Raw genomic sequence first — 117,143 nt, forward strand, 5'->3', positions numbered from 1 at the left:
ATGTATAAAGATGTCAATTTTGTTGTCAGATTGGGTCTAAATAAACAAATTAAAACTTTGGGTGATAATACTAAAGTTTTAGAAGATGGAGGTCCTGATTAGTACACTGGTAATATTAATTTTATCAAGGTGTTGGAAGCATTACGGAGTGGAAGGACATGGACACGTGCCTGTGAGATTAACCGTCTATGCCGGCAACCGACAAGGGAAGACCACAGGAGCCGGTGAATACTGAACACTTGGAACTCAGCCGTTACAGACAACGTGTCCTTGTAGAAACAGAAACTATTATCTTAGATTATATTTTTCTATTTATTAACATAGGTTGTGTCAGAAACTAACTATTAGTTGCCTCTCAACCACGTTTTCCTTCCGCAGAAAAGGAAAAAAATCACACTAAAATATACTCCATATGCAGTATGTTTAGAAACATCACCTTAAAAAATCACCGATATCTCTGTTTTTAAAAATTTAAAGCGTTACGATTAAAATTTGTAACGGAATACAAAGGCGGAAGATGCACCGAAACGGTGATGTTTACGTGTAGGTGACAGATTAGAGTGAACTGTGTGATGTTGAAAGTATTAGCTAAGCGTCATGTGAGCTTTGTGGCCATGCTTCTTCAAACCACGAGTTATGCCGCATGACGTGTCACATACTCCAACTTCTTGCCGACAAATATTGTTTTTATTGATTGATGACATTAGTTTATTTGAGTACTTTGATTTGAATACATATTTGTAAACCGGAGAAGACCGCAAAACGGAAACTGATTCTGATTATACTCAAGCCCAAGCGCATAGTGAACTCAACTTAACTCGGTTCGGTTCAGAATTTGGTCTACCTCTATCGGAAAACATTTGTCGTTTTCATATCTAACATCAACTTTGGCCGTTTTGGTGTAATAATTAACAAATCACGGCAAGCGTTTTTCTGTGGGTCAATGTCTAATAATTTATCTTTAAACTTGTCGGTCATGTTTCGTGAAAGTGAAGAGACTATTAAAATGACCGAGATTAGAATAATAGATCGTGGCATGTGGTAATCAAGACAAGAAACACAAAAATAAGAATGTAACATTATACAATGTACACTAGTTCAGTAAATTTGTATATAAACGAGCAAACGGCATATCACCAAACATTTTTTATATAACGCACAAATTTAAATAAGAGAGTCAATGAAACCAAACATTTTTGTTGGCAAGTAAAAGAACGAAATGAATGCCTAAACAAAATTAGAAAAAATGTATTGTCAACATACATGGTTCCAACTCAGAAAAGCAAAGTTACAATGACCCCAAGAGGACGAGATTAGGGTCAACGTACGTTTCAAATATAAGCGCCGCATCTTTGTTGTACCACACAACGTCGAATCGAGTTTATATATTAATTTTGTAAAATGTTCTATTCCATCCGGGTCAAAATGTACGTTTGAAATGATTTTTTATTTTTTGAAATGATTTTTTATTATTTCATAATAGATGATGTTTTCAACATATCTAAATAATTTTATATTTATAAAAAAAACTGTATAACCAATTATATTTTTAACATTTACATTTATATTTACAATTAAAAACATTATATTTAAATATTATTCTTGAGTAAAACATACTCTTACTTCTTATTTTATATGTACATTGATATAAAACATCATCTAATATGAAACATGTGAAGTATATAGTTTTAAATAAATATAATATATTAAGAGATCTTCGACCTATAACACTATTATAGTGTTAAGATTACACTATTTTAGTGTGATATCAACACTAAAAACTTTTTCATTTCCAACCTAACTCCAAAATACTATTTTAGTGTGATTTTTACACTAAACTTCTCCAATCCAACACTAAAAGTTACACTATTTAGTGCAATACTATAATTTCATACCAAATTTAGTGTGGAAGGTGCAGCCCACGGATAGACCCTCCCCCAGATATTCAAATGGGCTGAAAAGTAATAGTCCATATCCGTATAGGTGACCAGGAAAATGTGACTTAGTTTCGCATAGCAGGTGGATCGAACCTGAAATGTGATGACATCCCAAACCCTTCCCCTTACCACTTGACTGGGAGCTTGTGGTCGAGTGGTAAGGGGAAGGGTTTGGAATGTCACCACATTTCAGGTTGGATCCACCTGCTATGTGAAACTAACTCGTATTTTTCTGGTCACCTATACAGATATGGGCTATTGCTCATTTGAATATCCGGGAGAGGGTCTATCCGTGGGCTGCACTTCCCATCCAGAGGTTAGGTCTGTGTCTTTAATAGACTCAGGTTTAACTTTTTTCAGTTCAAAAAGAAAATTGATGTAAATATATAGTATCACACTAAAATGATGTAATTTTTAGTGTTGGACTGGATATGTTACACTAAAATAATGTGAAAGTCACACTAAAATAGTGTTTTGGAGTTGGGTTGGAGATGGCCTAAAAATACTATTGGTATTAATATTGTTGGAGCTATACAAAAAATGAGATGTGCACTGTTAAGTAAGGATATTGGGTAGTTAGGAACCTGCTCAATAGGAATACAATAGAGGCACATATAGAACTTAGTATCACAAAACTTCAAGCCTTTGCTTGGAAGATATAAACTCCACCAAAAATAAAACATAATATTTGAAAAACGATACCTGGATAACTAGCAGTGACAAGCAAATTGACACATAATCATATGCGATGTGACAATCATTGTCCTAGATGTGGAGCAAAGGATGAAACTATAAACCATGCTATCTTTGAATGTCTCCCAATTCTACAGATATGGACACATGTAGCAACCCCAACTCTGCCCTTAGTGTTTTCTAGTGCAAGTCATTTCACGAATATGGATTATTTATTTTGGCGGAAGAACGATATTGAAGATCTTGAGCTAGATAAAGATTCATACCCTTGGATCATATGTATATTTGGAAAGCAAGAAATAACAAATTGTTTAAAGGGATGGACATGGACCCATTGAAAACTGTCTGGTATGCTGAGTCAGAATGCCATGCTTGGTTTGATGCGAATCGTAAACAGGAGGATCCGACGGAACTACAATGTCCAGAACAAGCACTAATCACTGAAAGATGTATGATAGATTGATGATCATGGACACATGACGCACTCTTTAGTGGTTATGGATAGACATAGACAAATTCCTTATGAGTAACTCAACTTTTGGGAGCAAGGAACCAGCTGCGAAGAATCTCACCACTTTACTCGGAACTCGAGGCCTTTTCATGGACAATGGAGTGCATGCTAACACATTCGACGTGTCAGACTTTTTGCACCGATTGTAGGATCTGGTCTCAATGATTCAAGACTCCGAAGCATGACCTAACTTTTCTACTAAGCTAAAGGAGCTGTTGAAGCTAAAGAGTATATTCACTAAGTTCTCGATTTTTTTATTTCCCTTGTTCTGAAAATGTATTTTCTGATTCATTAGCTAAGATAGCACGTTCTTTTCACATGGACTTGTACTATATTGGTTGTTCTATTTCGGTTTGGTTCCCTAGACCACCTCAAGTCTGAGTAATAAAATAACCATTTGAGGAAAAAAATATAATATGTTGAAATCTCCACTTGAAAAAGAGTAATAATTAGGACACATCAACTCGCAGTTTGAGAATCGAGATTGGTACATAACTTAAGAACAAGAAACAGCGTGATAGACTCCCATGTCTCTAACAATGTAAGCATAATTTAATGTTTTAAATATCAATTAGTGCATTTTTGACAAAAAGAAAAGATTAGTGAACCCTCTCTCGCATCCTAAAATTTAAAGTTGATTTTTTTCGGCGTCAGCTACTGTGTGAGCGCACATGCTGGTACCAAAACATCCGTCTATCGTATTTTTTGTTCATCTGTCTTCTGCTTCCTCGATGTCAATTCTTTTCTATCGTCTTTCTCGAGGTTGTGCTTCTGGAGAAACATCTGATTAAGGTTTCATTCACGGGTAGGCTCTGAGACAATCTTATGTTTCTATTAGTTATGGAGTCTGGGCACAGAGGTGCAGTGCTGGCTCTCGGTGGAGTCAGCATTTAGAATAAGAAAAGGGAAATTTTCATTTCTGGTCCTCCTTCGTGAGGCATCAGCGAGTGGGCGGTGGTAGGATAGCTTCTTCGTCAGATCTGGTGTGTGGTCTTTCAATATATCTGATTCGGGTATGGATGTGTTGTGGCTTAAGTTTGTGGTTTGGTGGCGTTTATCTTGGAGTTTCGGTGCACTTCTGCCTCTAATCAATGCTTGGAGAGCTCAGAAAGTTTCTTCAACTCGGATGCGTGTCTAGGTGTGCGGTTTTCCTTCCCATGTTGGTGATGTGGTCGCAAGCTCATTGAGAAGTGAAGGTATGTTACTTGTGTTGGTCATCTATCCGTAGTCAATATCACGATCCCCTGGTTTAGGAAACTATTGTTATAGCTAACACATAAGGCTAATGTATATAAAGTTTATTGCATTTGTCCATTATTTATACAATAAATATAGATTTTTTACATGGTATCAGAACACATTGGTAACCCTAATATTTCTATGGCCGCCATCTCCACTCTTATTCTTCTTCTTTCTCGCCTAATCACCATTGTTGCTAATGCTGAAACTCACAATGCTACTCAATCATCTCTTCTCAACGTCAACATGGTTAACATAGCAAAACTCAACTCCACCAACTTCATGACATGGAGCCTTCAAATCCATACTCTACTCGACAGCTACGATCTCGTTGGTTTCATCAATGGATCTCTGTCTGTACCAGAATAGACTCTCACCTTCGACAACTAAAAAACACTGAACCTAAACTACATAAAATGGAGACATCAAGACCGTCTAATCTACAATTGTCTCATTAGAACACTTTCACCATAAATCCAAACTCTTGTCACCAATACCAAAACATCTGATGATGTTTGGAAATCGCTCAGTGCTACGTATGCAACTTCAAGCCAAGGCCATATCCAACAACTGCGATTGCAGCTCAAGCACTATACCAAATGTGACAAAAATATTAATGATTACTTGAGGGGTTTCACTAGTCGCTTTAACCAACTAGCGCTCCTAGGTAAACCGTTAGACCATGAAGACAAAATTGAGTACATCATTGATGGAGTCGCTGAGGATTATAAATTTGTGGCTCAGAAAGTTAAGGGTCGTGATACCTCACCCTCTGTTGTTGAGATTCATGAGAAACTCACCAAACAAAGAAGCAAAGTTGCTGACATTGTTTGTTCCTGCTTCAAGCTTTGTTTCGATCACTGCTGATAGACCATGTATTTTACCCAATTTTAACCATGGTTTATGAGTGTTTTAAGATATATTATTACTATATAGAATCTATTTAGAGTAATTACAGGTTCAAGTACTAACTAGAAGAAAGTGATGTATTTGAAGTTATTTGGAGACGTTTTGAGCTTTGGTGGATGGCCGATTATTTGTCAGAATATCGACCAATAGTTACCAAGGAATATCGATCGATAGTGAACTCCTCATATCGATCGACGGCGAAGCCACCCGAGAGTTAATAACAAATTAGAAGAATTAAAGTTTCATAAAAGTTTCAATAGTTACATTTTAAGTCCATGGCCGCCTGTTAAGCTATTTATTAGGGTTTTGTATCATTTTAAAGGCGGACTTGCCTAGAGACCTTTTTGGACCTAGTTTGGAGGAAGAAAGAAGCCACCATTGAAAGGAGAGAGCTTAGAATTGGAGAGAGATATCAACACTGCAAAACAAAGAAGATCTTGAACTCCCTTGCTTTTATTCATTTTGTTGCTTACTCTATTTACTCATTTTATTTAAGTATTATTCAGACCATCATAACTATGTGTTCCATGAATATGTCTGAGTAATCCTTATTGTTAGATTTAAGTTTCTCAATAGATTGATAAATGTATTACTGACAACAACAATTTTTAGGGTGTTTGGAAATATAATTATTTCATCTAGTTATGCTTAAAGCTAAGTTTAGGATTGATCACCCTTTAAACTTAGATCTTAGGATTAATTGGGATCAAGCTATTGCTTAACTCAATACCTGGAAATAACTAGTATGATCTAACTGACTAGATACAGACGAGAGTTAGTCTAGTGAGTTAGAGAATTTAGATCAAACCTATCCGTAAAGCTTTCTGGAAGAAGTATCGATCGACGCACTGATAGCCCTGTCGATCGATATTTTGAAAGGTGCATCGATCGATATTAATAAAGAATTATCGATCGACACTTTCTCGTGATTAACATACGAGAGTTGAAATCCGAGATCCAGATTAGATAATAAGTTTGATTATATCTAAAGTTTGAATTCAAGAATGATTAATATCTATAAACCTTTAAAAACCCAAATTAAGTTTTACTTATCATAACTGAGAATATATCTGAATCTAGCTATTTCTCCCAACTGTTAACAACCTCAAAACAAATCAATCGAGCTATATACTTGCTCACCACTCCATTAACTGCTTTAAAACTTATAAACCATTTAATCTAGATTTATTTCAAGACCATAATCTATTGTGTAATCCTAGAGTCTCTATGGATTCGATCCCTAAGTACTACATCCGAACCTCTTATTTGAGAGATTAATTAATTCCTTAGAGTAATTTGAGTGATATCAACTGCCATGGCAACAACTCGTCTAAAGCAGTACCAGAACAAACAGTATTGCAATAACAATAAAAAAAATGAAGCACTAACAAGTCACAACAAGACATTAACAACAACTCAGCCAAGCAAGAAAATCTTCAATATAAAGGCTATCAGAGATGATGTCAAATATGTAGCATTTTTGGCCATAGCCCAAACGATGTCCTCAGCTGCTACAACAAAACAGTTCTAGCTAAAATTCATCTTCGTTTCATCCATGGCAGCCAAAATCTAATATGGTGGTTGCGTCTCATAACTCAACAAATGCATGGATGATGGCTTTGGAGAAATTCATCACCTCACTAGCGATCTAAACAACATGGCGCTTCATCAAGCTAACAATGGCAAAGACTTGATTCCCATTGGATATGGAACTGGTTTGTCAATCATCCACACCAATTCTCTTTCTCTTTGTTCTCAAACTCGAAACTTGATCCTCGATATTTTTTTGTACATTCCAAACATTAAAAAGAACATTATCACTGTCTATCGCATATATAATGCTAATAAATTTTTGGTTGAATTTTACTATGCTCACCTTTAGGAGAAGGATCTCAACTCGGCGGTTCCGTTAATCCAAGACAAGACCAAGGATGAGTTGTATGAGTGGTCAGCTCAACCTTCTACCATTTAGTGTTTCTTTGCCTCAACCACACCAAAAATAACCATGCATGATTGACAGTTTTGCCTAGAACATCCCTCTGCTTCTATTCTTAAAACCATTGTTTCCAGTTTTTCCTTATTTTTTGTGTAATATGTAACTCACAACTCTATATACTCAGGTTATGCTATCAACAAAACACAAAAATTATCTTTTTCCCAAAAATTTATTACATCATCTCGTTCCCTACAATATATATACACATACCTTCTAAGCTCTCCTAACATCTCAGCTGACGGATACAAGTATTACATCGTACTTATTGATCATTGTACCCAGTATATATCCAATAAAATAAAAGTCACATGTTTGTGACACATTCAAGACATTCAAATCCCTGGCACTTTAACATCAAGATTGAAGCGTTATACAGTGATAACAGAGGAGAGTTTGTAGTTCCACAAATGGTTCTAATATAAGCCGACATCTGTCATTTGACATCTTCACCTCAAACACCTAAGCAAAACGATATTTCAGAGAGAAAACACAGACATGTAGAGGAAACCGGCCTTACACTTCTCACTCATGGTGTGATGTCTCACTTATACTGGACTCTACAACATCCCCTTACCTTATCAACTGTCTACCAACCCCGATTCTCAAAATGGACTCTTTCTTTCAGAAGATATTTGGAACGCAACACAACTACAACAAAATCCGAGTCTATGGTTGTGTTTGTTTCCCTTGGCTAAGCCCATACAATGCTCATAAGATGGAAGAGAGGTCAATCCCATGCATCTTCTTCGGTTATTCACCAACTCAAAGTGGAAACTTATATCTACAACCAAATACCAGACGAATCTATGTCTCTCGACATGTGAGATTCGACGAAAAAGCCTTTCCACTCAAAACATCTATGCTCATCAACCTTCCTCACAAAACCCAACTGATACTTCCATGCCCATACCATCACCATTGGTCATCATAATACCTAATCCGCAACCACTCCTAACACCAAAACCTCACCATCCACTCGTACATCAAACGGAACCAACAAACTTGAATTCTCATATGCAAGTACAAGAAACTTCACTGGCACTCATCAACTAAAGCCCCATCAACACATCTGTAACAACGCCGATAACTCAGACCACCTCGTCATCTTCACCAACTGATACAACACAGCCACATTCGGCTTCTTCATCTCACAACACTGCTGTTAGTGATCAACAAACATTAACTGCAACAAAATCAACGGACTCAACATCGCAACCTCCAGCGCAAATTAATCAGCATCATATGCTCACTAAAAGAAAAAAACAGATCAGCAAAACAAATCCTAAATACAACTATGCGGCGGCTCTATCACCGATCATCCCGACATAACCTAATACCATTACTCAAGCTTTGAAAGAACAAAATGTGGTGTGAGTAAATGTCTACAAAAATGGATGCATTTTCTCCCAACCATACCATTGATCTTGTACCAAGACAACCACATCTTAATGTAGTTGGTTGCAGATCGATCTACAAGAACAAATTTCATACAATTGGAACTCACAAGCATTGCAAATCTAGACTTGTTGCGAAAGGTTACAATCAGGAGTTTGGACGAGATAACACTGAAATATTTAGTACAATAATAAAGACTATGACTCTCCGCCTTGCTCTTGATGCCGTTTTAAGCAATTCAATAACTTGATGTTAACAACGCTTTTCTTCAAAGAACCTAGACATAAAATGTATATATGGAGCATCCTCTAGGTTTCATTGACACTGACATACCAAATTATGTTTGCAAACTGAAGAAAGAGATATATTGTGACACCTCTGATCGTAGATGACCCGAAATGAAACGGTCGATGTTCATGTTCCTCGATGATCGATCCGAGGTTCTAAAAATACATCTGATTGCCTTAGACCAACAACCAAAGAACACCAATGCTCCAATCGTATATCACTCTAGGCTTCTCAACCCGAAAAAAAGCAATATATGATTGTTAGTTCGTCCGAACATGGACTAATATCATATGGAAACCGTACTGTAAAAACATTCTTTATATATAGTTCAAAAGCATCTTACAAATTTTGTTATAAATTAACCTCGAGGTTTTCGGTCAACAAATCTTATACATAAGAAATATCAAAAAGACTTTGCAAGGATAATAAAACTACCGCTGGAAAATATTGTTCCTTCCGGTCCTAGAGTAAGGTATCCCGCCAATTGGTTACCTGTATCACAAATGTGTCATGAGTAACTAGTTTACTTAGTGAGCATAGTCCCACACCCCAACGTATATTAATAATATCTCGAGCAATCAACTCCATTTGTATGTACTGAAAATATATTCCATAACTAATAAAAAAACATATATAAGACCTATCATTCCATCGACGTTAATCTTATCTTAAAGATCACCTCTACGACACCCGCTATTCACTCATACTTATTATATATATATATATATATATATATATATATATATATATACTAAACTCGGAAAACCACCAAGGCTAACTGAGCTTAGAGGGAAATAAATATAACCACCATCTCCATTAGATATTCCAATATCGAACATCTAACGCTGCATATGCAGTTACACGACCTCCAGGGTGCGACCCCATCATCGTGTCTTCGTGACCTTGTTCCGTATCGCGGTAAATTTCGGAAGAATGAGTATACAATAAGACTTCACATATTTATACTCATATATTAATAATATACATATATATTAATACCTGAGAAAAAGTACCAAGGTTCGGAATAAACCTATACGACCATTCATAAATATTTATTAAGTGCTTATATTAAATAAACACCTCACCAATTCAATATTGATCAAGAGACAAAACCTATCAATCATCTACATTCAGTACGTTCAATAAAAAAATATTCATTCACTGCTCATCAACCATCTATCTAGACTCTGCTTTGATTATATGAGATTGGCTAAGGAAGACTAGACTCAAGTTTAAGCTAATCACACTCCACTTCCCGTACACTTCAGATTCAAAACGACAACCAATAAGGATCCGGTTGATCCTACCATTGTCCTACACCAACAAGGGGTAAGAAATCAAAATGGTTGGAGCGGACTGGTACAGCAAGGTGTCTCAGCCTTCTGACCCAATCAATTCACAGCTTGATAAACTCGGTTGGATTCTTCTTTAAGTTGAGAAATCTCTTAACCTTATGCTGTCTCACATAACCAGACTGAAGTAAGATGATGAAAATTAAATCACCCATGACCAGACTGTCTAACAGGACGTCCAGGAGGAGAGATGATAATAAGTTGCTTCAGGTCAGGGTTTTCTCTTTACACAAGGCAAGGCTGAGAGAGACATGTGGTGAGCTGCTTCATCACTCTCAACAGCCAAGCAGTTCTCCTTTCCCTCACATGTAGAAAGCTGCAAGCAGCTGAAAGTATTCCCGACCAGTTCTCTATTAAGTTTTCACGTCCATCGGTTCTCATCTTGGTTTTGTATAAACTCGTCCAACTTAAATAAAACCTGACCATAAATAATTAACACTCGGCCATAACTATCAAGGAAATATCTTTCGGCCACAAGACAGTCCCTTCGGGACATTAATTCACCGGGTCAATTTTTAATTATGGTCCAACCAACTCCAAACTGGTCGAGCGGGATTTTTCTCGACCAAAGTCCTATCCGCTCGTGAGGGGTTTTACATATACAGACTCAAACAAGCTCATAGCGCGTGGTACACAAAGCTTTGTAACTTTTTGTTGAGTCTCAGATTCTGCAACTCTTAGCTGATACTTCACTCTTCGTTCTAAACTGGGGTACATAAATCATCTATCTCCTCATCTACGTAGATGGTATATTAGTCACAGGAAATACTGCATCCGGAATTAAGCGGATCCTTTAATTACTAACTGATTAGTTATCAGTTAACGATGATGAGGATCTAAATTATTTTCTTGGAGTCAAAGTTCACCAGACATCGAAAGGTCTTCATCTCAGCCAACGAAAATACATACTCGATCTACTGCAAAAGTATAATATAACGAATGCCAAACCAGTAACGACGCATGTGGCATCTTTTCTTTGGAACAATGCTTTCTGGCCCGTCATATTTCAGAAAACTCATTGGAATCCCTCAGTATCTTCTATTCACCAGACTTGACATCGCTTATGCAGTCAACAAGCTCTCTCAGTCCATGCATAAACCTATCGATGATCACTGGCAAGTAGCCAAACGCATATTGAGATATCTAGCTGGCATGCCCACCCTTGGCATCTTCTTCTTTGCTACTAACAAACTGGTTCTCCATTGATACTCAAATGTAGATGGAGCGGGTGACTCATATGATTTTGTCTCAACAAACTCCTACATCATTTACCTTGGACAGCATCTGATATCATGGGCTTCAAAGGAACAGAACGGGGTAGCTCGTTCTTTTATTGAAGCAACTTTTATTGAAGCAAAGGCTGAGCTGTTGCTAATGCTACCTTGGAAATTACATGGATCTGCACTCTCCTTAGAGAACTTGGAATTGGACTGCCTTTATATTCTCTACTACCCTGTGATAATGTTGGTGCCACTTTCTTATGCGCAAATCATGTTTTTCACTCGCGGATGAAGAACATTGCTATTGACTATCACTTCGTACGTGGACAAGTCCAAAAAGGTGCTCTAGAAGTATCTCATGTCAACACACGTGATCAACTAGCTGATGCTCTGAAAAAACTACAGTTATGTGTGCGCTTCTTAGAACTACAAAACAAGATTGGAGTTACTTCGGACACTCTATCTTGTGGGACATGTTGGAGATATGATTGTGATCTCCGTATATTACGTAGTCAAGATCCAATGTTTTAGGAATCAATTGTTATTAGCTAACACCTAAAGCTCATGTATATAAGGCAGATTGCATTGTACATTATTTACACAATCTATTATATTATTTGAGAAGTGATTTTGCTGATAATTCAAATTATCTATAATCTTAGACTGAATCATTAGCTTTAATAAGAAAAAATTAATCATTAATTTTAATAAATATTTTCGTAATTATCTCCATAAAATATCTGTCATTATATTTAATATAATTAATTAATGGATATTAACTTATGATGAGTCATTAATTTTAAATGATTTTTCTAATTTGTCAAGTTCTTCATAATTTTAGGATGATAAATTAGCTTTAAAAAACAACTTTCTGAATCATTAATTTAAAAAATGTTTTTAGTAATTATCTTTATATATATATATATATCATTATATTCAATATAATTAATTAGTGGATGTTAACTTAGAATGAGTCAGGAATTTTTATAAACAATTTTCTAAGTAATTAATCTTAATAACCAATTTTTAAGGATTATATATGTATATTTGTCATTATATTCAATATAATTAATTAATGATAAACAGTACGTACATAAGCTCTCAGCAAAAATAATATTTTCTTTCAATGAAATATTTTTAAGAGGAAACATGTTTGAAATGGATATTATGATCTATGATTACTATGAGGCTTTTATGTGGTTTAGTGTAAAAATAAATAAAAGATTTTTAAATACCAATGTATTAATTATTTATGTTGTGTTGCCATAGAAAAATTTCAAACTACATTTTAGAGCACCACCTATTTTATTGTTAGAACTTATTTATAACAAAGATGAAAAGAAGAATCACTGAATAATAAATCTTGAATTTTTGAAAGATCTAACATCTAAATATTCTTAAGAACACTATCTAAACAAAAGTAAATTTTAAAACTACTGAACTAAAGCTAAACCAATCATAATTATAAAAACATCATCACTTTTCAATCTTAAATTAAATTTCACTAAAGTCAATCCATTAACTCAATCAAACGTAAAATTATACTTTCAAAAAGAATAATTATACATAGATAGTGAGAAAAATAAAGTCACCCAACAAGCAATCAAAAATTGGTTAAAAACACTAATAAATTATTTAATAAAATAATTAATTGAATATTTTATCTAATTAAATATTTTAGATTTAAATACAAAATTTATAAATTAACATAAAATTGAATATATATATTAGTCTATAAAAGGTGCAGAATTTCACCTAGTTAATATAGATTCTTTCAATCTCGACGCGGTCTCAGTGGTCTATCTTTCCTATGTCCTCCTCTACTCGGTTTGGTTCAAGATCTCCACTGATACTTGGCAAAGTTTTTTGGAGTCTTGCTCTTGGTTCTTATTATGTCAACTTTTTCTGTTTGTCACCGGAGCAATCTTCAGTCTTGGTGAAATTCATCGTCTTTTGAATCTTGGAAGCGAGACAAAGATTTGGTAACTTCGAACGTTTTTAGTTTTCAGACTCTCCTCTGTGACTCCTTTTGGCATGTAAACATAACCCAGTATATTGGTTGATCATTTGTCTCCCTTGGCAGTGTTGTTCACTGTTCCTCTTGTATGTCTCAAGAGCCTACTCTGGTTTTTCAAGCAGTCGTGGTCTCAGGCCCGATTTTTGTTCTTTGTTCTTTTATGTCGCTTGAAAGGATATGGTTTGCGCTTTGGTCATCGTAGCCATCAGGTATGGTTATTGGATTTCTTTTCTTTTTGCGCTTCATAGACTATGGAATCTTCGACTATGAGGAGAGTGGGATGCTTTTGGCTCTTACTCGGATTAACTTGGGTGCAGTGGTAACGACGAAAGGATCTGCAGTTGCGCGCGCAGCTTGGTTATGTCGTCTGAATAATTAAATCTACCAAATTCATTATTGTACCTATCTTTTGCTATACTCGAGTTTGTAAGGTCTTGTAATGATGCTCTTTGGGGAAAATATTAATATATATCTTTCAGTTTTGAAAAATATAGCATCTAATGTTCTAAATTTAAAATATTCAGTAGCAATCTCTCTTGTTAAAACATAATCATTTTTTTGGACCCAACTGGTTTTTGTAAATTTTAAAAATAAATATACTTTTCTAATATATAGTTAAACCCACCCTTATTTAGTTATTACTCCCTCCCTTTAATTTCTACTATTGTTATTGTATGGGGTTGGAATCGTGGACTACCTATTTTAGAAATAACATGTTAAACATCAGTAGTATGCAAGAACATTATGTTAAAGCAGTATGAAAATATGTAGGGTTCAATAGATTATGTCATATTTATAATACACGAGAGTTAACATTATGACATCCCTATTATTTAAAATCCAAATCGAAATAATCATGTTAGGACAAAATATACATAATATCGATAGGTTTATAAAGTAACTGGTTCACGAATTCAAATGTTTTTTTAAATCTGATAAAGTAACTAGTTTTTCGCTTGTCCTTACAGTTACATGGTTTGGATTCGAGTAACAGGGAGACTTCTTAGCCGGATAATTTTCGATTGGCAAAACACTGTTACAAGGATGCAGTGTGGTCGTGGCTCTAATCTAGATAAAGTTTTGGAGAGAATGGCTTTTCAAATGACTATATACCATATATGGCAAGAGAGAAACGCACGAAGGCATGGCAAAGCTTGGATATCGATGGAAAAACTAGCACATCAGATTATAAAACTATGAGAAACAAAATCTTATCTCTTAAATATTTGTATGAGAGCAAGTTGGAAGGTCTGGTGTGGCGTTGGTTTGAAGTCACAAGCTGAATTTCAGTTTTGTTTAATTAATTCATAGGTTTTTTCATTTAAATTACCGCTTAGAAGGTAGCTAGTTAAGTGCAATTCATCATGTAAATTCCTATTCTTTGTTTATTATTAATAAATTTGAAATTTCATCAAAACAAATTGTCAAGTTTATCTTTTTTCACTTGGTCAACAATTGTAATGCTATGAAAATACACAAATAATATAATTTTAATGTTGGAACATAAGTGTATACCTACATAGGGGGTGGAAATGGGATGTGAATTTGTAATAATTGTTAAAATTCTCAAATTCTACTTTTATTGGTTAATTAATTTTTACTTTCTTATTAAAATCTAGTATTATTGGTTTTATGATTATTTAACGATTTTATAATTCCATCAAATCTAGGGTTTTGGTACTTGAATTTTAGACAATTTTATTCTTAAAAAACAATTCAAAAATCTTGCATATATTCTCTAGATTCTTAAAATCATTATACTAAAAAACTTTTATTTTTTTTAAATACGAAAAGCTCTTTAAAATTCTTTACAAATTTAGAAAATCTCTTGATTTTTATAATCAACTATTTCTACATAAATTCTACTCTCACTAACCGTTCCATAATTTCTACTAAAATAATCGATAAATTCTGTAATAATTTTTTAAAATTACGTAACAAAATAATGTACAAAAGAATTCAAAACACAAACTCATATTAACGTTGTATTATAACTAAACGCAATCCGCGTTTCGTAGCAGCACGGATCATGATCTAGTATATATCAAGATTACAAAGATTCTATTATTTTGTGTATTTCGAATGATTCTAGATACATATACAAAAAGTGCGTTTAGAGCATCTCCAAAAGAAACTCTATAACTTCAAATATGAAGTTTATTGCTTTCCAAAAAAGAACTTTAAAACTTCAAATGATCTGTATTTGAAGTTTCACTACTCAAAACTTCATATTTTATTTGCATTTTGGTTCCTACAATACACATCACATTCATGATCCATAAACATTTTCTCGTTTATTGCTTTAATCCTTAAAAAATTATATCTCATAAATATTTTAAATTTTGTTTACAGAATTTAAGTTTTACACATAAAATTAAATAAAACTTTAAAATATGATTTAAAATATTTTAAATTAGATTTAGACAACAATAATATACAAAAGAAACTTAACAAAAAAGCTTTTAAAAATTACACGAAGCTATAACAATTACACAAATTTAAATATTACAATAACACTAATAGTCAGGTAAGTTTGATCCGGAACCTTCAAAATTTTCAAATATTGTCTCTTTTTTTTGTAAATAAAGATGGTTGTTGTTGTTGTTGTTGTTTTTGATGTCTTTTTTTGTACAATTGTTTCTTGTTCATATCGAATATATTCATGAGTATTAATATCATCAATAAAAATTAGTCTTTTAACAAAATTTTATGTTTCTCTTTTACTTTATTGTTCTGATCTAATGTATTTACAAATGTTCATACCACTTGGTTTCAATAACTTTCTTAATCTATAAAGTAAAAATGAGGAGAGCTATTTTTACTTCAAAATGGACTAGTAGATCATATATGCATTACGAAAATTATTTTATGGAATAATATAGTATTTTGTTTGAAGTTTAAGATTAATTAAGGTATTTTATTTAAAATTTTAGGTTTTAATATAATATTTTATTAATTAATATTGTTGTAATATGTTTATATATGTGTTAGTTATTTATAAAAATTATATGAATTCAAATTAGTTATGAAAAATATAAGAACCATATTTTAAAATACAAATAGTTTTGAAGTTGAGTTTGAAGTTTTTTTTTGAAAAAAAATACCCTTAAACTTTAAATATATAATTTTGAGAACTTCAAAATAGTATTTGTTTTTGGAGATGCTGTTAAGAATCAAAACTACTAATTTAGCTAAGCGCGTATAGCATAGACAAAAATATCCTACTATATAAAAGGGACTAAATTCAAGGCTTTTGGGACTATCCACCTCAGCCAAAATATTCTCATCCAAAAAGAATTAGAAATATATGTCATTTAGAAGATAATTAACTAACATACGACTTTTGATATTTCTAGAAATTTCAAATTTGTAACTGCTAATTTATTAATAGAATCATATATCTATATTGAATTATGTTATATTTTTAATCGTTAGACTTCAAGGGTAAATAAATTGTTAATTTAAAATATATATAGTTTATAACTTTATATTGTAGTTATAAATAAAGAGAAAATAACCGGGGAGGGTGAAGAAGCTCATGTAAAATTATGTAATTAAAATGGTAAAATAGTGAGTATGATGAGGTGAATCTAAGAAAAATTGTTGTACAAATTATGGTGCTTTCTTCGTCCACTATAATGATTTAAAATAAAATATATATTCACACAAATAAGTCAATATTTGTTGTTTTTTTTTTGTAAGATGTTAAGATTATCATTTTCTGAAAGGTTACACTGTTGTTTTTAAACAACTTATTACAGCAAGGAAACAAAAACAACCAACAACAACTAAAGGTAAAAAAAGCCGTAAGGAAGTATTATACAAAAAAAGATAAAAAGAAGTAGAGAAGAGGAGAAAGAAGAACTTGCCGGGTAACAGAGGAGACTGTCACGCATCATATGGTCGAGAGAGGCAAGGATGACTGATGAAGGTGAGGAGACAGCTGTGAACACACGAGCATTACGCTCTTTCCACATCAGGTAGATGGCTGACTGAAAGTAGAGCTTGATGACTGGAGTAGCATGTGCATCTGCGTTGACGCGAGGTTGATTGATCCAGGCTGCAACAGAGTGTAGATCAGCCGGAGGAGAAATCCAATTTCAGCAGCAAAAGGCTCCCATATCAAGCGAGAGAAAGAGCACTCAAAGAAGAAATGATGGTGAGTCTCTATTTCCATATTACAAAGGACACACGTTCCTGAGACATTTAACCTCCAACGCCTCAAGCGATCCTTGGTTGGCAGTCTTCTCCGCAAAGCCAGCCATGATATAAACGCATTACATGGAATATATTCCTTGAACCAAATAGTCTTGTGCCAATATTTGTTGTTGATAGTGTTTATATTCTTTTCTGACATTAGTATCCATATTTTTTAGTAAACTTATCCAAAGAGATTAGTTTGTGGAGATAACCAAACGAGGATTATAGTGTTTACTTAGGAAAAAGTAATAGGTTGAATGATAGATGGCGTGCGTGCTTTTTCACATGGAAATCTGCACATATATTAAAATTGTAAGATTTGAATCATAGAGAAAATATAGTATATATGACTGAAGTTGGGCCATTCCGAAACTAAAGATGGCTAAAAATTTTCTTTGTCAAAATGCATAGATGTGAATCTTATATGAATAGAGTTTTCCATTGCTTATAGCAGTGTAATAAACTCCGTGTGTAAAGGAGAAAAAATGTTATATAAGTGAAAACAAAAATTATGAATTTTTTTCTTGTGCCTATAGGCTCTTCGCAATTTGAAGAAGAAAGAACATATTGTGTGAAAATCTTTGGCTCGGTCAAATTTTATCCAGTTGTTTATAAAATTGTTGTTATCTGATTCATGTAATTTTTCAGTGTTGATTTAAAAGCCCAAAAAATCCATCTATACTGACTTTTTGATATTTTTTTCTGTGATTTGAATTTAAAAAGAGATAAAACTTTCGATAAGTTATGTAAACTCAGAACAAGTATTTAGCTTTAGAAAGCATTTACATGTTTTAAACTTATAATATATACATATATAATGTTTAAAATTATGCATATAAAACCTGTGTAAAATGTGCCTGAATATGTTTCTCTTCTTTAATGTGTTAATCGTACTATATATAACATTATTTTAAAATTCAAAAAGTTTATGTCACATATAAAAAACCATCAATAAAAAATATAATTCTCCATCTACAACAAGAAAAATGAAAAATTATAAACATATAAATTTAAATTAAAAAAAACTAACATTGGAAAAACAAGAAGTTCATGTAAAAAACAAAACCGACAAATAATATTATAAATAAAATAAATTTATAAAACACAATTCGCGCGAAACACAGAAAAAATCTCTAGTACATGTAACAAGAAGTCGCATGGAAACACAGTTTACGATAAATTGACAAAAGAAAATTATTACTAAATAATGAGTGTCGGCGTCAATAAACGCGTTGATTAATGTGAACATTAGTTAATTTTCTTGGCTGCCACTGAAGCATACTTATGTTGAACGTAAACTGGTTTATGTTGATTCGAATCAGACGGATGAAAGGAAAATGGTTAAAAGATACTCCTTCTGTTTTTTAATATTATATATTATAATTTTTTCACATATTTTAATAAAACACATTAAATTTACATAATTTTTTATGTTTATCTTTGTTCCATAATTTTAAACCAATAAAAATTTAGTAAATATAATTAAGTTTTTGAAATTTACAATTAGTTAATAAAAAATGTTTTGAAAATGTAAAAAATAGATCTTTTTATAACAAATTTTTTTTCTAGAATATATAATATTAAGAAACAGAGGGAAATGATTTACACCAATTGTTATAAATTTAAACGAAACGGATGGCAATCATTTCTAGAAAACAGAGAGTTTATAACCATTTATTATAAACTGCTGGTTAAAGTCGCAAAAGTCTGCTCAACAACCAGAAAGTGTTATAAAAAGGTGGATTAATTTGATGGAAAAGTAACAAAACCATTATGATTACTCTTGTAACAAAGGACAGTGGTGACGCACTAACGAGAAGTGAAAGATGCTAATGACATACTAAAATAATGTACATTTCATAGTTTAAAGAACATACGCTTTACGGAAAAATCGATCAATTCACACATCGATAGACAATTGCAGTTTCGATCGGTACATAAATACGGATCCGGTACTAAAACATATATCAACACATAATATATACAAATTTCATATACAAACAAAGATAATTAAGTTTATACATACATTGACCGTATGTAGATTAAATATATTTTACATTTTAAATAATTAATCTCACTATAAAAACAGCTAAACTGGAGTTTTTTTAGAGGTGCCATATAGGAAAAAAAATTGAAAACCAATCTGCCATGTTATCTCGGACTGGGCTTGAAAGACCAACTTTCGCAATCCATTATTACTAAATTTCAGAGTCCATTTACACCATTTTCAGCATTCCATTTTAACAGCCCATTATTATTCAGATACTAAAGGCACTAACCCATTATTACTCATATACTAAAAGCCCTAAAACATAATCCCTAGTTAATTAATACTAAAAGCTCTTAAACATATAATTCTTTAAAAACTAAAGATCACTCATCCTCACCCTAACCCTAATCACCGACTCCATCTCATCGTGATTCTCTTCATCTTCAACTTAAATATTATCATTTTTGAATGAAAACATTATTATTATTGAAATATTAATTATTTATCCTAAACTCTAATAAACAAAATATACAAGTTGTTAATGCACTCTATTGTTTGCAAAAAAGCTTTTCATATTATTTCCCTTTTTCATTTAATGCACAAATACAAATGTAGATTTTTCTTTTATCTAGAAGATGTTTTTTAATTTAACATACAAATTATAAACCGTTTGACCATCTTTATCATAAATTTGGTTATATATATATATATATATATTTAGTTTTAATATATTATTCATTATTTACATCTTATTAGTTTTAAACCATACAAAAACATATATTAATTGCATATTTTAAAACTTACTTTATATTTTAAAACGATTAAAGTCACAATGACCAATTATTTTCCAGCACCACCAAAAACTCGAAAAATCCTATACAACCGAAATTTTATTTCCATATATTATTAAATTTTATTTGTTTATAATATGTTATAAAAACAAACCAAAAACAAAATTGTGATAAAGAAGGAAAGTTTTGATAGAATGACCAAAATGTTTCATTTAATAGGTAAAATGATCCTTATACCCTAGATATATAAAATTTAATTAAAAATATTAAAAAATAAAATAAAAAAATAATTAAGTAATAGTCTTAGATTATACGTTTTCAAAATATAATTTTTTTTAATAATTTTTTTACTTGATTTTTAAATTGCAATTTTTCTCTATTTTTGTTTTCAATTTATCTTTTTTGTAATTCTAGCCGAAGTTCACAACAAGTGGAGCGACAACCTCGGACATCAACCAATTATCGCTAGGATCATTAGGATGTGTCCCATCACAAATCACACAAATAAAAATGCTTTCCTAAGAACAACTTTCATTTATCTAGACATATAGGTTTGTCTAAAAAATACTTACTTTTAATTATTCCAACAACATTTCAAATAATTGCTTTTAACCACTCAACAAGAACAAAAAATGGAAGGGCGGGTGCCTATTTCTACGTCTGACACAATGTACCAACGGTTCGAGGAAGGGAAAATTTATCACATTAGATATTTTAATCTTCTTCCCAATAACCGACGGTACATGCTTACCGTTCAACCATACATAATCAATATCAATGAGACAACAATTATAACACTGATTCAAGAAAACATTTCACCAGATCCTTCATACATTTTCCGGCCCCAACGCTATCCCCAGTTGTTCAGCTTAGCAAGTGCAACCAACTTCCTTCCAGGTCAAAAAAAACCCATACCTATCACACATACAAATAAATTCTCTATTTTTTAACAAATTATTCCCACAGATGTTGTTGGCCGCATATGCCTCTTCCAAGGAAGTGATTTATATAACCACAACACAGATACAAAAATCATTTTTGGATTGCGTTAAGCAATAAATATATAATACAATATTTTTTTGTAGATCCAAATTGGTCCGTCTAACTATATGGGACAATGAGACGGCCAATTTCAGAGAGTTAAATCACATATCTACCAGGAAAAACTAAATCGTAATCATCATAATTATCATTCCAAGGTTACATGAAGGTAATCAACTAAACATAAGGTTTATGTCTAACTAAATGCTTACAAATATTTCACTTTTCAGGGAAACTATCACTCACAACCACACCAGGATCGCGCTTTTACTTTGACAACGACATAGATATCATACAACGCTTTCAAAAGAGGAATAAACTGCTATCCTAAGCCTGATGGCATACCTCCACATGGGATCAAACCACAAGACGGAAACCGACACGAGTAAACTGTTTTAAAATTTAAATTTCAATGCAAACAACTATATATTTTTCAAACTTACTATTGTTTAGAAAACAGAAACTGATCACCGCATCTCATTCAAACAAAAACTCTATGGTTAATTCTACAACGAACCTAGGTTCAATATCTGATACTTAAAACTACAAAAATATAAAAATTTACTTTAATAAAACATATTATCCCCGCGGACCCCGGCTCTAGTAAAAAATAATAAAATTAATTTTTAATCTGTCCATAGGAATCAAACCTAGGTTCAAACAAAATTAAACCATATGCTCAACCACTGTACCAAATCAGATTATTGGTTTTGTTATCTTTGTGTCATATTTATATCTAATATGTTTTATTCATATATTTCTAATGATCTAGAATTAGTTCCACGAATATATAAATTCTAAGTAATTATGATTAATTAACTTAATTATTCTTATTCTGTTTTTTTTTAAATCAGAATTTCAGAATAAAAATTTTAAAAATCAAAAAGCATTCAAAATTTAAGAAGAAAATATGAAAAATACAATTTTTAAAAATTGATTTTTTTCTAAAATTGTATAGTATTAAAGTAGAATCTCTACTAGAATTATGTCCTTACCTTTTGAAATTATTTACAGTGTTATGTCACTCTTTTATTTAGACTTTTAAAATTTATTTTGCCACCTATTACTCATCCAGTCAGTTTATCCCATTTTAAACCATTTAGAAATCTCAACAAAACTAAAGGCCCATCTAGACCACTCGATTTTCTTGCTCAATAGCTCATTTTTAATTGGTTCTGTTAGTTTCCTATCGTAAGTGATTTCCTTTTTTTATTTTTGGCAAAATGATGTCTATATATAAAGGGCTTATTTGTGATATAACCAAAAAAAAAAGTAAAATTAATTTTGTAGAAAGAGGTAGAGAGAGATAGGAAGAGAGAAGAGGAGAGAGGATGTGATTTTGGTTATATAATGAATTATGGGTTTTTGTTTGGTTATATCACCTAATTTCCCATATAAAATTCAAAAACAACCAATTTTTACTCACTAAACAAATATGTATTCTAATCCCCAAACCACAAAATACATACCCTAATCCATTTGTATAACATTATGCTACTTTTTGATGTACATCATCACAACTCTGTTTCTAACAAAGATAAACCTGAAATTTTTTTTTAATAAAAAAGTAATGTTTAATATTTGTGTTGACTATAATTTTCCTAGATAACTTAAGCAACTAATTATACCATTTTAATTGTAAACTAAATGGTCTTGACGGCCCAATGGTCTTGAGGGAGCTTTCGGCCCAATAAAGATCCGAGTTCGAATTCTCCTAGTCATCGTCGATTAAAATGAGGTAAAAAGGCAGCCCTCCAGAATATGTTCTGCGGAGGTGTACTTAGACGCTAGTCGAGTTTTCTCTGGGGTGTCGAGATTACATGGATTATCAAAAAAAAAAAAAAACTAAATGGTTAAAATATTTCTGTTAATTAGTATATTCTCCTATATATTGAATGAGAAGTCAATTAAGTGATTTTTTGCTTATGTGTCAATCATAGAGAGAATTTAAGAAAAAATGTTATAACTTGATTGGTTGAAAGAGTTTCAATTATTTTAATTTGATTTAAAATATAAGGTAAGTCTAGAACTAATTAGTGTCACTTACCAAATAATCTAAATGATATTACAAATAATAATTTATAGTAACTAATTTTCAAAATTATAAAAAGTGTAATAATGCTTGATTAATTTCTATTGTATCTATATACAACATAAAATAATTAATAGAACACAATTTATCGAAATCGATATAACGATTTAATATTTTTTAATATAAAACATTATATTCACATAGTATTATAATAAGCATTAATTAATGTATTACAATGTCCATATGTGTCTTATAAGTCTTTTATTAAAAATATTATAAAATTATTTATCAGGGCTTACAAAATTATTTTATCATAATTTTAAATTATTTATAAGAATTTATAAAACATTTATGAAAAATATAAATACGCATATATATTTAAAAAAGTCACTTAAGTGACTTTGGCTTACATGTCGATCATTTGTGAAGTCTTAAGAAAATTGTAATAATTTTTTTGGTCGATAATTTTTAATTTTATTTATTTTAGTTTAGATTGGACGGTTAATTAATAGAACACAATTTATAGAAATCGATATAATGATTTCATATTCATATAAAAATTATAATCATATATTTTAATATTATTAATCTCTTATATCGTCCATATATGCTTTATAAATAATTAGGTTTCAAAGATTGGCCGAATTATATTGAACGAAACATGTGAGAACTTTGATTAAAAATTATTTTTCATTTAAATAAATTAAAAAGTGAATAAGGTAATGCTATGATTGAAAAGAATTATAAGATGGAGTTTTAGTTTATTGATTGTATAATATGTATTTCTATTTAGAGAGAAAAATAAATATTTGACAAAAAAATAAGTAAAAATTTAGGAAAACATTAGCAAAAATTAATTAAAAAAAATAGGCTGAAGAATATGTATAATATATGTAGGAGAAGTAAATATTGTATTTAAATATATAATTTCATAAACATTTGTTATTACTAAATATTTATCAGTTGTTTTTACATCAAATTTATGGAAAATTTTCGAAATTTTATATATAATATATATTTATATAATATTTATATCTACGAATTCGCGGACAACCATCTAGTATATATATAAAGTACAAAGTATGAAAATTGATAATCTTATATAATAAAACAGGGTTTTCTCTCACCTCCTTGCGCCACGTCAGTACAGTGGGAGGGGCAAATCCCGACACGTGTTGCCATACCAAAGCCTCTGCGATTTGTTTACTTCAGCTGTTCTGTAATTGAGTGTTTGAGAGCTGGGCTTTTATTAAAATGAATAGGTTAGGCCCGTACCTTTAGCCCATTTAGAGACTCAATTGATATTAAGGTTCGTCGTCGTCTTCCTCTTTCACATGCGACCTCCGCGTTGATCCGAAATCTGTAACGTCTCCCCGAGGCAGGATGACTTTTTGGTTATCTTGATAAAGTATCTGAATACAATAAGCTCCATGTAACCAGGTCTGATCCTTGATCAAAACTCCTGATTGTTATTATATTAATTCCATTATCAACTTTCGTTCCTATCATGAAACCAACGAAAAGGTTTCAATCGCAATCATCGCCACCATGACTGTGCTATCATCTACAGATCGAGGTTCGCTATCATCTCTTTTCTCTAATGGTTTGCATGTTGCGTTCTCATGATTCATCTATTTTCGCTTGCTGGTTTGATCTTTTGTTATCTTGTCATGTTTCATTTCTGGAGAATTGGTTGAGTTTTCATTCGTCGATCACCTGATATACCAAGTAATATGATTGGTTCTGTCAATGAAATTGTGTTTTTGATTCCGAGAATTTTGCGATTTCTAATTCTTAGATTGCTTTCATTTGTAGATCATGCAAGGGATTCATGATTGCATAGACTTATGGAATCAGAACTGTATAGGAAATGAAATCTTATTGAGTTTGTGAATGAATTGTAGATAACGCTGAGAAGAAGGTGAAGAGTTCGTATTTTGATTTGCCGGCTATGAACGTATTCGTTGCATTTCCTCAAGCAACTCCAGCCTCTAAGTTCCCAACGTGCAGTAAGGATTTTTTTCAGAGAATATACATTTTTTGTTATGTTTTGTTGTGCTTTTGCTTCAATCTGTGTGTTTGTATACTTTATTACAGCTTCAGACTATTATCATTTCAGTGAACTATTGACTCCAGAGGAGCAGGCTGTGCGGAAGAGTGAGGGAGTTCATGGAGAAAGAAGTTGCCCCCATTATGACAGAGGTTTGTCTATCTTTGTGTTTGTTTGTTTGTTTACTTTGATATTATCATTGCGTGACATCATCCTTCTTTCTTTGATTTTTACTCATCAATACTGGGAGAAGGCAGAGTTTCCGTTCCATATCATTCCAAAGCTTGGAGCTTTAGGTGTTGTTGGTGGCTCTATTAAGGTATGTTGAAATGCTTTGTTTCTATTTTTTTTTTTATATGTGGATGGAAGATTCGTTTTTTAATTTGGTCGGGCTTATTAGGGTTATGGCTGTCCTGGCCACATCACAGCCAATGCCATTGCAACAGCAGAGATATCTAGAGTTGATGCAAGCTGTGGGACTTTTAATTTGGTCCTTAGCTTGGAGAAGGTTCCATCTCAAGACATAGACTGATATTCAATTAATGATCCCACATCAATCAGCTAAAGACCTGCATGTATATCTTCATTATCTCATTTGTTATTATAACAGATTGTGGAGTTCCTTGGCACTGGAGAAGTTGTTAGAATTAAAACTACTAATGGGTGGTGCCTGCCCGTGGATTCTCTTCCTTCACATGTTCATTGTGCCATAACGCCAGCGCAGTTGGGGGATCTCAGTTTATCAAACTTTAGGTTCTAAACTCATCACTACCAAACAATATCAACACTGTTATGCAGGTACCTAAGGATGTCTGCACCGTCAAGAAGCCTCACAATGGTTAGCTTCGCATCATTGGGAGTGTCCAAGCCTAATGCCCATTCATGCTCCTTTTGTTTCTAATTTTCTTCTAAGTTTGAATAACATGTTTAGCAAGTCCCTTCCTCTCTGAATTTTTTTGTGTGGTCAACTTTTCGGAATATTTTCTATGTTTAATCTTCTCAAAAATTTCATTTTGCTTTGCTTGGTCACTTAAAAGTCTATTGGGCCCAATCTTAATTTATAAAAAAAACATAATTATGAAATCTCAGTTTATCTTTCATTTTAGGCCAAAAAACCATGCTGCATTGTTATTTTTCAAATGACAAACAGATGCTGAGTTTGCAAACGAACTTGAGGAAAGGATGGGCCCCAGTAAGATCATAAGAACGAAAACCTGACTTAAATTTCTTACCGATTAAACAAAAATAAGTTTTTTTTATAAACCTAACAAAAATAAGTTAAATTAGTGGAAGCTTCATTATATGATTCAATTGGTTTAAAAAATAAGCATCCTAAGAAAACTTTAAAATAAATAATACAAATATCGTTTCTTAATTAAAAAATAAGAATCCTGATCAAATTATAAATAATAGTTATATTATTAATAAAATGAAACGTCAATATTAAAAATAACACCCGAAGACAATAACATAACTGATGATCTTGAAGTTACTCTTACGATCACATATTACAACCAAAACGCGACTGCAAGACTTGACGTTGACCTTATCATCATCGATCTTAAGTGAACTAATAGGCCTCCAACTATAGAAGAAAAACATGATGCATGCATTGTATGTTTCGAAAATTACAACAATGGTACCTATCTATGCTCTCTTACTTGCAGTCATACTTTCTATTTCCGCTGCATTGATTAATGGCTTCGTATAAACATAAGTTGTCCCATATGTAAGAAAGTCATCTATGATTCAACATTATTACAATTTATAAAGAAGTTTCTTATGTTCTAATTTTCAGTTTCATTAATATACTGTTTGGATATGTGTATTAATTTTTAATCAAAACATATAAATGTTTTTCCTCATTTCCTAATATTTTCCATTGCTAGAATTGGTTTCTTACCAAAAAAAAAAAGAAGAAGAATATATGAACAAAATTTTATTACACATGTGTAAATTCAGATTAATCTCTAAAATAAAATTTCAAATGTCGTTCTTTTATATACTGTCCACAATCACTTATGCTATTCCATTTGAACTAAGCTATTTCAAAACAAAGTAATATAATACAGTTGCTAATTAATCACTATCAAATGCATCAGAGAAATATCATTTTCTTTGACGTATTTTCATTTTCATTTTCATTTCTGTGAACATACTTCTTTTATTAAGACCATAAAATGAATTGTAAATTCACGTACGAACAAAACATATGAACCCGGCACGTAGCGCCGGAATACCACTAGTATACAATAATCTATGCTATTAAAGTTAATCTCTAATAGGATTCTGCCATTGATTTTTTAAATCATTTACAAGAGATTGTCTCTGCTTTTTTAGATTTTTTTTTAAATTATTCTCCCCCACATATTGCTCGACCAATGACAGGCTCCTATTTTTAAACCATCTAGAAATCTCATGCTTTAGATTGTTTAGGAAATTTATGTTTAGGAAAGTCAAAAAAAGTAGCTTACGTTTTTAGGCCAATCTTGATGAGACAAGAACATGGGCCTGGGCCAATAATGCTGAGAATAGAGAGTAAAAAATGGGTCTCGGCCAATTTTTAAACAACATAAACATAAATGTAAAGGCCACCATTAAACACGATTTTAATGTGTTTTATTAATTGTTTCGAGTATATGTTTTATTCTAAATGATATTAACAGTACTAGGATCGTGTCCGCGCTACGCGCGGATATTGGATGAAGTTAAAATTTGTGTATGACCATAGTTGTGGCTGTTTCTGGTTGTTGTTAAAATAGATTTAAAGTAATTATAAGAAGGAATATATGACATTGAGATTTTTAAGATTGATTGTTCATTTTTTTATGCGAATGTTGTTGGAAGTCAATCAATAGAGATGTAAAAGTAGAGGGGAGTTGATGTTTTTGGTTGTGTATATTAGTTTTCTGTAGTAATGAAAATTAAATTAACGTGTTGAAAATTAAAAATATGAAAAAGTACTTCGTAATTGAGATATTGTTTAGCATTATGGTGTTTTGAATTTGGAAATAATCTTTTAAAAGTGTGTTTAGATCTTTCATTAATAAACTAATTGGAAATTTTATGAATTACATTGAAAAAGACCCCCTTGAAAAAACTTATGAACTAAAAAACCAGATAAATTGATCAAAAATTTAATACTAAGGTTTTATTGTGTTACTTACGTAGTATAACCTACCAAATCAAACTATCTCTACGCTTGATTTTGCATTTAATAGTTAAGATGTTATGTCCGGATTTTGGACAAATGATTTCTTGGATTCCAGAGAGGGATGATTGGGTTCGTATGTGTTCGAGAAGTCTATAAACGCACAGTAAAATTGTAATTTTGATTTACCTCCAGCAGGTGGAGGATCATTGTGGTTTGATTTGACCATCGTGTTGAGGAAAACGACCCTTTGACGAAAGAAAGAATTAGAAAATGAGTCAGCTAAAGAGAGAGATCTTGAAATGTGGAAATCCACTGATTGAGTAACTGACACGTAATAGTTGTCTCCGCCTTTCTTCTCGTTGCAAATTTCTGAGTGGAAGATGATGTGAATGTTATGTGGAGCTGAGGTTGTTAACCGGTTTGTATCAAATATGCAATGTTACTGAATTTATTCGTATATTTTGTTGATTTGGATTGATGAGACAAAAGATTTTTTTGAACTTTCAGTGCAGCCGGTGATTGTGGCAGAAGATGTGCTACTTGCCTTTCTGATATTATTGTCTATCGAGAAGAACATTTAAGTATTATAATCTGTTGAAGATTTTTATATTTAACGTGATACGTTTAAAATTTGAAAGTCTTGTGTGAATTGAAATAATTAGTTATAGTCATCAAATTGAAGCGAGAGAAAAAAAAACAAACAATCCGATAATAAGAGTTCATAATTTGTCTTTGTTCATTACTCTTTATCTCTGTTTTAAGGAGAAAAGTAACAAAACAACATAATAGGTTTTGAATTGCATAACCAAGATTCTGGTGCAAGAACAAACCACTATATTTTTTAAACAGACTTGATAGCTGTCTTTAATCTTTTTTTTGAGAAATTTAATTTTTAAATAAATATTAGGAGCTATATTAGTCTACATTTTGATCCGCGTTTCGAAAGCACGAGTTTTTTCGGTTAATAAAAATGTGATATGAATGGTATTTTGATTATGATTTATATTATTAAGTTATTATATAAAATATTTTTTAAAAAATTATATAATTTGTCAATTTTTTTATTTGAAATTTTGTGTGTACATTCTTATCTCACAACATCATCTTTATATTTTTATGCATTAGATAAGAGTTAAATTTGTTGGCATATTTTAGACTAATTTAAAAATATATATTTGCAGGGGTTACAAAATATATAGAATATAAATGTAGTTTCTAAATGTAATTATATTTCTTTAAATTGGACACAACCTTTATTAACTGGACATGTTCCTAACTTAATAGTATTGACTTGAATTAGTAAAACAAATAGGGATTTTTACCACCATAGATTTTCCGGTTCATATATGTATTATTTATTGTAAAGTTCATACATATTTTTTAATAATAGTGCTTTTAAAAAACAATTGTTTGCTTCGTCGGTGGCTGTGATACATGCGTGTTACACGGTATATAATTTCAAATATAAACATTTTTAATCTATATTCAATGGTCTTATTGATTATTAAGACACATTATAAATTTGAATCCATGAAGTCCAAAGAAGAAGGGCAATCTTGTTATCAAAACAGATTTCAAAGATTTGTTTAAACGTTATTGGGTTATGCTGGTGTTGGGCCAAAGGATTAGTATTATTATTATTATTAGGGTTGTTAAATTCGTAATGACGTGGAGGTATGATTGGATGAGAATATTTCATCCTATGTGGCACCTCTAATTGAGCTCTAAATTAGTCCCTTTTATATAGTAGGATATTATATCCCACTAGGGTCGGCCCGCCCTACGGGTTGGATATTAGTTAATTTGATATTTACTAAATGTTCGAGTTAAAATTTGTTTTAAGATTCAAGAAATTGGTTATCTGTTACGTGTTACTTATTAGTATGCGGTGATATAGTTGTTTTTCGATTATTCTTGGTATTGTATCAAATTAACTAATTATCCAACTCATAATTATAGATGTACAAATGTGGATTTGTAATAAAGTTTGATGACAATACTGTTTTTTTTTTATTCTTATTCATAGTGGAGTGTGCATGTGTCAAAAAGAGGCATATAACAACTTTTATGTTTTTGCGTATGGATTTTAAATATATACTAGATTTTGATCCGCGATTTCAAAGCGCGGGTTTATTTTTATTTATTATTCAATCGACAAATATTTAGTAAATATCATATTTTTATATATTTGTGTTTTATTTTATAAAAGACTTAAACTTTTTATCTTTTTATTTATCGTATTTCATTTTAAATGACTATTTATGTTAAAAAATTAAACATTATTTATTTTATTAATTAAGTTGGTATAACTCTGGTAAATTAATTTTATTATGTGGTTAATATTTTAACAAAAAAATTATATACTTTTAATAAAGATTTATACTTTTCAATGAAAAAAATCAATTTTTTTTATGAATGCTTAAATTATATTAAGAAAAGAAAAAAAAATTAAGGATAGTTGAAAAAAAATTATTTGAACTTGGACTCAATGGCCCAAAGGAAAAAAATGTGAGAATTGGATCTGATTTCTTAATCGGCCCAAATGGGCCAAAAGAGATCTGATGTGGACTGGCTCCAAAAAAAGACTAAATATAGATGTGTTATTAATATTACTTGATTGCCCTTAATGAAACATGCAATGTTAGTAAAGAAAAGGTAGGATAAGGTAAAAAGTACAATAGAATCCTGCTTTAATAGTAAAGATTATTTTGTATAATGCATACTTGTTCTACAACATTTGCTTGTACACTAAAAAAACTGTTTTCTATATTTTTAAAAGAGAAAATATTTAGTCTAGAATATAACATGGATATATGTATTGACTATATATAGAAGTTGGGTGTTATTTTAAAATAACATATGTATAGAGGTTTTTCAACCATTACTTCACTAGCACAAAACATGGGGAAATTACATGTTTACCACTTTCATGCTACCACTTTTCATTTTTACCATTACTAATGAGACATTTTCAAAAATACTTTCTTTATTAAGTGACAAAAGACTCTTAGGTCCTTGTTATTTATATATATAATAAATTATTATTCAAATAAAAAATAAAAAAAATAAACAAAAAAAATAAACAAAAAAATAAAAAATAAAAAATATTCTTTTTCAAATTCGAATTTTTTTATAATTTTTTTTTGAATTTTTTTTCGAATTTTATTTATTTATTTTTTTCAAATTTCTTTTTGAAAAACGAAAATTATGTTTGAAACTATTTTTTAAAATTTTTTATATATTTTTTAAGTATTTATATATTTATTAGAATCATAAATTTCACATTCTAAAAACCCTACCCCACCCCTCAACTCTAAACCCTAAGTCTAGATTAGTTAACCTTAAGGGTATAATTGTATTTTACCCTTCATTAAAAGTGAGGGTAAAAGTGGTTAGTGTAAACATGAAAAATGGTACTATGAATGTGGTATTTGTGGCAATTTCCCACAAAACATTTATAACTGTAAATACCTTCTTTTAAAAGTAAAACTAATAAAAGTGTGTACAATAAATGTATTTTGATATATATTATATGCATCAAGTTATAAAGGTTGGAAACATTGCAAAACTGTTTGGAGCAAAGTTTTTAACTTCACGATCTTCATCTTGACGTCAGTTCAGTGTCGGCGCTGGCCACAAGCAGAAGAAGCATGGACTTCCAGCCGACACGATAATAAGTATCTTCGCGGCCACATATTTATAAAAATGACTTTAGCCTAGTGGATCTAAGAGAAATTACCAGTGCTAGAGGTGCTGGGTTCAATTACCCCTGACTGCATTCATTTATTTTGACCCCAAATATAAAATAGGACACCTTATACTTTCATAACGCACGACTTGATGATGTGGCATCACAGGAGAGAAACGAACATATTTATATATATATATATATATTATATCATTATACAATTAAAAAAACACTGATAATAATAATTTCGTTGAAAATGTCAATTTTAATTTAACAAAGTGTTATACACTCTTATGTTTATGTCATAATAGTGGAATCTAATACAAATAAAATCTAGTACTGTCAATATACATAATACCCATCACAATTTTTTTCATGCAGATATAGAATAATAAAGATGATTCATAAACGTGTAGAAAAAGTTAAGAAATTACAAAATAGACAATTATGCGCTTTCAAAACGCGGGTGAAAATCTAGTTATTATAAAAATTTAGATTTGAAAACATATAATTTGAAACTATTCAAAAAATAATTTATTATTATTTATTTAAGTTATCTTTGAATTATTTAAAATTATTTTTTCATATTTTCTTCTTAAATTTCTAAAATGCTTTTTGTTTTTTAAATTTATTTTTAGCTTTTTTTAATTTTTTTAAACACAATAACAATAATTAAGTTAATTAAACACAATTAGTTATAGTTTATATTTTGTAAAACTAATTCTAGATAATTAGAAATATATGAATAAAACATATTAGTTATAAATAAGACACAATAGATAACAAAACATATAATCTGGTTTGGCACAGTGATCATAAGGTCTAAATATGGTATGAACCCATGTTCGATGCCTCCACCTACAAGTTAAAAATTATTTTTATTATTTTTTATTAATTATTTTAAATGTAAAAACCACGTAAACAACCGTTAAATTCATATAAACATCCGTTACAATTTAACTAACAGAGACACGATTAATGTATGGATATACCTAAATATTTTTGCTCAAGTATAAAATTTGAATATATTATGTGTTGATGTATGTTTTAGATCGAAATCGCAGTTGATATACCATGGATTTTATCCATTTTTAGCCATGGTATATATGTGTTTTAAATACATCATAGTTGTTTTTGAGTCTTTCCAGTATGTTTTCAGGTTTTGGAGTGATTTGGAGGAAAATAGTGATTTTACAGCATTTTGGAGATAAGATGATAAAAACCCTGTAGTTGACCATCGACCAGGCTAGCGATCGATGATCGAGGATAATAATCGATCGACACACTCTGTATTGTCGATCGACGACGAAGCGCACAGAGGCCATATTGGTTCCAGCTGACTTTAAGACCAAGTCCCACAAGAATTACAAAATTACCCCTGATGAGTTTTAACCTAATATTTATGTGTTATGCCATTGTTTTAGGCAACACACGCTTTCTTACTTTCATACAACAAAATACTTACACGCTTTCTTAGGTTTGGAGAAAAGATCTAAGAATTTCTTCAGAGATTTGTGATTGGAACTCTAGTTTTCTATTATATTTTGTTTATGCAATTTTCATATTTTTTTGTTATTAATTGTTTAATTATATTTGAGTAGTTTTCATTATTAGATTTAGGGTTCAGATATTCAAGAAGGATTAGCTTAAAATATAGAATTTCTAAGTGTTAGGATATCCATAAATTAGACTGTTCGTATTGCATGTTTTCTAAAGTAGCTAACTAAGAACTTGCCTATAGATTGGAATCTTCCTGCAAGTCTGGAAGGTATTAGACTTAGTGTCCCTGGTTTTCTTTCCACCTCTCTTTGGCATCCATATATATTTACGAAAGATTGAAATAATTTCTTGCGGTGTAGAGGGGTAGGAGTGTCTCATGCGACCCCATTATTCTACTATAATAGAATGATCACACATTGTTTGGAAGCGAGTGGTAGATATATTATCGATGACCCTACTATTCGCCTACGACTTTGCCGAGTAAAAAAAATTAGATTCAGAGAAGGGAGAAGAGAGAATGGAAACGAGAAAAGGTTACATGTAGTTCTAGATACTTCTTTGAGTTGATTCCATGTGTCTACTGATCGATACTCCCAAAGTAAAGCCTACACCTTTATTATTTATGTGAATGAAATGAGGTCAGTAGAAGGGTTAGTCACACATGATTAGTTAAGTTGCTGGATGAATGGAAATGATTGCTAAATTAGAATATTGCATAGAAAATACTTCTAAGTTAAGATTGATTTGATATGGTTTGCAACATTGTAGAGGTAATGATAATGAATTTTTAAATTGTGTGAGTCTCTGCTGTCAAACCACTTCCAGAAAAACTGCTTGTTGTTTTGCTTGAGGACAAGCAAAAGAGTAAGTCTCGGAGTGATATACCATGAATTTTACTCATTTTTAGCTATGGTATATACATTATAGTTGTTTTGAAGTCTTTTCAGTATGTTTTCAGGTTTTGGAGTGATTTGGAGGAAATGTGGTGATTTTGATGCATTTTGGAGATAAAATGATAAAGACCCGTAGCTGACCATCGACCAGCCTAGCGATCGATGATCGAGGATGATAATCGATCGACACACACTCTGTGTTGTCGATCAACGGCGAAGCGCGCAAAAGCCAAATTGGTTCTAGTCGACTTTAAGCCCAAGTCCAATAAAAATTACCATATTACCCCTGATTATTTTTAACCTAATATTTATGTGCTCTGCCACTGTTCTAGGCAACACACACTTTCTTACTTCCATACATCAAAATACTTAGAGTCTTACGTTTGGATAGAAGATCCAAGAACTCATTCAGAGATTTGTGATTGGAACTCCAATTTTCTACTATATTCTATTTATGCAGTTTTCATATTTCTTTGTTATGAATTGTTTTGCTATGTTTGAGTAGTTCTCCTTGTTAGATTTAGAGTTCAGATATTCATGAGGGATTTGCCCAAAATATAGAATTGATAATGTTAGGATATCCATCAATTAAATTGTTTTAATGTATGTGTTCTAGAGTAGCTAACTAGGACATTGCCTATAGATGTTAGGGCGCAAGCAGAAGCTTGATTCTCTGTATGAATTAGTTTAGATTATGCTAGGATTGCTAGAAACAAGTGGAAGCTGATTTAGCTAAACCTAGTGAACACGTCAAACTCGTGCATAACGCTTCCTGGAAGGTTCATCAATCGACTACTCATTAGTTGTATCGATCGACGGGCTGAAAGGTGTATCGATCGACACCCCCGTTTTTGGAGTCGGTCGACACTTTCTCAAGACCAATAAGCGACAACTAAGGTCCTAGATCCAGCGATAGATAACCTAAAAATATGGAAGTTGATCTAATATTCTTATTGTTTGAGTTCTAGAATATCCATTATATACTTAGTATCTATATCTTTATAATCATGATTTTTTGAATAGAAACCCTAAGTATAACGCTTTCCATATATGTCTTAAAACCCCAATCAATCAATCGAACAATCACTTGTTCACAAACCTTGTTATTTACATTTAAGACATGTTTGCCTAGCTTAACCACATAACTAATAGATTTATTGTTTGTCTTAGCTCTCCGTGAATTTGATTACTAAGTACTGCAACTCGACATCTTATTTGAGAGAGTACAAATCAATTATATAGTAATTTTAGTGATATCAGCAGTCTTTGGTTGATGTATGAATTGGCCGATTTTCGATGCTTTGTGCTATCAGTCGGGACTCGGGATCAAAGACCAAAGCATGCATTTTGGCTAATGGCTACTGAAATAATAATGATTATCCTTTCTAGGATCCATAATAAAATATTATACTGAAAACCTCAAAAAGACTTACATGAAAACTGAACAACGAGTACAATGGGCCATCAAGGTCAATGTTCGAATTATAACAAGTCCATTTGTTACAAGTATTGGGCCTAATTCGTTTGGTTAACGAGATGGAGTAACAAAGCAATTTGCATGGTTTTATTGGATGTGGGCTTTACAACATAAAATACTAACCACATTCGTTTGATATACGTAGTACTTGCTAAGAAGTAGTCACAAATTAAATGTATAACCAGAGTTCCATTGGATCTAACGGAAACCATCTCAGAAACTTTACCAGGAAACCACGCAAAGACCCCTATTTTCACTTGCCGCATGGATGGCTCATGGAATGACACCACAAGTGGAGCGGGTTCGGTTCTACGTTTACAAGATGGATCAATTGATCTACTTGGATTACGTGGTGGTTACAAGGAAATTTGTCACTACATGTTGAACTCAAGAGTTTAACGTGAACTTAAAAATGTTTATCTCGCCATCGACGTTATTCTAATCATTTTGTCACTAATTTTCAAGAATTAGTAAAAATGATATAGATGTCTGAAGATTGGCCAGCCTTCGCATCTGAGCTTAGCGAGCTCAAATCTCTGTGGGAGACCTACCATAATGTCAAAATGGTATACGGCGCCAGATCCAATAATACTCAAGCAAATATACTTGAAAGACAAGCTTAAACAAAGAAACTTGTTTTCTCATATGTCAGTACGTCTGTTTTCTATTGGATGGATACTACCTATCTTGTTTTTTGCGAATTCGTACTAAATTTTATTTTTGTTTTTCTTTTTCGAGATTAAGAAAACACTAGAGTTCCATTGAATCAAAATTCTATTAAAAATGCAAATTTGAAAACATACAAGACATTTTGATCAAAAAAAAAAAGAAAACATACAAGACAAAACAACAAACCAACCGGAAAAAAAATTATAAAAAAAACTAAACCTAAATTCATAACGATATTAATACGGCTCAATTATTTTTACAAAAGTAGTAAACTAAACAGAAACCTAGATTGGGAAACCTCTAGCAAATAATGCTTTTAGAACTAGTTTCAACGGCTGGGATAAGATGGTGCATTGCCCACCGTTAGTTCCCCTAGGGATGATGCAAGCCAGTCCCAAATCAGTTACTACTTACTGATACAACCATCGTCTCAGCTTTTGTCTCAGCTTTTAACTAATGAAGCATACATGTCTTGGCGTGTCAACCTTGCCACTTATCCACTAACTCTTCTCCCTCAGGATATCTTTTTTTTTTAACGACCTCAGGATAAATCTCTAACACTATAAACAATATTTTTTATATATCTATTTTAACACTAAGAATCATTTTGTCATTCATATATGGGATCCAAACAAACCAATACACACCAGTGAAACAAAAGAATTAACCTCAATTGCAGACCAAAACAGAAGATAGCGAGGTAGAAGTGAGACTCCTTAACAAGATAAAAAAGAGAACCACAAGGGAAACCACGCGCTACATATGATTAAGCAAAAAAATTTAGATATCACACTCTTTACAATCAAATGGACATGAGCATTTGTCTTTCAATTAACCTGTTCCAATTTTCATTGCCCCTTTAGAATGGCCAAATGGGAGGTCTTAAAACAGCTCATAACAACATTTAATATAAGCATCATTAATTCTCTTGCGTATTTATTTTGTTTAAATGAAAATGTATTTTGGGGTAATTCTATCCTCTGATTTACCAGTTTAAAATAAATTAAAAGTGTACTTTTCATGAAGTGGAACGTGAACCAAATTTACCTCATTTGTTTTTAACGTTTTTGTTGTTGTTGTTGTCAATTACCTCTTTTATAAAAGTAAAACATAAATGTTTATTGTTTTATAACTTCAATAATATATGCCCACGTTATAGAGGTATGTCACATTAGTATAGGAAGTGGAAGCCTGCGAGCTTTTATGAAAATATAAACTCGTTTTCTCTTACATCTTGTATCATAAATTACTATTTGCACAACCGATAAATTAATAGATGAAATAAATACAAGTTAGAAAAATTCTATTTACACTAAAAGCAGTGTGGTCTTCTCGCATAGGCCATAGCTGTGAACCCATGCACCTTTAGAGCCTACAGACGCTTGTAGCTGAACCTATTTAAGCACCTTTTGTTTTCATTTATTATTTATTGGCGTCGTCGATACAAATTTTTCTCCAACATTAAATACAAAGATGATTATTTAGTTCTTACTTTACGGTGAACACAATAACAAATAAATACATGCAACTAATCCTCACAAGTCACAACTAACAACATCACAATCATTGTGTAAATAAGAACTTAACTGAAAATTAAATTAACAGCTTAATGGAACTGTATAGTCTTCCTAAATATTCAAAATATACAAAAAGATTCAAACGTTTGACCGATAGGGAGGTTAAGACTGTGTAGTACGACTGTACACGTAAAAGGACTGTAGCCTAAAGATCCAAACCAGTGCAGAAAAATCCTTATACCAAACTATTTTCTCAAAAACATTTCAATTAGATACAACACTAATCATAGATTATTTTACTTTTGGACTTATGGGATAAGGTTTATTTTATTTCGTATTTATCACAAGGTACAACTTCACCTATTTTTTCGCTTCATCATGCAACTTTAATTGTGAAAACAATCCATAAAAAACCAACATGTGGCATGGTCTCTATACAAGAGTGAAAAAATCACATCAATATAACAACATGAGGTATGTTTTCTAATCACTTAAAAAAACGAACGGTCGATAAAAAGGATAACCACAGAACCCTAAACCGGTCCAACCGGTGTTTCCCAATCACTATCAAAGCATTAACTAACTTTCACAAGAAAAGGCATTGTCTAGTTTCTCCACATCCCGACCCACGCTATTAACCGTGTACACGAATTATCCACCGTACGATCAGACACGCATTGTAAAATCGCACTCGTCCCCAGCATTGGAAAACGGCGTCTACAACAGACGGCGGGTCATGTCCCCGTCAAAATCAAACCTTTCAATATTCCTAACGCCGTTACTCCTCCGTTAACTAATGAATGTGATCATGTACTAATAATCCGAAGTAGAGTGGCTAACGGTGACATTAGTATCATGGTTAATGTTTGATCAAATGCTGCTAAGTGATATATACTCTCTCTCTCTCACTCTGACAGATTTGTCGTGGTCTTCGTAGTTTCTCTCTCTCTCTCTCTCATGGACTCAGCCCTCCTAGTTATATAGACTGTACATTACCTCACTCTCCATCTTTCTTCAACTCTCTCTCTCTCTTTATTAACATCTCTGGCTCTGCATTTCTTGCTGTTCACGCTAATCTCCTGTGCGTTTTTACTTCTCTCTCCCCAGCAATGGCAGTGGGAGCCTGAACTTTCGTTTCTTTTTCTTGTTTCCTGTCTGCTTTGCTGTTTACTCTTTGGTTTCTAACTAGAAACAGCTTCAACGAGTGGTTTTGGCTTATTACCATAAAAGGAAAGAAAAAGGAGTCTCAGAGAAGGAAGGAACAAGACGAAGGGAAAAAAATGAAGGAGATGATGCAGCTAATGTTGGTTTTCATGCTTCTTCTGCTTGGTGTTGCTTCTCCTATGAACGACGAAGGTTTCTTTCTCTTACTCTTTGTTGTTGTCTCTTCTTCCTATTACATTTGTCTTTAACTGGTTCTGTTTGAAGATTCAAATCTTTGGTTTCAAAACTCTCTTTTTAGACACTGAGAAGAAGTTCTCATCAAACAAACAGTTTGGTTTCCCCGAGAAAGAAGAGTTCAAGTTGAAAACTTTTTTATACCCTATTCTTAGCTTTGGCCTCTTCTTCTTCTTCAAAAAGATGCAATTTTTTCTAACTATTTCCCAAGAAAACCACTGATATATCATGCCTCTTCCAGGACCATTTAAAGACTGTCTCTTTGATATTTTCATTCTAATTCTAATTTAACTAAAGAAGAATGTTTTCGAATTAATCCACAGGGAAAGCTTTGATGGCGATAAAAGGCTCATTCAGCAACGTAGTGAACATGCTTTTGGACTGGGACGATGTTCACAACAGTGACTTCTGTTCCTGGAGAGGTGTCTTCTGCGACAACGTTAGCTTCTCCGTTGTCTCTCTGTAAGAATCTCTTTTTTGTTTTGTACTAATGAATGGTCTCTCCTCTTTTTAAAGGTCATAATAGTTTCTTGTTCTTGTTTTCAAGGAATCTATCGAATCTGAACCTTGGAGGGGAGATATCTCCAGCTGTTGGAGATCTACGGAACTTGCAATCAATGTAATCTGTGTACTTCTCTCTTTGAATGTTTCACTAGTGGTGGTAGATTGTGGTTATTAAAAGGCTTTTTTTTTAATCTTACTTGCAGAGACTTGCAAGGGAATAAATTGGCTGGTCAAATTCCTGATGAGATTGGAAACTGTGCTTCTCTTGTTTATCTGTAAGTCCTTTCTCATGGTAAAACATACTTATCTTTTAAGCTTTCAAGTCTTATATTTGAGATTCATATGCAGGGATTTTTCTGATAATCTTTTGTATGGAGACATACCCTTCTCAATCTCCAAACTCAAGCAGCTGGACACTCTGTATGTGTTATACTATTTTACCTTTTTCTTCTTTTCCCCCTGATTTTAAAGTTCCATCTTTTGTCTTCTTGTGCTTCTTCCTTGTGGATTTTTCTGAACCTTTCAACTTGTGGATGTATTAGGAACTTAAAGAACAATCTGCTCACAGGCCCACTACCTGCAACCTTAACACAGATTCCAAATCTTAAGATACTGTGAGTTAATTTTTAACCTACTTTTATTTACTTATATGCATCAAATTTGGAAACTGATCTTCACACATGTAATTTTGTTTTTCTAATCAATGATGTTGAAGTGATCTTGCTGGGAACCATATAACGGGTGAGATACCAAGGTTGCTCTACTGGAATGAAGTTCTACAGTACTTGTAAGTTCAATAGTCATGTCCTTCAACTTCATAAAGTGAATACTTATTTATCCTTCTAATACATGATCTCTCTCTCTCTCTCTCTCTCTCTCTCTGCAGCGGCTTACGTGGGAATATGTTGACTGGAACATTGTCTTCTGATATGTGTCAGTTCACCGGTTTGTGGTACTTGTAAGTGGATCCTATACGCTTGCATTCTCCAGAGTTTATTTTTTTTTAAGTTTGAGTTTTAAAACTTGTGTTATTTTGTTGATCAAGTGATGTGAGAGGCAATAATCTAACTGGAACTATCCCGGAGAGCATTGGAAACTGCACAAGCTTTGAGATCCTGTATGTGTACATTTGAGTTCCAGCATAGAACAGTACTGTGGACTTAATGTCTTTTTCGATTTTACAGGGACATATCTTATAATCAGATAACTGGAGAGATTCCATACAACATCGGTTTTCTTCAAGTCGCTACTCTGTGAGTATTGAGAAACACTTCAACCTTGGTTTGATCTATGAATAAAAATGCGGTTACTGAACTTTGTTTTATATTTTTCTTGAAGGTCACTACAAGGAAACAGATTGACGGGAAAAATTCCAGAAGTCATTGGTCTAATGCAGGCTCTTGCTGTTTTGTAAGTTCTGTTCATAAAGATAAAGTAATACCAAAATGTTATATCGAACTTGGCTCATTTGACATATTCTCATTCCCAGGGATCTGAGTGACAATGAGCTAGTGGGTCCTATCCCACCTATACTTGGCAATCTCTCATTCACCGGGAAGCTGTGAGTCTTCTTCTTTGTATAAACCACAATAATGCTTCATATGTTCAGCTTGTGGCATGTCTAAATGCATGTTTTTGTTGGAATAGGTATCTTCATGGCAACAAACTCACTGGTTCCATCCCACCTGAGCTAGGCAACATGTCACGCCTCAGCTACCTGTATGCTTGTTTCAAACTTTAAATCTGTTTACTTAGCTTCTGCATATTCATATACTCATTTTCTTGATTTTGCAGGCAACTAAACGATAATCAACTAGTGGGAAGTATCCCACCTGAGCTTGGGAAGCTTGAGCAATTGTTTGAACTGTGAGTTTTCCTTCTTTTTTTTTTTTTGGTTTCTTTAAGAGTCCTTAGTTCTAATTTATTGTAACTTTGTTTAAAACATGAAAAGGAATCTTGCCAACAACCGTTTGGTAGGGCCAATACCATCTAACATCAGCTCATGCGCAGCCTTGAATCAATTGTAAGCTATGATGTGAATGAATCTTCGTGAAATTATTGTCTACTCTTCTTATATTCACAAACTTAACTTCGGTTTTCACTTGCTATCAGCAATGTTCATGGGAACCTCTTGAATGGATCCATACCGTTGGCGTTCCGCAATCTGGGGAGCTTGACTTATCTGTGAGCTTCCTTCTCTAAAATGCGCTACACTACATTGCATCTCTGTAAACATTTTAGTGACCTTTAAATGCAGAAATCTTTCATCGAACAATTTCAAGGGGAAAATACCAGCTGAGCTTGGACATATAATCAATCTTGACAAACTGTATGTCTTCTCCATTTTGTTACATCCTTTGGTTGGTTTTGTACTTGCACCAGCTAAACATAAGTTTTTCTTATTTATTTTATTTCCAGGGATCTGTCTGGCAATAGTTTCTCAGGGTCTATTCCATTAACCCTTGGTGGTCTAGAACACCTTCTCATATTGTAAGTCCTCATTCAACCCTGAGGTTGCAAACTTGTTTTTTATTAACTTGCGTACTCTGCTTGATTGAACAGAAATCTCAGCCGGAATCATCTTAATGGACAACTGCCTGCAGAGTTTGGGAACCTTAGAAGCATTCAAATGATGTAAGACTCAAAGTTGCTTTAAACTTATAACCATCTGTTTCTACCTGACTTCTCTGTTACTCCTGCAGTGATGTATCATTCAATCTGCTCTCCGGAGTTATTCCCACTGAACTTGGCCAGTTGCAGAATTTAAACTCTTTGTAAGCTAACCATATGATCTTATCTTTCCCATTCTATACAGAAAATCAATGTAGTTCTTATAAAAATTTATGCAGAATATTGAATAACAACAAGCTCCATGGTAAAATCCCTGATCAGCTTACAAACTGCTTCACTCTTATCAATCTGTAAGTTCTCTTGTAAGAAATGTTTTCACTTACTGATATTTCTATGAAGATTTAACAATCCAACATTTCTTCTAAAAACGTTGTAGGAATGTTTCCTTCAACAATCTCACCGGGATAATCCCACAAATGAAAAACTTCTCACGTTTTGCTCCAGCCAGGTAATGAAGCTACTCTCACTAGTCTGTCATTGTGATCAATAAAGCATATCATTTTTGATGTAAAACTGCTTCTCTGTCTTTTTGTATAGCTTCCTTGGGAATCCATATCTTTGTGGAAATTGGGTTGGATCTATTTGCGGTCCTTCTTTGCCTAAGTCCAGAGGTATCTTCTAGATTTATCCTCTAAGCCATTGTCTTCAGTATCTGAACTTACTTTCTTTTCTTCTTCTTTGTAGTATTCTCCAAAGCTGTTGTGATCTGCATTGTTCTCGGTATCATCACTCTCCTATGTATGATACTCATCGTGGTTGTCAAATCTAAGCAACAGAAGGAAATCTTAAAAGGCTCCTCCTCCAAACAAGCCGAAGGTAATGAATGACGCCTTCATTGTAATTCTTAACTCATCTTCTAATCATTAGATGTTGAATACCTCTCTGCTCTTGATCCTCTCAGTCTCAACCAAGCTAGTGGTTCTCCACATGGACATGGCGATTCACACATTCGATGATATCATGAGAGTAACAGAGAATTTCAACAAGAAGTTCATAATTGGATACGGTGCTTCAAGCACGGTCTACAAATGCACTTTGAAAACTTCCCGACCTATTGCCATCAAGCGACTCTACAATCAGTATCAGGACAACTTGCGTGAGTTTGAGACAGAACTCGAGACCATAGGACGCATCAGACACAGAAACATAGTCAGCTTGCACGGATACGCCTTGTCTTCTGTCGGAAACCTTCTTTTCTATGATTACATGGAAAACGGCTCTCTTTGGGACCTTCTCCATGGTAAGTTCCAAAGAATGATTTTGCTCATGGAGTGTAATACAAAGCTTTTAACTTGTTTTCTTTTTCTAAGTAGGGACATCTAAGAAAGTGAAGCTTGATTGGGAGACAAGGTTGAAGATAGCTGTTGGAGCTGCGCAAGGACTTGCCTATCTTCACCATGATTGCACTCCTCGGATCATCCACCGTGACATCAAATCATCGAATATACTTCTTGATGAGAACTTTGTGGCGCATTTATCAGACTTTGGGATTGCTAAGAGCATACCAACTAGCAAAACGCATGCTTCCACTTATGTTTTGGGGACTATTGGTTATATAGACCCAGAGTATGCTCGCACTTCACGTCTCAATGAGAAATCTGATATCTACAGCTTTGGGATTGTTCTTCTTGAGCTTCTTACCGGGAAGAAAGCAGTGGATAACGAATCTAACTTGCACCAACTGGTACATGAATCACTTCAAACTTATAGATATAGTTTTGTATGGTCTTGAACTATTGAGTCAAATTTGTGTTTTGTTTTGTGTTGCAGATCTTGGCAAAGGCTGATGATAATACTGTGATGGAAGCTGTTGATCCAGAGGTTACTGTGACTTGTATGGACTTGGGACATATCAGGAAGACATTCAAGCTAGCTCTTTTGTGCACAAAGCGTAACCCTTTAGAGAGACCCACTATGCTTGAAGTCTCTAGGGTTCTGCTCTCTCTTCTTCCATCTATGCAAGTGGCCAAGAAGCTCCCTTCTCCTGATCCATCAAAAAAGCCTACAAACTATGGAGTTAGGGAACAGCAGCAAGAGAGGAGTGAAGAAGGATCGCAATGGTTTGAACAGTTCCATGAAGTTATCTCCAAAAGCAGCGTATAAGATGTCAACTTTGAAAGAAGCTTCTTCTAGGGTTTTTGCCTTGCTTTCTTGATTCCCAAGGAAGTTGGTGTTGCTGATTAGAAGAAAAGGATGGTTTTTTAGTTAATTTAGACTAGTACAAGGGGTATTTTGGGTAAGGAAAAAGAAGGTATGTTTGGTGTGGGAAGCATTAAAGACAAGAACAAAGATTATATGAGAAAAGGATATGTGAAGTTAATGTTTGTTTTCTCCCAAGAATATTGCTCACGAGTACTGTAAAGTCTTTAGTCTTCTGATTTAATAGCTTACATATGTATGACCCCACAACAAAGAATCAATGAAATCACTTTCTCTATGCATATATCTAAACAAGTATACACGTTTCTATATATATATATGTAGACATAGGAAGGCGTTTGTATTAAACATTATCATAACATCTTCAATGTGAAGATTAAGCAATGATTAGGCTCCCTGAAACTTCCTGTGAATCGAATTTCCGGCATAAATTCAGGCTCCTGTTCAAATTAAAAAAAGAAAAAAAAAATCAGTGGTGACTATGTCATGGCCCGTTGTTTTTTGAACTATTGAGGTAGATTAGATTGTTTTAGTTACCTGTAAGAGCTCTTAGTTCCATATTTGATGCTAGTTGGTTCAGGGAGTTCTTCTTTACTTGATCTCTGTCAAGAAAAGGAAGTTTCTAGAGTTCTTTAATACTATTACTGTATACAATGGGACTTTTCATGAGTTCTTTTTTTTTTTTTTTGGGAAGAAAGCTGATTATTTACCTTTGAGTCTAGAGTGCAGATATTAGATCCATACACTTGGCAATTTATCTTTCTGCTGTGGTTTCCTTTGACTAACCTACTACCCTTTGAGGAATCAGTGGCTTTTAGCCTGCAGAGAATGCACGTGGGAACGTTTTTAGCAGGTAAACTAGACTATGGCTATGCAAGAAAGGTAGTAGCATTATAGAGTCTTAAAGCTATGAACTACTAACGTTCTGGAGTTAGTAGCAACGTTCTCTTGTACGGCATCAATTTTCGCCTGCAATATGAGACATCGTTTAGTAATGTGTGAACATAGAGGCGAAGAAGTTAGAAAACATTTGAAAATGGCTTCATATGTTGGATTTGAGATTTACGTTTGAAGAGCGTTCCTTTGCTCTCAGTAATGTTCTTAAGCCAAATACCTAAACATAATTTATTTTTAGTTAATGTGAGGCGGATAAAAACTTACGACTAATAATAATATGACAGATTAGTCATACCTGAAGATCTTGAGACCGTGGAGTATTACTTTTTGGCAAAGGTGTTGAACAAGGTTCAACATTTATCTGCAAAGGAACCCAACACATTAGTTTTGTTTCTTAACTACAGCTTCTGAGAATGTAGTAACAAGATTGAAAAACAAAGAGAGTGAACAGGTAATACATTATTGTTTGTAGCATTTCTTTTGGATGAACTAATCCTTGATTTCGCATTCTGCTCGGTTTCTGAGTTAACCTTAGACCTGAAACTCTCACAGAAAACATGTTTATAACGAAGCCAAAACACTGTCTTATTGACAAGCAGCAGAGATTATGATTACCTGTGTCTTTCAGATCTTTCTGCAGTTCTGAGATTCGGTTCCTTTGGAACAGTGAGTTTCGATCTTTTGTTGGAGTTAACTCGAGACACCTGACCACAGTAACAATTAGCTTAAAGATTTCTAGTATTAACAAATTCAAAAGTCCATAAATATGTATATAACACAGACCTTAGCTTCCAGTTTTGGCCTTTTGGTGTCTTGGTTTTGCAACTTAGAGTCTAAGATCGGAGATAAGTTACCACCAAACTTTGCTAATGATCTCTGACATCTGAAGCACCAAATAAAAACATTTGTTGAAGCCAAAAGAAATAAAAAGCAAATTCACATTAGTAATTTACTCATTCATTAGTAGTACCTAGTCAGAAGTTGAACAGAGTAAACGTCTAATGGTTTGTTCTGCCTTGCAAGTAAAGAAGCCGTAGGTCTTGTTAAAGTTGAGCTACAGCATGATTTCGTTTTTGATTTGGGTTTGGTCTTTGAGACATCTTTAACTGTTTGGTTATAATAAATGAACCCTGAACACCAAAAATACACACTTTAAGTTAAAGCCTCTCAATAATGAATTGACGCAAAACCAAGTGTAGAAAGAGGAATCATCATCATTAGTACCGTTGTATTGATCTTTTCGATTCAGACCGGATTCTATAACCGGTTTTGAAATCTCAACAGGCTTAGTTTCGGAGATGATGTTTGTGATTTGCTTAAGCGGCTCGAGTTTCCAATTGCACTTTGGGCTAAAAGCTGAATAAAATAACCAGACAAGAAAAAGAAAAAGAAAAACATTGTGAGAGAGAGATAGAGAGAAAAAGGACAAAGCTTTGTAATAAAAAAACAATCTTTGCGTGTGTCTTACGCGAAGGAGGATAGTTTCCAGCGGATTCGAACCAGAACTCGATCTCCTCTGTCTCGGAATCGAGCTCAGGTCTGGAGAAATCGTAGAAACGAGGTGCGTCGAATTCGAAATCGATGTCGAATTCCTCAAACGAAAAAACTTCTCCAGATAAACTCGGAATCATGATTAAGGCTGGAAACGGGGTGGGAGAGGTTCACATTCAACCAAATTACAAAAGGATCTGAGATGTTTCTTCTCCCTCTCTCCCTCCTCCTCCTCCTCCTCCTCCTCCTCCAATCAATTTCCCGCAGAACCTCTGGAAAAAAAAAGTTTCTCCAGAAAATTAGGAGAGAGAGATGGAGAAGAAGAGAGAGAGAGAGAGAGAGGAAGGAGAAGATAACGGCCCTAAATTCAGTTTGGCGCGGATGTGAAACGACGGTGATCAATTGCTCTTATGTACAGCTCATAAATTCAAATTTCTGAATTTTCTATTTGGTTCTTTATTTTTGAAATTTCATAAAGTAGACCCCTTAGTATAATAAATGGTTTCCACAAACCCTCAATCAATGTTTTTCGATACAATAATTTTTGTTTTCCTTGGATTCTAAGTCAAGGGAGAAAATTGCAATTTCAAAAGATAAGGGGAAGAAACGAAATATATGAAAGTTGCGTTCGTTATAACGACTTACCTGTAGGTCTTTTGACTAAAACATTGAATCCCCTTTTGTTTCTATCCGAAACTTTTTTCTAGGAAAATAACAACGGCCGTGTCATCATCATTCAATCCAGGTAAAGGTCTCTTCCTCCATTTTCCCGTAACATTTCAAGAAAAAAAAAAGTCTGAAATTAAAAAGTGAATATTGCCCTTTTTTTTTTGCAAATTCATTTGGAGTTAAATGAACGTTCCAAAACTTGTTATCATTTTAAGAAACAAGACCATCTCCATACAGGATTGAATAAGATAGCGAATGAGGAATAACTCTGAATTTAATTTGGTTATGATTGTAACCGTATTTGTTGGCAGAGTTTGGAGATGATAATGTCCAAAACTCAAATCGAATCAATATGCTCATCTCTTCTTCAAGAACTTGAGGTTTGTTCATTTGCGATTGCTTCAGCCTCAAGAAAAGTTTTTTTTTGTACAAATGTGATTCTGTTTCGTGATACAGATTATATGGGACGAGGTAGGAGAAACTGAAACCGAAAGAGAGAAGATTTTGATTGAGATTGAAGACGAATGCAGAGCAGTTTATTGTAGAAAAATCGAAAAGGTAAAAGAAGAGAGGAATCGGCTAAGACAAGACATTGTTGATTCAAAGTCGAGAGTTATTGCTATATGTTCTGTAATGGAAGAGCCATCGAGTCTTGGAAGACAACACCAATCTGATCAAAGTGGAAGAAGAAGTTTGAAAGAAGAGTTAGTAAAGATTCTTCAGAAACTTGAAGATATGGAAAAGAGAAAATCAGAGAGGAAGGATCAGTTTATTCAAGTAATTGAAGATATAAAATGCATACGAGACGAGATAAATGAAGAATCTGTTGATACTTGTTCGTCTGATTTTTCTATTGATGAGTCTGATTTATCTCTTAGAAAGCTTGAAGAGTTACACAGTGAGCTTTACACACTTCAAGAAGAGAAGGTTTCCTGAACTTAGCATATTACTTTTAAGTTTTAACTTTGATTTGATTTCTTTTTTCAGATTATTAATATTAATTTTGAGGTATATTTTTTTTGGCTCAGGGAAACCGTATGAAACATATTCAAGATCATCTAAGAACTCTGGAATCACTTTGTTCGGTTCTTGGTTTGAAATATGGAGAAACTGTTACCAAGATTCACCCAAGTTTAGTAGAATCTGAAGGGTCAAGAAGTATAAGTAACACAACACTTGACAAGTTAGCTTCGTCAGTAAATCAATGGCATGAGACAAAGATACAGAGGATGCAAGAAGTAAGTTAAATGTTACCAAAAATTTTCAGTATCTTAAGACTTTTGCTCTTTTTCTTAGTCATTTTATTGATTGCAGCTACAAGATCTTGTGACGACAATGCTTGAGTTTTGGAATTTAATGGACACACCAGCAGAAGAACAACAGAAGTTCATTAACGTTTCCTGTAATATAGCTGCTACTGTTTCTGAAATAACCAAACCTAATAGCCTTTCCACAGACTTGCTTGAAGAGGTACATTCACATCAGCTTTAACTAATTTCTAATATTTCTAAGATTTTTTCTCTGATATGGTTTAATGCTTAAAAAGGTTAAAGACGAGCTAAGTCGGTTAGAGGAATTGAAATGGAGCAAAATGAAAGAACTTGTTTTAAAGAAGAGGTCAGAACTTGAAGAGATATGCAGAAGAACACACATTGTTCTTGAAGAACAAGATATCTCAGTGGAGAATGTAATTAAAGCCATTGAATCAGGAGATGTGAACCCTGAGAATATACTAGAACAGATTGAGTATCAAGCTGGGAAAGTGAAAGAGGAGGCTTTAAGCAGAAAAGAGATTCTTGAAAAGGCTGAGAAATGGTTGAATGCTTGTGAGGAAGAGAATTGGCTTGAAGAGTATAATCAGGTTTTGTGTATCTTTTTGTGGGTCTAAATGATCTGATCTCTTACATTTTGTGGTTATTTATGGATTTTTTGATTTGTATAGGATGAAAACCGATACAACGCTGGAAAAGGATCTCATTTAATCCTCAAACGTGCAGAGAAAGCTAGAGCACTTGTTAATAAACTTCCAGGTTTCATATATATGATCCCAAAATGATTTTTCAGATTGTTATCTCTGTGAATTTTTTAACCAACTGAAAATGTCTTAATTCTTCTTAGCTATGGTTGAAGCATTAGTTTCCAAGATAACAATATGGGAATCAGAGAAAGAAGCTGAGTTTCTATTTGATGGTGTATGATTTATATTCTTCCCTTACAAAAAATCATCTCTTAGTTCTTATCTCTTTGCTTAATGATTTTTATCCATTTCTTCATTCAGAATCGTCTACTTTGGATGCTTGAAGAATATACAGAACTTAGAGAAGAGAAAGAACAAGAACGTCGCAGGAAAAGGGTATTAAGCTAAACTCTTTTGCATCAATATTCTTCTAAGAATGACCTAAAAAAATGCTTGTTGGATTGTGGTTGTTTTCAGGATCTGAAGAAACTTCAAGGTCAAGTGACATCAGAGCAAGATAAAGGAACTCCTACGAGACCTCAAAGCGCAAAAAATGGTCTTAAAGTATCAACTAACAAGAGATTTGCATCATCCCCTCATACTGATTCGCCTCGCTCAGCAAAATCGTTTACATCTCAATCTCGCTATGGCTAAAAAGATGAAGCAAAGACTTCAAAACAATTCTTTTAGTTTGTAATTGATTCAACTGGTAATTGATTCTTTCTTACATAAAAAAAAAAGAATCTGTAGGAATATTTGTTCTTTTTTCAATGGCGTTACCTCAACTTTGTTCTTAACAACACCATTATTATACAGAGCATGTAAACAAAAGAGATTAGGAAGAGACACATCGTCTAGAAACTAAGTCATATCTCTTTTGTTAAAATCAAACTTTTCTATGCTTAAAACATGCTAATTAGTAAGCGGCTCTGACAAAGAAAGGAATCTGATTGATTATTGGATCATTTGTATTCTGTCAAACTCAGATCCAATAAGGTACACTGTTTGTGTTGCGGAAAGAAAATTTGACTTTGACCGACCAAATGTACTTGTTGAAGAAATAAATGTCAGTTATCTTTTTAAGCTTTGTACTCACTCATATGAAAATCTGTAAACTTCATATATAAACTTTGACGCTTACTCAAATTTTACTACAGTTGCATGATTGTATTTGTGTCTAAAGATTTAGCTTATGTTGCAAATTAATTGGTCTTAGTAGATTTTAAAAACTATTTTCTTTGGTCAACGTTACTACAAAGTGTTAACTGGAAAAAGACAAAAGAAATTGTCAGAATTTGGTATTCTTTTTTTTTTTTTTGAAATTTCACTTTAATGTCTTTTTAGCAGTTTCGTTTATTTAATTACATATATTAAGTTTCCAAGACGGACGTGATCTTTCCCTAAACCAAATTCAATACTTTTATTTTTGTAATTATTATATAGATATTAAAATAATTAAATCCTTAATATTCGTATTAAATAATACAACTGTCTAGATGGTATTTTTATATATTTTATTTCTTTTTCCTGAAATTTTCCATTATATATTTAACCTCCTTATTTCTTTGCAAAAACCCTAAATTCAGTTGTCTAAAAGAAAAATTGGGGATAATTGCATGTAATTTTTGGTGTGTTTTTTTTTTCCGGTGAGATTGAGAGGTTAATCTCCACGCTGCTACAGTATAGTGTTGGTTTTCAGCTCCAGAGTTCTTTGAAAGTAAGAAAGCAAATCTATAAACTAACAAAAAACAATCTGCTATGATCTTTGATTTTTTTGAGCTATTTCATCTCTCTTTTTTTTCTCTAATCTATCTTGTAATCTTTTTACTTTGTTCATAGTTAATTTGTCTGCAAAAGAACTCTTCGTCTTTTTCTTTCTTTTTCTTCATCTTAATTTTTTTTCTCATCTAAAAGCTCAATGTTTTTTTTCTCTTGGTGAATTGTAGGGAAGAATTCTCCTGCCAATTCTGGGAATTTGTGGAAATAAATATGGAGGATAAAAGTGGTATTAGTCCAAGTGGGGTCATCACAGTTAAGGGAGATGAAGCTTTGGCGTCAAGAACAGAGTTCCAACAAAGCCCTAGCTTTCTCCAATTCGTAAGCCCCACGACGGTGGTGACTCCTCCTCCTCCCCCTCCTCCGGCTCCGACCCCGGCTTCAACCACCGTGAATCCTGGCTCAGCCGCCGCACCTCCGCCGCCGCCGATCTCCAGCGCTGGGTTAGATCTGACGAAGAAGAAGAGAGGAAGGCCGAGGAAGTACGCTCCAGATGGAAGTTTGAACCCTAGGGCTTCGAGACCAACTCTCTCTCCAACACCAATCTCATCTTCGATTCCCTTCTCTGGAGATTATAATCATCATTCTCATTGGAAACGAGGAAAAGCTCAGCAGCAGCATGTTGATATCATCAAGAAATCTCACAACTTTGAGTATGGAAGCAGCCCAGGTAAATAATCTTGTAATCTCTTTTGTGTGTGTGTGCATCGGTTTTAGTGAGATAGATCTGATCCGATCTGGGTGTATTATCATCTGTTGATGTGATTGTTATGTGGGTATTTTTTTGAGATGTTGGGGAAGTGGGACCAACATAACATAACTGGATTTGGCTGAGTACACTTTTTTTGTCTGAAGAAGCCTACAAACAGACCAGTTAGAGACCCATACAGAGAATCTGATGATGCTGACCGAACCAAACTGAAAAATAAAAAGTAGATTTCTTTTTTAAATTTTTTGAGAGAATAATCTCTTTGTCTCTTCCTTTTCTCTTTAGAGGATACGAGTGCTTAGCAGATCTCTAAGATTTATCATTGGGTTTGGTTAAATCTGTTTTAATTACTGACTCTGGTGGATATAAAGGGACTTACTTGTATGTTCTTTAAAGGCTAACACTGATTGTTAGAGTTTACTGATTGGTCAAATTCAATAACATTAAAATTCTGTTTCTATCTCTTTGCAGCTCCTCCTCCTCCTCCTCCTGGGCTCTCATGCTATGTGGGTGCAAATTTCACAACACATCAGTTTACTGTCAATGCCGGTGAGGTAATAAATTGCCCTGACAGAATTTTTCTTCTTTTTTACCGTTCTTGTAGTAAAAAAATTTGGTATTGGATTTTGTTTATCATTGTTTTTGAGAATGTATTTTTTTCTTTACAAGGATGTAACAATGAAGGTTATGCCGTATTCGCAAGGATCTCGAGCTATATGCATTCTTTCTGCAACTGGTTGCATCTCTAACGTCACACTTCGTCAAGCTACCACTTCAGGCGGCACCCTTACATACGAGGTAACTCTAATCTTGAAAATATATTTTCTGTATTTCTTGATGGGATTTTTGGTGGTTCCTGAATCAGATTATTTTCTTGTGTTAGGGTCGATTTGAGATACTTTCGCTATCTGGTTCCTTTATGCCTACTGATAACGGAGGAACTAAAGGTCGGTCCGGTGGTATGAGCATTTCTTTAGCCGGACCGAATGGCAAAATCATTGGCGGTGGTCTTGCCGGTATGCTCATAGCAGCCGGTCCTGTCCAGGTGACACAAATCTTGATTTAATCCAAGAAAAAAAAATGTATTTACTAATTCAGTGTATAGAAAAGTCTAATATAATTTGTGACAGGTGGTAATGGGAAGTTTCATTGTGATGCATCAAGCAGAACAAACACAGAAGAAGAAACCTCGAATCATTGAGGCTTCTCCTCCGCCACTACAACGACCACCTCCGGGTTTCACCATAACCACTGTGAATTCTACTTCGCCTTTGGTGGCCACAGTAGAGGAGCCAAAACAACAAACCTATGGTGGAGGTGGTGGTATAATGAGACCGATATCTCAAATGCCTTCTTCTTTCAACAACGACAATTCTGGTATGAACAACTTCACAACGACCTTTCAGGGATACGGGAATATGAACACGGGTACTAACAAAGACGAAGATGACTATGACGATGGTGGTGATGATGACTCTGGCGATACCAGGAGCCTATCTACTAGTGGTTGACCGATTCTCCAATTTTCTTGTGTAGAAAGTAAGAGGGACCTTTAAGGTCAAAAATGTTTCAGCTATTCTTTGCTTTGCTTTCTTTTTAGAGTCTGAGACTTCGCTTCCTGTGTGTGTTTCCTAGCGTATTTGTTTTTGTGATCGGTTTAGCTTAACTATGTTCAAATCATCGACTAAACAACGTTATTATGGTTGCTGTTGTTATTGGGATTAAAATTTACTATTTTTTGCATATGACATTGTTAAACTGTGATTCTTATGAAGTCAATATCTCACGCAATAGCAAAAATGTGAAGGATTAAATTTGATTATTGAAAGGCGATCGATTACAAGGATTTGAGAGAATGGTATTGGAAGTCTCTGTTCTCCCCTTTACAAACTTATATTCTCTTATATATACACTTAAATACTACTGGAGATTACTCACGCTATCCATAATTCAATTTCATCTCGTAAAGAGTCAAGTGCAGCGCAGCAGCGGTTAGTGAGGAGTGGTATTTTCTTTTTCAGTCAAAACAAGCGTGTGCTTCTTCAAAGAAGCTGTTTATTAAATTAAGTTTTGGTCACAAAATAAGCTTAAGAAAGTACACTAGAATAAATAAGCTTAACAAAGTACATTTGATCACAGTCGAATAACAAAAAGAAGAGGCGTTCCGTTCATTCATCAAAGCCTAGATCCACGTATGATACTTGCGATCCCGTATCGAGAATCTAGGGAAAGCGTTAAGGGATGTGGGTGTGGCAATATTGTAGATATTAGAACCAACTGCCACCAGATTCCTAAAGCTCGAAGGAGGAGAACTGGGTACAGGGACTCTAGCCAAAGCGTATCCACTTGATCTGGTTTTTAGAGATTTATCAGGCTTCCGGCAGAGGGTATACCAGTCAGCGTTACCACAAATAGTTTGTAAGCACACATAGAGTTGTCTCTATGTGAGACTGTGAAGCCAAAGAGTGACCGGGTCTTGTAAAACTCAGGAGAAGATACGAGAGATCGAAGCTCTTGGAGACTAGGGAGAAAGTCGTATAGTACAACCTTGAGATTTTGAAAGAAAAAAAAAATCATTTTTTAAGTTTTTTTGTATTTAAAGATATAACTTTCACTTAACTGATTTTTGATTTTTTTAATAGATCATATGATTAATAGATTTAGACATAACATTTTAAAATTAAAAAGTCACTAATTTGGTTATTGTTTTTAAATTTCGAATGTAAATTTTGTTAATTCTTGAAACAAAAATCTTGACATGCATTTTAAATGAGTAGCAAATCATTTATTCCGTAATTATATGTATATTATATGAACTTAAAATATGTGTAGTATCAATATAAATATTTTAAATAAAATGAGAAATGTAAACTAGAAATATAAAGTTAGTGATACACATATGTTCGGTTATTTTTAGATATCTATTCAGGTTCGGATATTATCCACTCGGGTTCGGATATCCAATCTCTCATAATTTAATATCCATTCAGATATTTTGTTACTTCGGTTCGAATTTTGATTCGGAATTTTCGGATCGGGTTCGAGTATCGGGTAAAATGGTTACTAATCTCAACTTCTTCTTTTTTTGACTCTTCTTATGTCCCAATAAACCATCTGCGTTCGTTTTAAAGTTGCTAGATTTTAACATTTGCTTCAAGTCAAGTGGCAAGAATCTATATAACTATTTGTTTGAAGATTCAGGGTTAAAATGTAAGAAACTAAACTTCTAAACCTATGCAGGAAAATAGCAAAACAAATCATTATCTTTACATTTTATAACAACCAATGGAATACAGGGAGTAAACAATAAATAAAAGAGAAATCTAAAACCCTTCCCCTTCCTTCCTTAAGCGCAGTCGCTCCGTTGGTCTCTTCTTCTTCATCGCGATTCCGATTAATCGGAGAGTCGACTCGGAACGATAACGATCTTCGCTCCATCTCCTACTATCAGGTATCTATAGATCTTCTCCGTCGTTTCTAAGATTGTTAATTAGATAGTGACTAGATCTTCTATCTTCATTTCGTTGCAGCGTTTGAACATCAGTAGCTATGTTTAACCTAAGTAGGATCATTCCTCGTCTACACTCGGTTTCCCTTAACCCTAGCACGACTGCGTCTGCGTCTCTGATCGAGAACGCCCCGAGAATCTTCCAATCTCTCGGAAACCGAGCATTTTCCGGGAAACCAGGCTCCGACGGATCTGGAGGCAACGAGAACGGTTGGGACATCGCGACGGGAGGATCGTTCGGTGATCGTTCTGATGATCTTGATTGGGATCACAAATCAATGTGGTCGACTGGTTTAAGCAAGGAGCATTTCGACGGCGTCTCCGTTGGCCGTCAGAGCAACGAGAATCCTTCTTCTGATTCAGGCGATGTGATGAGCAGGTTAGGTCCGAGAGAAGTCGCCATGGTTAACGAGATGAATGAGTATGATGATATGATCAAGGAGATTGAGAAAGAGAATAGGCATAGCAGGGTTTTTGTTGATGGGATTAAGCAGAAGATGATGGAGATGAGTGTGTTGCTGAAGCAAGTCAAGGAGCCTGGTGCTAGAGGTTCTTATCTTAAGGACTCTGAGAAGACTGAGATGTACAGGTTGCATAAAGAGAATCCTGAGGTTTATACCGTTGAGAGGCTTGCTAAGGATTATAGGATCATGAGGCAGCGTGTTCACGCCATTCTTTTTCTTAAAGAGGATGAAGAAGAAGAGGAGAGGAAGCTTGGTCGTCCCTTGGATGATTCCGTTGAGCGTTTGCTTGATGAGTACCCTGAGTAAGTTCTTTCTACTTTGGTATTGAGATAAAGATACAAACTTGGATAGGTTGCTGAATGTGTACCTCATGCAGGTTTTTTGTTTCACATGACCGGGAATTTCATGTGGCCTCACTCAGTTACAAGCCCGACTTTAAGGTCATGCCAGAAGGATGGGATGGTACAATCAAAGATATGGATGAAGTTCACTATGAGATCTCAAAGAAAGAGGATGACATTCTTTACGAAGAATTTCTCAGGAGGTTTGAGTTCAACAAATTGAAAGTAAGTCCGTTCTTTTGCCCTCTTGAGTATGCATTGCCTTCTTATCAAGTGACCTAGCGTGTTGGTTGATCATTTGATTTTTGATGATATCAAATATGCATTCTCTTTTGGTGTCTTAAACCCCAGTGGAAAGGAGAAGTGAAGTGCCACAAGTACAGCAGAAGACGTTCATCAGATGGATGGAAAATCACGGTTGAGAAATTGGGTCCTCAAGGCAAGCGTGGAAATGGAGGTGGCTGGAAGTTTGTGAGTCTTCCTGATGGATCGAGTCGGCCTCTCAACGAAGTGGAGAAGATGTATGTTAAGCGTGAAGCACCACGTCGCCGCCGTAAGATTCTCCCTTGAAGTTACTAGAAACAGACTCCATCAACGGTAATTGGAATGTTATGTCTCCCTTGAGGAGTGTCAAAGTTGAAACTACTTTGCGTTGTTTAATCTTTTGTTGAATAGTAACATCGGTAGCTCTTTTTTTTTGTTTTTAGCTCTTGCATTTCTCTGTGGCCCAGTGGTTCAAATAATCTTAAGACCCAAACATTTCAGAATTTCTGAGGTTATAGACCAAACATTACAGAAACATATCTTATCTTTATGTTTTTACCTTATATTGGAAATTTCTACTACACAAAAGTTTTCCAGAAAAGTTTTAAAATCTTAAGTGGGTTTAGAAATCTAAAAAACTTAACCAAAACTTGAGTTTATTTCAACATTTATTCACTTAATATAAAAATTGCAATATTTAAAATAAACAGAAAGCCATCCATGATATTAAAAGCGTAATAAAAGATGATGTCTCCTAAAGAAGTTTTGGAGGAGTCGTCAGATTTTTTCCCCCAGGCCCACTTCCCTAGAAATACCGTTATCCACTGAACTTTTCATCGTGTATTGTTTTACCCGTTGAGTATTTGCCTGTCATTTTCAAAAATATTCTCTTTTTGAAAATATCTTTGGTTTCTACAAATCTCTGCTTTTTACACACCGGGTTCTTTCCCCGATCTGTGGTCGGAGGGACCACTCCTCCTTTACGCACTGGCGGCAACACCTATCCAAAACATGAAACGCATCTACAACCAAACCCCAGAAAAAGTCCACAACTTTATCTAAACATCTCTTCTTAGGAAGAACCATAGTTCTGCTCTAAACTCTCTCTTGTGCTAGCAAGAAGATTCTCTCAACACAAAACCGGCCTCTACTCTCCTGCTTTCACATTCACCGAAGCATTCACCGATACAAACAAGATGCACCATAGACTCTCCTACGCTGAAAAAGGGAAAGGCCGTACAGACCCCTCACCACCTCCATGAACAGCTAGAGTGAAGGTCCCTGCTTTTGATAGCTCTGAATTTATCAGAAAACACTCCCTCATCTTGGTTTGCAGGATGACAAACCCTAAAGTCCAGAGAATGTGGTCACTTATCCCATTCCTCTCTGACCACTGGAAATGCGTATCTCGACCAGTTGGTGCAGATCTAGGGCAAGGGTGCTTCCAGTTCCAATTTACGTTAGAACGGGACCTCTTGAAGGTCCTAGACAACCAGCCGTACCACTTCGCCCATTGGATGGTGATAATACAACGATGACAGCCCTCGCTATCACCTTTTTCCCTAACCAGATCCCCTTTTGGATAAGTTCAAGGCCTCCCTCTGCACCTATGGTCAACTTAAATCCTCGAGCGAATCGTAGGAGACATAGGAACACTGTATCTATCTGAGATAACAAACACAGTAGTCAGAATGCGGGTGTTTATCAACGAGCTTCAACCCCTTATTCGAAAAACTACTCTAGAATTTGATGATGGCCGTGAGCTTGAAGCAACACTGGTATATGAGAAGCTCCAAAATCACTGCTCTACTTGTAACAGCCTCTACCATGACAAGGAAGAATGCTCCGAGAAACAACAAATGGCTAAAGAGCTTTCAAACACACACCGTAAGCGACAATCTACTGACATACCCGCCCTCCACGTTCATCCACTAGAGAACCATCAAACCTCTCACGATCATACCACCAAAGCTCCTTTAGGACTTCCCCCTATGATGACCAACGCCCAAACTACAGGGGCGTCTACAATGGAGGACCAGAAAAAAACCAAAGGAGGTATAAAAGAAGAGCAGAACCATACAACTTAAACAATCCTCCCTCAACGGAGAGAACCAACAACAAGAGAACCTCAAAGATATGGCCATAACAATAGCTATCAGAGGAGAGAAGATAGTCTCAACTCTTACCGCTCTCGAGAGTATAGACGCCATGATCAACCAAATAACCACTATGCCCCTCAAAAGTCGCAACCATCTCAATCTCTATGGGTGGAGAAACCTGACCAAAAAGATCAACCACCCCATCCCCTGGAGAGGTCCGAATCATCTCGCTCCAATGCTCAAATTGCACAGAGAACTGGTACTACAATACCCCCAATATAGATACCTGAGGAAGCTGTAAACATAGCGAGAGGAGTAATCAGAGACTACATGCTGATATACTGAAACTGCCAAGATCCCACCAAGAGCGCATCTCGAAAAGAAAGGCTTCGCATGTCTAAGGAGCAAGGGGATATCGAGAAAGCTGCTGCTCGTCTAGTCATAAACAGCTTAGAAATTCACTCTGAAAATGCGAGGGAGCTCTCGCTGGAAGATACCCCTGACAGAATCCCTCCAACCCAAAGATTGGGACCAGTGAATGAACCTCAATCCGCATTCAATAGACTGGGACCTAGAGGCTCCCCAACTGAAAGAGATACTTTACCTCAGTCTGAGCAACCTGCACAAAGAAAGAAAGCAAGCATGCCACCCATAAGACATATAACTCCTCTGTCTCTAGCCATGGTCAATGCAGGAATCCGTAAAAGAAAAGCAGCCAGAGCTGCAAAAATCTCAAAAACAATCCCTCGAAATGAGAAAAACAACTCAAAGAGTATCCCTCTTAATGAGGAGAACGTGTCCAAGACTAAGCTGAGAAAGTTTCAACAGAATAAGGAGAGTACCTCAAGTAAACTAAAGCGGGATGGACCTTCATCTGGGAGACCTCAAAGAAGAAGTGTAGAAACAGATTTTCAAAATCCGCCCTCTCCTCTTCCTTAAAAATAGTGGCTTGGAACTGCCAAGGGCTGGGGAACCCTTGGACAGTTCAGACACTCCGAGAAATCTGCAAACAATTTGATCCAGATATTATCTTTCTCTGGGAAACAAAAAATCTCCACCATATGGTGGCAAAGAAACTTGAAGGTTTGGGGTTTACAAACCTCAAAACAGTCGCACCATATGGAGTTGCAAGAGGAGAGCTCGCAATCTTGTGGAAAGAGTGGCTTCAACTTGACATTATATCCTCTTGTAACAACTATTTCGATACAAGAATTTCGTATGAAGGAAACTTTTCTTATGCGACCTTTGTATATGAAAATACTGACAAAAGAAGAAGGAAGCAAACGTGGGATTTTCTTACCTCTTTGGCCCTTATCAGAGACTCAGCTTGGCTGGTTATGGGTGATTTCAACGATCTAACGGGAAACTACGAGAAGGAGGAAGGTACGGAAAGGTCCGAAGCTTCTTTCTCTGACTTTAGAACGTTCCTCTCAGAGGGAGACCTCTACGACCTTCAACATAGTGGAGAATGTCTATCATGGAAAGGCACAAAAAATACCCATGAGGTTAAATGCAGGCTAGATAGATCCATGTCAAATAGCGCATGGGAAGAGCTATACCCTTAAGGCCGTTGTGAGTACCTCCGCTTTGATAGTTCAGACCACAGACCCATCATCACCTTCTTTGAACCGCTGCGAAGGAAAAAGAGAGGCACATTTAGATATAACCGCAGTTTAAATAAGAACCCTCAGGTAGTAAAGCTTATCGAAGACACGTGGGCCCATCATTCTCAACTCAAAGTCAAAACAAAGATTGATAAATGTTGAACAACTATTATCAGCTGGTCGAAGCAACATAGAGAGGAAAATGGAGCTCACCTGGAAAAACTGAAGAAGTTGATCGAAGATCAAACCATCTCTACACACCCGAACGCAGAGCTCTTGGAACGACTAAAGAAAGATCTCCTTGAAGCATACAAAGTCGAAGAGAACTTCTGGAAACAATGCAACAGACAACTCTGGTTGCACCTAGGGGACAAGAATACGGGTTGCTTCCACGCCTCTACAGAAAAGAGAAAATCAATGAATAAGTTTGCAGTACTAGAGAATGAAGATGGAGTACCAGTTTATAAGGAGAAAGAAATAACAGCCACAATCGAAAGATACTTTTCTAAACTATTTACTCCAAACATATGCAACCTAGAACTGATGGACAAGACAGTCTCAAAAGCTATTTACCCGCGGATCACAAATGAACAAAATGAAACTCTTACGAGAATACCTTCAAGCGAAGGATCAAGGAAGCTTTATTTTTCATCCATCATGAAAAAGCCCCAGGCCCTGATGGTTTCTCTGCGTGTTTCTTCCAGAAGAATTGGACAGTGATGGGAAGAGATATTGTAAAGGAGATCCAAGACTTCTTTATCTCCGGCAGCATGCCGACAATCAATGAGACTCATGTGAGGCTGATTCCAAAGGACTAGGAGCAAAAACCACTGCAGACTACAAACCCATCGCGCTCTGTAATGTCTACTATAAGACAATCTCCAAGCTGCTATCTAGACGCCTCCAGCCGATCCTCCAAGCTCTTATCTCCGAGACTCAATCTGCATTTGTCCCAAAACGAGACATATCAGATAACGTTCTTATAACACATGAGATCCTACATTACCTAAAAACCTCCAGAGCGGAGAAGCACTACTCTATGGCCATTAAAACCGACATGAGTAAACCCTATGACATGCTAGAATGGGTTTTTATAGAGAAGGTGCTGGGAAAAATGAACTTCCATCCTACGCTTATTACTTGGATCATGCAATGCATAACTACCGTAAGCTATACCTTCATCATCAATGGAGCCAGTAGGAGTTTTGTAAAGCCGGGAGAGAAATAAGACATGGAGATCCACTCTCCCCGTACATATTCATTATCTGCTCTGAAGTCTTGACAGGCCTCTGCACGAATGCTCAATCAAAAAGGCCTCATGAAAGGGATTTCCATCGCCACCAACTGCCTCAACCACCTCCTGTTCTCTGATGATACAATGTTTTTCTGCAAAGCGAACAAAAGAAATGCTGAAACATTAAAGACCCTCCTAACAGCTTATGAAGCAGTCTCTAGTCAACTTATAAACAAGCAGAAGTCATCGATATTTTTCTCTAAGAGAGCAAAACAAGAGGTCCGTACTTTAATGAAGTCAATTCTTGAAATAGAAAAAGAGGGAGGAGTTGGTAAGTACATGGGGCTCCCTGAGCATTTTGGCAGGAAGAAGAAAGATTTGTTTGCTTCAGTAGTCGACAGAATCCACCAGAGAGCGGTGAGCTGGTCGAAAAAGTTTCTATCTACGGCTGGGAAGATGGTGATGACAAAGAGTGTCTTGGCCCCGATGTCCTCCCATACGATGAGCTGCTTCAAGCTTCTTCAGCCTGTCTGCTCGAACATACAATCAACTCTCATCAGATTCTGGTGGGATTCTAAGCCTGGCAAAAGAAAGATCGCTTGGATATCTTAGGAAAAAATGGCTCAACCAAAAAGAAACGGATGGTTATGGTTTAAAGATGTTACAACCTTCTTTTTTTTTTTTTTTTTTTGTCGTCTATCCATTTAAGCTAGATCAAGTGGAGAATAGACGAGTCGATTCTACTGAGAGCATCTCCATCTGTCCGGGTCTAATCTATATGGAAAAACAAGTAGCCTCTGATCCTTGCATTCTTTGCTAACGCATCTGCCCGACCATTCCGACTCCGAAGAATATGAGACAGACTCACATCCTCAAAATCCTCATGTAGCCTCTGGAAAGCCTCGATCTCTGCCGTAAATGCTGGCCAATCCATCGGGTTTTCTGTCATATCCACTAAGTCCGAGCAGTCCGTCTCGAACCGTATCGATGTTATCCTTCTGTTTCTCATACAAGAGGCTGCCCAAAGTAAACCTTCCATCTCAGCATGCAAAGCTGAGAGGCTCCTATGACACGCCCTTAATCCGAAGTATTCAGAGTCCATTTGATCCTTAAGACTCCACCCTAAGCCACTAACGCTGCCATTATTGTTCAATGACGCTCTACTTGCAAAAATTGGCTGGCGTATCCTCAAAAATCTCTCATGCCTCCTAGCCTGCTGTCTCTTTGGGAAATACTGCCACTCGGAGCCGTTCCTTAAATGCCAAGCAACATCATCTTCCTCTCATTGATGGAGAAGCGTCCTTATAGGCAGATACCTCCTCAACAAGCAACTAGGCTGGATGGTAGGATCAGGAGAAACAATTCATGTTTTGGACGAGCCGTGGCTCTCACACTTTGAGCAAATGAAACCTATGGGACCAGCCCCAGAAGCGCTACAACATCTCAAAGTCTCTGATCTCATACGGGCAGATACCTATGAGTGGAACATAGAAAAGATGGAGCTTACTGTACCCTTTCACAAGGAGCTAAGGATCCGGCCCAGTAAACTAAGTGTTAGAGATACCTTAGTGTGGCTAAAGAACCCAAATGGAGAATACTCAACACGATAAGGGTATATGTCATGTATGGAGGAGAATACGAGAACCCTCCCACCAACCCAAGAACCTGCAACTGACTGGCTCTCTAATGTCCGGAACATCAAAACATCAGAAAAAATCAAGTTATTCCTTTGGAAATCCCTACATGACGCACTACCAGTAGGAGAACAATTCGCGATTCAAAATATACATGTCGCTACCCTCTGTGCAAGATGCAATGAAGAAGAATCTGTGAAGCACCTCTTGTTCTAATGCCCATACGCAGAAAAGGTATGGCTTTTAGCTCTGACAGCAATTGATTTCAATACACAAAACATCAATAGTGTCTGTGAGGGGTTGGAGAGAGCGCGAAAGATACCCTCTCTTCCACCGTCTGGGATCGGAGCAGGAACACTCGCGGCCTGGATCTGCTGGTCCCTCTGGAGCTCAAGGAACCTCTTGATCTTCGAAAAGAGAAGCTTTGCCCCTGAGGAAACGATCTAGAAAGCCATCACCGACGCCAAAGAATGGCTGATGGCCCAACCCCCCCATCGAATCCAAAACTGTCGATGCCTTTGATCAGAATTGAACCAAACCCTAGAAGATCCGATCTCTCGATTTTCACTGATGCAATATGGAACTAACGGTGAAGCAGGGCTTGCTTGGATCATTGATGATCTGACATCGATAACCTAACATGCAGCGGAAGAGACCTCAGTCTCATCGCCCCTTATGGCAGAAACTTTGGATGTCCTCTCAGCCATGACCTTTGCCCTCTCCATTGGTAGTGAAACCGCCTCAATCTTCTCGGACTCTCAAACCCTAATCAACACGATCAACAAGAAAGAGATGAAGTTGGAGATCTATGATGCAATCAATGATATCGACCTTCTGTCGTCTTCATTCAAGTCGATCTCTTTTCAGTTTATTCCTAGAACGGCAAATGTTAGGGCCGATTTAATTGCTAAGCAAGCCTTTTGGGCCACAAACCCCTAACAAACCCCACTCTAAGTTTCTTTAATGAAATCATTGCCTTAAAAAAAAGATGATGTCTCCTTAAATGGTCGAAAGAGAATCTGTAGCCGCTCACTGTTTCCTATCGTTGTCTCCTCCTCGACATTATTCCAATCTCACGTTCGCTTTATATATATATTTTTTAATTTTTTTAATTGTTCATCTACAATTCAAAATTCAAATCAACCAGTATAAATTATTTCGAATTTGCCCAATAAAAATTAAAACTTATTTCGAGTTGCACTTGGACCACAACATTTATACTAAATAAAGTTTAACTAGATCAAAATATTTTTGGATCTTTGGACCAGTTCGGTATCGCAAATCAATCTCCAATACCCTTATCTTGATAAGGAACGTAGATAAAGCAATAATAATGACAGATGCATGAAACTAGTTCAAGTGGAAGAAAACATTATACATTGAAAGATCTTCATCAGTTGCAAGAACATGTCTCTGATAAACCCAAAACTCTTCCAGCATTCTTTCTGAATCGTATCTATCAGCATGGGACACCATGGCAGTATGGCTCTTTGTGCCTTTGGATTCAACGCATCCTTTGCGATTTTTTTTATACCGCATCTCATTAGTAGCAATCACCACTCTGATATGTCAACTTAAAGTACGTATAAATTCCTTTTATCAAATATATATCCACGAAAATTCGATTAGGATGGTTTCTACAACAAGACCATTTGTATCCATTTGATTTTTTATATTATATAGGTATATGTTTCAGCAGTATATGTAGCTTAACATTAATTTACTTTCTCTGTCTTAGTTAACAATTATAATGCATAGTTAGATTAAGTGTATATGAAGCTTCATGGAAACCCGTACGAGAGATCAGGACGGTCACTAGATTGTACAATCAAGAACTTAGTATATGTACACACACACATATATATATATATCAATTAAACAAAACCGTACGTTCTAATTACTTAATTTTATGAAATCAAGAATCTAATCTTATAAGAAAATCTGCAGGCCTGTTGCCAGAATAAACATGGACCCATGTTCTCTATGTCCTACGATGTGTATCAAATCTTAATTCACTTCTTTGTTGCACTACATTTTAAAATGATTTATTCTATATATATATTTATTCTCATTGAGATGTCCATTGCCCCTGCTGCAATAGACATTACAGCTCATTGATTCTTATAATTCAAACTTTATTTTTCTTTCTAATTAATCAGTTAATTATCTACTCATATTTGGGTAATAGTCGTTGAAACTATCTATACATGTAAATTTAAGTAAATTATATAAATATTAATGTTTGTATTCCTAAAGATGCATGCATGTATACAAGTTCGAACATCCAGACTATGTTGACCTACATTCAAGCCATGAATGCTTTCTAGAGTAGAGTATTCACGTTTGTATTTGTTTAAGTTCCAATGTTTTTCCGTGTAAAATGTTTATACTTAGAACAAACATTACTATGATCTGCAAAATCATTAGTACAATACATGTGGTTTCTTTTCCCTAATTCACGTATATTTTGCCAATCAATTATGGGAGGCACATTGCTAAGTGGGTATGCCATATATACCATATTGAACATAGTCTAATTCCATTAACAACAACCCTTGAACATAGTCTAATTCAATTTAGATATCATAAGGAGCAGAGGAACATTAACAATGACAATAGCTGACTAGTCCCTCGACAATGAGACAATATGCTTTTTGATATATATACATATGTATATCATATAATACCAAACAATATTGTATACACGCATGTTGAATACTGCTACAACTTGACCAAAATTATTTTCTCTTCTCCATCTATTTATTATATCTAAGAGAAAAGATTCATGAAACTGGACCAGCCTGTTTGACAAATCTCCCACTATATAAATAAAGACCTTTTAACTCCTAAAACCAAAAACCATCATCAACCACTTTAAAACTTTTTAAGCAAGAGACTGAGAGAACTCCGATTTTCTTTCTAAGATATTCTCAAATCAACAAAAACAAAATGGCTTTTTGGTCTGCTGAAAATGCTACTAAAGCCTACCTTACTACATTGAAACAGGTAAGAATTTATTTATTTTTATATATTTGAATAAATTAGAAGATATCTTATGATTCATTAATTAATTAGTGTTTTGAAAAATATGATATGGATCGATGCTATAAAGATAACTATTGTCTACCTAGTATTAATGTCACATTTTGACATATGTATATCCATTTTGCAGGATCAAAGAACAAAAGAACCAAACGTGGCTGAGTTCATATCGGCTCTAGCCGCCGGAAATAACGCAAGAAAGATCGTCGTGGCTTGTGCCGGTGCAGCAAATGCTGACATAGTCGTTGCCCTAATCGCCGCGGCTAATCAAACGCGCGGTCAAGTGGTATGCGTCTTACGTGGCATAGAAGAACTAATCATATCCAAGAAAATGTTGGAACCATCAGAGATTCATCAGATACAATTCGTGGTTGGAGAATCTAACGACAACACTCTAATTAATGGTCATTTTGGAGAAGCAGATTTCGTTCTCGTCGATTGTAATCTAAAGAACCACCAAGATATTGTTAGAAAGATTGTTAATAACCATGAAGAAAACGCAAGAACCGGCGGTGGAAGCGGTGTGGCCGTTGTGGTGGGTTATAACGCGTTTTCGAGAGGATCTTCGAGATTTGGCGATGGGAGGAAAACGCAGTTTTTACCTATAGGTGAAGGGTTGCTGGTGACGAGGGTTAACGATAATGGTAGTTATAACCAGAAGACGATGAAAAAGAACAATGGTCATCATCATCACCATGACCACGTGAGAAAGAGTAATTGGGTGATGAAAGTTGATAAGTGCACAGGAGAGGAGCATGTGTTTAGAGTTAGGGCTCCACGAGGAGAAGCCATTATTGGAGCTTAATTAAACATTTAGATATCATTGGGTACTTTATAGCAAAAATCACCTCTGTAATGGTTCAGACGAGTGGAGTAGTAAGAAGATTAGTTATTTTCTATAAGTAATTAAAAAGAGTTTGGATTAGTATTGGAGTGTTATGTTTGTATGAACAGAAAATATGTGTTTCATTTTCTTTTCTTTTTGTATGTGTGAATATGAAGAGATGTGTTTCGTTTTTAATTTCTTTTCATTTTGGACTTTACTTCGTGAGCACATGTACATACATTGTGATTCTTCAGATTTTAGCAAATAAACTATTCAATAATGCACGTGCACGAGAAAAGATGCCGGCATCTGAGACTAAAACAATGAAATTATATTATCAAGAAAGATGTATTATTTATCTATGCAAGTTATATCTTTCTTATACAGTATCTTCAAAATAGATATCAAGGATCGTAAGGGCATGCATCTGCATCGGGCGTGCCTAGGGCCATCCCTTATTTTTTATTGGGTCGAAAATAATTCAAAAAGAAATTAAAATGGGTGGGACGGGCCGTAAGTAAGGGACAATCGGGCTCGTCCCGAAGGAGACGTGGCATCACGGTATTGGGTGATGAAAACGAAGAAGGGACGGTCGTTTCGGCTCATTCGCATTTTGGGAAATTGAAATCAAAATTCGAAAAAGGAGAGCTCGATGGCGACGAAGTGAAGCATCGATTCGAAGGTCGATCCTTTCCAAACGAAAGCGAGTACCTGATCTCCTCACTCCACCTGCGTCTTCTCTCTTCCACCGGAGTCTCCGTCGGAGTGTCTTTGCAAATCGAAAGGTCGCAGCTTCCAATCGAGAGGTCGCAGCTTCGAAATCTCAATCCACTGCCGTTCGATTCCGGTCCTGTACGCAAGCTTCTTTCCTCTCCAAATCCTCGGCGAATCGTCCCAATCTTGGCAAGGTACGGTCTTCAACTCCTAGATGAAATGGATAGATTCTAGGGTTTGCAATAGAATAAAGTTTATTGATTTACATGGTTCGATTGTATGATTTGTATCCTTGTAGGTTGAGATTGTTTTCTTTAGATTATATGCGTGATTCTGGAATCTCCGTCGGCGTGATTGTTTTCTTTAGATTATATGCGTGATTCGTAGCTAAAAAATAGCCTCCGTTTAAAACTTTTGTGGTTCGAGATGAGATCCTGTAACAAAATAGGTTGAGTGATTGCTATATTTACAGTTTGATATTAACTAAATAGTTTGTGTCTCTTGTGGTTGTCGGAAAAGATCCTGCTCGTTTTGTTTTGTGATGTAGTTTAGTTATGTTTTTGCTATCGTCTGAATCTTGCTTTGTAACAAGATGTATACTCTATGTATTTGTGATGTATTTTGTGGTTTTTGGTAGTTAAACTTTTGTGGTTTTTGTGATGTATTTTGTAATCTTGCTTTGTGAGATGCATTAAGAATAAAACTTTTGTGGTTTTTGTGACACCTTGCCATAGTTATGTTTCTGCTATCATCTATCTGCTTTGCCTGAGTTTGTAATTCTTTGCCTGAGTTAGCTTCTTTGCTATTGTTAAAGACACTTGCGTGTATTTGAAAAACAGAAGGTGTTCGAAATAGACTAGGATTGTTAATGTATTTTGTATTCTTTGCCTTAGTCTAGTTTGTTTGAAACCAAATCTCTTTATATTAATGATGTAGTTAGGAATGTTAGGTAGCTTTTGTTGTGTAATAAGTTTGGATTAGACATTTCTTGTTCTTAGTTAGCCATTTATTAGCGTTTGTACTTGGTAGTCTTAACTTCCTCCTATAAAATCTATTTGCTCTTCTCACTTTTTTCATCTCACTCGTTTTTCTCTAATATATCTCTTCTCTTTTCTAATATATCTCTTCTCTTTCTCGAATATATCTCCTCTCTTTTCTTACTGCTATGCATCCAAATAATATTCATAGTCAGAGCTCTAGTTTATTAGGACTGCTTCACAGTCAACAAGGGAGCGTTTACCATGGTCGTATTAACTTTGGTGATTCTCAACCTATCCCGGCATTCAGTTCACAACCATCTCAAGTACCACCAGTCGCCCGTGGTGTTAGACGCAAATGGGACCCGGCTGATGACGAGGTGTTGATCAGTGCGTGGCTCAACACCTCTAAAGATTCCATTGTAGCAAATGAGCAGAAGTCGGGGACCTTCTGGGATAGGGTTGCTCATTTTTATTCCTCAAGTCCTCATGGATTAGAGGAAGGTGAGAGAGAACCCGGGCAATGCAAGAAAAGGTGGCATAGACTAAACGATGAAGTTAACAAGTTTTGTGCCGCATACTCCGCAGCAGAGAGACAGCATAGAAGTGGTGAGAGTGACACTGATCTTCTAAAGAAGGCGCATGAGATCTTCTTTGCTGATCAAGCTAAGAAGTTTACTCTTGAACATGCGTGGTGTACGTTGAGATTTGAACAGAAGTGGCTTTCCCTTAACGGACCTAAAGCTGGTGGCGGTGAGAAGAGGAAGAATGTTGAGACAACGACCCAACCTTCCACCACCGACGGTGTCGTTGATGTTGAGCGGAGGCCAGAAGGAATCAAGGCTGCTAAGGCTAGAAGAAATGGTGGTAAAGGAAAGTCTGTCTCTGACTATGCGAGTGTTTGGGAAATGAAGAAGGAGGACTGGGAAATGAAGAAGGAGGACTTGGAGAGGAAGGAGAGACTGTCGAAGTTAGCTATACTTGACACTCTCCTTGCCAAGACTCAACCATTGACTGAGGCGGAAGAAGCTGTGAAGAATAAGCTCTTAGCGGAGTGTTTCTGACCAATTAGAGCTTCTAAACATTAGTGGCTTAGCCTTTAAACCTTTTAATTCTCTATGTATGATGTATGGATCCTTAATGTATGGATCCATTAATGTATGGATCCTTTGCTTTGTGCTCAATGTTTCATATACTTTGCTCAGCTAATGTTAACGTCATAATTTTATTCTCGCGCCACTTTTTATTCTCTATGTATGATTAATAGCCTTTAAACCATATTAATGTAGTTTGCTCTTGCTATTTTCTTGCAGGTATACTAGAAAATGGGGTGCTACAGCTATAGCCAACCATCACAGTCGGAGAATAATTTTGGAAACAATTCAGACACTGAATACTCCGAGACGGAGGATCTAATCCGACGTGATCAAGCTGAGCTAAGCTTAGAACGTCGTTCATCCGTCATATACCCTCCACAACCAGAGGTGGAGTTCGGGTTCCCGCAGGTTTGCTACTGTGGTTCTCCGCCACAGCTTGTACCGTCTAGAAGTATTAATGGTCAAGGTAACAACAATTTCACAATGTAGCTACTCATCAGCGTCTCTCCGATATGATTTGTTATCTTCCGTGTGTGATACAGGTCGCTTAGTATACACTTGCGTGAATAAAGACGACGGAGAGTGCCATGTATGGAAATGGTGGGACGTTGCGGTGATGGAGGAGATGAGAGCAAGAGATAGACATGTCCTCCAGCTGGAGGAAAAGGTAGATAACCTGTCTCTTTTGAGTGACTATGATAAGTTATCTCCCGTGTGTGATAATGCTAAGGAGAAATCCGTTTGTAGTGATGGGTTTCAGTATGTTGTGGGTGCTATGGTCGCGGTCCTAATTTTAATAGGCTTGGGGATTATGTATGTGTAATGGTTTAGGCAGGGATGGTCGTAGCGTGGGTTTAGGCAATGCATGATGTTGTTTTTTTCTTAGCCCCTCGGATGTAATCAGTTTCAGACAATGTAATATTGTGTACCAAGTTTGACCGTCAAACATGATCACGTATGTTTTTAAATATCTTGTCAAATGATCACATGTATGTATTACAGTCATTCGTTTAGAATCATATATTATAGAGTAGTACTGACATGTATTTTTTTTTCTACCTAAAAATCACATGTATGTTTTCTTTCTACCTAAAAATCACATGTATGTTTTATTTCTACCTAAAAATCACATGTATGTTTGCTATCTAACTAAATTTCACATGTATTTTTCTATCTACCTAAAAATCATACCTAAAAATCACATGCATACTTCCTAACTACCAAGATCTATAAATAAGAGACTTCTTTTGGTTAGGAAAAATGCAAAGCATTATCTTCTCTTTAATTTCCATAGCATTTTCTCTCTTGCAAAAATTTATCAATGGCTTCTTCCTCTCATTTTCATTACCACCAAGACGATCACCAACCTGATAATGAAGATATATTCGAAGACTTATTTGAAGACATTGACGAATTTCTAGAAGAAAATGAGCGTGTACCACGTAATTTTATTGACAGACATCGGGAGGAAGGTCAAGATTTGCTATGGAATGATTATTTTAGCGATACTCCAACCTACCCGCACAATGTCTTCCGGCGACGGTTTCGAATGAACCGGACATTATTCATGCGTATTGTGCAGCGTCTCTCCACTGAAGTACGGCATTTTCAAGAAAGAGTAGATGCAACCGGGCGGTCTAGTCTTACTGCACTCCAAAAATGTACCGCAACAATTCGTCAATTGGCTTATGGTGTTGGATCTGATGCAGTGGACGAATATGTCCGAATGGGTGAAACAACTGCTCGAGGATGTTTGCACAATTTTGCCGCGGGAATAATCAGCTTGTTTGGCAATGAATACCTAAGACGTCCCACACCGGAAGATCTGCAGAGACTACTATACTTTGGGGAGCAACGTGGGTTCCCAGGGATGATTGGAAGCATCGACTGTATGCATTGGGAGTGGAAGAATTGCCCCACTGCTTGGAAAGGAATGTATTCACGAGGAACCGGAAAACCAACGATTGTCTTAGAGGCGGTGGCATCATATGACCTCTGGATATGTCACTCCTTCTTTGGAGCTCCAGGTACTATGAACGATCTTAATATTCTCGATCGATCACCCGTTTTTGATGACGATATTACCGGAATAGCACCACAAGTTAACTTCTATGTCAACAATCATCCGTACAACTTGGCTTATTATCTCACGGATGGTATTTATCCGAAATGGGCTACATTTATTCAATCTATCCGACTACCACAAACTCAGAAGCATTCTGTATTTGCTCAAACCCAAGAAGGTGTGCGAAAAGATGTCGAGCGTGCCTTCGGAGTCCTACAAGCTAGGTTTGCCATTGTTAAAAATCCATCTAACATATGGGATAAACGAAAAATAGGTAATATTATGAGAGCTTGTGTCATACTTCATAATATGATTGTCGAGGATGAACGATCGTCAAGAACTCAGTACAACATTGCTGAATTTCGAGAAAGAGAAGAGGCGGATACCTTTACCGTCAATAATCCGTCACCTCTCGGCACTCCACTTGAACGTCGGACAAACCTTCAGAATCTAGAAACCCATCAACGTTTAAAAAATGATTTGATTGAAAATATATGGAATAAATTTGGACATCTTCCAAATAACATATAGTTTATAAGTTTCTATTTGTATTGGAATAAATGTTTGTTAGTTTTTCTAAATTATGATTTTGTATTTTTTTTAAATTTTTTGTAATTTTCTTAATATTTCAATTTTAATGTTAAACTTCTATCATATAAGTTTTATTTAAACTTCTTTACATATGTTATCACTTATTCAAATAAATAAATTAATTAAATAATAAACTAAGGGACAATCAAAGTCCTAGTATTAATCCACTTAGTCCCTTAGCTTAGATCCCTTAAGATAAAAGTTTAATTAAAAATCCTAAGGAACTTGAAACACAATCCCACCATTGTGGTTGCCCTAACTATCTTCTACATAAGATGAAGGAAGGGTGCGATTGAGTCCGCCAAACTTGGGCGAGAGATGTGACTAATATATGTATATAATAATCAAGGTGTGTGATTTTATTTGGTATGAATACTCGACTTTTGATTCTTATTTAAGTTGACTCAAATATATGCTCAAAGCTTAAAGGATAGTACGTTTTCAAGATATGGGGTTTAAATTCTCATCAATCTACATTTTAGAAGTTATGGATATAGTAATAATAAGGCATGTACACAAACTAGGAGGCATTCAAGATTTTCTTCTTTGAATTAGTCATTGCATTAAGTATGTTATTTTCAAAAAGATATATTGACAATGACCAATTCATAAATGCATGCATTGTCACAATGTGCAAGACAACAATGAATCACGAACGACCCATGAGCTTGCCATATCCCCATGACCACCACCCCCCCCCCCATTTCCCTTATCCACATCCTACTGTACAAGAAAATGACATTTCCATTTAGATATCGATGTATTACACAAAATTTAATAAGTTTCTCAATATATGTGAAATTAAAAAAAAAACATTTATGATAACATGGATGCAGGATGTAGCCATAAAGTAGTTTTTTTTTTGAGCAAAGCCATAAAATAGTTTGCATCAATATTTAGTGGGGAAAAGATGAAAGCTCAAAACCAAGTTGAGTGAGTTTAATGAAATGGACCACATATGTGAGAGACACCATAAACAAATGGGCTCCTTTAATTCATTTAATGGACATTTTCTAACGAAGCCCATTATATCAAAAGCCTAATAACGTTCTTCATCATGATTCTCCGAGAAAACCCTAAAGAAAAACCCTACCAGAATTGAGAGTGATCGGAAACGATGGTGGTTGGTGGTCTAAGAGAGTTCGCGCACAGAACCGGAAATGGCTCCGGTACACCGGTTCTGGAGGAATCGAACGGTGAGGAACTTATGCGCGTGCAGCCCTCGGTCGCCGTCGCTCTCGGGAATCGATCCCTGGAGTCTCCCGGAACTCTCTACATCACTTCCAGGTGATAGATTGCTCAAATCCATCCTTGTCGTTTTGGAACCTTCTTCTGAGATGGAGATTATAGTAGTGCCTAGTGTATACATTGCAGGAAATTGATTTGGCTGAGTGATGTAGACATGGCGAAAGGTTACGCCGTCGATTTCTTATCCATATCGCTTCACGCAGTGTCTAGAGATCAAGAGGCTTATTCATCTCCTTGTATATATACTCAGGTATGCAACACCTTATTAGTATCTGTGGGATTGATTTGAGTGCTTGTTACGGTTCCATGTCTGCATGATGTTTGCATTTAGATTAGTTGTCTGAGTTTGTGGTTCTGTGCTTGAAGATTGAAGTTGAAGATGATGAGGATGAAGAAGATGAGGATGATACTGAATCCACCGGAGCTTTGGACTTGTCTAAGATCAGAGAGATGAGGCTTGTTCCTTCTGACTCTACCCAGTGTGAGTTTTTAATGTAGCAATTCTTTAAGTGCTTAATTTGAACCGGTTAGAACATAGTTCACAAGAGTCTTAGATGTTAACTTTTGTTCTTGTCTTTGACAGTGGATACTCTGTTTGATGTGTTCTGTGAATGTGCTGAGCTCAATCCTGAACCAATTGAAGGTAAAGATACAACCTTGCTACTTTCCTTTAATGCAATTTTTTTTGTTACATTCTCGTTTCATTTTATCTTTTTCATCAGAAGAAGAAGAAGAAGAAGAAGAAGAAGAACATAACTGGGTGTTTAGTGCTGATCAGATGGTTGTTGGTGGAGGAGGTAATGCTTCTTTTTATACGCTGAGACCAATCTTAAGATTTGATTATCATCATGGCTGTATGTCGACATTTGTTTTCTGTGTTGTGCAGCGGAAGAAGACGGCGAATGGCCAATATCCCAGAGCCCGACGAGTGTAATTGGTCTATCCATTGGAGATGAAGGGGGTCTTGCTCAGCCTATGCTCGAGGTAAATCATTAACCTGATTTTTACCTAATTTATTCGCATGTTTGTTTTTATGTTTGCTAATTTCATTGACGCATGAACTCACACCGCAGCTCCAGATCAATGATCAGAGGTTTGACGACGCTGAAGAGATGGTTCATGAAAGTGAGACCAAAGATCACTAATCTGTTCACAAATGTATTACTCCAAAACAGAGTTGTTTCTTATGTTAAAACAGTGTCGTCTCTCTGTTCTTCAAAGCTGAGCTGTGTGCTTTGTTAAATATGCGTTTAGACTTGGAAGGTAGATTTTGCTCATCTTGTTATCTCTCTCCTTAATCACTTACTCATTCACGAACCAGAACATAGCATGTGCCTAACATCAAGAACCCTCGAACATTTTGCACAAAGTGAGGAGGCTAATGCATTAAACTTGATGTATCATGTGCTGTGCTAAAAAGCTGCCCATCATACTCGTTGAAACATTAAGATCAAAGTGAGACTAATCGCTGAGATCATGGGCTTATGTATTTCATTTTGGCCCACTCACCTGGATATTCGTCGTCCTTATTTTATATATACACTATGATTGATTATTTAATAACTTGTTAATTCTGTTCAATAATATTACGTAGAGTATCAACGTGCGTATAACAAAAATAAAATGTACATTTCTAGAAGTTCTAACAAAAAATATCTTAGTACCGTGTTTTTTGTCAACCCTGAAGAAAACATCATGAAATGCTAATTTTTAATTTTTAAAAAAATTATAAGATTGGGTGATTTTCCGTTTCAAGAACTGGGGAAGACATGTATTGTGTTGGAAGCACGTTGTTCGATATGGACACATGAATATTCAAAGAACTATATAATCAAATTAATATTTTGTAGCGTCTGAAATATTATGTCACAATCTTTTTAGAACAAGTAGACAATTCTAAAGCTAAGTTCAAAAAAATAATAAAAAAATTAGACAATTCTAGATGTTACCACAAAATCCACTATAATCAAAATTAATTTACAAAATCAACTGTAATCAAATTAATCTTCATTTAATAAATAAAAACTATTATTATTTATAAGAGACTCATACGCATTGAGCGGATTTGCATCTAACTAGTAAAAGAAAAAACCGAGTCCCACACTTCCCGCGAAAACCTCAGTCTCTCTCTCCTTCCTTCTATCTCTCTCTTTCGCAACCGCTTCTCTGTGTTAACCTTTTGGTAATGTAAATATGAAAATCAAATTAATCTTCTAAAAAAGGTATTCAGAAATCTCGATCCCTATTACCAAATGTCGCCGATGTCTACGACGGAACAGTCGCATGAGCATAATCGTGATCCGCAATTGACCACCGTGAAACACCTGGAGAAGATCCCTGAGAATCCTTCCCGCCAATCGGGCGACGATGAAGCTGCTGCGGAAGGTTCCACCACGAGGAGCCAGGATTCTCCCGAAATGCTTGGTCCTTCTTCCTTAGGTCTGAATCACATCAGAACGAAATCATCTCCGGCTCCGTCTCCTTTGGGATTTTCGTCGGCCACGCCTTCGGTTCAGGAGAAAGCTAGGGTTGGGGCTGCTGATGCTCGCGCCGATGCGCGTGCCAGATGGCCGATTCCTCCCCATCAACCCGATCAAGGTATTTATTGTTCAACCAAACATCTAATTTTGAAATTCAGAGATGCGATGATGATTTGTTGCTTATAGGAAAGAAAGTTCAATGGACGCAATCAAAATCTCTGCGGGTGCCTGTAAACACCAATCCAGGGATAGAGGTGAATGATATGGTTTGTTCTTTTTTTCACGGTTTTTAATTTGCTTAATAGTTGTCATTTGATTTGATTTGATGAGATTTCTTATATATGATCAATGCAGACTTCTCATGTTGGTCTTGCAAAGGAAACACATTCTCCACGTTTTCAAGCGATACTGCGTGTCACAAGTGGACGTAAGAAGAAACCTCATGATATCAAGAGCTTCTCTCATGAACTCAACTCCAAAGGTGTTAGGCCTTTCCCCGTGTGGAGGTCTCGAGCTGTTGGTCACATGGAGGTTAGTTACTATTCTCTCTCTCCTTATGTTCATTTCTGATGACTTGAGACTCACGTTTTCATTTTCTTAGGAGATTATGGGGGCGATTAGAACCAAGTTTGATAGACAAAAGGAGGATGTTGATGCTGATTTGGGAGTTTTTGCTGGCTACTTGGTCACCACTCTTGAGAGCACTCCTGTATCTAACAAAGAGTTGAGAACGGGTCTCGAGGATCTGTTGGTGGAGGCTCGCCAATGTGCAACCATGCCAGCGAGTGAGTTTTGGCTCAAATGTGAAGGGATTGTTCAGAAGCTAGATGATAAACGTCAGGAGCTACCCATGGGGGGACTCAAGCAGGCTCATAACCGTCTTCTTTTCATCCTTACTCGCTGCAATAGGCTCGTGCAGTTTCGTAAAGAGAGCGGTTACGTTGAAGAGCACATTCTTGGGATGCATCAGCTTAGTGATCTCGGTGTTTATCCTGAACAGATGGTAGCGATTTCGAGACAGCAGGACCTTCTTCGAGAGAAGGAGATCCAAAGCATTAACGAAAAGCAGAATCTTGATCACAACTCCAACAGTGGAGGTGATGGGAATGAAGTCAACACTGCTAAAAGTAATGATTCAACTTCGAGCAATTTCCGGATGTCATCCTGGAAGAAGCTTCCGTCTGCTGCCGAGAAGAACCGTAGTGCTAATACTACTCCCAAGGCGAAAGGAGAGGGAAAAATCCAACCAAAAGTGTATGGAGATGAAAACGCTGAAGGCTTGCATAGCCCCTCAGGCCAGCCTGCATCCGCAGGAAAAGGTGACATGTGGGGTTTCTGGGCGGATCATCAATGTATGACATACGATAACTCCATGATCTGCCGTATCTGCGAAGTTGAAATACCAGTTGTACATGTAGAAGAGCACTCTCGAATCTGCACCATCGCTGATAGGTGTGACTTGAAGGGGATACATGTGAACGTGAGGCTTGAAAGAGTAGCTGAAAGTCTTGAGACAATTCTGGAGTCATGGACGCCCAAGTGCGGAACCCCGAGAGGAATTGCTGATAATGCTACATTCAGTAGACATGAAGATATGGATGAAAGCTCTCATAGATGTTCAGATGACATGCTTGATTGTGTTCCTCGTTCAGAGAATACATTTTCTTCGGATGAACTGAAAATCTTGAATGAAGTGTCTATGACGAATGAAGCAAAAGACTTGTCAGCAGGAAGCTTGACACCACCATCACCAGGAACACCAAGAAAAAGCCAAGTAGATTTGCTACTAAGTGGTGGTCGGAAAACAATAACAGAGCTTGAGAATTATCAACAGGTAAAATGTTTAAATTTATATGCCTTTCATGCCTTCAACATTCCAAGCAATGATTAGTTCATTGGACTTCTTCATATTTTTACATGCTGAAAAGGCTCTCATTTGCTTGTTTTTTTGTTTTTTAAATTTATTTGAGCTTGAAATTCAACTTCTCATCGTTTTTCCTTATTTCCTGCTTTGAGTTGACAGATAAACAAGTTGCTAGAGATTGCTCGCTCTGTGGCAAATGTGAATTTATGTGGATACAGCTCATTGGACTTCATGATTGAGCAGTTGGATGAGCTAAAGTACGTCATTCAGGATAGGAAGGCAGACGCCCTCGTGGTAGAAACGTTTGGAAGGAGAATAGAGAAGCTATTGCAGTAAGCATTTTTACTTATCCTGTGTTTTTTTTTTTAATCATCACTACTGTTTAACTGCAAATTCAGTCAAGCTGATATTTTTATTGTTTCATGAATCCAGGGAGAAGTACATTGAACTTTGTGGACAGATAGATGATGAAAAAGTAGACTCATCAAAAGCCACGGCGGATGAAGAAAGCTCAGCAGATGAGGATACAGTGCGTAGCTTACGGGCGAGCCCACTAAATCCACGCGCTAATGATCGAACATCAATAGAAGATTTTGAAATTATAAAACCAATCAGCCGCGGTGCATTTGGAAGAGTGTTTCTTGCAAGGAAAAGGGCAACTGGTGATTTGTTCGCTATTAAGGTTGGTGTTACTGACATGTTACTCTCTCTCTCTCTTCCAGGTTTACTCTATGAATACGTTCTTACCTGACTAAACTATGGTACAGGTTCTAAAGAAGGCTGATATGATCCGTAAGAATGCTGTTGAGAGTATTTTAGCGGAGCGTAACATCCTTATCTCAATTCGTAACCCATTCGTGGTATGTAATGTCAGAAATTTATAATCGCCAGTCACGAAAAACTATTATGCTTTCTCTAATGCTTCTATTAGCTGTGCAGGTCCGTTTTTTCTATTCTTTCACATGCCGCGAAAATCTTTATCTGGTCATGGAGTACTTAAATGGTGGAGATCTCTTTTCATTGCTGAAAAATCTTGGTTGCTTAGACGAAGACATGGCCCGCATTTACATTGCAGAAGTTGTAAGGCCGTTTTGAAGACCTCAAATTTGCTCACTTTGTTATAGAAGTTGAACTTAAATCAAATGCCTTTTTCAGGTGCTTGCACTGGAGTATTTGCATTCTGTAAATATCATTCACAGAGACTTAAAGCCGGACAATTTGTTGATCAATCAGGATGGTCACATCAAGGTCAATATTTATCGATATTTAAAGCTTTGCGTTAAGCATACAGATTTGGTGAGAGTCACCACATTTCTCACAAAACCTGTTACCTTGTGATACAGTTAACAGACTTTGGGCTTTCCAAGGTTGGTCTTATCAACAGCACAGATGACTTATCAGGTGACGCATCATTGGGAAATAGTGAATTTTTAGCCGAAGATGGAAGCAATCAACATTCACAAGACAAAGATAGCCGTAAAAAGCATGCAGTTGTTGGAACACCTGATTATCTTGCACCTGAAATACTTCTTGGAATGGGTCATGGTTAGTATTTTCATAAGGAAGTTTGCCTTCTTTTTTTTTATCTATGTCATCATGAAATCTGTTCATGGACTTATATTATCTTTCACTACAGGTAAAACCGCTGATTGGTGGTCAGTAGGTGTTATTCTCTTTGAGGTTCTCGTGGGTATTCCTCCTTTCAATGCAGAAACCCCACAGGTAGATTATCACGCTGACTTCATCAGATATCAGAACGACATTATTCTAACTGCTTAACATTTTTTTCATTCGTGGGTTTTCAGCAAATTTTTGAAAATATAATCAACAGAGATATACCATGGCCAAATGTGCCAGATGAGATATCTTATGAAGCATATGATTTGATCAACAAGTAAGAAATCTCACACTTCTGCAAATAAATCTCAGAAACTTCATCTCTTTCCCGGATTTAGATCTACACGCCTTTTCATCGATCACAGAGAATTAAGAACATGTTGATTGCGGTAACATTGTCTGCTTATGTCCTTGTTTCAGGCTGCTAACCGAAAATCCTGTCCAAAGACTAGGTGCAACAGGAGCTGGAGAGGTAAAGCTCTATGAGTTCATCCCGTAGATAACATTTTTTCTTCAAAGCTAGATCAGTCTTCTGAAAATCTACTTACAGGTGAAGCAGCATCATTTTTTCAAAGATATAAACTGGGACACACTTGCCAGGCAAAAGGTTTCTCTCCATATTCCAATCACAAATTAAGTTCCCTGAGAAAATGACTATCTCCTATACTAACTTCAGTTTTTGTATATTTTGTTACAGGCTATGTTTGTACCATCGGCTGAACCACAAGACACTAGCTATTTCATGAGCCGGTATATATGGAACCCGGAAGACGAAAATGTTCATGGAGGCAGCGATTTTGATGACCTTACAGACACGTGCAGCAGCAGCTCTTTCACCACACAGGAGGAAGATGTATGCCTCTCTTTTTTTTTTAACTTCCATTGATTGCTTGAAGTTCCATAATAAATGTTTGTTTATATGTTGTAAAAAAACAGGGTGATGAGTGTGGTAGCATAGCAGAATTAGCAAACGGACCCAATCTTGCTGTGAAGTATTCCTTCAGCAATTTTTCTTTCAAGGTCAGTTCAATTCCTACGCTCTCGTCAGTTCAATTCCTACGCTCTCTCTCTCTCTCTCTCTCTCTCTCTCTCTCTCTCTCTTCTCTCTCTCTCTCTCTCTCTCTCTCTCTCTCTCTCTCTCTCTCTCTCTCTCTCTCTCTCTCTCTCTCTCTCTCTCTCTCTCTCTCTCTCTCTCTCTCTCTCTCTCTCTCTCTCTCTCTCTCTCTCTCCCTTTGGATTTACCTTTGAATGCTTATTACTTTTGACAATATTAATGCTCTTTTTTTGTTATTAGAACCTCTCACAACTGGCTTCGATCAACTATGATCTTGTCCAAAAGAACGCTAAGGAATCAACAGAGGCTTCAAACCCATCAGCCCCTTGACCAAAACCGAAAAGAAAAACTAGCTCTGGGCCCCAAGTGTGATGATGAATATGTGTATTGAGCATCTACTTCAAGTGCTGATTGGTTTCTGGTTCATCAGGCCGTTGGTCTCTTCTCTTTGGGCAAGAATAAATGGGAAGCATAGCATTAGATAGGAAGCAAAAAAGAGCTGCAGAGATCTCATATCTGAAGCAGCCTGAAAACCTGAAACTCCCTCAAGATTTTTCAAGATTACTACTCTCTCTCTCTATCTCTCGCATATGTATACAAAAAGTAACAACTCTTTTTTTTTTCGTTGTTGTTTACATATGATAACAAAGACCCAGTAAACCTATTTTGAGGAATCTTCTCAAGAACCAAATTATGCAGCCAGCAGTGAAGAAGATTGTACCAGTCTTAAACGTTAAACTTATATATATTTATAAATTTTTGAACTGTAGTAAAGATTGTTTACTTAAAAAAATATCTACTTAAAGTACAAAGCCTTAATTCGTTCAGTGCTTTAATATCTTCACAGAAAGATGAAGTTTCCATGCAGACAAACATCATGATCAGAACATCAAACGGATTCGAGGCCAGAGAACCTGCAAACAGGAAACGAAAATCTATAGTGACTGTTGAGAACGTTTTATTATTGATCAGAAAATACAAAATACTATTCGTTAGATTGGTCCAACAACATGGGTATAGTATAGAGTGAAGTAAAATGAGCCATATATAACCTACGGCATATATAAATCTCACCAAACATGTATTTTATTTACCCTCTCCCTAGTCGTCGAAACATCCAAGTTCTAAATCTTCGTATCCCAACTCTCCATACTTCAACCACAACGATGACGAAGACGAACATGATGACGTAATGTCTCCGGACAACAGCATCGTCAGCTCTCCCACCGAAGAACATCCTCCTCCGTTGTTCTCCATTAAAAAGCTCCACGGTTGAATATTGTCACCGTCAATGTCAGCTAAGTGGGTTAGATTTCCTGCTGACGTATCATTCTGCGAACCCACCGGTGCCTCTGCCTGGTGCAGAGGGCCTTGGCCGTTGACCAATGTCGTCTCCTCCTTCTCGTGGCTGACTTTCTGTTGGTCAAACGGACTATGTGTGTTTGGATCAATACCCATTCTTATGAGCTTCCTCTTTATATGAGTGTTCCAATAATTTTTTATATCGTTGTCTGTTCTTCCCGGTAGTTCTGCTGCAATCTTCGACCATCTACAATGTTAAAGATAAATTTTATAAATGTCACTAATGGAGCACATAGTATTTTGTTAGAGAAATAAAATATTAAAAGCAGTCAACATTTTACTAGAAATCTAAATCGTTTAGTTAGATAAAATGGAATACACATTCCACTCAAACAAAGGAAAACAAATTATAAAGATAAATATTCATCTACTATATAAAATAAGTAAAATTAGCGAATTATTTTGATGAAAAAATAATAATAACCTATTGCCAAGTTGCGCATGAAGATCAATGACTAGTTGAATTTCCTCTTCACTAAAAAGACCTCTCTTGAGATCTGGCCGCAGATAATTAGTCCACCGGAGACGGCAACTTTTGCCGCACCTCTTTAGCCCCGCCAGCTTCGGCACATCTCTCCAGCACCATCCGCCGCTTGCTCCACGTGTTCTTAAGAAATCAACTAGTTTCCCATCTTCGTCCGCCGTCCATGGCCCCTTTCTGAGTCCAACCTCATCACAACATGGTTTACGACCACCCATTATTACTCTATAAGTCAACAGACTTCACACGCCAAAAAAAAATGTTACCGAACTTAAATTTTATTATATTTCAATATCATGAAATAAACTAGGTTAGAATCATGGGGTCGGAAAATGGAACATGGAAATAGGAAGAAAAATAAACACAAAAGTGGTATAAGCAAGTTTATCTCAACTAACTAACTATATATATACACACGTATGGGGTTTCTTGGCCATTTTTTTTGGGATGCTTGAGAAATAATTCAGTATATAATAGTATTATATATATATCTTGAATTGAAGTATTTAACGGTGGGCGTGGAAAACTCGAACCGAAATTTTGTGGCCGATTGAGCTATATATAACATTAGATAAGTACCGTGTAATGAAGTTGTATGTATTTTAATTCGATAAAAACCTTTCCCAATTTAGAAACTTTGTTACAGAATGACATACTACATAGCGTACTTTTTTCCACCTTTCATATATATCAGCTTTACGGCTCATGTTGGATTACTCGTAAACTTGATGATATTAGCTAACATTTTTATATGTACACAATTGTTAGTTATTTATATATGTATGCAGATAGTTTATTTATATTATCTTTTCTTTCTCTAATTTCTCAAATCTTATATTAACATGATATTAAGTAAATTTTATGTTTATCCACATGTTATTAAGTAAAAAGAAGATCATGCTACTTGCGTTTTGATAATGACAAGAAAATGAGACTTAAAATAGAGACAAAGAACATGAGGCTTCTTTTTTAAGTTTATCTGTTATTTTTAACTGAGAAATTAATTGTTAACAAAAGTTCAGTTAATGACGTATCCACGCCCCTTTTGAAGAGGATACGTCACTCATAGCCAGTTCCGAACACGCCAGGACTGTGCCTTAGCGTCCGATATCAACACATTGGCTGTCTGGCAAAATTTAAGAGCTGAAGCTTTCTTAAAAAGCGAGTGATAAGACTAATTAATTAAGAGCCATTTAATTTTTTGTTTCATATGAGCGAGGTTCAAGCGTTGATCACTTCGGCTTGAGGATGACCATTTGGATAAAGAACACAAGCTCAGGCCGGTTGCCAGACTAAGACGAAGTCAAGCCAGACTCCAGGCCCGGCTGGTTAACTTACGCAAAGTAACAAAGCAATGTCATGTCATTGTCTAGTGCCTTTGCTAGAGTTAGCTGTAGCCTGTTAAGACTTCTTTTTGTTTGAATTGAGTCTGTTGTGGGGAGAATATCCTCAACAGATGCTGGTTTGATAACAGATGCTGGTTTGATATGAGAAGAACAATAATTAATAAACTACTCTTGAAATGAAGACGAGAAACCCTAGCTATATATTGTTATACATTGGTTTAAGTTTGGAGTTAGCTTGAAACACAAGCTATCCTAATTCTAACTTGTTATGTTTATCTAAAAAGATTAGAAAATATTGAAAGTGTTATTTCTATTAGGATTAGGAGTTATCTAGTCTTATATTTTTTTTTGACATCAAAAGCTCTATAATTTATTAAGAAGTTTCCCTCTGGTTGGTGTGAACCATCCAGCTAGGGGATCTAGTATTTACATGGGAAAAGATGAAGCCGCGAGCGCGAGCACCTTTGGCAAGGACGAGCACCTTTTGCAAGGACGAGCAGTTACAAGAACGAAGAATAAAACGTATGGACAAGAATTAAACATAGAATGAAGGTGGTGAAACTCTTCAAATTCGACCAATAAAGATGGCCAGTCGTCTTCTTTGCCTTCTGTAATGATCTTGACCAGTTGTAGAAAGTCCGTCTCAAAAGTCATATCTAGTTGATCCAATTGGAGTGAGGATGTCATGGCCCACAGCAGAGTATGAAGCTCGAGATGTAGGGGGGTTAAGCTTCGGTTACTAGTAAATAAATCGAAGGTTGTTACCCCATCCTCATCCGTAAGGAGCATTCCTCCGCCAATAAGAGCATCTCTTGATGCTAAGATGTGTCAATCGAGCATCAGGGGCCGAGGGGTTGCGTATCGGGTGGTGGCTGGTTCTCCTCTTTGCCTTGGGATGTGTGTAGGATTTGTGCTAGTCTCCAGTTAGCTGCTTCTGATATAGCTGTCTGGACTGTATCTAGAGGGGAAGTGTCCTTCCCGTTAAAGAGTTTATCATTTCGAGCTTTCCAGATATACCACAAAAGCCATGGCACATTATCAAGAATCGAGGACGGGGTGCCTAATTCTTTCGCTCGCCAGATGATGTGATTAAGGTTACTGGGAGCTGAGTTGCTCTGGAACAAGCCCGGAGAGTGAGGGACATGGGCTAGAGCCCAGACCTGAACAGAGGGAGGACACTCGAAAAGTAGATGATTGACTGATTCGTTGTCAGCTCCTCATCGCGGACAGTTCCTCTCTGAACTACAATGACGATCTGAAAGTCTACCACAAACCGGGACGTAGTCGGATAGGGCATTCCATATAAAATGTTTGATCTTTCGTGAGGTCTTGATGGACCATACTTTGGCCTTTAAACTCGTAGTACTTGGCTTGGATACCAAAGGAGGCGTGCGGTTTGTATCCATCTCCATCGCTAGGTTGTACCCGGATTGAACCGAGTAAGCTCCAGACTTTGTGAAGGCCCAATTGTAATTGTCGGGTCTGCGGGAGCGCGGAAGTCTCAAGCTCTGGATAAGGGAGATGTCGCGGGGTGATAGTAGTTGGTGGAGCAGCGGGAGGTTCCAGTTGGGAGACAACAGGTCGATGAGATCATAGACGTGGAGGTTGGGGTTAAAGGAGGGACCGCATGGGATAGCAGGCCGTGGCTTCGTGTCTGGTATCCAATGATCGGACCAGACCATGGTGTTATTGCCCGTTCTGATTGATCATCTCAGGCCGGCTTTCAGGAGCAGTTGTGCGGCCATCAGTCAGACATACGAGGGAGAGCTTGGCCTTGTGATGTCCACCAGAGTCGATATGCGAAAGTATCTCCCTTTTAGAACTCTAGCAAGGAGTGACGTTGGATGTTGGATCAACCTCCAGAGCTGCTTCGCAAATAGTGCGAGATTTAAGTTTCTAAAATCTCGAAAGCCAAGTCCTCCCTTATCTTGGGGAGTGCATACACTCTTCCAGGCGATCCAGTGTAGTCCTATGTTATTTTGTTTTGTACTCCACCAGAAGTGGGAGATGGCACTGGTAAGCTTTCTAGTGATCTCTAGTGGGAACAGAAGACATGACATAGGTTGGGAGTGCTTGCGCCACAAACTTGATAAGTACCTCTTTCCCTCCTTTGGAGAGGAGTTTCTCGGACCATAAGTTAATACGGTTCTGGAGTCGGTCTTACTAAAGGCGAAACCTTGTTTTTTGCTTCAACAGATTTTCTCTGGTAGCCCGAGGTAGACTCCCATTCCACCTTCCTTCGAGATCCCGAGAGAGCGTTTGAGTTCTGACTTGATATCTGGAGGAACTTTGCTTCCAAAGAGGATGGACGATTTGTTTACGTTCAGTTGTTGCCCAGAGGATGAACCATAGGTGTTGATGATCCGCACTAGTTCAGATCGTTGCTGGATGTCAGCTTTACAAAAGAACAGGCTATCGTCTGCGAAGAGAAGATGAAAGACTGGTGGACTGTTTCTGGCGATCTTGAGTCCGATGATTCTTTCCTCCCTTTCCGCTCCCTGAATGTGGGATATAAGTGCTTCCGTGAGGAGAATAAGGAGAAAGGGTGATAGAGGATCGCCTTATCGAATGCCTCGCGAGGGAGTAATATTTCCTTTTGGTTCGTCATTCAGTAGGACCTGGTAAGAGACTGACGAGATACAGAGTTTGATCCATGACACCCACTGCGTAAAAAAGCCTAGTTGCAGTAGGATTGCTTTGAGGAAAGACCATTTGATTCTATCAAAAGCCTTGCTCATATCGGTTTTGATCGCTACGAACTTTGAGCGGCAGCCGAGGTTCTTACGTAAAGCATGGAAAACTTCGTGGGCGACGAGAATATTATCTGTGATCAGACGCCTGGCTACAAAAGCCAATTGGGTCTCCGAAATTATTTTTGGGAGGTATTTCTTGAGACGCTTGCTCATGAGTTTAGAGATGACTTTGTAACAGATGTTACACAGACTTATTGGCCTAAATTCTGTCATTTCCGTTGGTCTTTCCGTCTTGGGGATGAGGAAAATATTAGTCTGGTTTAGGCGGGGATCCATAGCACCGTTCGTGAAGAATTCCTTCACTGTAAGTCGTACTGCCTCCGCTGTAATGCCCCAATACTTCTGGAAAATAGGCTCGTCATTCCGTCCGGACCGGGAGCTTTGTCTGGGTTTATATCAAATATTGTGCTCTGAACTCATCATCTGATGGAACTTTTGTAAGGGCTTCATTCATGGCTGGTGTAACCTTCTCAGTAATGTACTGGAGTGAGTCATCGAAGTCCGAGGGGTTCGACGAAGTGAACAGAGTCTGAAAGTACCATGTCGCTACTTGTTCCAGATCATCGTCCGTTTCTGCCCATGTACCATTCGTTCTTCGTAGCTTTAAGACACGGTTTCTTGCTCTCCTCTATTTGGTGGTAGCATGAAAAAAAATTGTATTAAGGTCCCCCTCTCGTAGCCAATTTTCTCGGCTCTTTTATATCCAATAGAGTTCCTCGTCTCTGAACGCTGTGCAGATGTTCCACTTAAGGTTCAAGATTGCCTCAGTGGAGAAATTATCGTCGAGCTGGGCTTGCTCAAGTTGGCATTTTATCTCTTCAATCTTTTTTTCCGTGTTGGAGGGGTTGGCCCGTTTACATATGGATATGACTTTCCTACAGAACACGATCCAGTCGTGTAGATCATCTCGATCAAAGGGGTTTGGGTCGTTCCAACCCTGAAGAATGGTCTCACGGAAGCCTTCCATACCAATGTATATCTTATTGAAACCTCGTCTCCCGGGCTTCTTAATAGAGAGAAAACGCGAGACGATGGGGCGGTGGTCCGAGCCCCATAGGCGAAGATACTCTACATTTGTGTGGGAGAAGCAATGGTGCCAGTCTTCGTTACCCACAACACAGTCTAGTCGACATTGGACTTTGCCATTGCTTCTATTACCTACCCAAGATAGGGAGTTTCCTGACTATGGGAATTCAATCATTCCACAATTAGCGAGCATGTTTCTGAAAGGCAGGAAAGATGATTCACTACGTTTGCCACCGCCTTTTTTTCCAGATTAGTGGAGATTTCATTAAAGTTTCCAAGCATGAGCCATGCTCCAGATCTATTAAGGCTCATGCGGGTCAAACGTTCCCATACATTTTCTCGATATTTAATAACCAGATCACCATAGACAAATGTGATGTAGACTTTGTGTCCTGCTATGGTTGACTCGACATCGATCATACGATTATCAGAATAAAGAATGGTAACATCAAAAGAATCTAAATAGAAAAGAGCTAGTCCACCGCTTCGACCCTCTGGTTCCACGGTGAACAATTTATTATAACCAAATTCAAACTGAAAATCCTCAAGAAAAGAAAAACTACTTTTTATTTATGAAAGAAAAAGAAAAGAAGGAATAAAACAACGGTGCAGTTCCCGGAGATGTTTCTTGGTCAGGTATGCTCTGGCTCCCTGACAATTCCAAGCTATGGCACTCATATCCTCTTACTGGGTGGTTTCTGGGACACACCGAACCTGAGAGAGACAAAGGTTTTTTGCTTAAAGTAGAAGGAAACACCTCATTACGAGGGACATCAGAGGAGGAGACAGTAGAGAGATTATCTAGAGTGCTTCGCTTACGAGGGGAACAACCTCGAAGCTGATTGAGCTTCTTTGAAGCCTTTGATGCCTTTTGACCTTTTAATTCCGGGTTCTTTGGAACGAGTTTCTTAAAGTACCCTTTTGCAGAGATCATGGGAAGCGAGGCACGTTGGGCTATGTCCTGAGTCGAGGCGAGAGCATTTTGTGCTTGAGGTGGAGCCGCAGGGAGTGGAACTATCGGAGGATCTTTCTGCAGTTCATTTGTAGTCTCAGCATTAACTGGAAAAATTTGTGAGATGGCGTTGATCTTTTCCGCATTGTCCTCTGGAACATCGTCATGGAGATCATCGTTGTCCAGCATCTCCACATCCATCTCCAAACGTTCAGTTTCATGACCATACTATCAACAAGAGCTATCTCATCTTCAGCGAGAGTGATCTCAAGGTCCTGGCCAAGTTCTAAATCAAAGTCGAAGTCGAGTTTCTTAATGTTGTTCTTATGACCAGGAGAGGAAGCTTCCGGTCTCGGAGATATGGTATGCTGGTGAGCTTGATGCATGTCTTCTGGATCACAAATGATGAAGGAGCATGACCAGGCTCGAGGTTCTCGATCGCGGGAAGTTGGGGTATCAGTGATGTGAGCTTTCCGCTTAATTATTTTTAGGCGTTTCTCAGCAGTTTTAGTGAGTGGGCTCTTTGGATGTTCTTTCCTGTTAACGTCTCCTAGGTCCAGGTGGCCCAGTTTGTCAGAGATGGTTCTCTGAGAGTCCGAGACAGTTTGGGTTGGGGTGTTTTTCGCCGATAGGGGAGCTCGGGAAGATACTGGCGCCATATCAGTGTAAGGGTTTGTCCTTGGTGGGGATCGAGGACGCCAGGCTCGAGTTTCCTGATGACGATGATTTGAGTACCTTCCTCTGTATGACTCTGTTTGTTTAGGCCCTCTGTTCTTGTGTGAGTAAGGTATCTCTCCGTGAGGAGCATTAGAAGAAATATCCTTTCCATAAGCGGAAGAAGCACATGGTGGAAGCTCTAGACGTCTCCAGACATCGTCCTTGCGAGGGTGATCACGATAAGATGATTCCCGCTCTTTAGACGATTCTTTTTGATAGGGGTGGTAAGCTCTATTTTCACGAGGTGTTGAAATCTTCTGTCTTTTTTCTTCTCTTTGTAGTCACTCTAGGGTTGATTTGAGGAGGAAAGTTTATGTCTCCCTGGATTAGGGGAATGGCGCCCATTTAAAGGGGATCGAGGTCATTTCATGGTCCCTGTCGTAAGAGAAGCCGGGTCTGCTTGAGCATTAAGATCTGCTTGTTGTTGCTGTTTCAGTTCTCATTCCTCCGGAGTAAGTTGGGGACATGCATTTTTATCGTGTGAGATCATGTGGCAGGTAAAGCAGTATCAGTGGAGACCCTCATAGGAGAAGAAGATCCTTCATATGCAACCACTTGGAAACTCTATACGACGCTCGAATTGCAGGGGCTTGTCAACGTTGACAGATACTTGGATTCCTGCTCGTTTCGAGTCTAGGGAGGTCCAAGTTCCTAGGGGTTTTGAGATCGCAATGAAGGTCTGATCATTCCAGAAAGTGGACTGGGACCCCTGTTACACTTATCCAGAAAGGAATTGTATTAGGGAAGGATTCACTGGTAAACGGTTACCAGCGTTCGAGCTTGAAACTCAATTGATTAAAATGACAGGGGCGTTTGTTTAGGACAGAGAGTAGATATGTTTCATTGTCGAAGTCAAAATGGAAACTCCCATTGCCGAGATTTAAACCACAAACTCGGCCTTCTACGTTCCAGATCCTGTTACGGGGGAGGAGATGGATCAAAGCATCAATGCTCTGTCCTTGGAGATTGAAAACTCGTCCAATGAGCGTCATACGGAAACGCTCAGTCACAGCATCGAGGTTGCAGTCGGGGATCTGGATAATCTCATCCTCTGATTCAAGCTTGCGTCACACGTTGGAGGAGCCGCCATTGCGTACTATCATTGATGATTGAGTCATTGAGTAGGGGAACATAGCAGTAAGCTAAAGGAGATGGCTGGTAGGAAGCATAGCAGTAGACTAGAGGAGAGACAAAAGGGTTTACATGTCCGTGATCAAAAAGAAGAAGACTTGGCAAAGAAGCCATAGTAGAATTGAAATCAGAGAGAGAGAGTGGTAGAGATGACAGAACACACAAGGAGTGTAGATAGTCTCCCTTGTGGGTCTGGAGAGGGTGCTGGCTCAGATCGGAGAAGGCGTCGGGACGGGGGAGCTTCAGATCTGGAAATCGCCTTCGGGGTCGCTTGCGGCTATGGCTTTCATCTCTCTATCTCCAGTGTCACATTAACTAATACACCGAATACAATAAGTACATTTGCTTTCTTATAACTATAGGACAGACTCTAGGCTTGTAGGTTTGTTTCATACGAACAATTTAGAAAACGATCGATGTTTCCATGTGATATTCCCTCGAACCTTCTAATTATTGTGTACAATTATCTAGTCTTATATATATTGATGGATATGATGTTGAATCAATCACGGATTGTGTGAGTGATTAGCTTTAGACTTGAATTGTTTTGCTAAAGCTTTGAGTGATTAATAAGAGAAGGACTTCTTGTTAAATTGATTGAGATTCTAAAATTGGTATCAGAGCTAACTATTGAAATATAAATCACGAGTAACAGACCTTACCGAAAAGACGACCATGGCTGATGTGAAAGATGAAACTGAGACAAGCAACAAAGAAGCGGGACCTTCGTCCATGAAGTTCTCAATGTTAACTTCTTCAAACTACACCGTTTGGGCTATGAGGATGATAATCGCCCTTAAGGTTAATAAGGTTTAGGAAACCATTGATCCTGGGAGTAAGCATGAAGAGAAGAATAATATGGCTATCACTTTAATCTTTCAGTCTATACTGGAGGCATTAACACTGCGAGTGGGAAACCTCGACACGGCCAAAACCATCTGGGACACGATTCAAGTTCGCCATGTTGGAGCCGAAAGAGTACGAGAGGCACAACTACAGACATTAATGGCAGATTTTGAGAAGCTCAAGATGAAAGAAGAAGATAGCATTGATACCTTCATCTGCAAGCTAACTGAAATCTTGTCAAAATTAGCTTCTCTAGGAGAAATCATAGAATAGCCAAAACTTGTCAAGAAGTTTTTGAAAAATTTGCCAAGGAAGAAGTACATACACATGATTGCATCTCTTGAACAAGTTTTAGATCTTAACACAACTAGCTTTAAAGATATAGTCGGAACATTAAAAGCGTGTGAGGAGAGAATAAGCGAGGAAGAAGAAGAGCAAAATGATGATCATGGAAAGATGATGTATGCTAGTGAATCTCAGAAAGAGAACTATGCAAATAGAGGAAGAGAACGTGGTGGACGAAGCTACTGGAAAGGAGGAAGAGGCCGAGGACGTGTAGAAGGATTCCTTGCACAAAAGGAAGCTTGGAAACAGAGTCAAAACAAAGACAAGAGTCACATTACATGCTTCCACTGTGATAAGCTCGGCCATTATGCATCTGAGTGCCCCGACAAGTTTCTTAAACTACAAGAAACTGTTTAGAAGAAGGATGAAGATACACAAGAAGCAGATGAATTAATGATGCATGAAGTGGTGTATACTAATGAGAAGAAGGTGAAGCCGAGTGACTTTGAGATTGAAGGAGGCATGGAGAATGTGTGGTATCTTGACAATGGAGCAAGAAATCACATGAGCGGAAACCGAAAGTTTTTCTATAAACTTGATGAAGAAGTTACAGGGAAGGTACGATTCGGAGATGATTAATGTATTGATATCAAAGGAAAAGGCTCAATCAGGTTCATCTTAGATGGAGGAGAGAAGAAGACGTTGAGAAATGTCTACTACATACCTGGACTACAGAGAAACATTGTGAGCTTAGGACAAGCCACCGAAGCTGGATACGAGGTGAGTATGAAGAATGACGTACTGATGCTCTTTGATCAAACATGGTATCTAATGATTAAGACCGTTTGTATAAAGTGAACCAGCAAGCAGATATTATCGAATGTTTACAAATTGTAACAACTACTGAGTCATCGAGATGGCATGCGAGGCTTGGACACATTAATATTGAGACAATAAAGGCGATAATAAGCAAGGATCAGGTGGTCGGCATACCTGATATAGTCGTTAAGAACGATACCTGTGTATCGTGCTTGCTTGGGAAGAAAACACGGAAACCATTCCCACAAGCTACCTGATATAGAGCTGCACATCCTCTTGAACTTACCTCTGTGAGCCTATCACTCCTCCCACACCTGGACAGAAGCACTACGTGTTCGTGTCAATTGACGACTTCTCAAGATACATGTGGACCGTGTTACTTAAGGAAAAGAGTGAGGTTTTGGCGAATTCAAATCATTCAAAAGGCTTGTAGAACAAGAAACAAGGGTGAGTTCATGTCTTAGGAGTTTGATACCTACTGCAAGGCGATGGGATCAACATACACATGACAGCTCTGTACTCTCCGCAGCAAAACGGAGTTGTCGAACAACGAAATCGTAACTTATTTTAGATGACCAGAAGTCTGTTGAAACACATGAGCGTACCAAATATGTTGTGGGGAGAAGCGGTCAGACATGCCACATATCTACTCAACAAAGTCGCTACAAGATATTTACTTGGAAAAACACCGTACGAAGCTCTGCGACACAAGAAACCAAACATCTCTCATCTTAAGGTCTTCGGGTGTGTTTGTTATGCAAGAACAGAGACCGCTGGTAGAAAAAAACTTGATGATCGATTAAGAATCGTGGTGCATTTAGGGACTGAGCCTGGTTCGAAGGCATATAGACTGTTTGATCCTTCGAACATGAAAATAGTGGTGAACCGCGACTTATACTTCGAAGAAGAAAGGCGATGGAGCTGGAACGATGAACCTGCGACAAAACCAGTGCAGAGTAATGTTGGGATCAAAAACGGTCACGACGGAATTATCACCCGAAAACCCTCGGAAATAACATTTCCGAAAGAGATAGTAAAAAGAAAGATATAATTTTCGTAAAAATAACCGATACGAAGTTTTTACGAAGAAGTATCCTTGAAGATTCAAAACAAACGAACCAAGCTCGGTCGTTGCGTAACTACCGCACATACACGCTATCCGGTCGCTACGTAGCAACCAAGTCCGAGCCGATGTCGGTTGCTACGTAGCGACCGAACATCCGACCCGCTTGGTCGCTACGTAGCGACCGAGCTCGAGCCAAAGCTCGATCGCTACGTAGCGACCGAGCGATCGTCCCGCTCGGTCGCTACGTAGCGACCAAGCGCTGGTCCCGCTCGGTCGCTACGTATAGACCGAGCTCAAGCCAAAGCTCGGTCGCTACGTAGCGACCGGGCTCAAGCCGAAGATTCGGTCGCTGCGTAGCGACCGAGCTCTTCCGAACATCGATACGACACCAGTCCATGCATTCTCGTCAAACCTTCAAATGCTATCTCCCGAAGACCGTAGCAAGCTCAGTCCATGTTTTCCGCTATTCTAAATCATCGATCAAACTTTGCTGATTAAAAACCACAGAAAGTTCGTTCTTTATCGAAAGAACTCGTAGTAAACGTGTCGAGTCGGAAGACGACCCAAAAGGACCTAAAACACGACTCGAGGCCCATCCTACAATTTCTTAACCAAAAGCCCGTAAACCACATCACGGTTTACGCTTGGTCCACAAGGAAGGATAAATGTCAAGTTTCCGCGGATAAATACGAAAGTTTTGAAGATAGTTGTGAAGATCGGGAAAAATGGAATATCTCCATTTTTATGCTATGACGGCTTAAGGGCAGAAGAGTAAACGCGTAAAACGATCTTGGAGCTAGTATATAAGGAGTCCTAGGCGAGGAGCATGAGGGAGAAATTTTCAGAGCAAACTTATCACTTAGAGCAATTTAGGCATTTTTCCGTTTTTGTTATTTCGAGCTGCGACTCAATTAGGTTTAGCCGTCTTAGGGTTGCTAGAACTAGGAATCTCGCCAACAGCTCTCGAGCCCAGGCTTATACCTTGTTGTAAACGCTCATACGCAAATTCGGAATAAGATCTTCTTTGCTCTCTTTTTCGATTTCTTATACTTTATCATTGTTATTTTCGTGTTCTGATTGCTTGACGTGTGGTAATTAGCAGATATACGTGTCCTTTGGGAAATTAGGGTTTTCCTAGTTTCCTTATTTAAACGGAAATCAACAGTGCGAATTTCGGTTCCCACACCTAATACCTTTAAAGGGTACTGATGATTGCTCTGGAATTCAGGATGGAAGTGAGAATGAAGATGATGAAGTAGAAGGGACCAATGAAGATGATGATGATGACGACAAAGAAGATGGAGATGACTCACTACAACCTAACTTAAGAAGATCAAATAGAGTGAGAACGAAGCCTTCATACTTAGACGACCACATCCTCTTGGCTGAAGTGGAGTGTGAAAGACTCTTGGTGATCGTTAACAACGAACCGTGGGACTACAGTGAAGCAAAAGAGCTAAAGATTTGGGTGGATGCGTATAAAGAAGAGCTAAACTCGATCGATAATAATAACACTTCGATCTTAGTTGATCTGCCAAAAGGTTTTAAACCTATTGGACTCAAGTGGGTATTCAAAATAAAGAGGAACGCATACGGAAGCATAAGCAAATACAAAGCACGTCTAGTGGCGAAGGGGTACGTTCAACGGCATGGTATTGATTATGATGAAGTCTTCGCACCAGTAGCTCGTGTTGAGACTATTAGAATGATCATCGCAATTGCAGCATCTAAAGGATGGCCGATTCACCATCTTGACGTAAAAACGGCCTTATTACACGGAGAATTAAAAGATGAGGTTTACGTTACTCAGCCTGAAGGGTTTGTGATCAAAAGCAAAGAAGATAAAGTGTATAAGTTACACAAAGCTCTCTACGGCTTGAGACATGCTCCAAGGGCTTGGAATATTAAACTCAAACGAATCTTGAAGGAACTTGGCTTCGCCCATTGTTCTAAAGAGCCATCCTTGTATAGAAAGAAAGAGAAGAATGGCGTTCTCTTAGTCTGCATGTACGTTGATGATCTTCTCGTCACAGGATCATTACCGAACTTGATCACTGAGTTTAAAGAAGAGATGGCAAGAAAGTTTGAGATGACCGATCTTGGTAGACTGACTTATTACCTAGGCATTGAAGTGTGTCAGACAGGCGGAGGCATTGCGTTGTCACAAGAAAGATATGCTCAGAAGATTCTTGAAGAATTTGGTATGCGAGATTGCAATCATGTTCATATACCTATGGATGTTAATGTAAAGCTCGGAAAGTCATCTTGAGAGAAAAACATTGACGAAAGAGAGTATAGGAGGAGTGTTGGGTGTATTTGATACCTATTACATACAAGACCTGATCTATCTTTCAGCATTGGTGTACTAAGTAGGTATATGCAAGAGCCTAAAGAGTCTCACGGAGCGGCCTTGGAGCAAGTCCTGAGGTACTTACATGATACTACTTCTTTTGGTCACGTTATGGACAAGCTGAACGTCAAAGACTGATAGGCTTTAGTGATAGTTCTCACAATGTTGATGTTGATGATGGCAAGAGTACGACTGGATATATTTTCTATCTTGGTGATAGTCCTATAACTTGGTGCTCTCAAAAACAAGAGATTGTGGATTTATCGTCATGTGAAGCGGAGTTTATGGCTGCTACTGAAGCTGTAAAGCAAGCAATTTGGCTCCAAGAGCTCTTAAGTGAAGTCGTAGGAGATGTTTGCGAGAAGGTGATCATACAAGTTGATAACAAATCGGCGATTGCGCTCACTAAGAATCATGTTTTCCATGGGCGAAGTAAACACATCCACAGGAGGTTTCACTTCATACGAGAATATGTTGAGAATGATCAAGTTTAAGTAGAGCATATTCCGGGAACTGAATAAAGAGCTGATATACTCACAAAGTCGCTTAGCCGAATTCGATTCAAGGAGATGAGGGAACTTATTGGTGTCCAAGTCATGTGTCAAAATGAAATCAAGGTTAAGGGAGAAAATGTTGGTTTAAGCTTGGAGTTAGCTTGAAACACAAGCTATCTTAATCCTAACTTCTTATGTTTATCTAAAAGGATTAGGAAATATTGAAAGTGTTATTTCTATTAGGATTAAGAGTTATCTAGTCTTATATATATTGATGGATATGATGTTGAATCAATTACGGATTGTGTGAATGATTAGTTTTAGACTTGAATTGTTTTGCTAAAGCTTTGAGTGATTAACAAGAGAATTATTTTTTGTCAAAGTGATTGAGATTCTATATTATAAAGTACTAGAGGTAAATTGCAACTTGCAAGTTGATTTCCGTTAGGTGGCTTTTTAAAAGAAAATTACTTTACCATGGGTTAAGCTTCGACCATATAGATATGGTCATTCGGGTCCAAAACTTCCTAGTCATTCTATTTTTTTTTGTTAAAACTACACATCAAACTTGTACTTGTACATGCTCTATGGGAACTTCTCTGCGATGTAACAAACAAGAGAATTAGTGGTCATGGGCTTTCACTGAGTAATCATGGGCCTTAATCAAGTTGTCTCAGACTTCTTCATTTGTTACAAACGTAAATCTATTTTCTTCTTAAATATCTTGTTTCACATTTTCACAGTGGGGTTCCCTTCATCACAAAAGACATTTTCTTTAAGAAAGCTATTTCTCACTCGATTGAAATCTATTATTTATCAATGTATTTTTAGCGTTATTTATCATGTCAACATTTTTGAAAGTTTGTTAATAAATAAGACTTTATTACTCATAAATGGATAGGTGACACTTTTTCTTTTTCTATGGATTTCCATTGAAATGTTTTCCCACTCCCTTTTTCCAAACCGGTCGAGTCCACACTCTACATGATAAAGATATGTAAAAGGAAAAGTTGATTCTTATTTTCCACTATTAAATACGTAAAACATAAAATAAAATGATTAAAGTATGGCCTCACGCGGAGATGGTGGTACGACGGTGCATTTGACCTAGTAATCTCTCTCGATCATGTTCATAGACCATCATCACATGCCTAAGCGAGAATTATTGCTCAGTTGTTTTATTGCATTTTACTAAGCCTTATTTTGTGGGATTTATTATTTTCGTCCTCATCGTGTCCTCCCCTTCCCTCTTCCTACGACAGTGAAGGACCTACCCAACCAATGATATTAAACTATACATCTGTACATGCCTATTAAACTATACATGCCAACTTGGCAACTTCATTGCTTCGTACCGCACGAGAAACAACAGTGCGGTTATGTCGGTAGGTTATTAGTAATAGTACCATGTCAATTTAACGTGATTAACAAAATTATTATAAGATCATTGTCGTTATCATTTAAGTTAAAAACACTTTGTGTATTTGGACTGGAAGAGTTTTGACTTGTGAGCGTATCTGTTGTTCGATTTTGACAATGATAATGTACATTCAATATTTATTACTTCCTTGTATTATATTACGGCTTGATTGATGCAATTTCTTTGATCGCTATTTTTTTCTTCCCTTCTTGGTTTGAATAAAACGACAAATGTTTATCTCTGCTCGCTTTTGATTGTGTTTAATATAATTTGGATTGATACTTCACGTTATATTCTGGACCGACGTTGAGAGGACCCTGCCATGATTGTATATCAAACCAATTCCAACTAATATTTAATTGAGCCCTGGCCCTGCGTAAATATAACGTCATTTAGACGTCTGATTGGTTTTCACACGTCGGTGGATTGAAACGTTAGCTTCAACCCAATTTCTATGCGATTCATATTAGTTATAATGCAACTTAGACCATTTGGCGACTACTATACAATTTATAAAACAACAAGTAATTTGTGAGCTTTCAATAAACACCAGTTAAGCGTTTTTTTATTAATAGATTCCAACAAATGTATATTGAATCCGATCTTAGGTTAGAAGTTTCATTTTTATTATTATAGAACAGTAAAACAATCATTCAGATTAATTAGTTATATATCATCAAATTAAACTGAACATATTCCTAGGTTGTAAAAGTCTAATCCACTGTTTGTTTTTTCTTCTTCACTGTTTTTTTAATATTCCACCGCGTGTTACGGCCAATGGTAGAATAAAAAAAACCTAGACAAAGTTGTACACACTATAAATATTCAACCCCACCTCTTTCTTCTCCACACACTCAATTCTCTAACTTTCTATCTAGCTTTCTTACAAGAAACACCAATGGCCAAACTAAACCAAACTTTCTTTCTAATCCTCTCAATCTGCTACTTCTTATCGCCGGCGCTCACTGCCGCCACCACAGCCTTACGGGCTGGAGCTTCCAATAAAGCCGTAAACTTCATCCAATCATCTTGCAAAACCACCACATACCCAGCCGTCTGCTTCCACTCCCTCTCAGCCTACGCAAATGCCATACAAACAAGCCCTAAACGCTTAGCCGAGACCGCTCTAGCCGTTACCCTGAGCCGAGCCCAATCCACGAAACTCTTCGTCTCGCGTCTGACGCGTTTCAAGGGCCTTAAGAAGCGCGAGATCGAAGCCATCAAGGACTGCGTGGAGGAGATCAACGATACCATTGACCGTTTAACTAAGTCGGTCCAAGAGATGAAGCTATGTGGGAGTGCCAAAAATCAAGAACAGTTTGCTTTCCACATGAGTAATGCTCAGACTTGGACTAGTGCGGCTTTGACCGATGAGAACACTTGCTCAGATGGTTTCTCGGGTCGGGTCATGGATGGAAGGATCAAGAACTCGGTTCGAGCTAGAATTGTTAACGTGGGCCACGAAACCAGCAACGCCTTATCCTTGATTAATGCATTTGCTAAAAAGTATTAATTTATAACTAGTTTTAAGAAATATTGTGTCGTATCTCAAATATATATATATACATAATATATAAAATGGTGTCCTAAATGTAATATATGTCGATTTTGTTAGATTTTTTTTTTCTTATGTGGTTTGTACTACTACTATTCATGTGTATTATGAGTTATTCCCTCCTTCAAAAAGATCTATATTTCAAAAAATATATTTCAAAAAAAAAAAATATTTTACATTTTCAATGCATAAATTAATTACAAATTGTAAATTTCGAAAAATATAGTGATATTTATAAAAAAAAAATATTAGTTAATAATTGTATGGAATAGTTGATGACAAAAAATAATGTATTGGTAACTAAAATCTGATATGTTGTTTTTTTAATAAGTATAAAAAACCTATAACATGCAATTTTTGGAAAACGGAGAGAGTTGGAAATATGGACAAGTTGGCACATACTCACTCCCTTTCACACGCATTAGTTTCCTTGTGACAAGTTGGGCATACATTTTCAAGTTTTAACATCGACTTTTTTCAAACAACAGAGAAGTTGAAAAATAGACACATGTAATATAAGTCTAATTAGTTATTATGAATCACTGCGTTGTAAACAATCAGTTGCAAATGTTGGCGGCAAAACAATACTATTTTAATCAAAATAAATAGTCGAATAATTTATTTTATACAGTCGGCTTACCATATGGATCTTATCTCTTAAAATGTATCTTGTTGAAAACAAACTATTAACAACTATATGAAAAATGTAATAATCTAGTAAAAGGCTTAAAAGAATAAATCAAGTTGATATTACTGTTATAGATATTTTCGTATTCTTCGTTGGAACCACATGGGTTGTGTCTGATGAATACTAATTTTTTTCAAAAGCAGTGTGCATAAACACAACACACACATATATGTACGGATGCTAATCGAGCTACGTCTCCCCCAAGAAAATATCTCTCGACCTGAAATCCAGGTTATAGTCTGGCCTATTATGGCATTATTGGCTAAAAAGCTTTTTCATATTCTTCTTTTATTTTTCTGTGTTACTCCAACATGAATGGGATGAAATGAGAAAAATACAAAATTGATGGAATAGAGGAAATTTGAGGAAGAGAATGTCTCCCCGATGAATTTATACTAATGAATTTATTTTATTTGTTTTCTTTTGGCAAATAAATTCTAGACACATTTGTACGAATTAGCAAGAAGATAGTGTGATTGATTTAGTGGAACATTGTTCTTCTGTACACATGCACCGTTTACATCCAGGCCTTACAATTCTTTCTAAGATATCACATATTTATTGATGATCTCCTGATATTTATTGATGGATAGAGCGGCGACACATACCATACAATTTGCACCTCTAGTAAACTCACCCACCTTTCTTTTGCTGATAATCTTATGATATTTATTGATGGATCCATTGATTCGGTCCAGCAAGTGCTATAAGTTCTGAAAGAATTTGAGACAAAATCAGGTTTGGCTGTTAGTATGCAAAATACTATTTTCTATGCTTCAGGATTAACACAATGCAAAACTGATCTCATTCAAGCCTCAACGGGTATGTCACTCGGATCTCTTTCCTTCCGGTACGTAGGGGTCCCGTGAACTCCATGAAGCTCTCTCTCACGAACTGTGAGCCCTTGATCCATCAAATAAAGACAAAGTTCTCTTCATGACCAGTAAAATCTCTATTATTTTTTGGAAGGCTGCTTCTCATCAAAACTCTGATTGCGGAAATCACTACTTTCTGGTGCTCTGCGTTTGTACTGCCAAAATCTTGCATTGCGGTAATCAACTCCCTTTGTAGCCAGTTCCTGTGGAAAGGGAGTTTAAAAGGTCATAATACTGCTCGAGTCTCATGGGAAACAGTTTGTGTTAACAAAGAGACAAGGAGGTCTTGGCGTGGAAGATCTGCGTACCTGGAATAAAGCCTGCACTTTTCGACTGATATGGCTTATGTTCTTTAGACTTGACTCCGTATGGGTTCAATGGTTCAAGGAGGTGATCCTCAAAGGCTCAGTGCACAATTATTGGACAACATCACCACAGCAATCTTACTCCTGGCTAGTGAACAAACTGGACAAATTGCGGAATGAGGTGTTTTCTCTCATAAAGCTCAGGTTTCAGAATGGTGAAACGGCTCGGTTCTGGTCAGATAACTGGACTCCATTTGGAGCTCTCTGCACTCATCTCTCGGGAAGCAACTCAAGATTAGGGATACCTTACCAAGCAACTGCATCTTCCTTATGTCCTAATGGCTCCTGGGTCCTTCTTCCCGCTCGAACTGAGGCACAAATACAGCTCTACGCCTACCTTACAATTGTTCAATTGACTGACAATCAAGACTACTATGAATGGGAGATAAATTACAAAACATACACTAGTTTCAAAACAGGTATCATTTATGATTGCTTTATGGAACAGTGCCCTGATGTCTCTTGGCATGCTTCTGTCTGGATCTCTAGGGCAATACCACGCCATAGTTTCCACATGTGGCTAGTGATACAGAACAGAATCCCTACTCGTGATAGACTCATCCAATGGGGACTACAAGTTGACCATCGATGTCTGCTCTGCAATAGAAACCAAGAAACAATAGATCATCTCTTCTTCTCTTGTGATTTCAGTTACGATCTATGGAATCTAGTGGCGAAAAGACTTGAGATTTTACCTAACATGAACTGGGCGGATACACTAGAACAAATAACTTCCCTCTCATTGCCGATACCGCAAAGACTACTTGTCCTTCTTACTTGGCAGGCGTTGGTATATTGGATTTGGAATGGGAGAAACACAAGACTCCATGCGAACACTTTTCGTTTAGCTGACCATATCTTCAAGCAGATCGATCGCCAACTCATGAACAAAATCCAGAGATTCAGAGACTCCAATCATCATTGATTTTCATTGATGATGCAAAGTTGGATTCGTTTTGGATGATCATGATCGATATCGACTACTCTGCTCTTCCTTAACTGTAATGACATTTCCTCTCCATCTGCGGGCTTTTACTCCTTCGGCCTGACACATTATGGGCTTCTAACTATCTTAGGTTTGACTATTGTGATTTCTATTTATGGGCTTATTGAAACTCTAAAATTTTTTGGGCTTTTGTAAACATTTTACTATTTTAGGTCTTTTATTCAATTTAAGAAAGCAGTTTGCAAAAAAAAAAAAAGAATAAGATATCACATATTTAAAAAAAAAAAGAAGTAATGCTAGTATGTTGGATATCATATATTCCATCTGTTTCAAAATAGTTGATGTTTTGGTTCATTGCACAAGAATTAAGATATACACTTTTATCGAAAAAGTATCATTAAAAATATAAATAAAAACTAATTCAACCAATCATCAAAAGAACTATAAAAAATAACTGGTCATACAATTTTCAATAACACTAAAATTAATATAAAAATACCAAAACATCATGTATTTTGAAACATCAAAAACTCTTCAAACATCATTTATTTTGGAACGGATGGAGTAGTATAAACTACCAAATCGATGAAATCTTAAACTTTAGTATCTCAACTTAATATTATATATACATATACAACATATATATAATATAAATTTGCAATGTTAGATATATAGTCTATATGTGATTTTATAATCAATCTTATAATATTATATAATATAGGAAGCCTAAGACCAAGTCCAACAATGAAATATAAAGAGAGTATTTCCTATTAAAATTTTTAAAAAATATATGTGAAAGAATATGAGAGAGTTATATGAGAGAAAAATTAGGATACTGGGTTTTATAGATGTCATGCATATGTTGGTTTTAATAATTAAAAAATTAAAACATAAAATTTTCATTAAAATATTTTTCTCTTTTTTCTTAGAAACTTTGGTAGTTTCTGCTGATAGAGTTGTCCTAGAAACACATGAAGTTTCAGCATTACCAAAAACTCAATCTCAAATTTTATATCAGTTTCTTGTGGTGGGAGATCTTATAAATCCCATTGATTGTTCCTGGAATGGGGATTTGCTGGATGCATATTTTCATCCAGACGATGTGAAGACTATTCGCGGTATAGCAATTAGCCGGACACAAAGGCCAGATACGTACGACTGGATGTTTACAGAATTCGGTAAATACTCGGTTAAATCAGGTTTTAGGACTGAAGCTTTATACCCGGATCGGGGCCCAAGAATGATAAGTTATGGACCAAATATTAAACCCCCCTTGTTATTTTCATATGCTCCCTGAAACTAAGCCACTTTGTTTGGCAAGTTTTATCTGGGACACTGCCAGTGTCAAAGAATCTGAAGGCCCGCGGCATTGAGTGTGATCTTCAGTGTGGTATTTGTGGGGCAGAGGAGGAATATATCTATCATGTTCTCTTTGAATGTCCACCAGCATTACAAACTTGGGCTTTATCTCGGATCCCTTCCCCTCTCGGAATATTTCCATCATCATCAGTTTTTACCAATTTGGACTATCTTTTTTGGAGGCTTCCAAAAGAGGTTGAAATGGCAAAATTTATGTGGTATTTATGGAAGAATTGAAATGGCAAAATTTATAATAATAAGAATGGAAATCCTCAAGAAATTATGCGCAAAGCAGAAGTAAAAAAGACCACTTTGGGCTGAAGCGCAACTTTTGGTCAAGAGCATCATGGGTATTCTCAGCTAGATGTTAACTAGCAGAAAATGGGATCTCCACGAGTCTGCTATGTCGATGGGCATGAGGGAACACGATATTTTCACCGGACAGGGTTGGTACTGCTGGAAAATGAATTTGGAGGACGTAATGATGGGAGCAATGAATCTTCGACGAAGCCTATCACGTTTGCATGCTGAATGTGAACCCCTGATTTGGGCAATGAAGTGTATGAAGACCCTGCAGTTCTCATATGTAGTATTTGTGACGGATTGTTCTCAATTGGTGAAGATAGTGTCCTCTACTGAAGAATGGTCAGCGTTTGCTACACACATGGAATAATTCTGCCGCAGTAAGACTTTCTTCCATAACTTCAAGATAAGACATATATATATTCCAAAGGCACAAAACACAATGGCAGACAAGCTTGCACGTGGTGCGAGGATTTCTCCTTTAGCTATGTTATATGTCGATTCACTACCCCCGGTTTGGCTATCTGAACCGGTGGTTTCATAGGCTAATAGCCTCTTATGTTGTCAAAAAAAAACACATGAAGTGATGATCTCTCACTATAGTCTTTTAACAAAAAATAATAATTTAAAAAAATTGAGAGAGAAAATGTAGATTTTTTTTTTGTCGACAACATTACAGACTCATATTGACCCTGTAAACCAAACTGGGAGATGTTGATCCATGTGAACGACGAAAGACGGCTGAATCCTGACACTGCATGCTAGGCTATCCGCCTTCGTATTTTGCGTTCTTGGTATATGAATGATCTCTGATCGTATGAAACTCTCTTTCAGATTCTGAATATCTTCCAAATAACTTGCAAAAGCTGGCCATTCCTCTGGTTCCGAAACCATCTTCACCAATTGTGAACAATCCGTTGCAAATGTAACCTGAAATTGTCTTAAATTTCGCATACATTCCATAGCCCATAGTAGCGCCTCCATCTCTGCATGCAAGGGGGTTAAAGTAGCCCGGACGTTCCTTGCTCCCATCAGTCCCTCAAAGCCTTCTAAAGAACTAAACCAACCTTGACCAGAGAAAATATCACCCTCTTTCCACTAACCATCTGTAAAACACCATTGTCCAGGAATTAACGGAAGAGACGTAACCTGTACCTGTGTTCCCGTTTTCTGTTCATTCAAAAGTTGTGCCTCTTCCCAGAGTATCGATTCCGTTTCTGCCAACTTAAGAGTATCCTTAGGATTCATATCCAAATTACTAAAGACCTTATTATTTCTTCCTTTCCAAATATACCATAGTATCCAAGCAAACTGATGATCATCCATCTGCGGGACAACCCGCCAAAAAAGATGATCCATGTTCGTAAAAAGAGAACTCGTTGGGAAGACGGCTGGATTTGTTGGAATCTTTGAAAGAGCCCAAACCTGACGTGCTGGGGAACATTCAAAAAATACATGATTAATCGACTCCTCCTCCGCTCCACATCTTGCATAACATATCTCACCTTGCATCCCTCGCGCCTTCAGATTCTTCTTAACTGCCACACACCCTGAAACCAATTGCCAAAGAAAATGTTTTATTTTTGGTGGGCACCTGATTTTCCAACAAAAAGCCTTCAGGACGTCAACTGTTGGTCCCATCAATAATGGTGGTCGTTCTCTGTCCGGATAAATTCGCTCCACCTGGTATCCTGATTTAACCGGGAATTTTCTATTGTGTGTGAAATGCCATCCTTCTCTATCAACCATCTGATGACTGCTCAGTGGTATACTTTCTATAAGTTTCACATCCTGAGGGTCTACCAAATCCCGTAGGACCTGCGAATTCCATTGTCGCGAAGTGGGATCGATAAGTGACTCCACTGTGAGATCGGGATACAAATGATGTTGATTTTATTGGCTGGTCTCGGGCGAGTGGTTGGGAGCCAAGGATCATTCCATACAGATATAGAAGATCCTGTTCCCACCCGTTTGATTAGTCCTTTGTTACCAGAGATCTAGCAGATACAATACTCCTCCAACCATATGACGGAGAGTATGAACGGATCGGTTCAAGAGGTGAAGCATGCCGAAAATACCTCCCCTTGAAAACTCTAGAGAATAAAGTGTTTGGCTTTTCTATCAGCCTCCATAACTGCTTACCAAGCATTGCGGTATTGAAGTCAGTTATATCCTTAAAACCCAAACCCCCTTCTTCCTTACTGACGCAAACTTTATCCCATGATTTCCAATGCATACCTCTTGAACTACCCCCAGAACTCCACCAGAATTGTGCTACCGCACTCGTCAGTTTTTTTGTGGTTGCCTTAGGTAAACGGTAACACGACATCGTATGATTCGGCAATGCTGTAATCACTGATTTAATAATCACTTCCTTTCCTCCTTTCGTGAAAAACTTAAAAGTCCAACCGTTGACCCTGCTGTTTAGACGATCCTGCACAAAGCCAAAAACTTGAATCTTGGAGCCCCCAATATTTTCTGGTAATCCTAGATAAGATCCCATTCCCCCCAAATTCTGAATTCTCAAAATATCTCTTAGCTCCTGCCTGACCGATTCCTCGATTTTGTGTCCAAATTGAATCGAAGACTTTTCAAAATTTATCAACTGTCCAGAAACCACCTCATACTCTTTTAAGATCCTGAGAATGGTGTGACATTCTTCCTTCTGAGCCTTGCAGAAAAATAAGCTATCATCCGCAAAAAACAAATGTGAAATCGATGGACAAGCTATGGCTACCTTAATCCCTGTCAATTGTTTCCCTCTCTCTGCCTTCCTGATATTTGCATTCAATGCCTCATTGCACAAAATAAATAAATAAGGGGACAACGGATCTCCTTGTCGTAAACCTCTGTGTGGTACAATGAGTCCCCGTGGTTGTCCATTTAGCAGAATCCTATATTGAACTGAGGAGATGCACTCCATCATTAATTTAATCCAGTGCTGATGGAAACCCATCTTCTGCAATATTGATTCTTTTTAAGGAGACTCTGCTGGAACCATGAGAGACTCTTTTGCATATGTGTCACCTAATAACAGGTGCAACTGTATTTAAGTTGATGACAAAGAAAAATAGGTGCAACTGTATTTCTATTTAATTTTTTTGGTTAATTTATTTATATTATAATTAAATGGAGAAAAGACTCTTGGGAAGAAATTCCGGTTAATATATTTGAAGTTTGCAAAACTCTATATTTGAAGTTTCGAGGTGTTCTTTTTCAAAAGTAAAACTTTAAATTTAATTTCAAAATTATTTGTAATTTATATTATGGTACATACTTATATTTGTCATAATTAATATAAATCCTTAAGAAAATTTATAAATAACTAGCACATATATAAAAATATTACAATAATATTAATTAATAAAATCTTACACTAAAATATAAAATTATAAATATAAATACATAATTAAATATTAAACTACAAGCAAATACCACATTATTTCATAAAATTATTTTTGTAATGCTTCATCTTTGGTTACAAAACTTCTTTGCACAATATCTTGGAGGTTCCGAGGTAAATTTACTAGAATATTAGTGTTGTTGTAATATTTAAACTTGTGTAATAAATATGTCTTCATATATCTTTTTTTTGTCAGCAACTTAAACATATATAGACTCTGCATACCAAATTGTTAGTTTCACATTCATATGGACAACAAACGACGGTTGCTTTCTTGCATTGCGTGCGAGATTGTCCGCCCTTGATTTCTGCGTCTGTGGTTTATGAATGAGCACTGAGCTGTTGAAATTTTTCTTCGAGATCTTTATGCCTTCCAATAACTTGCAAGGTTGGCATGTCTTCATGTATCTTTTTAAAAACAAATTTATTAAGTTTCTTTTGTAATATTTTGTTTTCTAATTCTAGTTTTAAAATATTATAAATCTTATTTTAAATTTTTTATTTAATTTTATGTGTCAAAATTTGAATTAATAAAATAAATTTGAAATATTTATGATATACAAAAGTTTAAAAGATTAAAATGATAAATGAGAAAATACTTAAGAATCATAAATGTGATGTATAATTAATTATAAGGACCAAAATGCAAATAAAAAGATGAAACTTCAAATTTAGAGTTTTGAGTAGTAAAACTTCAAATACGAAGTTTCACTCCTTAGAACTCTAAATTTGAAGTTTAAAATGTTCTTTTTGGAAAGCAATAAACTTCATATTTGAAGTTATATAGTTCCTTTCAAAAATGCTCTAAGAGCCTAACTTCTTACATTAATGGGGATTGCTAACTTCAGTTAGAGAATTTTCTAGTATCAAAAAAGATATAATTAACAAGCTAAGATAGTCAAGAGATATATGGCACCTCAATATGGACTTGACAATACAATACAACTTGATATTTCAAATAACGTGTACTGCTTATAGACATGTGTGTGTGACGACGTGTTTTAATATGCAATTTAGGATAAATATGGATATTTTGGAAGCAGACATAATGATTTAGGGCCACATTCAGCTGCGTCGATTACGTTACAAGGACGATGAGAACCTTATCTCACATTCATTGGTTTATATGCTTTTCTGCTAAATATCATATAGAAAAGTAAGATTTACAACAAGTTGAATCCAAAGAGTTACTCACTTTGGAAAAAGGAAACAGAAAACAAGGTGGGATTAGAGTTAGGAGCGAATTCCTCTGATTATCTAAGCCACAAAGACATTACAATTTTTAAGTGCTTCCTCCTTTTTGCAGTGAGTGTTACATACCTCGCCGACACTGCACCAGAAAATGGCGGAAGTGGAAAGCGAAGTGTGGTTGTGGAGAACATTGTTTCTGTTTCTAAAGGTAGAATATAGGCCAGCTTCCTAAGCGTTGTTGATGATTACAATTATATAATTGTTTTTTTACATTCACTAAGGACGATTAGAACCTTAAATGTTGGGGCGGGTTGCATTACGTTCACAATTTGACTTCCACGATGGCTATTAGTCTACTAGAGTATCATTCAAAACGATAAAACCATTGGAAATTATCAACTTGTCGACTCCAATTGCTTCTGAAAGAGACCACGAATTGGCCATGGAGAAATGATCTATTAGCCAATTAAATACATCATTCCAAATGTTATTAATGCTTAGTTAAACAAATGATATTATGTTTGGCTCAAAACTGCAAATTCCTTATCCCATTCATTATCCCAGACTCAGTGTCTTACCCGTGTGTTGCTTTAACATGTTAGATATTTCTATTTATTTTTAATCATTTTTCTTTATAAAATATCTTCATTCATGCAATCAAATTCCCACTTGCGTATTATTTTTTCTGTTAAATGAATATCATCTAAATAATTTCTCTATATATATAAACCTCAGTTAAATAGAAACACTACAACAACATCATCACATTCACAATCTCATAAACCTCTTATAATATATAAGAATGGCTGTTTCTTTTAGATTTAATCATCACTTCCTCGCATCTCTTCTCATAACCATTACCATAACCACGCTCAAGTCGGTCCATACAACAACAACAACAAACACGGAGTTCGTAAAATCATTATGCACATTCACAACGTACCCAAGACTCTGTGTCACTTCACTCTCAACTCAATCCAGTCTCATCCAAACCAGCCACAAGCTCATGGCTCATGCGGCTCTCAACATCACATTAGCCTCGGCTAAAGCCACGTCAGCAATGATGGTGCGTGTCTCGAGAAGTAGTCGGCTCAAGCCGAGAGAAGTCTCGGCCATGAGAGACTGCGTTGAGGAGCTAGGTGACACGTTGGAGGAGCTTAGGAAATCGATAGGCGAGATGGGTCAGCTAAGTGGCTCGAACTATGAGGTCTACATGAATGATATTCAGACTTGGGTTAGCGCGGCTCTGACCGATGAGTACACGTGCTTGGATGGATTTGAAGGAGATGAAATGAACGGGAAGGTTAAGGTTTTGGTTAGAGGGAGGATTTTGATTATTGCTCATTTAACGAGTAATGCTTTAGCTTTGATTAATCACTTTGCTTATATTCATTGTTAGAGAGACTGAAATATTTTTAGTTTCTTTTTATTGCAATTTTCTGTTGCTTTTGTCTGTTTGTGTGTATAAGAAATAGTAATAATACAATGTATGTGTTCGTCTTTAAGATTCCTGAATCAATATGTACCAGAAAATGTTTAATACTTTTTTTTTTGCTATCCAATGTAGTTGTAGATGTATCATTTACATACTTTAACAACTTTCCAAAATAATTAATGAAAAACAACTTTCTAATAACTCGAGTCAATACTAATTCAGTTTATTCAAATATCTTCTGCTAATATACTTTGAAGTTTACACTATAATAATCTTAATAACATAGCTATAGTATGGACCATAGAAAATTATGAAAAAGTCTATTGATTTAGTTATGTTTATGTGAAAACAACAAATTAAAAAGGAAACCCACGTGAAGAAAAGCTGTCTTTTTCTTCCACTTTTGTTGAACGATGGAGACCAACTACAGTTGTTAGATTTTACGCATGGAATCTATCTTAAACATTTCACACTCAGAAATATTTTTAAAGGTTAGAACATATGAAAAATACAAATCATTATTCTACATCACGTTTACAAGCAAATTACAATATACTAATACCGTAAAAAGGGCAACATAAAAAAACTAAAGTTGCCTAAGCATCTCCATCCCTACTCTATTTTTTCTTCTAAAATATAATAAAAGTAAATATGGAATAAGAAATGCTCCAACCCAACTTCATAATCCGGAGAAAAAAAAAAACTCTCGCTTCTCTCTCGACTTCCTCTCAGCCGCCAAGAAAAAGAAAAGTTTTCACAGATCTATCTCCGGTCCGGCTACGTTCGGTGCACTACAAAAAAAAGTTCACATTGATAGCACATTGTTATAGCACGTTTTACTGAACTGCTATTGTAGGTGCGATTGAAATTTCCATAATATATAATAGCATTCGATAAACACTATGATAGAGTGAAACCTAAAATAACACTTAATTAATGCTATTTTCAAGATTAAGTGAGCAGAAATATAAATTACTCATTCCACCAGAACTTAGCGAAAAATTATACTTAAGCGTCAAAAAAGTTATTTAAGTGGCTTCCATAATACTTTCAAAGACATATAATAGCATTTTTCTAACGCTAAGAAAAGCTATTTTCTAACATTATATTCAAACACTTTAACTCTAAACTTAAATTACATACCAAATCATAAGCTCTTTTTTTAATATTTAAACACAATTTGTAATTTCCAAAATTCTTTAATTTTATAATTAAATCTTTACATGTATATTTAATAATTAATTTTAACATTTATAACCCCTAAATTAAAAATTTAAATTCCAAACCCTATATCTAAAGTCCAAACCTATTCCACAAACCCCCAAATATACTCTAAACCCTATGTACTTACCAAAAATTGAAATCTACACTGTAAAACTAATATTTTTCAACTTAAACACCAAATCTTAACATATAAATTACAAACACTACAAACACCTAAACATTTTTTTTAAAGTTCTAAAATTCAAACATAAACTTTAGATTTCTAATCTTCTTATACTATAACCTCAAATCTTAAAATTAAAATCAAAATTTCATCTTTTAAATCTTATTCTATAACTTTCAAAACACAGACCTTAAATCTTCATTCTATAATTAAACTCTATTTTGAAACATAAACCATACTTCTCAGACATTGTCTTGATCATATACCCTACATAAAACAAACTCACCATACCTTCTATATACTATTAAAGCTTTAATAAACTAAACATAAATAATACACTCTTGTCGAAGACATAAAAGAAAAAAAATACTCTTAATTTTCTATTGGTTAAGATAGTGATGTGAGGATCGCCATTTTTAACCATTGATTAATTATAATCAATGGTTCAGATTCAATTTTTGTGTGTATCTTTCTCTCTCTCCAAGATTTCCTCTGTCTATTCCTTTTTCTTCTTTTCTTCCAATTTCTTCTCTCCAGAACTTTGTCTCTTCGACAATCAATTTTCATGTATCAAATCTTTAACAACTCTCACATCCTTCTTCTCCATTGCTTCCCTCTCAATCATCTCTCAACAACGACGACGCCAACGAGGAGCTCTGGTGTGACCAGCCCCTGAGTCATTCGCAAACAGAAGTAGAAAAGCTCTGGTATGGAAAGAGTTATGGTTTGAGCTTGACGGCGGAGGAGGCAGACACGGACATGGATTCTCCACCTCTACAAAGGAAGGAGGGGAAGAAGACGCGACGACGGCGAGATGGCAGAAGAAGATGGAGGAGAGGAAGATCTGTTGGAGACGACAACAGCGAGCAGGTCCGAGCTCTGGTGTGGAGAGGACGGTGACGCCGGCGAGTAGGTCCAAGCCGAGGAAGAAGACGCGACGGCATGTGGAGGCGTAAGAAGAAGAAGCGGCGGTTTGATTAGGGTTAAATTTTTTTTTAGGTTTTGTTTTAATACGGTTTAGATTTGGTTTAGTGTAGAGTTAGGAAATTGTAGTGGTTTAACTTTATTTTTTAATATCTGGTTTAGTTTAGTAAACCAGAATTTATTTGTAAACCAATTTAAATTTATAAATAAAATTTATTTTATTTTTAATTATAAAGTAATTTTCAGTTTAATTTTTAACTATTTATTATTAATTATAATTATTTGTGGTTTATTGTACAAAAGACCTATTATAGCACGAATATACGAATCGCAATCAATTTGTAACAAAAAAATAGTGCTATAATTAAAGTTAATAACAACATTCAAGTATTGCTATCGTATCTGCACATTTTGCAGTATTTTAAAATGCTATCGTAGAGGGGGTACTTATGATGGCGGCCGATGACATAGCATATGAGAAAACGCTATGAAAGGTCTATTATAGCATTTTTCGTGAGCTAAGAATGTACATATTTCTTGTAGTGGTGACCGGATGGTCCCCTCTTCCCCTTCTACCTTCTTTTTTCTTTGCCTTCTCGATTTTGTCCCAAACCCTAAGACGAGATACATGATGTTCTGGTTTGTCGGAGTGACTCTGGAGACTTGTATGGTCAAGGGTCCATCTCACGGCGTTCTTGGAGGAGCAGTGAGTCATAGGAAGGCGGAATCGAGGCAGGTCGGCTTTTAGGGTTGAGAGGAGTCAACAAATCGATTTTCTGTTTTAGATCTCGGACGCTCCTCTCACGGCAACGGCGCGTGGCTCAGTGGGAAATATCCTCCACCTTGGATCTCCGGTCCAGTGTGACGGTGAGCCAAACGGAGATGAGATACGACGGTTGGGGAATATGGTTCTGGTCCTCGGTTCTCGTGGAAGACGCATCGCAGGGTTTTCTTCACCGGAGGAGTCTACCGGAGGATGAGCTCTGCAGCGGGTACGCGGTGGGGGTTCACATCCCAGCGCCAGCGGTGACGTCTCCTGTTTCGCTCGGTGGTGAAACCCCATGCCATTATTAACCTTAATTATTGTTCCGGTCACGGTATGTTCGCCAAAGCCCGACTTTCAGTACGGGAAAGTTCTGGTTCATGGCTAAGGAGCGAATTCTGAACCTTGACAACAACGGGTTTTCACCGAATTTGCGCTGCAAGGTGATGAGTTGTTGGACTGGGTATGTCACTCTAATCTTTAAGAGTCCAATGTCCTGGGCCGAATTGTAATCTGGTTTTTAGCTTTGTTATTGTTGAGTTTTTTAGAATTGTCATCTTGTATGGTCAATTTAGGTGGTCTAGTGGGTGATTTGCTCCGAGTCGTGGAGCTCTCTTACCCTACTGTGGTTGAAATTACAACAAAGTATTCTAGGTTGCGCTAGATCTGAGTGAGAAATCACCTAGTGAGTGTGCTAGTGAGTGTTCCAGGGTGTTTCTAAGATCCTTTGTTGTATTTGTGGTAGAAATTCAATGTGGTCAATCTCATTGTAAACTCATTGATTAATGAAAAGTTGATGTTGAGACAAAAAAAACTAAAGTTACTGATTCTAGTTAAACATTTTCAATAAACCCAGTTTAGTACAATTCAATAAAGATCGCCCAGACTGAACCAAAACAGCAAACAAAGCACGAGCCTCTCTCAACTTCTTCTCTTCTTCACACAAAATATAAATCAGCCAAGTGTAACTAATTGAACGAAGCCACTAATTTTGAGCAGCCATAGCTTTAACCACTTTAATCGCTTCTATGGTCAATCTAGAGTAACAGAGACACCGAAGCACTAAATCACATGCTTCTGCAATTCTAACAACAGTGGTGGATCTAGGATTAGTTTTGATCAGGGGAAAAATTATAAAACACTGTCTATACCTCTAATAACTTGGAATTTTAACAGGAGCACAATTAAAAATCTACATAAAAATTTACACTGAATTTACAAATCTATGGTGGGCAGCTGCCCTCCCACTGCCCATGTAGATCCGCCACTGATCAGAGCCAAAACATCAACGGGTCTTTGACATAGACTCTTAAGCAGTAATACTGTACATAGTTTAATCTGGCTCACAATTTGACACCTCAAACAAATCTATAGCAGATTTAATATCACATGCTTTGATATAAGATCTCATTAGTATAGTCAGTGCGAGATCTAGAAACAACTTTAATCTGGGAGCAAAACTAAAAAACACTATTACTACATTTACAAATTTAAATTTTCAACAGGAGCATTACCAAAATTTAGTATAAATTTACACTAACTAAAACAATTTCATGGTGGACAGCTGCCCCACCTATTTACCACATAAATTGGCCCTTGAGTATAGTGAAAATCACCTGATGTGGAATAATGCCTTCCTTTTGGAATAATGCCTTCCTTTTGCATTGATTCTAAAAGGTCACTCGAAGTGGCATAAGTGGAGAGTGATGGTTCCAAGAGAAGATCGCAGCCTTTCTCGATTTCACTAAGGAATAGCACAAACCCTTCACTTTAACATTGTCCAAACTCCCAAATCAGATTTTTCTATATTTCACAAATCAGTTGGAGATGGGAAATATCAATTCAAATCTCACATTAGAAGTTTAAACAAATAATGTTTAATATATAATAAAAAATTTAACTCTGATTAATACGAAGTATTTTAGGTAGTAAATCGATGTGAGTTTGTCTCTTAGATCTAAATTAGACAATATATAATTTGACATGGGTTCAGTGCCGTCCCGAAATATCCGGTGGCCTAACCAAAATAAAAAATGTGGCCTTTAATTTATTTTCAGAAATTTTGAATTTTGTTTATCATTACTATATTTTTATTTTATATAGGAATAAAACCAAATATAAGAAACCAAATTTCTGTTATCTTTTAAATCAAACAAATATAACAGTTTAGTTGTGATTGCTGTAAATTTTAACCTGGATTTTTGTTAATTTATTTTACAATTATATAAAGAATCAAGAAAATCATAAAAATGTAAGAAAAATGCATTACTATATGTGTCTGAAATATAAAATATGACTGTCTTTAACTATGAAAAGTTAGATGACAATAAATGATAGTTAAAATGATATATATACATGATTATTAGTTATAAAGAAAGACACTAGGAAATTACGAGAAAAAAAGAAAATGACTAAATATTCTTTAGTATCAATTATATCTAATTAGATTCTATCGAGAGAAGACACCAAAAAAGTATGAGAAAAAAAAAATGACTAAACAGTACATCTTATACCAAAGAATATATAAAACGACCACTTATGAATCATTACACAGATTAAAATTTTGTGGTTCTAAAAATGTTAAATATAAATGTCGCCTAAAGCAACAGCTTTACCTGCTTTATGGCTAGGACGGGCGTGCATGGGTTCACTAAATTCTCAATAATTGGTATCAGAGAAGAATGATAAAAATTTGCTAAAAAACAAAATATCGAATAAAACAAAAAGTAAATCATTGGGGCCAAACTAGAAAACAAAGAATCTTATTTTACATTAGCTCCTAAAGAAAATGAATCATTTTTGAAGAGGATAGGCGAGAGAATTAAGGCCAGCGGTTAAACAGTTGATTGAAGTAGAGCAATGGCGAGTGGAAAATAGTGGGAGTTGATGCTTTGAAGCTAGATCCTCGAATGGTCTAACACTCTCGTCGTCGTCTCTGTCAACTTCTGTTTTCTAAATTCTCTCATTGGTTTAAGTGTGAACCGGTAAATTAATTTAGCTTAACCGGACTTTGTTGTTGCTAATCTAATCGATGCTTAATCTGTTAATAAATTTAACTTGAGCCCAACCCATTATGTATGTTTGGAAGTGTCCGTATGTATTATTTTATGCATAATTTAAATAAGTTTTTATAAAATGTAATATTTTATAAATATCAATCTAGAATATTTTTAAAAAATATATATAGTGAAATAAATAAATATATATCGGTATATATAATTTCTTCATCAGATAATGCAAAGAAATAATCAGGATATGTATATTCATTCCAATTATTATAGAGTAATCGCTATTATATATTAAATGAAGTACAATCATTCGAACCCTTTGTTTGTTCTAATTTCTTAGTCATATGATTAGTATCTATAATTCTATTATTAACCTATGAGGTGACTCTAATACCAAGATTAGAAGAAAACGAAGGTTT

At 36.2% G+C, this 117,143-nt stretch overlaps 14 protein-coding genes and 2 long non-coding RNA genes across 30 annotated transcripts; 12 read left to right on the forward strand and 4 right to left on the reverse strand.

The window, feature by feature from the left end:
- The first annotated feature begins 18,766 nt into the window (after positions 1-18,766).
- On the forward strand, positions 18,767-27,167 carry LOC103874658 (acyl-coenzyme A oxidase 4, peroxisomal). Of its 6 annotated transcripts, none has more exons than XM_033273384.1 (6): positions 18,769-25,051; positions 25,136-25,187; positions 25,516-25,620; positions 25,709-25,980; positions 26,062-26,169; positions 26,272-27,167. In XM_033273384.1, the coding sequence occupies exons 2-6, from the start codon at positions 25,160-25,162 to the stop codon at positions 26,419-26,421; spliced, it is 663 nt and encodes a 220-aa protein (XP_033129275.1). In that variant the 5' UTR covers positions 18,769-25,051; positions 25,136-25,159; the 3' UTR covers positions 26,422-27,167. The 6 variants fall into 6 exon arrangements, 3 of the variants coding, with proteins under 3 accessions (XP_033129275.1, XP_033129273.1, XP_033129274.1); XM_033273382.1 differs by having other exon boundaries at positions 18,772-25,118; positions 25,150-25,187; XM_033273383.1 differs by having other exon boundaries at positions 18,772-25,187.
- Positions 27,168-37,249: 10,082 nt separating this feature from the next.
- LOC117126286 lies at positions 37,250-39,761 on the reverse strand. The gene is made up of 2 exons (XR_004448848.1): positions 39,556-39,761; positions 37,250-39,513 (listed from the first exon to the last, which is right to left on the reverse strand). It is a non-coding gene; the product is annotated as an uncharacterized LOC117126286 (long non-coding RNA).
- Positions 39,579-45,429, forward strand: LOC103874661 (LRR receptor-like serine/threonine-protein kinase ERL1). Of its 2 annotated transcripts, none has more exons than XM_009153095.3 (27): positions 39,579-39,915; positions 40,281-40,419; positions 40,505-40,576; positions 40,665-40,736; positions 40,810-40,881; positions 41,004-41,075; positions 41,177-41,248; positions 41,348-41,419; positions 41,507-41,578; positions 41,646-41,714; positions 41,800-41,871; positions 41,951-42,022; positions 42,109-42,180; positions 42,256-42,327; positions 42,413-42,484; positions 42,574-42,645; positions 42,719-42,790; positions 42,880-42,951; positions 43,024-43,095; positions 43,164-43,235; positions 43,311-43,382; positions 43,469-43,540; positions 43,630-43,703; positions 43,777-43,908; positions 43,994-44,332; positions 44,403-44,776; positions 44,863-45,429. In XM_009153095.3, the coding sequence occupies exons 1-27, from the start codon at positions 39,840-39,842 to the stop codon at positions 45,193-45,195; spliced, it is 2,904 nt and encodes a 967-aa protein (XP_009151343.1). In that variant the 5' UTR covers positions 39,579-39,839; the 3' UTR covers positions 45,196-45,429. The 2 variants fall into 2 exon arrangements, with proteins under 2 accessions (XP_009151343.1, XP_009151345.1); XM_009153097.3 differs by having other exon boundaries at positions 39,583-39,915; positions 44,406-44,776.
- A 16-nt stretch (positions 45,430-45,445) lies between these two features.
- LOC103874660 lies at positions 45,446-48,027 on the reverse strand. The gene is made up of 12 exons (XM_009153094.3): positions 47,618-48,027; positions 47,374-47,505; positions 47,120-47,279; positions 46,933-47,032; positions 46,765-46,853; positions 46,608-46,686; positions 46,445-46,510; positions 46,319-46,366; positions 46,175-46,221; positions 45,963-46,071; positions 45,790-45,854; positions 45,446-45,692 (listed from the first exon to the last, which is right to left on the reverse strand). Exons 1-12 carry the CDS (start codon positions 47,778-47,780, stop codon positions 45,629-45,631), a joined length of 1,122 nt encoding a protein of 373 aa, XP_009151342.1. The 5' UTR covers positions 47,781-48,027; the 3' UTR covers positions 45,446-45,628.
- A 298-nt stretch (positions 48,028-48,325) lies between these two features.
- Positions 48,326-52,254, forward strand: LOC103874843 (65-kDa microtubule-associated protein 9). The gene is made up of 10 exons (XM_009153268.2): positions 48,326-48,689; positions 48,766-49,236; positions 49,338-49,547; positions 49,624-49,779; positions 49,856-50,170; positions 50,252-50,339; positions 50,428-50,501; positions 50,588-50,662; positions 50,744-51,983; positions 52,213-52,254. Exons 1-9 carry the CDS (start codon positions 48,630-48,632, stop codon positions 50,918-50,920), a joined length of 1,626 nt encoding a protein of 541 aa, XP_009151516.2. The 5' UTR covers positions 48,326-48,629; the 3' UTR covers positions 50,921-51,983; positions 52,213-52,254.
- On the forward strand, positions 52,000-54,494 carry LOC103874662 (AT-hook motif nuclear-localized protein 6). Its single transcript, XM_033274175.1, has 6 exons — positions 52,000-52,081; positions 52,213-52,712; positions 53,223-53,305; positions 53,421-53,549; positions 53,635-53,796; positions 53,882-54,494. Exons 2-6 carry the CDS (start codon positions 52,256-52,258, stop codon positions 54,260-54,262), a joined length of 1,212 nt encoding a protein of 403 aa, XP_033130066.1. The 5' UTR covers positions 52,000-52,081; positions 52,213-52,255; the 3' UTR covers positions 54,263-54,494.
- Positions 54,495-55,950: 1,456 nt separating this feature from the next.
- Positions 55,951-57,865, forward strand: LOC103874663. Its single transcript, XM_009153099.2, has 4 exons — positions 55,951-56,202; positions 56,282-57,025; positions 57,100-57,289; positions 57,416-57,865. The coding sequence occupies exons 2-4, from the start codon at positions 56,301-56,303 to the stop codon at positions 57,632-57,634; spliced, it is 1,134 nt and encodes a 377-aa protein (XP_009151347.1). The 5' UTR covers positions 55,951-56,202; positions 56,282-56,300; the 3' UTR covers positions 57,635-57,865.
- LOC117126285 lies at positions 57,759-63,177 on the reverse strand. Its single transcript, XR_004448847.1, has 2 exons — positions 62,605-63,177; positions 57,759-62,398 (listed from the first exon to the last, which is right to left on the reverse strand). It is a non-coding gene; the product is annotated as an uncharacterized LOC117126285 (long non-coding RNA).
- Positions 63,178-66,592: 3,415 nt separating this feature from the next.
- On the forward strand, positions 66,593-67,972 carry LOC103874664. The gene is made up of 2 exons (XM_009153100.3): positions 66,593-66,905; positions 67,072-67,972. The coding sequence occupies exons 1-2, from the start codon at positions 66,849-66,851 to the stop codon at positions 67,744-67,746; spliced, it is 732 nt and encodes a 243-aa protein (XP_009151348.1). The 5' UTR covers positions 66,593-66,848; the 3' UTR covers positions 67,747-67,972.
- Positions 67,973-68,184: 212 nt separating this feature from the next.
- LOC103874845 (glutathione S-transferase T3-like) lies at positions 68,185-72,249 on the forward strand. Its single transcript, XM_033274177.1, has 2 exons — positions 68,185-69,075; positions 69,119-72,249. The coding sequence occupies exon 2, from the start codon at positions 69,647-69,649 to the stop codon at positions 70,520-70,522; it is 876 nt and encodes a 291-aa protein (XP_033130068.1). The 5' UTR covers positions 68,185-69,075; positions 69,119-69,646; the 3' UTR covers positions 70,523-72,249.
- Positions 71,877-73,151, forward strand: LOC103874846. Its single transcript, XM_009153273.2, has one exon. It carries the CDS (start codon positions 71,877-71,879, stop codon positions 73,149-73,151), a length of 1,275 nt encoding a protein of 424 aa, XP_009151521.2.
- Positions 73,152-74,225: 1,074 nt separating this feature from the next.
- On the forward strand, positions 74,226-75,744 carry LOC103874665 (chloride conductance regulatory protein ICln). Of its 6 annotated transcripts, none has more exons than XM_033274178.1 (7): positions 74,226-74,498; positions 74,586-74,709; positions 74,826-74,940; positions 75,043-75,109; positions 75,180-75,256; positions 75,346-75,443; positions 75,533-75,744. In XM_033274178.1, the coding sequence occupies exons 1-7, from the start codon at positions 74,329-74,331 to the stop codon at positions 75,602-75,604; spliced, it is 723 nt and encodes a 240-aa protein (XP_033130069.1). In that variant the 5' UTR covers positions 74,226-74,328; the 3' UTR covers positions 75,605-75,744. The 6 variants fall into 6 exon arrangements, with proteins under 6 accessions (XP_033130069.1, XP_033130070.1, XP_009151349.1 ...); XM_033274179.1 differs by having other exon boundaries at positions 75,043-75,102; positions 75,182-75,256; XM_009153101.1 differs by having other exon boundaries at positions 75,043-75,102; positions 75,185-75,256.
- A 279-nt stretch (positions 75,745-76,023) lies between these two features.
- On the forward strand, positions 76,024-82,138 carry LOC103874668 (probable serine/threonine protein kinase IRE). Of its 2 annotated transcripts, none has more exons than XM_033274173.1 (17): positions 76,024-77,057; positions 77,126-77,205; positions 77,294-77,470; positions 77,541-78,773; positions 78,963-79,135; positions 79,236-79,485; positions 79,571-79,663; positions 79,743-79,883; positions 79,959-80,051; positions 80,147-80,348; positions 80,440-80,525; positions 80,609-80,697; positions 80,841-80,892; positions 80,971-81,027; positions 81,118-81,273; positions 81,357-81,440; positions 81,715-82,138. In XM_033274173.1, exons 1-17 carry the CDS (start codon positions 76,712-76,714, stop codon positions 81,802-81,804), a joined length of 3,402 nt encoding a protein of 1,133 aa, XP_033130064.1. In that variant the 5' UTR covers positions 76,024-76,711; the 3' UTR covers positions 81,805-82,138. The 2 variants fall into 2 exon arrangements, with proteins under 2 accessions (XP_033130064.1, XP_009151353.2); XM_009153105.3 differs by having other exon boundaries at positions 77,126-77,193.
- An 88-nt stretch (positions 82,139-82,226) lies between these two features.
- Positions 82,227-89,987, reverse strand: LOC103874666 (transcription factor MYB20). Of its 3 annotated transcripts, none has more exons than XM_033274184.1 (3): positions 83,261-89,986; positions 82,569-83,023; positions 82,227-82,388 (listed from the first exon to the last, which is right to left on the reverse strand). In XM_033274184.1, the coding sequence occupies exons 1-2, from the start codon at positions 83,533-83,535 to the stop codon at positions 82,576-82,578; spliced, it is 723 nt and encodes a 240-aa protein (XP_033130075.1). In that variant the 5' UTR covers positions 83,536-89,986; the 3' UTR covers positions 82,227-82,388; positions 82,569-82,575. The 3 variants fall into 3 exon arrangements, with proteins under 3 accessions (XP_033130075.1, XP_033130074.1, XP_009151351.1); XM_033274183.1 differs by having other exon boundaries at positions 82,293-82,388; positions 82,549-83,023; positions 83,261-89,987; XM_009153103.3 differs by lacking the exon at positions 82,227-82,388 and having other exon boundaries at positions 82,407-83,023; positions 83,261-89,985.
- A 9,366-nt stretch (positions 89,988-99,353) lies between these two features.
- Positions 99,354-100,248, forward strand: LOC103874669 (pectinesterase inhibitor 11). The gene has a single exon (XM_009153106.3). It carries the CDS (start codon positions 99,421-99,423, stop codon positions 100,033-100,035), a length of 615 nt encoding a protein of 204 aa, XP_009151354.1. The 5' UTR covers positions 99,354-99,420; the 3' UTR covers positions 100,036-100,248.
- Positions 100,249-109,955: 9,707 nt separating this feature from the next.
- Positions 109,956-114,608, forward strand: LOC103874670 (21 kDa protein). Its single transcript, XM_033274185.1, has one exon. It carries the CDS (start codon positions 110,010-110,012, stop codon positions 110,604-110,606), a length of 597 nt encoding a protein of 198 aa, XP_033130076.1. The 5' UTR covers positions 109,956-110,009; the 3' UTR covers positions 110,607-114,608.
- Positions 114,609-117,143: the final 2,535 nt, after the last annotated feature.

The sequence above is a fragment of the Brassica rapa genome, chromosome A06 (assembly GCF_000309985.2).
Source record: "Brassica rapa cultivar Chiifu-401-42 chromosome A06, CAAS_Brap_v3.01, whole genome shotgun sequence".
Lineage (NCBI taxonomy): Eukaryota > Viridiplantae > Streptophyta > Magnoliopsida > Brassicales > Brassicaceae > Brassica > Brassica rapa.

Coding starts and splice junctions, on each gene's coding strand:
- LOC103874661 (XM_009153095.3), top strand. CDS start 39,840: ATGAAGGAGATGATGCAGCTAATGTTGGTTTTCATGCTTCTTCTGCTT. Junction 40,737..40,809: donor TGTGCTTCTCTTGTTTATCT/GTAAGTCCTTTC, acceptor ATTCATATGCAG/GGATTTTTCTGATAATCTTT. Junction 43,383..43,468: donor TGCTTCACTCTTATCAATCT/GTAAGTTCTCTT, acceptor AAAACGTTGTAG/GAATGTTTCCTTCAACAATC.
- LOC103874663 (XM_009153099.2), top strand. CDS start 56,301: ATGTTTAACCTAAGTAGGATCATTCCTCGTCTACACTCGGTTTCCCTT. Junction 57,026..57,099: donor TTGCTTGATGAGTACCCTGA/GTAAGTTCTTTC, acceptor TACCTCATGCAG/GTTTTTTGTTTCACATGACC. Junction 57,290..57,415: donor TTGAGTTCAACAAATTGAAA/GTAAGTCCGTTC, acceptor CTTAAACCCCAG/TGGAAAGGAGAAGTGAAGTG.
- LOC103874846 (XM_009153273.2), top strand. CDS start 71,877: ATGGCTTCTTCCTCTCATTTTCATTACCACCAAGACGATCACCAACCT.
- LOC103874662 (XM_033274175.1), top strand. CDS start 52,256: ATGGAGGATAAAAGTGGTATTAGTCCAAGTGGGGTCATCACAGTTAAG. Junction 52,713..53,222: donor TGAGTATGGAAGCAGCCCAG/GTAAATAATCTT, acceptor ATCTCTTTGCAG/CTCCTCCTCCTCCTCCTCCT. Junction 53,306..53,420: donor TTACTGTCAATGCCGGTGAG/GTAATAAATTGC, acceptor TTTCTTTACAAG/GATGTAACAATGAAGGTTAT.
- LOC103874660 (XM_009153094.3), bottom strand. CDS start 47,780: ATGATTCCGAGTTTATCTGGAGAAGTTTTTTCGTTTGAGGAATTCGAC. Junction 46,367..46,444: donor CACGGTCTCAAGATCTTCAG/GTATGACTAATC, acceptor AATTATGTTTAG/GTATTTGGCTTAAGAACATT. Junction 45,855..45,962: donor TCTGCACTCTAGACTCAAAG/GTAAATAATCAG, acceptor TTTTCTTGACAG/AGATCAAGTAAAGAAGAACT.
- LOC103874669 (XM_009153106.3), top strand. CDS start 99,421: ATGGCCAAACTAAACCAAACTTTCTTTCTAATCCTCTCAATCTGCTAC.
- LOC103874664 (XM_009153100.3), top strand. CDS start 66,849: ATGGCTTTTTGGTCTGCTGAAAATGCTACTAAAGCCTACCTTACTACA. Junction 66,906..67,071: donor ACCTTACTACATTGAAACAG/GTAAGAATTTAT, acceptor TCCATTTTGCAG/GATCAAAGAACAAAAGAACC.
- LOC103874658 (XM_033273384.1), top strand. CDS start 25,160: ATGACTGTGCTATCATCTACAGATCGAG. Junction 25,621..25,708: donor CTCTAAGTTCCCAACGTGCA/GTAAGGATTTTT, acceptor ACTTTATTACAG/CTTCAGACTATTATCATTTC. Junction 25,981..26,061: donor TTGTTGGTGGCTCTATTAAG/GTATGTTGAAAT, acceptor CGGGCTTATTAG/GGTTATGGCTGTCCTGGCCA.
- LOC103874670 (XM_033274185.1), top strand. CDS start 110,010: ATGGCTGTTTCTTTTAGATTTAATCATCACTTCCTCGCATCTCTTCTC.
- LOC103874845 (XM_033274177.1), top strand. CDS start 69,647: ATGCATCCAAATAATATTCATAGTCAGAGCTCTAGTTTATTAGGACTG.
- LOC103874668 (XM_033274173.1), top strand. CDS start 76,712: ATGTCGCCGATGTCTACGACGGAACAGTCGCATGAGCATAATCGTGAT. Junction 78,774..78,962: donor AGCTTGAGAATTATCAACAG/GTAAAATGTTTA, acceptor TTGAGTTGACAG/ATAAACAAGTTGCTAGAGAT. Junction 80,698..80,840: donor GCATATGATTTGATCAACAA/GTAAGAAATCTC, acceptor TCCTTGTTTCAG/GCTGCTAACCGAAAATCCTG.
- LOC103874843 (XM_009153268.2), top strand. CDS start 48,630: ATGATAATGTCCAAAACTCAAATCGAATCAATATGCTCATCTCTTCTT. Junction 48,690..48,765: donor CTCTTCTTCAAGAACTTGAG/GTTTGTTCATTT, acceptor TTCGTGATACAG/ATTATATGGGACGAGGTAGG. Junction 50,340..50,427: donor ACTTGTTAATAAACTTCCAG/GTTTCATATATA, acceptor AATTCTTCTTAG/CTATGGTTGAAGCATTAGTT.
- LOC103874665 (XM_033274178.1), top strand. CDS start 74,329: ATGGTGGTTGGTGGTCTAAGAGAGTTCGCGCACAGAACCGGAAATGGC. Junction 74,499..74,585: donor ACTCTCTACATCACTTCCAG/GTGATAGATTGC, acceptor TATACATTGCAG/GAAATTGATTTGGCTGAGTG. Junction 74,710..74,825: donor CTCCTTGTATATATACTCAG/GTATGCAACACC, acceptor CTGTGCTTGAAG/ATTGAAGTTGAAGATGATGA.
- LOC103874666 (XM_033274184.1), bottom strand. CDS start 83,535: ATGGGTGGTCGTAAACCATGTTGTGATGAGGTTGGACTCAGAAAGGGG. Junction 83,024..83,260: donor CATGCGCAACTTGGCAATAG/GTTATTATTATT, acceptor TTAACATTGTAG/ATGGTCGAAGATTGCAGCAG.